Source organism: Procambarus clarkii, chromosome 91, assembly GCF_040958095.1.
Source record: "Procambarus clarkii isolate CNS0578487 chromosome 91, FALCON_Pclarkii_2.0, whole genome shotgun sequence".
Classification (NCBI taxonomy): Eukaryota; Metazoa; Arthropoda; class Malacostraca; order Decapoda; family Cambaridae; genus Procambarus; species Procambarus clarkii.
In genome coordinates, this window is record NC_091240.1 from 17743033 (window position 1) to 17887211 (window position 144179).

The window sequence follows — 144179 nt, forward strand, 5'->3', positions numbered from 1 at the left end:
GACCTACCCTCGCTCTCAGTAATTGGCATATTTTTGGTATAAAAAGTCGGAATTTCAAACGGCGAATAGGTGCAGAGAGCCAGAATTTGGGTCCAAAATATGGCTCATTTATCGAATCTGGGATGTTTGGGATATTTTGAAAGCTGCAGGGGGGTTTGGGCAAAATGTGACCCACCGCCGCTTTCAGTAAATGGAATATTTTTGGTATAGAAATTCGGAATTTCAAACTGCGAATAGGTGCAGAGAGCCAGAATTTGGGTCCAAAATATGGCTCAAGTATCGAATTTGGGATGTTTTGGATATTTTGAAAACTGCAGGTGGGTTTGGGCAAAATGTGACCCACCGCCGCTTTTAGTAATTGGCATATTTTTGGTATAAAAAGTAGGAATTTCAAACGGCGAATAGGTGCAGAGTGCCAGAATTTGGGTCCAAAATATGGCTCAGGTATCGAATTTGGGATGTTAGTGATATTTTGAAAACTGCAGGGGGGTTTGGGCAAAATGTAACCCACCGCGGGTTTCAGTAATTGGCATATTTTTGGTATAAAAAGTCGGAATTTCAAACTGCGAATAGGCGCAAAGAGCCAGAATTTGGCTCCAAAATATGGCTAAGGTATCGAATTTGGGATGTTTGGGATATTTTGAAAACTGCAAGGGGGTTTGGGGTAAATTTGACCCACCGCCGCTTTCAGTAATTGGCATATTTTTTGTATAAAAAGTCGGAATTTCAAACTGCGAATAGGTGCAGAGTGCCAGAATTTGGGTCCAAAATATGGCTCAGGTATCGAATTTGGGATGTTTGGGATATTTTGAAAACTGCAGGGGGGTTTGGGCAAAATGTGACCCACCGCCGCTTTCAGTAACTGGCAGATTTTTGGTATAGAAAGTTGGAATTTCAAACTGCGAATAGGTGCAGAGAGCCAGAATTTGGGTCCAAAATATGGCTCAGGTATCGAATTTGGGATATTTGGGATATTTTGAAAACTGCAGGGGGGGTTTGGGTAAAATGTGACCCACCGCCGCTTTCAGTAATTGGCATATTTTTGGTATAAAAAGTCGGAATTTCAAATGGCGAATAGGTGCTTAGAGGCAGAATTTGGGTCCAAAATATAACTCAGGTATCGAATTTGGGATGTTTGGGATATTTTGAAAACTGCAGGGGGGGGGGGGGGTTTGGGCAAAATGTGACCCACCGCCGCTTTCAGTAATTGGCATATTTTTGGTATAAAACGTCGGAATTTCAAACGGCGAATAGGTGCAGAGAGCCAGAATTTGGGTCCAAAATATGGCTCAGGTATCGAATTTGGAATGTTAGGGATATTTGGAAACTGCAGGGGGGTTTGGGTTAAATGTGACCCACCGCCGCTTTCAGTAATTGGCATATTTTTTGTGTAAAAAGTCGGAATTTCAAACTGCGAATAGGTGCAGAGAGCCAGAATTTGGGTCCAAAATATGGCTCGGGTATCGAATTTGGGATATTTTGAAAACTGCAGGGGGGTTTGGGTAAAATGTGACCCACCCTCGCTTTCAGTAATTGGCATATTTTTGGTATAAAAATTCAGAATTTCAAACTGCGAATAGGTGCAGAGAGCCAGAATTTGGGTCCAAAATATGGCTCAGGTATCGAATTTGGGATATTTGGGATATTTTGAAAACTGCAGGGGGGTTTGGGCAAAATGTGACCTACCCTCGCTCTCAGTAATTGGCATATTTTTGGTATAAAAAGTCGGAATTTCAAACGGCGAATAGGTGCAGAGAGCCAGAATTTGGGTCCAAAATATGGCTCATTTATCGAATTTGGGATGTTTGGGATATTTTGAAAACTGCAGGGGGGTTTGGGCAAAATGTGACCCACCGCCGCTTACAGTAAATGGAATATTTTTGGTATAGAAAGTCGGAATTTCAAACTGCGAATAGGTGCAGAGAGCCAGAATTTGGGTCCAAAATATGGCTCAGGTATCGAATTTGGGATATTTGGGATATTTTGAAAACTGCAGGGGGGTTTGGGTAAAATGTGACCCACCGCCGCTTTCAGTAATTGGCATATTTTTGGTATAAAAAGTTAGAATTTCAAACGGCGAATAGGTGCAGAGAGCCAGAATTTGGGCCCAAAATATGGCTCAGGTATCGAATTTGGGATGTTAGGGATATTTTGAAAACTGCCGGGGGGTTTGGGCAAAATGTGACCCACCGCGGGTTTCAGTAATTGGCATATTTTTGGTATAAAAATTCGGAATTTCAAACTGCGAATAGGCGCAGAGAGCCAGAATTTGGGTCCAAAATATGGCTCAGGTATCGAATTTGGGATGTTTGGGATATTTTGAAAACTGCAAGGGGGTTTGGGGTAAATTTGACCCACCGCCGCTTTCAGTAATTGGCATATTTTTTGTATAAAAAGTCGGAATTTCAAACTGCGAATAGGTGCAGAGAGCCAGAATTTGGGTCCAAAATATGGCTCAGGTATCGAATTTGGGATGTTTGGGATATTTTTAAAACTGCAGGGGGGTTTGGGCAAAATAAGACCTACCCTCGCTTTCAGTAATTGGCATATTTTTGGTATAAAAAGTCGGAATTTCAAACGGCGAATAGGTGCAGAGAGCCAGAGTTTGGGTCCAAAATATGGCTCGGGTATCGAATTTGGGATATTTTGAAAACTGCAGGGGGGTTTGGGTAAAATGTGACCCACCCTCGCTTTCAGTAATTGGCATATTTTTGGTATAAAAATTCAGAATTTCAAACTGCGAATAGGTGCAGAGAGCCAGAATTTGGGTCCAAAATATGGCTCAGGTATCGAATTTGGGATATTTGGGATATTTTGAAAACTGCATTGGGGTTTGGGCAAAATGTGACCTACCCTCGCTCTCAGTAATTGGCATATTTTTGGTATAAAAAGTCGGAATTTCAAACGGCGAATAGGTGCAGAGAGCCAGAATTTGGGTCCAAAATATGGCTCATTTATCGAATTTGGGATGTTTGGGATATTTTGAAAACTGCAGGGGGGTTTGGGCAAAATGTGACCCACCGCCGCTTACAGTAAATGGAATATTTTTGGTATAGAAAGTCGGAATTTCAAACTGCGAATAGGTGCAGAGAGCCAGAATTTGGGTCCAAAATATGGCTCAGGTATCGAATTTGGGATATTTGGGATATTTTGAAAACTGCAGGGGGGTTTGGGTAAAATGTGACCCACCGCCGCTTTCAGTAATTGGCATATTTTTGGTATAAAAAGTTAGAATTTCAAACGGCGAATAGGTGCAGAGAGCCAGAATTTGGGCCCAAAATATGGCTCAGGTATCGAATTTGGGATGTTAGGGATATTTTGAAAACTGCCGGGGGGTTTGGGCAAAATGTGACCCACCGCGGGTTTCAGTAATTGGCATATTTTTGGTATAAAAATTCGGAATTTCAAACTGCGAATAGGCGCAGAGAGCCAGAATTTGGGTCCAAAATATGGCTCAGGTATCGAATTTGGGATGTTTGGGATATTTTGAAAACTGCAAGGGGGTTTGGGGTAAATTTGACCCACCGCCGCTTTCAGTAATTGGCATATTTTTTGTATAAAAAGTCGGAATTTCAAACTGTGAATAGGTGCAGAGAGCCAGAATTTGGGTCCAAAATATGGCTCAGGTATCGAATTTGGGATGTTTGGGATATTTTTAAAACTGCAGGGGGGTTTGGGCAAAATAAGACCTACCCTCGCTTTCAGTAATTGGCATATTTTTGGTATAAAAAGTCGGAATTTCAAACGGCGAATAGGTGCAGAGAGCCAGAATTTGGGTCCAAAATTTGGTTCATTTATCGAATTTGGGATGTTTGGGATATTTTGAAAACTGCAGGGGGGTTTGGGCAAAATGTGACCCTCCGCCGCTTTCAGTAAATGGAATATTTTTGGTATAGAAATTCGGAATTTCAAACTGCGTATAGGTGCAGAGAGCCAGAATTTTGGTCCAAAATATGGCTCAAGTATCGAATTTGGGATGTTTTGGATATTTTGAAAACTGCAGGTGGGTTTGGGCAAAATGTGACCCACCGCCGCTTTCAGTAATTGGCATATTTTTTGTATAAAAAGTCGGAATTTCAAACTGCGAATAGGTGCAGAGAGCCAGAATTTTGGTCCAAAATATGGCTCAGGTATCGAATTTGGGATATTTTGAAAACTGCAGGGGTGTTTGGGTAAAATGTGACCCACCCTCGCTTTCAGTAATTGGCATATTTTTGTTATAGAAAGTCGGAATTTCAAACATCGAATAGGTGCAGAGAGCCAGAATTTGGGTCCAAAATATATCTCAGGTATCGAAATTGGGATGTTTGGGATATTTTGAAAACTGCAGGGGGGTTTGGGCAAAATGTGACCCACCGCCGCTTTCAGTAATTGGCATATTTTTGGTATAAAAAGTTGGAATTTCAAACTGCGAATAGATGCAGAGAGCCAGAATTTGGGTCCAAAATATGGCTTAGGTATCGAATTTGGGATGTTTGGGATACTTTGAAAACTGCAGGGGGGTTTGGGCAAAATGAGACCCACCGCCGCTTTCAGTAATTGGCAGATTTTTGGTATAAAAAGTCGGAATTTCAAACTGCGAATAGGTGCAGAGAGCCAGAATTTAGGTCCAAAATATGGCTCAGGTATCGAATTTGGGATGTTTGGGATATTTTGAAAACTGCAGGGGGGTTTGGGCAAAATGTGACCCACCGCCGCTTTCAGTAATTGACATATGTTTGGTATAAAAAGTCGGATTTTCAAACTGCGAATAGGTGCAGAGTGCCAGAATTTGGGTCCAAAATATGGCTCAGGTATAGAATTTGGGATGTTTGGGATATTTTGAAAACTGCAGGGGGGTTCGGGCAAAATGTGACCTACCCTCGCTCTCAGTAATTGGCATATTTTTGGTATAAAAAGTCGGAATTTCAAACGGCGAATAGGTGCAGAGAGCCAGAATTTAGGTCCAAAATATGGCTCATTTATCGAATCTGGGATGTTTGGGATATTTTGAAAGCTGCAGGGGGGTTTGGGCAAAATGTGACCCACCGCCGCTTTCAGTAAATGGAATATTTTTGGTATAGAAATTCGGAATTTCAAACTGCGAATAGGTGCAGAGAGCCAGAATTTGGGTCCAAAATATGGCTCAAGTATCGAATTTGGGATGTTTTGGATATTTTGAAAACTGCAGGTGGGTTTGGGCAAAATGTGACCCACCGCCGCTTTCAGTAATTGGCTTATTTTTGGTATAAAAAGTAGGAATTTCAAACGGCGAATAGGTGCAGAGAGCCAGAATTTGGGTCCAAAATATGGCTCAGGTATCGAATTTGGGATGTTAGTGATATTTTGAAAACTGCAGGGGGGTTTGGGCAAAATGTAACCCACCGCGGGTTTCAGTAATTGGCATATTTTTGGTATAAAAAGTCGGAATTTCAAACTGCGAATAGGCGCAAAGAGCCAGAATTTGGCTCCAAAATATGGCTCAGGTATCGAATTTGGGATGTTTGGGATATTTTGAAAACTGCAAGGGGGTTTGGGGTAAATTTGACCCACCGCCGCTTTCAGTAATTGGCATATTTTTTGTATAAAAAGTCGGAATTTCAAACTGCGAATAGGTGCAGAGTGCCAGAATTTGGGTCCAAAATATGGCTCAGGTATCGAATTTGGGATGTTTGGGATATTTTGAAAACTGCAGGGGGGTTTGGGCAAAATGTGACCCACCGCCGCTTTCAGTAACTGGCAGATTTTTGGTATAGAAAGTTGGAATTTCAAACTGCGAATAGGTGCAGAGAGCCAGAATTTGGGTCCAAAATATGGCTCAGGTATCGAATTTGGGATATTTGGGATATTTTGAAAACTGCAGGGGGGGTTTGGGTAAAATGTGACCCACCGCCGCTTTCAGTAATTGGCATATTTTTTGTATAAAAAGTCGGAATTTCAAACGGCGAATAGGTGCTTAGAGGCAGAATTTGGGTCCAAAATATAACTCAGGTATCGAATTTGGGATGTTTGGGATATTTTGAAAACTGCAGGGGGGTTTGGGCAAAATGTGACCCACCGCCACTTTCAGTAATTGGCATATTTTTGTTATAGAAAGTCGGAATTTTAAACGGCGAATAGATGCAGAGAGCCAGAATTTGGGTCCAAAATATATCTCAGGTATCGAAATTGGGATGTTTGGGATATTTTGAAAACTGCAGGGGGGTTTGGGCAAAATGTGACCCACCGGCGTTTTCAGTAATTGGCATATTTTTGGTATAGAAAGTTGGAATTTCAAACTGCGAATAGGTGCAGAGAGCCAGAATTTGGGTCCAAAATATGGCTCAGGTATCGAATTTGGGATGTTTGGGATATTTAAAAACTGCAGGGGGGTTTGGGCAAAATGTGACCCACCGCCGCTTTCAGTAATTGGCATATTTTTGGTATAAAACGTCGGAATTTCAAACGGCGAATAGGTGCAGAGAGCCAGAATTTGGGTCCAAAATATGGCTCAGGTATCGAATTTGGAATGTTAGGGATATTTGGAAACTGCAGGGGGGTTTGGGTTAAATGTGACCCACCGCCGCTTTCAGTAATTGGCATATTTTTTGTGTAAAAAGTCGGAATTTCAAACTGCGAATAGGTGCAGAGAGCCAGAATTTGGGTCCAAAATATGGCTCGGGTATCGAATTTGGGATATTTTGAAAACTGCAGGGGGGTTTGGGTAAAATGTGACCCACCCTCGCTTTCAGTAATTGGCATATTTTTGGTATAAAAAGTCGGAATTTCAAACTGCGAATAGGTGCAGAGAGCCAGAATTTGGGTCCAAAATATGGCTCATTTATCGAATTTGGGATGTTTGGGATATTTTGAAAACTGCAGGGGGGGTTTGGGTAAAATGTGACCCACCGCCGCTTTCAGTAATTGGCATATTTTTGGTATAAAAAGTCGGAATTTCAAACGGCGAATAGGTGCTTAGAGGCAGAATTTGGGTCCAAAATATAACTCAGGTATTGAATTTGGGATGTTTGGGATATTTTGAAAACTGCAGGGGGGTTTGGGCAAAATGTGACCCACCGCCACTTTCAGTAATTGGCATATTTTTGTTATAGAAAGTCGGAATTTTAAACGGCGAATAGATGCAGAGAGCCAGAATTTGGGTCCAAAATATATCTCAGGTATCGAAATTGGGATGTTTGGGATATTTTGAAAACTGCAGGGGGGTTTGGGCAAAATGTGACCCACCGGCGTTTTCAGTAATTGGCATATTTTTGGTATAGAAAGTTGGAATTTCAAACTGCGAATAGGTGCAGAGAGCCAGAATTTGGGTCCAAAATATGGCTCAGGTATCGAATTTGGGATGTTTGGGATATTTAAAAACTGCAGGGGGGTTTGGGCAAAATGTGACCCACCGCCGCTTTCAGTAATTGGCATATTTTTGGTATAAAACGTCGGAATTTCAAACGGCGAATAGGTGCAGAGAGCCAGAATTTGGGTCCAAAATATGGCTCAGGTATCGAATTTGGAATGTTAGGGATATTTGGAAACTGCAGGGGGGTTTGGGTTAAATGTGACCCACCGCCGCTTTCAGTAATTGGCATATTTTTTGTGTAAAAAGTCGGAATTTCAAACTGCGAATAGGTGCAGAGAGCCAGAATTTGGGTCCAAAATATGGCTCGGGTATCGAATTTGGGATATTTTGAAAACTGCAGGGGGGTTTGGGTAAAATGTGACCCACCCTCGCTTTCAGTAATTGGCATATTTTTGGTATAAAAAGTCGGAATTTCAAACTGCGAATAGGTGCAGAGAGCCAGAATTTGGGTAAAAAATATGGCTCATTTATCGAATTTGGGATGTTTGGGATATTTTGAAAACTGCAGGTGGGTTTGGGCAAAATGTGACCCACCGCCGGTTTCAGTAATTGGCATATTTTTGGTATAAAAAGTAGGAATTTCAATCGGCGAATAGGTGCAGAGAGCCAGAATTTGGGTCCAAAATATGGCTCGGGTATCAAATTTGGGATGTTTGGGATATATTGAAAACTGAAGGGGGGTTTGGGCAAAATGTGACCCACCGCCGCTTTCAGTAATTGGCATATTTTTGGTATAAAAATTCGGAATTTCAAACTGCGAATAGGTGCAGAGAGCCAGAATTTGGGTCCAAATTATGGCTCAGGTATCGAATTTGGGATGCTTGGGATATTTTGAAAACTGCAGGGAGGTTTGGGCAAAATGTGACCCACCGCCGCTTTCAGTAAATGGAATATTTTTGGTATAGAAAGTCGGAATTTCAAACTGCGAATAGGTGCAGAGAGCCAGAATTTGGGTCCAAAATATGGCTCAGGTATCGAATTTGGGATATTTGGGATATTTTGAAAACTGCAGGGGGGTTTGGGTAAAATGTGACCCACCGCCGCTTTCAGTAATTGGCATATTTTTGGTATAAAAAGTCGGAATTTCAAACGGCGAATAGGTGCAGAGAGCCAGAATTTGGGTCCAAAATATGGCTCAGGTATCGAATTTGGGATGTTTGGGATACTTTGAAAACTGCAGGGGAGTTTGGGCATAATGTGACCCACCGCCGCTTTCAGTAATTGGCATATTTTTGGTATAAAAAGTCGGAATTTCAAACGGCGAATAGGTGCAGAGAGCCAGAATTTGGGTCCAAAATATATCTCAGGTATCGAATTTGGGATGTTTGAGATATTTTGAAAACTGCAGGGGGGGTTTGGGCAAAATGTGACCCACCGCCGCTCTCAGTAACTGGCAGATTTTTGGTATAGAAAGTTGGAATTTCAAACTACGAATAGGTGCAGAGAGCCAGAATTTGGGTCCAAAATATGGTGTGGGATATTTGGGGTTGATTCTGATTAATTAATAATTAATGTAATAAATTAAAATTGCGAAGGACCACCCGCTTTTAAAGTAAAGAGGGAAACTGAGAATTTCAGATCATTGGATAATTTCTAGAGGAAACCAGTGACTATGGATATAACTAGAAAGCATGATCATAATAATAATTAATGGGCTGTATTATTAAAGAAACAAACCTCAAGCACCTACATTGGGGGTTATTACTGGAGGTAAGTACGTCCAGGAATTAGTGTGGTTCGTTCACTAATTCAATTAATAATAATCTAATCCTATAAGGTAATGTTGAAACTAATATCATTCACATAAAGAGGAATATAAATATGAGCATAATAATGAGTTACAGTAATTCATACATTAATCTCAAAGCACTCTGCACAAATTAATTGCAAAGGAATGGAAAAAAAGGAAATAAATCTTAGCTTGACGGAGATTGCTTTAGTAAGCCATAGAAGTCCTCTTAATCTCCAGACTCGGTACACTAACGAGTTGAACGGGCTAACATGGATGAAGGCAGTATGAAGAATTCTTCTCTCGTGCTGCAAGATAAATAATTTCCAGTAGCAATTGATTTAACTACTCAATTTATATTCAAGAATATTAAGAATTTACAGATGGCCAATTTAATCACCTGTTATTAGGTGTTATCACGCTGCTTAACGAACAATCACCCTGCTATTATCACACTTCTACCTGATGCATCAAATAAAAGAATACTTAGCTGTGGGCACTGTATAAGTATTAAGATTGCCGTATTTCGCATCCCAGGCTCCGGTGAACCTATCCTGGATAGTGATGCGCTTCAGCTGGCTGATCACGTGTCGTCAGGAACCAAGTCAAAGGGCCCCTTATTTAACACCAGCACTAGTTGAAGATATTATCTGCAAGTTTGTTCACGCCTCACAGTGGCGGCTTTCATCTGTGGATGGATAACACCTGTCCTATTTCCTGGACAATGGCGTATTCTAATGAGTACGGTAAGCGCAGTTTTGCTTCCTTTCGGCTCTGCACGTGTCCACGTACTGAGGAGGATGGCGTCCCTCCAACCCACGCCGAGTCGACGTTCATAAAACAAATTATTGTCTCGAACATTAATATTTCTCGCATTTGCGTTTGAAACGTTAAAGACTGGACGGGTTTATTATTTAGAGGAACAAATTATTATTATTTACCAATTTAAGAATAGTAAATATATAAGGGAGAGGAATTAATGTCTCCCCATGGCATTCATTGATGACGTTAACTCTATCGCGAGGTAGACGTGGCGTCAGGTGACGTGAGAATTCTAGCCTAATGCACAGATAAATTATTAGTACATGAGAATTCTACGAGTTGTTAATTTTACTCACTACAATATTTAGTATGGTTAGTAATAAGTAATGAGAATACAACAATGCTGTATTCGATGTTGGAAATATCCAACATAACTCCGGGGGGAGGATCCTAGGGTCGCAGTGTACTGTGTTGTACTGACCTATCCCGAAGTGATATTAAGATTAATACGTTAGTATGTTAGTATGTTAGTACACACATAACGAACGTCCCGGATTTATTAAGGACTTACAAGAATTTGAGTCTTGCTATTTACATGTCAACTGAAACATGTTGTTTGTAGCCTACACAATATTTATAGAATTCAACTCTCCCAATTTAAACTAACAGAATCTACGGTGATGCGATATCCTGGGTCATAGTGACGTGTAATGTTTCGTTACGTGATATCACCTCGTAGCATCATCACAGTTTCTCAGTGGGAAGTGAAGGAAATTACTCTTCTTCAGAGTCGTAATAGGCTCGCAAATTCCGCCTACATTGTTGAGCTGCAGCTCTAGTGGGGCGATTGCTGGGAGGAACAAATTCATTGTCCTCTGAAATTACTGGAGAAACTGGATCTGGCTGATATTCTTGTTCAGTCAGTTCAAGTGGAACCAGCTTCTCTAAAGTTTTTAGAGTAGTGTTGCCTCTGCATAAGACTTTAACCACTCTTAGGACACCTTGTCGATCTGGGTGAATGGTGACAATTTTACCTATAGGCCACTCGGACCTTGGTCCATCACTGTCGACTAGTACAAGGTCTCCAGGTTTTAATTGTACCTTATTATAAGGACTCGAAGCTCCGTAGTGGTACTCTCGTAGAGCTGTGAGGTACTCTCGAGTTCACACCTCATTCCACCTGTTAATAACTCTAGAAAGATGCTGATAGCTTTCCACCAAGTCTCCTCTGGTCACATGGGACGGGTCTACAGGGTCCTCTTCGGCTAAAGGGATGAGAGGGCTCAGTAGACCTCCATGGATCAAGTGAGAGGGGCTCAGTGGTTCTCTCTGGGTATAATCATCAGACAGGTAGGTGATTGGGCGGTTATTGACTCGCGCCTCGATTTCCACAACAATAGTTTGGAGTTCTGAGTAACTGACCCTTTGTCGGTGTAACGTTTTCCTTAGACACCTTTTGACTGTGCCCACCATTCGCTCATAGAACCCACCTTGCCAAGGGGCTCTTGGTGCTATGAATTTCCAGTGACATTGTCTTCTTTGTAAGACTGATTGCACTTCAGGGTGGTTCCAGACTTCTCGCAAACAACTTTCTCCCGCCACAAAATTAGATCCGTTGTCTGATATCATTAATCTAGGACATGATCGACGGGCAGCAAATCTGCAGAAAGCTTGAATGAAAGCTTCAGCATTCATGTCTGGGGTGACCTCTAAGTGCACGCCTCTGGTTGTAGCACATGTAAAGAGACAAATGTACGCCTTCACTGGTATATTATCTGGGTTACCAGTGAGGAGTAAGGCTCCTGTATAATCAACTCCAGTGGTTTCGAAAGGACGAAGATGAACCACTCTCTCTTCTGGGAGTGGGGGAGGTCCTGGGTAAGGACAGACTCTAGCGTCGTATCTCTTACAGATTACACAAGATTTAATAATGGTTTTAACAGTCTGACGACCTTGAGGAAGCCAGTACTTTTGTCTAAGGTCGGTGAGAGTATCTAAAACTCCACCATGTAGTGTACCATATTGGTGGTAATGTAAGACAAAAAGTTTAGTTATGATGTGGTGACGAGGTAAAAGAATTGGGTTCTTAGTGTCTAAGTCAATCTTTGCATGTAACAAACGTCCTCCACATCGTAGTATGTTATGAGTGTTGACATCGTACTGTAAGGAAATCTGACGCAATACTGGCGTCAGGTGACGTGAGAATTCTAGCCTAATGCACAGATAAATTATTAGTACATGAGAATTCTACGAGTTGTTAATTTTACTTACTACAATATTTAGTATGGTTAGTAATAAGTAATGAGAATACAACAATGCTGTATTCGATGTTGGAAATATCCAACATATGGCTCAGGTATAGAATTTGGGATATTTGGGATATTTTGAAAACTGCAGGGGGGGTTTGGGTAAAATGTGACCCACCGCCGCTTTCAGTAATTGGCAGATTTTTGGTATAAAAAGTCGGAATTTCAAACGGCAAATAGGTGCTTAGAGACAGAATTTGGGTCCAAAATATAACTCAGGTATCGAAATTGGGATGTTTGGGATATTTTGAAAACTGCAGGGGGGTTTGGGCAAAATGTGACCCACCCCGCTTTCAGTAATTGGCAGATTTTTGGTATAAAAAGTTGGAATTTCAAACTGCGAATAGGTGCAGAGAGAAAGAATTTGGGTCCAAAATATGGCTCAGGTATCGAATTTAGGATGTTTGGGATATTTTGAAAACTGCAGGGGGGTTTGGGCAAAATGTGACCCACTGCCGCTTTCAGTAATTGGCATATTTTTGGTATAAAACGTCGGAATTTCAAACGGCGAATAGGTGCAGAGAGCCAGAATTTGGGTCCAAAATATGGCTCAGGTATCGAATTTGGATTGTTAGGGATATTTTGAAAACTGCAGGGGGGTTTGGGTTAAATGTGACCCACCGCCGCTTTCAGTAATTGGCATATTTTTTGTATAAAAAGTCGGAATTTCAAACTGCGAATAGGTGCAGAGAGCTTGAATTTGGGTCCAAAATATGGCTCAGGTATCGAATTTGGGATATTTTGAAAACTGCAGGGGGGTTTGGGTAAAATGTGACCCACCCTCGCTTTCAGTAATTGGCATATTTTTGGTATAAAAAGTCGGAATTTCAATCGGCGAAAAGGCGCAGAGAGCCGGAATTTAGGTCCAAAATATGGCTCAGGTATCGAATTTGGGATGTTAGGGATATTTTGAAAACTGCAGGGGAGTTTGGGCATAATGTGACCCACCGCGCGCTTTCAGTAATTGGCATATTTTTGGTATAAAAAGTCGGAATTTCAAACGGCGAATAGGTGCAGAGAGCCAGAATTTGGGTCCAAAATATGGCTCAGGTATCGAATTTGGGATGTTTGGGATACTTTGAAAACTGCAGGGGAGTTTGGGCATAATGTGACCCACCGCCGCTTTCAGTAATTGGCATATTTTTGGTATAAAAAGTCGGAATTTCAAACGGCGAATAGGTGCAGAGAGCCAGAATTTGGGTCCAAAATATATCTCAGGTATCGAATTTGGGATGTTTGAGATATTTTGAAAACTGCAGGGGGGGTTTGGGCAAAATGTGACCCACCGCCGCTCTCAGTAACTGGCAGATTTTTGGTATAGAAAGTTGGAATTTCAAACTACGAATAGGTGCAGAGAGCCAGAATTTGGGTCCAAAATATGGTGTGGGATATTTGGGGTTGATTCTGATTAATTAATAATTAATGTAATAAATTAAAATTGCGAAGGACCACCCGCTTTTAAAGTAAAGAGGGAAACTGAGAATTTCAGATCATTGGATAATTTCTAGAGGAAACCAGTGACTATGGATATAACTAGAAAGCATGATCATAATAATAATTAATGGGCTGTATTATTAAAGAAACAAACCTCAAGCACCTACATTGGGGGTTATTACTGGAGGTAAGTACGTCCAGGAATTAGTGTGGTTCGTTCACTAATTCAATTAATAATAATCTAATCCTATAAGGTAATGTTGAAACTAATATCATTCACATAAAGAGGAATATAAATATGAGCATAATAATGAGTTACAGTAATTCATACATTAATCTCAAAGCACTCTGCGCAAATTAATTGCAAAGGAATGGAAAAAAAGGAAATAAATCTTAGCTTGACGGAGATTGCTTTAGTAAGCCATAGAAGTCCTCTTAATCTCCAGACTCGGTACACTAACGAGTTGAACGGGCTAACATGGATGAAGGCAGTATGAAGAATTCTTCTCTCGTGCTGCAAGATAAATAATTTCCAGTAGCAATTGATTTAACTACTCAATTTATATTCAAGAATATTAAGAATTTACAGATGGCCAATTTAATCACCTGTTATTAGGTGTTATCACGCTGCTTAACGAACAATCACCCTGCTATTATCACACTTCTACCTGATGCATCAAATAAAAGAATACTTAGCTGTGGGCACTGTATAAGTATTAAGATTGCCGTATTTCGCATCCCAGGCTCCGGTGAACCTATCCTGGATAGTGATGCGCTTCAGCTGGCTGATCACGTGTCGTCAGGAACCAAGTCAAAGGGCCCCTTATTTAACACCAGCACTAGTTGAAGATATTATCTGCAAGTTTGTTCACGCCTCACAGTGGCGGCTTTCATCTGTGGATGGATAACACCTGTCCTATTTCCTGGACAATGGCGTATTCTAATGAGTACGGTAAGCGCAGTTTTGCTTCCTTTCGGCTCTGCACGTGTCCACGTACTGAGGAGGATGGCGTCCCTCCAACCCACGCCGAGTCGACGTTCATAAAACAAATTATTGTCTCGAACATTAATATTTCTCGCATTTGCGTTTGAAACGTTAAAGACTGGACGGGTTTATTATTTAGAGGAACAAATTATTATTATTTACCAATTTAAGAATAGTAAATATATAAGGGAGAGGAATTAATGTCTCCCCATGGCATTCATTGATGACGTTAACTCTATCGCGAGGTAGACGTGGCGTCAGGTGACGTGAGAATTCTAGCCTAATGCACAGATAAATTATTAGTACATGAGAATTCTACGAGTTGTTAATTTTACTCACTACAATATTTAGTATGGTTAGTAATAAGTAATGAGAATACAACAATGCTGTATTCGATGTTGGAAATATCCAACATAACTCCGGGGGGAGGATCCTAGGGTCGCAGTGTACTGTGTTGTACTGACCTATCCCGAAGTGATATTAAGATTAATACGTTAGTATGTTAGTATGTTAGTACACACATAACGAACGTCCCGGATTTATTAAGGACTTACAAGAATTTGAGTCTTGCTATTTACATGTCAACTGAAACATGTTGTTTGTAGCCTACACAATATTTATAGAATTCAACTCTCCCAATTTAAACTAACAGAATCTACGGTGATGCGATATCCTGGGTCATAGTGACGTGTAATGTTTCGTTACGTGATATCACCTCGTAGCATCATCACAGTTTCTCAGTGGGAAGTGAAGGAAATTACTCTTCTTCAGAGTCGTAATAGGCTCGCAAATTCCGCCTACATTGTTGAGCTGCAGCTCTAGTGGGGCGATTGCTGGGAGGAACAAATTCATTGTCCTCTGAAATTACTGGAGAAACTGGATCTGGCTGATATTCTTGTTCAGTCAGTTCAAGTGGAACCAGCTTCTCTAAAGTTTTTAGAGTAGTGTTGCCTCTGCATAAGACTTTAACCACTCTTAGGACACCTTGTCGATCTGGGTGAATGGTGACAATTTTACCTATAGGCCACTCGGACCTTGGTCCATCACTGTCGACTAGTACAAGGTCTCCAGGTTTTAATTGTACCTTATTATAAGGACTCGAAGCTCCGTAGTGGTACTCTCGTAGAGCTGTGAGGTACTCTCGAGTTCACACCTCATTCCACCTGTTAATAACTCTAGAAAGATGCTGATAGCTTTCCACCAAGTCTCCTCTGGTCACATGGGACGGGTCTACAGGGTCCTCTTCGGCTAAAGGGATGAGAGGGCTCAGTAGACCTCCATGGATCAAGTGAGAGGGGCTCAGTGGTTCTCTCTGGGTATAATCATCAGACAGGTAGGTGATTGGGCGGTTATTGACTCGCGCCTCGATTTCCACAACAATAGTTTGGAGTTCTGAGTAACTGACCCTTTGTCGGTGTAACGTTTTCCTTAGACACCTTTTGACTGTGCCCACCATTCGCTCATAGAACCCACCTTGCCAAGGGGCTCTTGGTGCTATGAATTTCCAGTGACATTGTCTTCTTTGTAAGACTGATTGCACTTCAGGGTGGTTCCAGACTTCTCGCAAACAACTTTCTCCCGCCACAAAATTAGATCCGTTGTCTGATATCATTAATCTAGGACATGATCGACGGGCAGCAAATCTGCAGAAAGCTTGAATGAAAGCTTCAGCATTCATGTCTGGGGTGACCTCTAAGTGCACGCCTCTGGTTGTAGCACATGTAAAGAGACAAATGTACGCCTTCACTGGTATATTATCTGGGTTACCAGTGAGGAGTAAGGCTCCTGTATAATCAACTCCAGTGGTTTCGAAAGGACGAAGATGAACCACTCTCTCTTCTGGGAGTGGGGGAGGTCCTGGGTAAGGACAGACTCTAGCGTCGTATCTCTTACAGATTACACAAGATTTAATAATGGTTTTAACAGTCTGACGACCTTGAGGAAGCCAGTACTTTTGTCTAAGGTCGGTGAGAGTATCTAAAACTCCACCATGTAGTGTACCATATTGGTGGTAATGTAAGACAAAAAGTTTAGTTATGATGTGGTGACGAGGTAAAAGAATTGGGTTCTTAGTGTCTAAGTCAATCTTTGCATGTAACAAACGTCCTCCACATCGTAGTATGTTATGAGTGTTGACATCGTACTGTAAGGAAATCTGACGCAATACTGGCGTCAGGTGACGTGAGAATTCTAGCCTAATGCACAGATAAATTATTAGTACATGAGAATTCTACGAGTTGTTAATTTTACTTACTACAATATTTAGTATGGTTAGTAATAAGTAATGAGAATACAACAATGCTGTATTCGATGTTGGAAATATCCAACATATGGCTCAGGTATAGAATTTGGGATATTTGGGATATTTTGAAAACTGCAGGGGGGGTTTGGGTAAAATGTGACCCACCGCCGCTTTCAGTAATTGGCAGATTTTTGGTATAAAAAGTCGGAATTTCAAACGGCAAATAGGTGCTTAGAGACAGAATTTGGGTCCAAAATATAACTCAGGTATCGAAATTGGGATGTTTGGGATATTTTGAAAACTGCAGGGGGGTTTGGGCAAAATGTGACCCACCCCGCTTTCAGTAATTGGCAGATTTTTGGTATAAAAAGTTGGAATTTCAAACTGCGAATAGGTGCAGAGAGAAAGAATTTGGGTCCAAAATATGGCTCAGGTATCGAATTTAGGATGTTTGGGATATTTTGAAAACTGCAGGGGGGTTTGGGCAAAATGTGACCCACTGCCGCTTTCAGTAATTGGCATATTTTTGGTATAAAACGTCGGAATTTCAAACGGCGAATAGGTGCAGAGAGCCAGAATTTGGGTCCAAAATATGGCTCAGGTATCGAATTTGGATTGTTAGGGATATTTTGAAAACTGCAGGGGGGTTTGGGTTAAATGTGACCCACCGCCGCTTTCAGTAATTGGCATATTTTTTGTATAAAAAGTCGGAATTTCAAACTGCGAATAGGTGCAGAGAGCTTGAATTTGGGTCCAAAATATGGCTCAGGTATCGAATTTGGGATATTTTGAAAACTGCAGGGGGGTTTGGGTAAAATGTGACCCACCCTCGCTTTCAGTAATTGGCATATTTTTGGTATAAAAAGTCGGAATTTCAATCGGCGAAAAGGCGCAGAGAGCCGGAATTTAGGTCCAAAATATGGCTCAGGTATCGAATTTGGGATGTTAGGGATATTTTGAAAACTGCAGGGGAGTTTGGGCATAATGTGACCCACCGCGCGCTTTCAGTAATTGGCATATTTTTGGTATAAAAAGTCGGAATTTCAAACGGCGAATAGGTGCAGAGAGCCAGAATTTGGGTCCAAAATATGGCTCAGGTATCGAATTTGGGATGTTTGGGATATTTTGAAAACTGCAGGGGAGTTTGGGCATAATGTGACCCACCGCCGCTTTCAGTAATTGGCATATTTTTGGTATAAAAAGTCGGAATTTCAAACGGCGAATAGGTGCAGAGAGCCAGAATTTGGGTCCAAAATATGGCTCAGGTATCGAATTTGGGATGTTTGGGATATTTTGAAAACTGCAGGGGGGTTTGGGCAAAATGTGACCCACCGCTGCTTTCAGTAATTGGCATATTTTTGTTATAGAAAGTCGGAATTTCAAACGGCGAATAGATGCAGAGAGCCAGAATTTGGGTCCAAAATATATCTCAGGTATCGAAATTGGGATGTTTGGGATATTTTAAAAACTGCAGGGGGGGTTTGGGCAAAATGTGACCCACCGCCGCTTTCAGTAATTGGCATATTTTTGGTATAGAAAGTTGGAATTTCAAACTGCGAATAGATGCAGAGAGCCAGAATTTGGGTCCAAAATATGGCTCATGTATCAAATTTGGGATGTTTTGGATATTTTGAAAACTGCAGGGGGGTTTGGGCGAAATGTGACCCACTGCCGCTTTTAGTAATTGGCAGATTTTTGGTATAAAAAGTCGGAATTTCAAACTGCGAATAGGTGCAGAGAGCCAGAATTTGGGTCCAAAATATGGCTCAGGTATCGAATTTGGGATGTTTGGGATATTTTGAAAACTGCAGGGGGGGTTTGGGCAAAATGTGACCCACTGCCGCTTTCAGTAATTGGCATATTTTTGGTATAAAACGTCGGAATTTCAAACGGCGAATAGGTGCAGAGAGCCAGAATTTGGGTCCAAAATATGGCTCAGGTATCGAATTTGGAATGTTAGGGATATTTTGAAAACTGCAGGGGGGTTTGGGTTAAATGTGACCCACCACCGCTTTCAGTAATTGGCATATTTTTTGTATAAAAAGTCCGAAATTCAAACTGCAAATAGGTGCAAAGAGCCAGAATTTGGGTCCAAAATATGGCTCAGGTATCGAATTTGGGATATTTTGGAAACTGCAGGGGGGTTTGGGTAAAATGTGACCCACCCTCGCTTTCAGTAATTGGCATATTTTTGGTATAAAAATTCGGAATTTCAAACTGCGAATAGGTGCAGAGAGCCAGAATTTGGGTCCAAACTATGGCTCAGGTATCGAATTTGGGATGTTTGGGATATTTTGAAAACTGCAGGGAGGATTGGGCAAAATGTGACCCACCGCCGCTTTCAGTAAATGGAATATTTTTGGTATAGAAAGTCGGAATTTCAAACGGCGAATAGATGCAGAGAGCCAGAATTTGGGTCCAAAATATATCTCAGGTATCGAAATTGGGATGTTTGGGATATTTTAAAAACTGCAGGGGGGGTTTGGGCAAAATGTGACCCACCGCCGCTTTCAGTAATTGGCATATTTTTGGTATAGAAAGTTGGAATTTCAAACTGCGAATAGATGCAGAGAGCCAGAATTTGGGTCCAAAATATGGCTCATGTATCAAATTTGGGATGTTTTGGATATTTTGAAAACTGCAGGGGGGTTTGGGCGAAATGTGACCCACCACCGCTTTCAGTAATTGGCATATTTTTTGTATAAAAAGTCCGAAATTCAAACTGCAAATAGGTGCAAAGAGCCAGAATTTGGGTCCAAAATATGGCTCAGGTATCGAATTTGGGATATTTTGGAAACTGCAGGGGGGTTTGGGTAAAATGTGACCCACCCTCGCTTTCAGTAATTGGCATATTTTTGGTATAAAAATTCGGAATTTCAAACTGCGAATAGGTGCAGAGAGCCAGAATTTGGGTCCAAACTATGGCTCAGGTATCGAATTTGGGATGTTTGGGATATTTTGAAAACTGCAGGGAGGATTGGGCAAAATGTGACCCACCGCCGCTTTCAGTAAATGGAATATTTTTGGTATAGAAAGTCGGAATTTCAAACTGCGAATAGGTGCAGAGAGCCAGAATTTGGGTCCAAAATATGGCTCAGGTTTTGAATTTGGGATATTTGGGATATTTTGAAATATGCAGGGGGGTTTGGGTAAAATGTGACCCACCGCCGCTTGCAGTAATTGGCATATTTTTGGTATAAAAAGTCGAAATTTCAAACGGCGAATAGGTGAAGAGAGCCAGAATTTGGGTCCAAAATATGACTCAGGTATCGAATTTGGGATGTTAGGGATATTTTGAAAACTGCAGGGGGGTTTGGGCAAAATGTGACCCACCGCGGGTTTCAGTAATTGGCAGATTTTTGGTATAAAAATTCGGAATTTCAAACTGCGAATAGGTGCAGAGAGCCAGAATTGGGGTCCAAAATATGGCTCAGGTATCGAAATTGGGATATTTGGGATATTTTGAAAACTGCAGGGGGGTTTGGGTAAAATGTTACCCACCGCCGCTTTCAGTAATTGGCATATTTTTGGTATAAAAAGTCGGAATTTCAAACTGCGAATAGGTGCAGAGAGCCAGAATTTGGGTCCAAAATATGGCTCAGGTATCGAATTTGGGATGTTTGGGATATTTTGAAAACTGCAGGGGGGTTTGGGCAAAATGTGACCCACCGCTGCTTTCAGTAATTGGCATATTTTTGTTATAGAAAGTCGGAATTTCAAACGGCGAATAGATGCAGAGAGCCAGAATTTGGGTCCAAAATATATCTCAGGTATCGAAATTGGGATGTTTGGGATATTTTAAAAACTGCAGGGGGGGTTTGGGCAAAATGTGACCCACCGCCGCTTTCAGTAATTGGCATATTTTTGGTATAGAAAGTTGGAATTTCAAACTGCGAATAGATGCAGAGAGCCAGAATTTGGGTCCAAAATATGGCTCATGTATCAAATTTGGGATGTTTTGGATATTTTGAAAACTGCAGGGGGGTTTGGGCGAAATGTGACCCACTGCCGCTTTTAGTAATTGGCAGATTTTTGGTATAAAAAGTCGGAATTTCAAACTGCGAATAGGTGCAGAGAGCCAGAATTTGGGTCCAAAATATGGCTCAGGTATCGAATTTGGGATGTTTGGGATATTTTGAAAACTGCAGGGGGGGTTTGGGCAAAATGTGACCCACTCCCGCTTTCAGTAATTGGCATATTTTTGGTATAAAACGTCGGAATTTCAAACGGCGAATAGGTGCAGAGAGCCAGAATTTGGGTCCAAAATATGGCTCAGGTATCGAATTTGGAATGTTAGGGATATTTTGAAAACTGCAGGGGGGTTTGGGTTAAATGTGACCCACCACCGCTTTCAGTAATTGGCATATTTTTTGTATAAAAAGTCCGAAATTCAAACTGCAAATAGGTGCAAAGAGCCAGAATTTGGGTCCAAAATATGGCTCAGGTATCGAATTTGGGATATTTTGGAAACTGCAGGGGGGTTTGGGTAAAATGTGACCCACCCTCGCTTTCAGTAATTGGCATATTTTTGGTATAAAAATTCGGAATTTCAAACTGCGAATAGGTGCAGAGAGCCAGAATTTGGGTCCAAACTATGGCTCAGGTATCGAATTTGGGATGTTTGGGATATTTTGAAAACTGCAGGGAGGATTGGGCAAAATGTGACCCACCGCCGCTTTCAGTAAATGGAATATTTTTGGTATAGAAAGTCGGAATTTCAAACTGCGAATAGGTGCAGAGAGCCAGAATTTGGGTCCAAAATATGGCTCAGGTTTTGAATTTGGGATATTTGGGATATTTTGAAATATGCAGGGGGGTTTGGGTAAAATGTGACCCACCGCCGCTTGCAGTAATTGGCATATTTTTGGTATAAAAAGTCGAAATTTCAAACGGCGAATAGGTGAAGAGAGCCAGAATTTGGGTCCAAAATATGACTCAGGTATCGAATTTGGGATGTTAGGGATATTTTGAAAACTGCAGGGGGGTTTGGGCAAAATGTGACCCACCGCGGGTTTCAGTAATTGGCAGATTTTTGGTATAAAAATTCGGAATTTCAAACTGCGAATAGGTGCAGAGAGCCAGAATTGGGGTCCAAAATATGGCTCAGGTATCGAAATTGGGATATTTGGGATATTTTGAAAACTGCAGGGGGGTTTGGGTAAAATGTTACCCACCGCCGCTTTCAGTAATTGGCATATTTTTGGTATAAAAAGTCGGAATTTCAAACTGCGAATAGGTGCAGAGAGCCAGAATTTGGGTCCAAAATATGGCTCAGGTATCGAGTTTGGGATGTTTGGGATATTTTGAAAACTGCAGGGGGGTTTGGGCAAAATGTGACCCACCGCCGCTTTCAGTAACTGGCAGATTTTTGGTATAAAAAGTTGGAATTTCAAACTGCGAATAGATGCAGAGAGCCAGAATTTGGGCCCAAAATATGGCTCAGGTATCGAAATTGGGATATTTGGGATATTTTGAAAACTGCAGGGGGGTTTGGGTAAAATGTGACCCACCGCCGCATTCAGTAATTGGCATATTTTTGGTATTAAAAGTCGGAATTTCAAACGACGAATAGGTGCTTAGAGGCAGAATTTGGGTCGAAAATATAACTCAGGTATCGAATTTGGGATGTTTGGGATATTTTGAAAACTGCAGTGGGGTTTGGGCAAAATGTGATCCACCGCCGCTTTCAGTAATTGGCATATTTTTGTTATAGAAAGTCGGAATTTCAAACGGGAATAGATGCAAAGAGCCAGAATTTGGTCCAAAATATATCTCAGGTATCGAAATTGAGATGTTTGGGATATTTTGAAAACTGCAGGGGGGTTTGGGCAAAATGTGACCCACCGCCGCTTTCAGTAATTGGCATATTTTTGGTATAGAAAGTTGGAATTTCAAACTGCGAATAGGTGCAGAGAGCCAGAATTTCGGTCCACAATATGGCTCAGGTATCGAATTTGGGGTGTTTGGGATATTTTGAAAACTGCAGGGGGGTTTGGGCAAAATGTGACCCACCGCCGCTTTCAGTAATTGGCATATTTTATGTATAAAACGTCGGAATTTCACACAGCGAATAGGTGCAGAGAGCCAGAATTTGGGTCCAAAATACGGCTCAGGTATCGAATTTGGAATGTTAGGGATATTTTGAAAACTGCAGGGGGGTTTGGGTTAAATGTGACCCACCGCCGCTTTCAGTAATTGGCATATTTTTTGTATAAAAAGTCGGAATTTCAAACTGCGAATAGGTGCAGAGAGCCAGAATTTGGGTCCAAAATATGGCTCAGGTATCGAATTTGGGATATTTTGAAAACTGCAGGGGGGTTTGGGTAAAATGTGACCCACCCTCGCTTTCAGTAATTGGCATATTTTTGGTATAAAAAGTCGGAATTTCAAACGGCGAATAGGTGCAGAGAGCCAGAATTTGGGTCCAAGATATGGCTCATTTATCGAATTTGGGATGTTTGGGATATTTTGAAAACTGCAGGGGGGTTTGGGCAAAATGTGACCCACCGCCACTTTCAGTAAATGGAATATTTTTGGTATAGAAAGTTGGAATTTCAAACTGCGAATAGGTGCAGAGAGCCAGAATTTGGGTCCAAAATATGGCTCAGGTATCGAATTTGGGATGTTTTGGATATTTTGAAAACTGCAGGGGGGTTTGGGTGAAATGTGACCCACTGCCGCTTTCAGTAATTGGCAGATTTTTGGTATAAAAAGTCGGAATTTCAAACTGCGAATAGGTGCAGAGAGCCAGAATTTGGGTACAAAATATGGCTCAGGTATCGAATTTGGGATGTTTGGGATATTTTGAAAACTGCAGGGGGGGTTTGGGCAAAATGTGACCCACTGCCGCTTTCAGTAATTGGCATATTTTTAGTATAAAACGTCGGAATTTCAAACGGCGAATAGGTGCAGAGAGCCAGAATTTGGGTCCAAAATGTGGCTCAGGTATCGAATTTGGGATATTTTGAAAACTGCAGGGGGGTTTGGGTAAAATGTGACCCACCCTCGCTTTCAGTAATTGGCATATTTTTGGTATAAAAATTCGGAATTTCAAACTGCGAATAGGTGCAGAGAGCCAGAATTTGGGTCCAAAATATGGCTCAGGTATCGAATTTGGGATATTTGGGATATTTTGAAAACTGTAGGGGGGTTTGGGTAAAATGTGACCCACCGCCGCTTGCAGTAATTGGCATATTTTTGGTATAAAAAGTCGGAATTTCAAACGGCGAATAGGTGCAGAGAGCCAGAATTTGGGTCCAAAATATGACTCAGGTATCGAATTTGGGATGTTAGGGATATTTTGAAAACTGCAGGGGGGTTTGGGCAAAATGTGACCCACCGCGGGTTTCAGTAATTGTCAGATTTTTGGTATAAAAAGTCGGAATTTCAAACTGCGAATAGGTGCAGAGAGCCAGAATTGGGGTCCAAAATATGGCTCAGGTATCGAAATTGGGATATTTGGGATATTTTGAAAACTGCAGGGGGGTTTGGGTAAAATGTGACCCACCGCCGCTTTCAGTAATTGGCATATTTTTGGTATTAAAAGTCGGAATTTCAAACGACGAATAGGTGCTTAGAGGCAGAATTTGGGTCGAAAATATAACTCAGGTATCGAATTTGGGATGTTTGGGATATTTTGAAAACTGCAGTGGGGTTTGGGCAAAATGTGATCCACCGCCGCTTTCAGTAATTGGCATATTTTTGTTATAGAAAGTCGGAATTTCAAACGGCGAATAGATGCAAAGAGCCAGAATTTGGTCCAAAATATATCTCAGGTATCGAAATTGAGATGTTTGGGATATTTTGAAAACTGCAGGGGGGTTTGGGCAAAATGTGACCCACCGCCGCTTTCAGTAATTGGCATATTTTTGGTATAGAAAGTTGGAATTTCAAACTGCGAATAGGTGCAGAGAGCCAGAATTTCGGTCCACAATATGGCTCAGGTATCGAATTTGGGGTGTTTGGGATATTTTGAAAACTGCAGGGGGGTTTGGGCAAAATGTGACCACCGCCGCTTTCAGTAATTGGCATATTTTATGTATAAAACGTCGGAATTTCACACAGCGAATAGGTGCAGAGAGCCAGAATTTGGGTCCAAAATACGGCTCAGGTATCGAATTTGGAATGTTAGGGATATTTTGAAAACTGCAGGGGGGTTTGGGTTAAATGTGACCCACCGCCGCTTTCAGTAATTGGCATATTTTTTGTATAAAAAGTCGGAATTTCAAACTGCGAATAGGTGCAGAGAGCCAGAATTTGGGTCCAAAATATGGCTCAGGTATCGAATTTGGGATATTTTGAAAACTGCAGGGGGGTTTGGGTAAAATGTGACCCACCCTCGCTTTCAGTAATTGGCATATTTTTGGTATAAAAAGTCGGAATTTCAAACGGCGAATAGGTGCAGAGAGCCAGAATTTGGGTCCAAGATATGGCTCATTTATCGAATTTGGGATGTTTGGGATATTTTGAAAACTGCAGGGGGGTTTGGGCAAAATGTGACCCACCGCCACTTTCAGTAAATGGAATATTTTTGGTATAGAAAGTTGGAATTTCAAACTGCGAATAGGTGCAGAGAGCCAGAATTTGGGTCCAAAATATGGCTCAGGTATCGAATTTGGGATGTTTTGGATATTTTGAAAACTGCAGGGGGGTTTGGGTGAAATGTGACCCACTGCCGCTTTCAGTAATTGGCAGATTTTTGGTATAAAAAGTCGGAATTTCAAACTGCGAATAGGTGCAGAGAGCCAGAATTTGGGTACAAAATATGGCTCAGGTATCGAATTTGGGATGTTTGGGATATTTTGAAAACTGCAGGGGGGGTTTGGGCAAAATGTGACCCACTGCCGCTTTCAGTAATTGGCATATTTTTAGTATAAAACGTCGGAATTTCAAACGGCGAATAGGTGCAGAGAGCCAGAATTTGGGTCCAAAATGTGGCTCAGGTATCGAATTTGGGATATTTTGAAAACTGCAGGGGGGTTTGGGTAAAATGTGACCCACCCTCGCTTTCAGTAATTGGCATATTTTTGGTATAAAAATTCGGAATTTCAAACTGCGAATAGGTGCAGAGAGCCAGAATTTGGGTCCAAAATATGGCTCAGGTATCGAATTTGGGATATTTGGGATATTTTGAAAACTGTAGGGGGGTTTGGGTAAAATGTGACCCACCGCCGCTTGCAGTAATTGGCATATTTTTGGTATAAAAAGTCGGAATTTCAAACGGCGAATAGGTGCAGAGAGCCAGAATTTGGGTCCAAAATATGACTCAGGTATCGAATTTGGGATGTTAGGGATATTTTGAAAATTGCAGGGGGGTTTGGGCAAAATGTGACCCACCGCGGGTTTCAGTAATTGTCAGATTTTTGGTATAAAAAGTCGGAATTTCAAACTGCGAATAGGTGCAGAGAGCCAGAATTGGGGTCCAAAATATGGCTCAGGTATCGAAATTGGGATATTTGGGATATTTTGAAAACTGCAGGGGGGTTTGGGTAAAATGTGACCCACCGCCGCTTTCAGTAATTGGCATATTTTTGGTATAAAAAGTCGGAATTTCAAACTGCGAATAGGTGCAGAGAGCCAGAATTTGGGTCCAAAATATGGCTCAGGTATCGAGTTTGGGATGTTTGGGATATTTTGAAAACTGCAGGGGGATTTGGGCAAAATGTGACCCACCGCCGCTTTAAGTAACTGGCAGATTTTTGGTATAGAAAGTAGGAATTTCAAACTGCGAATAGGTGCAGAGAACCAGAATTTGGGTCCAAAATATGGCTCAGGTATCGAATTTGGGATATTTGGGATATTTTGAAAACTGCAGGGGGGTTTGGGTAAAATGTGACCCACCGCCGCTTTCAGTAATTGGCATATTTTTGGTATAAAAAGTCGGAATTTCAAACGGCGAATAGGTGCTTAGAGGCAGAATTTGGGTCCAAAATATAACTCGGGTATCGAATTTGGGATGTTTGGGATATTTTGAAAACTGCAGGGGGGTTTGGGTAAAATGTGACCCACCGCCGCTTTCAGTAATTGGCATATTTTTGGAATAAAACGTCGGAATTTCAAACGGCGAATAGGTGCAGAGAACCAGAATTTGGGTCTAAAATATGGCTCAGGTATCGAATTTGGAATTTTAGGGATATTTTGAAAACTACAGGGGGGTTTGGGTTAAATGTGACCCACCGCCGCTTTCAGTAATTGGCAGATTTTTGGTATAAAAAGTCGGAATTTCAAACTGCGAATAGGTGCAGAGAGAAAGAATTTGGGTCCAAAATATGGCTCAGGTATCGAATTTGGGATGTTTGGGATATTTTGAAAACTGCAGGGGGGTTTGGGCAAAATGTGACCCACCACCGCTTTCAGTAATTGGCATATTTTTGGTATAAAACGTCGGAATTTCAAACGGCGAATAGGTGCAGAGAGCCAGAATTTGGGTCTAAAATATGGCTCAGGTATCGAATTTGGAATGTTAGGGATATTTTGAAAACTGCAGGGGGGTTTGGGCTAAATGTGACCCACCGCCGCTTCCAGTAATTGGCATATTTTTGGTATAAAAAGTCGGAATTTCAAACTGCGAATAGGTGCAGAGAGCCAGAATTTGGGTCCAAAATATGGCTCAGGTATCGAATTTGGGATGTTTGGGATATTTTGAAAACTGCAGGGGGGTTTGGGCAAAATGTGACCCACCGCCGCTTTCAGTAATTGGCATATTTTTGGTATAAAACGTCGGAATTTCAAACGGCGAATAGGTGCAGAGAGCCAGAATTTGGGTCTAAAATATGGCTCAGGTATCGAATTTGGAATGTTAGGGATATTTTGAAAACTGCAGGGGGGTTTGGGCTAAATGTGACCCACCGCCGCTTTCAGTAATTGGCATATTTTTGGTATAAAAAGTCGGAATTTCAAACGGCGAATAGGTGCAGAGAGCCAGAATTTAGGTCCAAAATATGGCTCGGGTATCGAATTTGGGATGTTTGGGATATTTTGAAAACTGCAGGGGGGTTTCGGCAAAATGTGACCCACCGCCGCTTTCAGTAAATGGAATATTTTTGGTATAGAAAGTCGGAATTTCAAACTGCGAATAGGTGCAGAGCGCCAGAATTTGGGTCCAAAATATGGCTCAGGTATCGAATTTGGGATGTTTTGGATATTTTGAAAACTGCAGGTGGTTTTGGGCAAAATGTGACCCACCGCCGGTTTCAGTAATTGGCAGATTTTTGGTATAAAAAGTCGGAATTTCAAACTGCGAATAGGTGCAGAGAGCCAGAATTTGGGTCCAAAATATGGCTCGGGTATCGAATTTGGGATGTTTGGGATATTTTGAAAACAGCAGGGGGGTTTGGGCAAAATGTGACCCACCGCCGCTTTCAGTAATTGGCAGATTTTTGGTATAGAAAGTCGGAATTTCAAACTGCGAATAGGTGCAGAGAGCCAGAATATGGGTCCAAAATATGGATCAGGTATCGAATTTGGGATATTTTGAAAACTGCAGGGGGGTTTGGGTAAAATGTGACCCACCCTCGCTTTCAGTAATTGGCATATTTTTGGTATAAAAAGTCGGAATTTCAAACGGCGAATAGGTGCAGAGAGCCAGAATTTGGGTCCAAAATATGGCTCAGGTATCGAATTTGGGATGTTTGGGATATTTTGAAAACTTCAGGGGGTTTTGGCAAAATGTGACCCACCGCCGGTTTCAGTAATTGACAGATTTTTGGTATAAAAAGTCGGAATTTCAAACTGCGAATAGGGGCAGAGAGCCAGAATTTGGGTCCAAAATATGGCTCAGGTATCGAATTTGGGATAATTGGGATATATTGAAAACTGCAGGGGGGTTTGGGCAAAATGTGACCCACCGCCGCTTTCAGTAATTGGCAGATTTTTGGTATAGAAAGTCGGAATTTCAAACTGCGAATAGGTGCAGAGAGCCAGAATTTGGGTCCAAAATATGGATCAGGTATCGAATTTGGGATATTTTGAAAACTGCAGGGGGGTTTGGGTAAAATGTGACCCACCCTCGCTTTCAGTAATTGGCATATTTTTTGTATAAAAAGTCGGAATTTCAAACGGCGAATAGGTGCAGAGAGCCAGAATTTGGGTCCAAAATATGGCTCGGGTATCGAATTTGGGATGTTTGGGATATTTTGAAAACTGCAGGGGGGTTTCGGCAAAATGTAACCCACCGCCGCTTTCAGTAAATGGAATATTTTTGGTATAGAAAGTCGGAATTTCAAACTGCGAATAGGTGCAGAGCGCCAGAATTTGGGTCCAAAATATGGCTCAGGTATCGAATTTGGGATGTTTTGGATATTTTGAAAACTGCATGTGGTTTTGGGCAAAATGTGACCCACTGCCGGTTTCAGTAATTGGCAGATTTTTGGTATAAAAAGTCGGAATTTCAAACTGCGAATAGGTGCAGAGAGCCAGAATTTGGGTCCAAAATATGGCTCGGGTATCGAATTTGGGATGTTTGGGATATTTTGAAAACTGCAGGGGGGTTTGGGCAAAATGTGACCCACCGCCGCTTTCAGTAATTGGCAGATTTTTGGTATAGAAAGTCGGAATTTCAAACTGCGAATAGGTGCAGAGAGCCAGAATTTGGGTCCAAAATATGGATCAGGTATCGAATTTGGGATATTTTGAAAACTGCAGGGGGGTTTGGGTAAAATGTGACCCACCCTCGCTTTCAGTAATTGGCATATTTTTGGTATAAAAAGTCGGAATTTCAAACGGCGAATAGGTGAAGAGAGCCAGAATTTGGGTCCAAAATATGGCTCAGGTATCGAATTTGGGATGTTTGGGATATTTTGAAAACTGCAGGGGGGTTTGGGCAAAATGTGACCCACCGCTGGTTTCAGTAATTGGCAGGTTTTTGGTATAAAAAGTCTGAATTTCAAACTGCGAATAGGTGCAGAGAGCCAGAATTTGGGTCCAAAATATGGCTCAGGTATCGAATTTGGGATGTTTGGGATATTTTGAAAACTGCAGGGGGTTTGGGCAAAATGTGACCCACCGCCGCTTTCAGTAACTGGCAGATTTTTGGTATAGAAAGTCGGAATTTCAAACTGCGAATAGGTGCAGAGAGCCAGAATTTGGGTCGAAAATATGGCTCAGGTATCGAATTTGGGATATTTTGAAAACTGTAGGGGAGTTTGGGTAAAATGTGACCCACCCTCGCTTTCAGTAATTGGCATATTTTTGGTATAAAAAGTCGGAATTTCAAACGGCGAATAGGTGCAGAGAGCCAGAATTTGGGTCGAAAATATGGCTCATTTGGGATGTTTGGGATATTTTGAAAACTGCAGGGGGGTTTGGGCAAAATGTGACCCACCGCTGCTTTCAGTAATTGGCAGATTTTTGGTATAAAAAGTCGGACTTTTAAACTGCGAATAGGTGCAGAGAGCCAGAATTTGGGTCGAAAATATGGCTCAGGTATCGAATTTGGGATGTTAGGGATATTTTGAAAACTGCAGGGGGGTTTGGGTTAAATTTGACCCACCGCCGCTTTCAGTAATTGGCATATTTTTTGTATAAAAGTCGGAATTTCAAACTGCGAATAGGTGCAGAGAGCCAGAATTTAGGTCCAAAATATGGCTCAGGTATCGAATTTGAGATGTTTGGGATATTTTGAAAACTGCAGGGGGGTTTTGGCAAAATAAGACCTACCCTCGCTTTCAGTAATTGGCATATTTTTGGTATAAAAAGTCGGAATTTCAAACGGCGAATAGGTGCAGAGAGCCAGAATTTGGGTCCAAAATATGGCTCATTTATCGAATTTGGGATGTTTGGGATATTTTGAAAACTGCAGGGGGGTTTGGGCAAAATGTGACCCACCGCCGCTTTCAGTAAATGGAATATTTTTGGTATAGAAAGTCGGAATTTCAAACTGCGAATAGTTGCAGAGAGCCAGAATTTGGGTCCAAAATATGGCTCAGGTATCGAATTTGGGATGTTAGGGATATTTTGAAAACTGCAGGGGGGTTTGGGCAAAATGTGACCCACCGCCGCTTTCAGTAATTGGCATATTTTTGGTATAAAAAGTCGGAATTTCAAACGGCGAATAGGTGCAGAGAGCCAGAATTTGGGTTCAAAATATGGCTCGGGTATCGAATTTGGGATGTTTGGGATATTTTGAAAACTGCAGGGGAGTTTGGGCAAAATGTGACCCACCGCGGGTTTCAGTAATTGGCATATTTTTGGTATAAAAAGTCGGAATTTCAAACGGCGAATAGGTGCAGAGAGCCAGAATTTGGGTCCAAAATATGGCTCAGGTATCGAATTTGGGATATTTGGGATATTTTGAAAACTGCAGGGGGGTTTGGGTAAAATGTAACCCACCGCCGCTTTCAGTAATTGACATATTTTTGGTATAAAAAGTCGGAATTTCAAACGGCGAATAGGTGCAGAGAGCCAGAATTTGGGTCCAAAATATGGCTCAGGTATCGAATTTGGGATATTTGGGATATTTTGAAAACTGCAGGGGGGTTTGGGTAAAATGTAACCCACCGCCGCTTTCAGTAATTGACATATTTTTGGTATAAAAAGTCGGAATTTCAAACGGCGAATAGGTGCAGAGAGCCAGAATTTGGGTCCAAAATATGGCTCAGGTATCGAATTTGGGATGTTTGGGATATTTTGAAAACTGCAGGGGGGTTTGGGCAAAATGTGACCCACCGCCGCTTTCAGTAATTGGCAGATTTTTGGTATAGAAAGTCGGAATTTCAAACTGCGAATAGGTGTAGAGAGCCAGAATTTGGGTCCAAAATATGGCTCAGGTATCGAATTTGGGATATTTTGAAAACTGCAGGGGGGTTTGGGTAAAATGTGACCCACCCTCGCTTTCAGTAATTGGCATATTTTTGGTATAAAAAGTCGGAATTTCAAACGGCGAATAGGTGCAGAGAGCCAGAATTTGGGTCGAAAATATGGCTCATTTGGGATGTTTGGGATATTTTGAAAACTGCAGGGGGGTTTGGGCTAAATGTGACCCACCGCCGCTTTCAGTAAATGGAATATTTTTGGTATAGAAATTCGGAATTTCAAACTGCGAATAGGTGCAGAGAGCCAGAATTTGGGTCCAAAATATGGCTCAGGTATCGAATTTGGGATGTTTTGGATATTTTGAAAACTGCAGGTGGTTTTGGGCAAAATGTGACCCACAGCCGGTTTCAGTAATTGGCAGATTTTTGGTATAAAAAGTAGGAATTTCAAAATGCGAATAGGTGCAGAGAGCCAGAATTTGGGTCCAAAATATGGCTCGGGTATCGAATTTGGAATGTTTGGGATATTTTGAAAACTGCAGGGGGGTTTGGGCAAAATGTGACCCACCGCCGCTTTCAGTAATTGGCAGATTTTTGGTATGAAAGTCGGAATTTCAAACTGCGAATAGGTGCAGAGAGCCAGAATTTGGGTCGAAAATATGGCTCGGGTATCGAATTTGGGATGTTTGGGATATTTTGAAAACTGCAGGGGGGTTTGGGCAAAATGTGACCCACCGCCGCATTACGTAATTGGCATATTTTTTGTATAAAAAGTCGGAATTTCAAACTGCGAATAGGTGCAGAGAGCCAGAATTTGGGTCCAAAATATGGCTCAGGTATCGAATTTGGGATATTTTGAAAACTGCAGGGGGGTTTGGGTAAAATGTGACCCACCCTCGCTTTCAGTAATTGGCATATTTTTGGTATAAAAAGTCGGAATTTCAAACGGCGAATAGGTGCAGAGAGCCAGAATTTGGCTCCAAAATATGGCTCAGGTATCGAATTTGGGATGTTTTGGATATTTTGAAAACTGCAGGTGGTTTTGGGCAAAATGTGACCCACCGCCGCTTTCAGTAATTGGCAGATTTTTGGTATAAAAAGTCGGAATTTCAAACTGCGAATAGGTGCAGAGAGCCAGAATTTGGGTCGAAAATATGGCTCGGGTATCGAATTTGGGATGTTTGGGATATTTTGAAAACTGCAGGGGGGTTTGGGCAAAATGTGACCCTCCGCCGCTTTAAGTAACTGGCAGATTTTTGGTATAGAAAGTAGGAATTTCAAACTGCGAATAGGTGCAGAGAACCAGAATTTGGGTCCAAAATATGGCTCAGGTATCGAATTTGGGATATTTGGGATATTTTGAAAACTGCAGGGGGGGGGGGGGTTTGGGTAAAATGTGACCCACCGCCGCTTTCAGTAATTGGCATATTTTTGGTATAAAAAGTCGGAATTTCAAACGGCGAATAGGTGCTTAGAGGCAGAATTTGGGTCCAAAATATAACTCGGGTATCGAATTTGGGATGTTTGGGATATTTTGAAAACTGCAGGGGGGTTTGGGTAAAATGTGACCCACCGCCGCTTTCAGTAATTGGCATATTTTTGGAATAAAACGTCGGAATTTCAAACGGCGAATAGGTGCAGAGAACCAGAATTTGGGTCTAAAATATGGCTCAGGTATCGAATTTGGAATTTTAGGGATATTTTGAAAACTACAGGGGGGGTTTGGGTTAAATGTGACCCACCGCCGCTTTCAGTAATTGGCAGATTTTTGGTATAAAAAGTCGGAATTTCAAACTGCGAATAGGTGCAGAGAGCCAGAATTTGGGTCCAAAATATGGCTCAGGTATCGAATTTGGGATGTTTGGGATATTTTGAAAACTGCAGGGGGGTTTGGGCAAAATGTGACCCACCGCCGCTTTCAGTAATTGGCATATTTTTGGTATAAAAAGTCGGAATTTCAAACGGCGAATAGGTGCAGAGAGCCAGAATTTGGGTTCAAAATATGGCTCGGGTATCGAATTTGGGATGTTTGGGATATTTTGAAAACTGCAGGGGAGTTTGGGCAAAATGTGACCCACCGCGGGTTTCAGTAATTGGCATATTTTTGGTATAAAAAGTCGGAATTTCAAAAGGCGAATAGGTGCAGAGAGCCAGAATTTGGGTCCAAAATATGGCTCAGGTATCGAATTTGGGATATTTGGGATATTTTGAAAACTGCAGGGGGGTTTGGGTAAAATGTAACCCACCGCCGCTTTCAGTAATTGACATATTTTTGGTATAAAAAGTCGGAATTTCAAACGGCGAATAGGTGCAGAGAGCCAGAATTTGGGTCCAAAATATGGCTCAGGTATCGAATTTGGGATGTTAGGGATATTTTGAAAACTGCAGGGGGGGGTTTGGGCAAAATGTGACCCACCGCAGCTTTCAGTAATTGGCATATGTTTGGTATAAAAAGTCGGAATTTCAAACTGCGAATATGTGCAGAGAGCCAGAATTTGGGTCCAAAATATGGCTCGGGTATCGAATTTGGGACGTTTGGGATATTTTGAAAACTGCAGGGGGGTTTGGGCAAAATGTGACCCTCCGTTGCTTTCAGTAATTAGCATATTTTTGGTATAAAAAGTCGGAATTTCAAACGGCGAATAGGTGCAGAGAGCCAGAATTTGGGTCCAAAATATGGCTCAGGTATCGAATTTGGGATGTTTGGGATATTTTGAAAACTGCAGGGGGGTTTGGGCAAAATGTGACCCACCGCCGCTTTCGGTAATTGGCATATTTTTGTTATGGAAAGTCGGAATTTCAAACTGCGAATAGGTGCAGAGAGCCAGAATTTATGTCCAAAATATGGGTCAGGTATCGAATTTGGGATATTTGGGATATTTTGAAAACTGCAGGGGGGGGTTTGGGTAAAATGTGACCCACCGCCGCTTTCAGTAATTGGCATATTTTTGGTATAAAAATTCGGAATTTCAAACGGCGAATAGGTGCTTAGAGGCAGAATTTGGGTCCAAAATATGGCCCAGGTATCAAATTTGGGATGTTTGGGATATTTTGAAAACTGCAGGGGGGTTTGTGCAAAATGTGACCCACCGCCGCTTTCAGTAATTGGCATATTTTTGGTATAAAAAGTCGGAATTTCAAACGGCGAATAGGTGCAGAGAGCCAGAATTTGGGTTCAAAATATGGCTCGGGTATCGAATTTGGGATGTTAGGGATATTTTGAAAACTGCAGGGGGGTTTGGGTTAAATTTGACCCACCGCCGCTTTCAGTAATTGACATATTTTTTGTATAAAAGTCGGAATTTCAAACTGCGAATAGGTGCAGAGAGCCAGAATTTAGGTCCAAAATATGGCTCAGGTATCGAATTTGGGATGTTTGGGATATTTTGAAAACTGCAGGGGAGTTTGGGCAAAATGTGACCCACCGCCGCTTTCAGTAAATGCAATATTTTTGGTATAGAAAGTCGGAATTTCAAACTGCGAATAGTTGCAGAGAGCCAGAATTTGGGTCCAAAATATGGCTCAGGTATCGAATTTGGGATGTTAGGGATATTTTGAAAACTGCAGGGGGGTTTGGGCAAAATGTGACCCACCGCCGCTTTCAGTAATTGGAATATTTTTGGTATAAAAAGTCGGAATTTCAAACGGCGAATAGGTGCAGAGAGCCAGAATTTGGGTTCAAAATATGGCTCGGGTATCGAATTTGGGATGTTTGGGATATTTTGAAAACTGCAGGGGAGTTTGGGCAAAATGTGACCCACCGCGGGTTTCAGTAATTGGCATATTTTTGGTATAAAAAGTCGGAATTTCAAACGGCGAATAGGTGCAGAGAGCCAGAATTTAGGTCCAAAATATGGCTCAGGTATCGAATTTGGGATATTTGGGATATTTTGAAAACTGCAGGGGGGTTTGGGTAAAATGTAACCCACCGCCGGTTTCAGTAATTGACATATTTTTGGTATAAAAAGTCGGAATTTCAAACGGCGAATAGGTGCAGAGAGCCAGAATTTGGGTCCAAAATATGGCTCAGGTATCGAATTTGGGATGTTTGGGATATTTTGAAAACTGCAGGGGGGTTTGGGCAAAATGTGACCCACCGCCGCTTTCAGTAATTGGCAGATTTTTGGTATAGAAAGTCGGAATTTCAAACTGCGAATAGGTGCAGAGAGCCAGAATTTGGGTCCAAAATATGGCTCAGGTATCGAATTTGGGATATTATGAAAACTGCAGGGGGGTTTGGGTAAAATGTGACCCACCCTCGCTTTCAGTAATTGGCATATTTTTGGTATAAAAAGTCGGAATTTCAAACGGCGAATAGGTGCAGAGAGCCAGAATTTGGGTTCAAAATATGGCTCGGGTATCGAATTTGGGATGTTAGGGATATTTTGAAAACTGCAGGGGGGTTTGGGTTAAATTTGACCCACCGCCGCTTTCAGTAATTGGCATATTTTTTGTATAAAAGTCGGAATTTCAAACTGCGAATAGGTGCAGAGAGCCAGAATTTAGGTCCAAAATATGGCTCAGGTATCGAATTTGGGATGTTTGGGATATTTTGAAAACGGCAGGGGGGTTTGGGCAAAATGTGACCCACCGCCGCTTTCAGTAAATGGAATATTTTTGGTATAGAAAGTCGGAATTTCAAACTGCGAATAGTTGCAGAGAGCCAGAATTTGGGTCCAAAATATGGCTCAGGTATCGAATTTGGGATGTTAGGGATATTTTGAAAACTGCAGGGGGGTTTGGGCTAAATGTGACCCACCGCCGCTTTCAGTAAATGGAATATTTTTGGTATAGAAATTCGGAATTTCAAACTGCGAATAGGTGCAGAGAGCCAGAATTTGGGTCCAAAATATGGCTCAGGTATCGAATTTGGGATGTTTTGGATATTTTGAAAACTGCAGGTGGTTTTGGGCAAAATGTGACCCACAGCCGGTTTCAGTAATTGGCAGATTTTTGGTATAAAAAGTAGGAATTTCAAAATGCGAATAGGTGCAGAGAGCCAGAATTTGGGTCCAAAATATGGCTCGGGTATCGAATTTGTAATGTTTGGGATATTTTGAAAACTGCAGGGGGGTTTGGGCAAAATGTGACCCACCGCTGCTTTCAGTAATTGGCAGATTTTTGGTATAAAATTCGGAATTTCAAACTGCGAATAGGTGCAGAGAGCCAGAATTTGGGTCCAAAATATGGCTCAGGTATCGAATTTGGGATGTTAGGGATATTTTGAAAACTGCAGGGGGGTTTGGGTTAAATTTGACCCACCGCCGCTTTCAGTAATATGCATATTTTTTGTATAAAAGTCGGAATTTCAAACTGCGAATAGGTGCAGAGAGCCAGAATTTAGGTCCAAAATATGGCTCAGGTATCGAATTTGGGATGTTTGGGATATTTTGAAAACTGCAGGGGGGTTTTGGCAAAATGTGACCTACCCTCGCTTTCAGTAATTGGCATATTTTTGGTATAAAAAGTCGGAATTTCAAACGGCGAATAGGTGCAGAGAGCCAGAATTTGGGTCCAAAATATGGCTCATTTATCGAATTTGGGATGTTTGGGATATTTTGAAAACTGCAGGGGGGTTTGGGCAAAATGTGACCCACCGCCGCTTTCAGTAAATGGAATATTTTTGGTATAGATAGTCGGAATTTCAAACTGCGAATAGGTGCAGAGAGCCAGAATTTGGGTCCAAAATATGGCTCAGGTATCGAATTTGGGATGTTTGGGATATTTTGAAAACTGCAGGGAGGTTTGGGCAAAATGTGACCCACCGCCGCTTTCAGTAATTGGCATATTTTTGGTATAAAAAGTCGGAATTTCAACCGGCGAATAGGTGCAGAGAGCCAGAATTTGGGTTCAAAATATGGCTCGGGTATCGAATTTGGGATGTTTGGGATATTTTGAAAACTGCAGGGGAGTTTGGGCAAAATGTGACCCACCGCGGGTTTCAGTAATTGGCATATTTTTGGTATAAAAAGTCGGAATTTCAAAAGGCGAATAGGTGCAGAGAGCCAGAATTTGGGTCCAAAATATGGCTCAGGTATCGAATTTGGGATATTTGGGATATTTTGAAAACTGCAGGGGGGTTTGGGTAAAATGTAACCCACCGCCGCTTTCAGTAATTGACATATTTTTGGTATAAAAAGTCGGAATTTCAAACGGCGAATAGGTGCAGAGAGCCAGAATTTGGGTCCAAAATATGGCTCAGGTATCGAATTTGGGATGTTAGGGATATTTTGAAAACTGCAGGGGGGGGTTTGGGCAAAATGTGACCCACCGCAGCTTTCAGTAATTGGCATATGTTTGGTATAAAAAGTCGGAATTTCAAACTGCGAATATGTGCAGAGAGCCAGAATTTGGGTCCAAAATATGGCTCGGGTATCGAATTTGGGACGTTTGGGATATTTTGAAAACTGCAGGGGGGTTTGGGCAAAATGTGACCCTCCGTTGCTTTCTGTAATTGGCATATTTTTGGTATAAAAAGTCGGAATTTCAAACTGCGAATAGGTGCACAGAGCCAGAATTTGGGTCCAAAATATGGCTCAGGTATCGAATTTGGGATGTTTGGGATATTTTGAAAACTGCAGGGGGGTTTGGGCAAAATGTGACCCACCGCCGCTTTCGGTAATTGGCATATTTTTGTTATGGAAAGTCGGAATTTCAAACTGCGAATAGGTGCAGAGAGCCAGAATTTGGGTCCAAAATATGGGTCAGGTATCGAATTTGGGATATTTGGGATATTTTGAAAACTGCAGGGGGGGGGGGTTTGGGTAAAATGTGACCCACCGCCGCTTTCAGTAATTGGCATATTTTTGGTATAAAAATTCGGAATTTCAAACGGCGAATAGGTGCTTAGAGGCAGAATTTGGGTCCAAAATATGGCCCAGGTATCAAATTTGGGATGTTTGGGATATTTTGAAAACTGCAGGGGCGTTTGTGCAAAATGTGACCCACCGCCGCTTTCAGTAATTGGCATATTTTTGGTATAAAAAGTCGGAATTTCAAACGGCGAATAGGTGCAGAGAGCCAGAATTTGGGTCCAAAATATGGCTCGGGTATCGAATTTGGAATGTTTGGGATATTTTGAAAACTGCAGGGGGGTTTGGGCAAAATGTGACCCACCGCTGCTTTCAGTAATTGGCAGATTTTTGGTATAAAAAGTCGGAATTTCAAACTGCGAATAGGTGCAGAGAGCCAGAATTTGGGTCCAAAATATGGCTCAGGTATCGAATTTGGGATGTTAGGGATATTTTGAAAACTGCAGGGGGGTTTGGGTTAAATTTGACCCACCGCCGCTTTCAGTAATATGCATATTTTTTGTATAAAAGTCGGAATTTCAAACTGCGAATAGGTGCAGAGAGCCAGAATTTAGGTCCAAAATATGGCTCAGGTATCGAATTTGGGATGTTTGGGATATTTTGAAAACTGCAGGGGGGTTTTGGCAAAATGTGACCTACCCTCGCTTTCAGTAATTGGCATATTTTTGGTATAAAAAGTCGGAATTTCAAACGGCGAATAGGTGCAGAGAGCCAGAATTTGGGTCCAAAATATGGCTCATTTATCGAATTTGGGATGTTTGGGATATTTTGAAAACTGCAGGGGGGTTTGGGCAAAATGTGACCCACCGCCGCTTTCAGTAAATGGAATATTTTTGGTATAGATAGTCGGAATTTCAAACTGCGAATAGGTGCAGAGAGCCAGAATTTGGGTCCAAAATATGGCTCAGGTATCGAATTTGGGATGTTTGGGATATTTTGAAAACTGCAGGGAGGTTTGGGCAAAATGTGACCCACCGCCGCTTTCAGTAATTGGCATATTTTTGGTATAAAAAGTCGGAATTTCAACCGGCGAATAGGTGCAGAGAGCCAGAATTTGGGTTCAAAATATGGCTCGGGTATCGAATTTGGGATGTTTGGGATATTTTGAAAACTGCAGGGGAGTTTGGGCAAAATGTGACCCACCGCGGGTTTCAGTAATTGGCATATTTTTGGTATAAAAAGTCGGAATTTCAAAAGGCGAATAGGTGCAGAGAGCCAGAATTTGGGTCCAAAATATGGCTCAGGTATCGAATTTGGGATATTTGGGATATTTTGAAAACTGCAGGGGGGTTTGGGTAAAATGTAACCCACCGCCGCTTTCAGTAATTGACATATTTTTGGTATAAAAAGTCGGAATTTCAAACGGCGAATAGGTGCAGAGAGCCAGAATTTGGGTCCAAAATATGGCTCAGGTATCGAATTTGGGATGTTAGGGATATTTTGAAAACTGCAGGGGGGGGTTTGGGCAAAATGTGACCCACCGCAGCTTTCAGTAATTGGCATATGTTTGGTATAAAAAGTCGGAATTTCAAACTGCGAATATGTGCAGAGAGCCAGAATTTGGGTCCAAAATATGGCTCGGGTATCGAATTTGGGACGTTTGGGATATTTTGAAAACTGCAGGGGGGTTTGGGCAAAATGTGACCCTCCGTTGCTTTCTGTAATTGGCATATTTTTGGTATAAAAAGTCGGAATTTCAAACTGCGAATAGGTGCACAGAGCCAGAATTTGGGTCCAAAATATGGCTCAGGTATCGAATTTGGGATGTTTGGGATATTTTGAAAACTGCAGGGGGGTTTGGGCAAAATGTGACCCACCGCCGCTTTCGGTAATTGGCATATTTTTGTTATGGAAAGTCGGAATTTCAAACTGCGAATAGGTGCAGAGAGCCAGAATTTGGGTCCAAAATATGGGTCAGGTATCGAATTTGGGATATTTGGGATATTTTGAAAACTGCAGGGGGGGGGGGTTTGGGTAAAATGTGACCCACCGCCGCTTTCAGTAATTGGCATATTTTTGGTATAAAAATTCGGAATTTCAAACGGCGAATAGGTGCTTAGAGGCAGAATTTGGGTCCAAAATATGGCCCAGGTATCAAATTTGGGATGTTTGGGATATTTTGAAAACTGCAGGGGCGTTTGTGCAAAATGTGACCCACCGCCGCTTTCAGTAATTGGCATATTTTTGGTATAAAAAGTCGGAATTTCAAACGGCGAATAGGTGCAGAGAGCCAGAATTTGGGTTCAAAATATGGCTCGGGTATCGAATTTGGGATGTTAGGGATATTTTGAAAACTGCAGGGGGGTTTGGGTTAAATTTGACCCACCGCCGCTTTCAGTAATTGGCATATTTTTTGTATAAAAGTCGGAATTTCAAACTGCGAATAGGTGCAGAGAGCCAGAATTTAGGTCCAAAATATGGCTCAGGTATCGAATTTGGGATGTTTGGGATATTTTGAAAACTGCAGGGGGGTTTGGGCAAAATGTGACCCACCGCCGCTTTCAGTAAATGGAATATTTTTGGTATAGAAAGTCGGAATTTCAAACTGCGAATAGTTGCAGAGAGCCAGAATTTGGGTCCAAAATATGGCTCAGGTATCGAATTTGGGATGTTAGGGATATTTTGAAAACTGCAGGGGGGTTTGGGCAAAATGTGACCCACCGCCGCTTTCAGTAATTGGAATATTTTTGGTATAAAAAGTCGGAATTTCAAACGGCGAATAGGTGCAGAGAGCCAGAATTTGGGTTCAAAATATGGCTCGGGTATCGAATTTGGGATGTTTGGGATATTTTGAAAACTGCAGGGGAGTTTGGGCAAAATGTGACCCACCGCGGGTTTCAGTAATTGGCATATTTTTGGTATAAAAAGTCGGAATTTCAAACGGCGAATAGGTGCAGAGAACCAGAATTTGGGTCCAAAATATGGCTCAGGTATCGAATTTGGGATATTTGGGATATTTTGAAAACTGGAGGGGGGTTTGGGTAAAATGTTACCCACCGCCGCTTTCAGTAATTGACATATTTTTGGTATAAAAAGTCGGAATTTCAAACGGCGAATAGGTGCAGAGAGCCAGAATTTGGGTCCAAAATATGGCTCAGGTATCGAATTTGGGATGTTTGGGATATTTTGAAAACTGCAGGGGGGTTTGGGTAAAATGTGACCCACCCTCGCTTTCAGTAATTGGCATATTTTTGGTATAAAAAGTCGGAATTTCAAACGGCGAATAGGTGCAGAGAGCCAGAATTTGGGTCGAAAATATGGCTCATTTGGGATGTTTGGGATATTTTGAAAACTGCAGGGGGGTTTGGGCTAAATGTGACCGACCGCCGCTTTCAGTAAATGGAATATTTTTGGTATAGAAATTCGGAATTTCAAACTGCGAATAGGTGCAGAGAGCCAGAATTTGGGTCCAAAATATGGCTCAGGTATCGAATTTGGGATGTTTTGGATATTTTGAAAACTGCAGGTGGTTTTGGGCAAAATGTGACCCACCGCCGGTTTCAGTAATTGGCAGATTTTTGGTATAAAAAGTAGGAATTTCAAAATGCGAATAGGTGCAGAGAGCCAGAATTTGGGTCCAAAATATGGCTCGGGTATCGAATTTGGAATGTTTGGGATATTTTGAAAACTGCAGGGGGGTTTGGGCAAAATGTGACCCACCGCTGTTTTCAGTAATTGGCAGATTTTTGGTATAAAAAGTCGGAATTTCAAACTGCGAATAGGTGCAGAGAGCCAGAATTTGGGTCCAAAATATGGCTCAGGTATCGAATTTGGGATGTTAGGGATATTTTGAAAACTGCAGGGGGGTTTGGGTTAAATTTGACCCACCGCCGCTTTCAGTAATATGCATATTTTTTGTATAAAAGTCTGAATTTCAAACTGCGAATAGGTGCAGAGAGCCAGAATTTAGGTCCAAAATATGGCTCAGGTATCGAATTTGGGATGTTTGGGATATTTTGAAAACTGCAGGGGGGTTTTGGCAAAATGTGACCTACCCTCGCTTTCAGTAATTGGCATATTTTTGGTATAAAAAGTCGGAATTTCAAACGGCGAATAGGTGCAGAGAGCCAGAATTTGGGTCCAAAATATGGCTCATTTATCGAATTTGGGATGTTTGGGATATTTTGAAAACTGCAGGGGGGTTTGGGCAAAATGTGACCCACCGCCGCTTTCAGTAAATGGAATATTTTTGGTATAGAAAGTCGGAATTTCAAACTGCGAATAGGTGCAGAGAGCCAGAATTTGGGTCCAAAATATGGCTCAGGTATCGAATTTGGGATGTTTGGGATATTTTGAAAACTGCAGGGGGGTTTGGGCAAAATGTGACCCACCGCCGCTTTCAGTAATTGGCATATTTTTGGTATAAAAATTCGGAATTTCAAACGGCGAATAGGTGCAGAGAGCCAGAATTTGGGTTCAAAATATGGTTCGGGTATCGAATTTGGGATGTTTGGGATATTTTGAAAACTGCAGGGGAGTTTAGGCAAAATGTGACCCACCGCGGGTTTCAGTAATTGGCATATTTTTGGTATAAAAAGTCGGAATTTCAAACGGCGAATAGGTGCAGAGAGCCAGAATTTGGGTCCAAAATATGGCTCAGGTATCGAATTTGGGATATTTGGGATATTTTGAAAACTGCAGGGGGGTTTGGGTAAAATGTAACCCACCGCCGCTTTCAGTAATTGACATATTTTTGGTATAAAAAGTCGGAATTTCAAACGGCGAATAGGTGCAGAGAGCCAGAATTTGGGTCCAAAATATTGCTCAGGTATCGAATTTGGGATGTTAGGGATATTTTGAAAACTGCAGGGGGGGTTTGGGCAAAATGTGACCCACCGCAGCTTTCAGTAATTGGCATATGTTTGGTATAAAAAGTCGGAATTTCAAACTGCGAATATGTGCAGAGAGCCAGAATTTGGGTCCAAAATATGGCTCGGGTATCGAATTTGGGACGTTTGGGATATTTTGAAAACTGCAGGGGGGTTTGGGCAAAATGTGACCCTCCGTCGCTTTCAGTAATTGGCATATTTTTGGAATAAAAAGTCGGAATTTCAAACGGCGAATAGGTGCAGAGAGCCAGAATTTGGGTCCAAAATATGGCTCACGTATCGAATTTGGGATGTTTGGGATATTTTGAAAACTGCAGGGGGGTTTGGGCAAAATGTGACCCACCGCCGCTTTCGGTAATTGGCATATTTTTGTTATAGAAAGTCGGAATTTCAAACTGCGAATAGGTGCAGAGAGCCAGAATTTGGGTCCAAAATATGGGTCAGGTATCGAATTTGGGATATTTGGGATATTTTGAAAACTGCAGGGGGGGTTTGGGCAAAATGTGACCCACCGCCGCTTTCAGTAATTGGCATATTTTTGGTATAAAAAGTCGGAATTTCAAACGGCGAATAGGTGCAGAGAGCCAGAATTTGGGTTCAAAATATGGCTCGGGTATCGAATTTGGGATGTTTGGGATATTTTGAAAACTGCAGGGGAGTTTGGGCAAAATGTGACCCACCGCGGGTTTCAGTAATTGGCATATTTTTGGTATAAAAAGTCGGAATTTCAAACGGCGAAAATGTGCAGAGAGCCAGAATTTGGGTCCAAAATATGGCTCAGGTATCGAATTTGGGATATTTGGGATATTTTGAAAACTGCAGGGGGGTTTGGGTAAAATGTAACCCACCGCCGCTTTCAGTAATTGACATATTTTTGGTATAAAAAGTCGGAATTTCAAACGGCGAATAGGTGCAGAGAGCCAGAATTTGGGTCCAAAATATGGCTCAGGTATCGAATTTGGGATGTTAGGGATATTTTGAAAACTGCAGGGGGGGTTTGGGCAAAATGTGACCCACCGCAGCTTTCAGTAATTGGCATATGTTTGGTATAAAAAGTCGGAATTTCAAACTGCGAATAGGTGCAGAGAGCCAGAATTTGGGTCCAAAATATGGCTCGGGTATCTAATTTGGGATGTTTGGGATATTTTGAAAACTGCAGGGGGGTTTGGGCAAAATGTGACCCACCGCCGCTTTCAGTAATTGGCATATTTTTGTTATAGAAAGTCGGAATTTCAAACGGCGAATAGGTGCAGAGAGCCAGAATTTGGGTACAAAATATGGCTCAGGTATCGAATTTGGGATATTTGGGATATTTTGAAAACTGCAGGGGGGGTTTGGGTAAAATGTGACCCACCGCCGCTTTCAGTAATTGGCATATTTTTGGTATAAAAATTCGGAATTTCAAAAGGCGAATAGGTGCTTAGAGGCAGAATTTGGGTCCAAAATATGGCCCAGGTATCAAATTTGGGATGTTTGGGATATTTTGAAAACTGTAGGGGGGTTTGGGCAAAATGTGACCCACCGCCGCTTTCAGTAATTGGCATATTTTTGTTAAAGAAAGTCGGAATTTTAAACGGCGAATAGGTGCAGAGAGCCAGAATTTGGGTCAAAAATATATCTCAGGTATCGAATTTGGGAGGTTTGGGATATTTTGAAAACTGCAGGGGTGTTTGGGCAAAATGTGACCCACCGCCGCTTTCAGTAATTGTAATATTTTTGGTATAGAAAGTTGGAATTTCAAACTGCGAATATGTGCATAGAGCCAGAATTTGGGTCCAAAATATGGCTCGGGTATCGAATTTGGGATGTTTGGGATATTTTGAAAACTGCAGGGGGGTTTGGGCAAAATGTGACCCACCGCCGCTTTCAGTAATTGGCAGATTTTTGGTATAGAAAGTCGGAATTTCAAGCTGCGAATAGGTGCAGAGAGCCCGAATTTGGGTCCAAAATATGGCTCAGGTATCGAATTTGGGATATTTTGAAAACTGCAGGGGGGTTTGGGTAAAATGTGACCCACCCTCGCTATCAGTAATTGGCATATTTTTGGTATAAAAAGTCGGAATTTCAAACGGCGAATAGGTGCAGAGAGCTAGAATTTGGGTCCAAAATATATCTCAGGTATCGAAATTGGGTTGTTTGGGATATTTTGAAAACTGCAGGGGGGTTTGGGCAAAATGTGACCCACCGCCGCTTTCAGTAATTGGCATATTTTTGGTATAGAAAGTAGGAATTTCAAACTGCGAATAGGTGCAGAGAGCCAGAATTTGGGTCCAAAATATGGCTCAGGTATCGAATTTGGAATGTTAGGGATATTTTGAAAACTGCAGGGGGGTTTGGGTTAAATGTGACCCACCGTTGCTTTCAGTAATTGGCATATTTTTTGTATAAAAAGTCGGAATTTCAAACTGCGAATAGGTGCAGAGAGCCAGAATTTGGGTCCAAAATATGGCTCAGGTATCGAATTTGGGATACTTTGAAAACTGCAGGGGGGTTTGGGTAAAATGTGACCCACCCTCGCTTTCAGTAATTGGCATATTTTTGGTATAAAAAGTCGGAATTTCAAACGGCGAATAGGTGCAGAGAGCCAGAATTTGGGTCCAAAATATGGCTCAGGTATCGAATTTGGGATGTTTGGGATATTTTGAAAACTGCAGGGGGGTTTGGGCAAAATGTGACCCACCGCCGGTTTCAGTAATTGGCAGATTTTTGGTATAAAAAGTCGGAATTTCAAACTGCGAATAGGTGCAGAGAGCCAGAATTTGGGTGCAAAATATGGCTCAGGTATCAAATTTGGGATGTTTGGGATATATTGAAAACTGCAGGGGGGTTTGGGCAAAATGTGACCCACCGCCGCTTTCAGTAATTGGCAGATTTTTGGTATAGAAAGTCGGAATTTCAAACTGCGAATAGGTGCAGAGAGCCAGAATTTGGGTCCAAAATATGGATCAGGTATCGAATTTGGGATATTTTGAAAACTGCAGGGGGGTTTGGGTAAAATGTGACCCACCCTCGCTTTCAGTAATTGGCATATTTTTGGTATAAAAAGTCGGAATTTCAAACGGCGAATAGGTGCAGAGAGCCAGAATTTGGGTCCAAAATATGGCTCGGGTATCGAATTTGGGATGTTTGGGATATTTTGAAAACTGCAGGGGGGTTTCGGCAAAATGTGACCCACCGCCGCTTTCAGTAAATGGAATATTTTTGGTATAGAAAGTCGGAATTTCAAACTGCGAATAGGTGCAGCGCGCCAGAATTTGGGTCCAAAATATGGCTCAGGTATCGAATTTGGGATGTTTTGGATATTTTGAAAACTGCAGGTGGTTTTGGGCAAAATGTGACCCACCGCCGGTTTCAGTAATTGGCAGATTTTTGGTATAAAAAGTCGGAATTTCAAACTGCGAATAGGTGCAGAGAGCCAGAATTTTGGTCCAAAATATGGCTCGGGTATCGAATTTGGGATGTTTGGGATATTTTGAAAACTGCATGGGGGTTTGGGCAAAATGTGACCCACCGCCGCTTTCAGTAATTGGCAGATTTTTGGTATAGAAAGTCGGAATTTCAAACTGCGAATAGGTGCAGAGAGCCAGAATTTGGGTCCAAAATATGGATCAGGTATCGAATTTGGGATATTTTGAAAACTGCAGGGGGGTTTGGGTAAAATGTGACCCACCCTCGCTTTCAGTAATTGGCATATTTTTGGTATAAAAAGTCGGAATTTCAAACGGCGAATAGGTGCAGAGAGCCAGAATTTGGGTCCAAAATATGGCTCAGGTATCGAATTTGGGATGTTTGGGATATTTTGAAAACTGCAGGGGGGTTTGGGCAAAATGTGACCCACCGCCGCTTTTAGTAATTGGCAGATTTTTGGCATAGAAAGTCGGAATTTCAAACTGCGAATAGGTGCAGAGAGCCAGAATTTGGGTCCAAAATATGGCTCAGGTATCGAATTTGGGATATTTTGAAAACTGCAGGGGGGTTTGGGTAAAATGTGACCCACCCTCGCTTTCAGTAATTGGCATATTTTTGGTATAAAAAGTCGGAATTTCAAACGGCGAATAGGTGCAGAGAGCCAGAATTTGGGTCGAAAATATGGCTCATTTGGGATGTTTGGGATATTTTGAAAACTGCAGGGGGGTTTGGGCTAAATGTGACCCACCGCCGCTTTCAGTAAATGGAATATTTTTGGTATAGAAAGTCGGAATTTCAAACTGCGAATAGGTGCAGAGAGCCAGAATTTGGGTCCAAAATATGGCTCAGGTATCGAATTTGGGATGTTTTTGATATTTTGAAAACTGCAGGTGGTTTTGGGCAAAATGTGACCCACCGCCGGTTTCAGTAATTGGCAGATTTTTGGTATAAAAATTCGGAATTTCAAAATGCGAATAGGTGCAGAGAGTCAGAATTTGGGTCCAAAATATGGCTCGGGTATCGAATTTGGAATGTTTGGGATATTTTGAAAACTGCAGGGGGGTTTGGGCAAAATGTGACCCACCGCTGCTTTCAGTAATTGGCAGATTTTTGGTATAAAAAGTCGGAATTTCAAACTGCGAATAGGTGCAGAGATCCAGAATTTGGGTCGAAAATATGGCTCAGGTATCGAATTTGGGATGTTAGGGATATTTTGAAAACTGCAGGGGGGTTTGGGTTAAATTTGACCCACCGCCGCTTTCAGTAATTGGCATATTTTTTGTATAAAAGGCGGAATTTCAAACTGCGAATAGGTGCAGAGAGCCAGAATTTAGGTCCAAAATATGGCTCAGGTATCGAATTTGGGATGTTTGGGATATTTTGAAAACTGCAGGGGGGTTTTGGCAAAATGTGACCTACCCTCGCTTTCAGTAATTGGCATATTTTTGGTATAAAAAGTCGGAATTTCAAACGGCGAATAGGTGCAGAGAGCCAGAATTTGGGTCCAAAATATGGCTTATATATCGAATTTTGGATGTTTGGGATATTTTGAAAACTGCAGGGGGGTTTGGGCAAAATGTGACCCACCGCCGCTTTCAGTAAATGGAATATTTTTGGTATAGAAAGTCGGAATTTCAAACTGCGAATAGGTGCAGAGAGCCAGAATTTGGGTCCAAAATATGGCTCAGGTATCGAATTTGGGATGTTAGGGATATTTTGAAAACTGCAGGGGGGTTTGGGCAAAATGTGACCCACCGCCGCTTTCAGTAATTGGCATATTTTTGGTATAAAAAGTCGGAATTTCAAACAGCGAATAGGTGCAGAGAGCCAGAATTTGGGTTCAAAATATGGCTCGGGTATCGAATTTGGGATGTTTGGGATATTTTGAAAACTGCAGGGGAGTTTGGGCAAAATGTGACCCACCGCGGGTTTCAGTAATTGGCATATTTTTGGTATAAAAAGTCGGAATTTCAAACGGCGAATAGGTGCAGAGAGCAAGAATTTGGGTCCAAAATATGGCTCAGGTATCGAATTTGGGATATTTGGGATATTTTGAAAACTGCAGGGGGGTTTGGGTAAAATGTAACCCACCGCCGCTTTCAGTAATTGACATATTTTTGGTATAAAAAGTCGGAATTTCAAACGGCGAATAGGTGCAGAGAGCCAGAATTTGGGTCCAAAATATGGCTCAGGTATCGAATTTGGGATGTTTGGGATATTTTGAAAACTGCAGGGGGGGTTTGGGCAAAATGTGACCCACCGCAGCTTTCAGTAATTGGCATATGTTTGGTATAAAAAGTCGGAATTTCAAACTGCGAATAGGTGCAGAGAGCCAGAATTTGGGTCCAAAATATGGCTCGGGTATCTAATTTGGGATGTTTGGGATATTTTGAAAACTGCAGGGGGGTTTGGGCAAATTTGACCCTCCGTCGCTTTCAGTAATAGGCATATTTTTGGTATAAAAAGTCGGAATTTCAAACGGCGAATAGGTGCAGAGAGCCAGAATTTGGGTCCAAAATATGGCTCAGGTATCGAATTTGGGATGTTTGGGATATTTTGAAAACTGCAGGGGGGTTTGGGCAAAATGTGACCCACCGCCGCTTTCAGTAATTGGCATATTTTTGTTATAGAAAGTCGGAATTTCAAACGGCGAATAGGTGCAGAGAGCCAGAATTTGGGTACAAAATATGGCTCAGGTATCGAATTTGGGATATTTGGGATATTTTGAAAACTGCAGGGGGGGTTTGGGTAAAATGTGACCCACCGCCGCTTTCAGTAATTGGCATATTTTTGGTATAAAAATTCGGAATTTCAAACGGCGAATAGGTGCTTAGAGGCAGAATTTGGGTCCAAAATATGGCCCAGGTATCAAATTTGGGATGTTAAGGATATTTTGAAAACTGCAGGGGGGGTTTGGGCAAAATGTGACCCACCGCAGCTTTCAGTAATTGGCATATTTTTGTTAAAGAAAGTCGGAATTTTAAACGGCGAATAGGTGCAGAGAACCAGAATTTGGGTCAAAAATATATCTCAGGTATCGAATTTGGGAGGTTTGGGATATTTTGAAAACTGCAGGGGTGTTTGGGCAAAATGTGACCCACCGCCGCTTTCAGTAATTGTAATATTTTTGGTATAGAAAGTTGGAATTTCAAACTGCGAATATGTGCATAGAGCCAGAATTTGGGTCCAAAATATGGCTCGGGTATCGAATTTGGGATGTTTGGGATATTTTGAAAACTGCAGGGGGGTTTGGGCAAAATGTGACCCACCGCCGCTTTCAGTAATTGGCAGATTTTTGGTATAGAAAGTCGGAATTTCAAGCTGCGAATAGGTGCAGAGAGCCCGAATTTGGGTCCAAAATATGGCTCAGGTATCGAATTTGGGATATTTTGAAAACTGCAGGGGGGTTTGGGTAAAATGTGACCCACCCTCGCTATCAGTAATTGGCATATTTTTGGTATAAAAAGTCGGAATTTCAAACGGCGAATAGGTGCAGAGAGCTAGAATTTGGGTCCAAAATATATCTCAGGTATCGAAATTGGGTTGTTTGGGATATTTTGAAAACTGCAGGGGGGTTTGGGCAAAATGTGACCCACCGCCGCTTTCAGTAATTGGCATATTTTTGGTATAGAAAGTTGGAATTTCAAACTGCGAATAGGTGCAGAGAGCCAGAATTTGGGTCCAAAATATGGCTCAGGTATCGAATTTTGAATGTTAGGGATATTTTGAAAACTGCAGGGGGGTTTGGGTTAAATGTGACCCACCGTTGCTTTCAGTAATTGGCATATTTTTTGTATAAAAAGTCGGAATTTCAAACTGCGAATAGGTGCAGAGAGCCAGAATTTGGGTCCAAAATATGGCTCAGGTATCGAATTTGGGATATTTTGAAAACTGCAGGGGGGTTTGGGTAAAATGTGACCCACCCTCGCTTTCAGTAATTGGCATATTTTTGGTATAAAAAGTCGGAATTTCAAACGGCGAATAGGTGCAGAGAGCCAGAATTTGGGTCCAAAATATGGCTCAGGTATCGAATTTGGGATGTTTGGGATATTTTGAAAACTGCAGGGGGGTTTGGGCAAAATGTGACCCACCGCCGGTTTCAGTAATTGGCAGATTTTTGGTATAAAAAGTCGGAATTTCAAACTGCGAATAGATGCAGAGAGCCAGAATTTGGGTGCAAAATATGGCTCAGGTATCGAATTTGGGATGTTTGGGATATATTGAAAACTGCAGGGGGGTTTGGGCAAAATGTGACCCACCGCCGCTTTCAGTAATTGGCAGATTTTTGGTATAGAAAGTCGGAATTTCAAACGGCGAATAGGTGCAGAGAGCCAGAATTTGGGTCCAAAATATGGCTCGGGTATCGAATTTGGGATGTTTGGGATATTTTGAAAACTGCAGGGGGGTTTCGGCAAAATGTGACCCACCGCCGCTTTCAGTAAATGGAATATTTTTGGTATAGAAAGTCGGAATTTCAAACTGTGAATAGGTGCAGAGCGCCAGAATTTGGGTCCAAAATATGGCTCAGGTATCGAATTTGGGATGTTTTGGATATTTTGAAAACTGCAGGTGGTTTTGGGCAAAATGTGACCCACCGCCGGTTTCAGTAATTGGCAGATTTTTGGATAAAAAGTCGGAATTTCAAACTGCGAATAGGTGCAGAGAGCCAGAATTTTGGTCCAAAATATGGCTCGGGTATCGAATTTGGGATGTTTAGGATATTTTGAAAACTGCAGGGGGGTTTGGGCAAAATGTGACCCACCGCCGCTTTCAGTAATTGGCAGATTTTTGGTATAGAAAGTCGGAATTTCAAACTGCGAATAGGTGCAGAGAGCCAGAATTTGGGTCCAAAATATGGATCAGGTATCGAATTTGGGATATTTTGAAAACTGCAGGGGGGTTTGGGTAAAATGTGACCCACCCTCGCTTTCAGTAATTGGCATATTTTTGGTATAAAAAGTCGGAATTTCAAACGGCGAATAGGTGCAGAGAGCCAGAATTTGGGTCCAAAATATGGCTCAGGTATCGAATTTGGGATGTTTGGGATATTTTGAAAACTGCAGGGGGGTTTGGGCAAAATGTGACCCACCGCCGCTTTCAGTAATTGGCAGATTTTTGGCATAGAAAGTCGGAATTTCAAACTGCGAATAGGTGCAGAGAGCCAGAATTTGGGTCCAAAATATGGCTCAGGTATCGAATTTGGGATATTTTGAAAACTGCAGGGGGATTTGGGTAAAATGTGACCCACCCTCGCTTTCAGTAATTGGCATATTTTTGGTATAAAAAGTCGGAATTTCAAACGGCGAATAGGTGCAGAGAGCCAGAATTTGGGTCGAAAATATGGCTCATTTGGGATGTTTGGGATATTTTGAAAACTGCAGGGGGGTTTGGGCTAAATGTGACCCACCGCCGCTTTCAGTAAATGGAATATTTTTGGTATAGAAAGTCGGAATTTCAAACTGCGAATAGGTGCAGAGAGCCAGAATTTGGGTCCAAAATATGGCTCAGGTATCGAATTTGGGATGTTTTTGATATTTTGAAAACTGCAGGTGGTTTTGGGCAAAATGTGACCCACCGCCGGTTTCAGTAATTGGCAGATTTTTGGTATAAAAATTCGGAATTTCAAAATGCGAATAGGTGCAGAGAGCCAGAATTTGGGTCCAAAATATGGCTCGGGTATCGAATTTGGAATGTTTGGGATATTTTGAAAACTGCAGGGGGGTTTGGGCAAAATGTGACCCACCGCTGCTTTCAGTAATTGGCAGATTTTTGGTATAAAAAGTCGGAATTTCAAACTGCGAATAGGTGCAGAGATCCAGAATTTGGGTCGAAAATATGGCTCAGGTATCGAATTTGGGATGTTAGGGATATTTTGAAAACTGCAGGGGGGTTTGGGTTAAATTTGACCCACCGCCGCTTTCAGTAATTGGCATATTTTTTGTATAAAAGTCGGAATTTCAAACTGCGAATAGGTGCAGAGAGCCAGAATTTGGGTCCAAAATATGGCTCAGGTATCGAATTTGGGATGTTTGGGATATTTTAAAAACTGCAGGGGGGTTTTGGCAAAATGTGACCTACCCTCGCTTTCAGTAATTGGCATATTTTTGGTATAAAAAGTCGGAATTTCAAACGGCGAATAGGTGCAGAGAGCCAGAATTTGGGTCCAAAATATGGCTTATATATCGAATTTGGGATGTTTAGGATATTTTGAAAACTGCAGGGGGGTTTGGGCAAAATGTGAACCACCGCCGCTTTCAGTAAATGGAATATTTTTGGTATAGAAAGTCGGAATTTCAAACTGCGAATAGGTGCAGAGAGCCAGAATTTGGATCCAAAATATGGCTCAGGTATCGAATTTGGGATGTTAGGGATATTTTGAAAACTGCAGGGGGGTTTGGGCAAAATGTGACCCACCGCCGCTTTCAGTAATTGGCATATTTTTGGTATAAAAAGTCGGAATTTCAAAAGGCGAATAGGTGCAGAGAGCCAGAATTTGGGTTCAAAATATGGCTCGGGTATCGAATTTGGGATGTTTGGGATATTTTGAAAACTGCAGGGGAGTTTGGGCAAAATGTGACCCACCGCGGGTTTCAGTAATTGGCATATTTTTGGTATAAAAAGTCGGAATTTCAAACGGCGAATAGGTGCAGAGAGCCAGAATTTGGGTCCAAAATATGGCTCAGGTATCGAATTTGGGATATTTGGGATATTTTGAAAACTGCAGGGGGGTTTGGGTAAAATGTAACCCACCGCCGCTTTCAGTAATTGACATATTTTTGGTATAAAAAGTCGGAATTTCAAGCGGCGAATAGGTGCAGAGAGCCAGAATTTGGGTCCAAAATATGGCTCAGGTATCGAATTTGCGATGTTAGGGATATTTTGAAAACTGCAGGGGGGGTTTGGGCAAAATGTGACCCACCGCAGCTTTCAGTAATTGGCATATGTTTGGTATAAAAAGTCGGAATTTCAAACTGCGAATATGTGCAGAGAGCCAGAATTTGGGTCCAAAATATGGATCAGGTATCGAATTTGGGATGTTTGGGATATTTTGAAAACTGCAAGGGGGTTTGGGCAAAATGTGACCCACCGCCGCTTTCGGTAATTGGCATATTTTTGTTATAGAATGTCGGAATTTCAAACTGCGAATAGGTGCAGAGAGCCAGAATTTGGGTCCAAAATATTGGTCAGGTATCGAATTTGGGATATTTGGGATATTTTGAAAACTGCAGGGGGGGTTTGGGTAAAATGTGACCCACCGCCGCTTTCAGTAATTGGCATATTTTTGGTATAAAAATTCGGAATTTCAAACGGCGAATAGGTGCTTAGAGGCAGAATTTGGGTCCAAAATATGGCCCAGGTATCAAATTTGGGATGTTTGGGATATTTTGAAAACTGCAGGGGGGTTTGGGTAAAATGTGACCCACCGATGCTTTCAGTAATTGGCATATTTTTTGTATAAAAAGTCGGAATTTCAAACAGCGAATAGGTGCAGAGAGCCAGAATTTGGGTTCAAAATATGGCTCGGGTATCGAATTTGGGATGTTTGGGATATTTTGAAAACTGCAGGGGAGTTTGGGCAAAATGTGACCCACCGCGGGTTTCAGTAATTGGCATATTTTTGGTATAAAATTTCGGAATTTCAAACGGCGAATAGGTGCAGAGAGCCAGAATTTGGGTCCAAAATATGGCTCAGGTATCGAATTTGGGATATTTGGGATATTTTGAAAACTGCAGGGGGGTTTGGGTAAAATGTAACCCACCGCCGCTTTCAGTAATTGACATATTTTTGGTATAAAAAGTCGGAATTTCAAACGGCGAATAGGTGCAGAGAGCCAGAATTTGGGTCCAAAATATGGCTCAGGTATCGAATTTGGGATGTTAGTTATATTTTGAAAACTGCAGGGGGGGTTTGGGCAAAATGTGACCCACCGCAGCTTTCAGTAATTGGCATATGTTTGGTATAAAAAGTCGGAATTTCAAACTGCGAATAGGTGCAGAGAGCCAGAATTTGGGTCCAAAATATGGCTCGGGTATCGAATTTGGGATGTTTGGGATATTTTGAAAACTGCAGGGGGGTTTGCGCAAAATGTGACCCTCCGTCGCTTTCAGTAATTGGCATATTTTTGGTATAAAAAGTCGGAATTTCAAACGGCGAATAGGTGCAGAGAGCCAGAATTTGGGTCCAAAATATGGCTCAGGTATCGAATTTGGGATGTTTGGGATATTTTGAAAACTGCAGGGGGGTTTGGGCAAAATGTTACCCACCGCCGCTTTCGGTAATTGGCATATTTTTGTTATAGAAAGTCGGAATTTCAAACGGCGAATAGGTGCAGAGAGCCAGAATTTGGGTCCAAAATATGGATCAGGTATCGAATTTGGGATATTTTGAAAACTGCAGGGGGGTTTGGGTAAAATGTGACCCACCCTCGCTTTCAGTAATTGGCATATTTTTGGTATAAAAAGTCGGAATTTCAAACGGCGAATAGGTGCAGAGAGCCAGAATTTGGGTCCAAAATATGGCTCAGGTATCGAATTTGGGATGTTTGGGATATTTTGAAAACTGCAGGGGGGTTTGGGGAAAATGTGACCCACCGCCGGTTTCAGTAATTGGCAGATTTTTGGTATAAAAAGTCTGAATTTCAAACTGCGAATAGGTGCAGAGAGCCAGAATTTGGGTCCAAAATATGGCTCAGGTATCGAATTTGGGATGTTTGGGATATTTTGAAAACTGCAGGGGGGTTTGGGCAAAATGTGACCCACCGCCGCTTTCAGTAATTGGCAGATTTTTGGTATAGAAAGTCGGAATTTCAAACTGCGAATAGGTGCAGAGAGCCAGAATTTGGGTCCAAAATATGGCTCAGGTATCGAATTTGGGATATTTTGAAAACTGCAGGGGGGTTTGGGTAAAATGTGAACCACCCTCGCTTTCAGTAATTGGCATATTTTTGGAATAAAAAGTCGGAATTTCAAACGGCGAATAGGTGCAGAGAGCCAGAATTTGGGTCGAAAATATGGCTCATTTGGGATGTTTGGGATATTTTGAAAACTGCAGGGGGGTTTGGGCTAAATGTGACCCACCGCCGCTTTCAGTAAATGGAATATTTTTGGTATAGAAAGTCGGAATTTCAAACTGCGAATAGGTGCAGAGAGCCAGAATTTGGGTCCAAAATATGGCTCAGGTATCAAATTTGGGATGTTTTTGATATTTTGAAAACTGCAGGTGGTTTTGGGCAAAATGTGACCCACCGCCGGTTTCAGTAATTGGCAGATTTTTGGTATAAAAAGTCGGAATTTCAAAATGCGAATAGGTGCAGAGAGCCAGAATTTGGGTCCAAAATATGGCTCGGGTATCGAATTTGGAATGTTTGGGATATTTTGAAAACTGCAGGGGGGTTTGGGCAAAATGTGACCCACCGCTGCTTTCAGTAATTGGCAGATTTTTGGTATAAAAATTCGGAATTTCAAACTGCGAATAGGTGCAGAGAGCCAGAATTTGGGTCGAAAATATGGCTCAGGTATCAAATTTGGGATGTTAGGGATATTTTGAAAACTGCAGGGGGGTTTTGGCAAAATGTGACCTACCCTCGCTTTCAGTAATTGGCATATTTTTGGTATAAAAAGTCGGAATTTCAAACGGCGAATAGGTGCAGAGAGACAGAATTTGGGTTCAAAATATGGCTCGGGTATCGAATTTGGGATGTTTGGGATATTTTGAAAACTGCAGGGGAGTTTGGGCAAAATGTGACCCAAAGCAGGTTTCAGTAATTGGCAGATTTTTGGTATAAAAAGTAGGAATTTCAAAATGCGAATAGGTGCAGAGAGCCAGAATTTGGGTCCAAAATATGGCTCGGGTATCGAATTTGGAATGTTTGGGATATTTTGAAAACTGCAGGGGGGTTTGGGCAAAATGTGACCCACCGCTGTTTTCAGTAATTGGCAGATTTTTGGTATAAAAAGTCGGAATTTCAAACTGCGAATAGGTGCAGAGAGCCAGAATTTGGGTCCAAAATATGGCTCAGGTATCGAATTTGGGATGTTAGGGATATTTTGAAAACTGCAGGGGGGTTTGGGTTAAATTTGACCCACCGCCGCTTTCAGTAATATGCATATTTTTTGTATAAAAGTCTGAATTTCAAACTGCGAATAGGTGCAGAGAGCCAGAATTTAGGTCCAAAATATGGCTCAGGTATCGAATTTGGGATGTTTGGGATATTTTGAAAACTGCAGGGGGGTTTTGGCAAAATGTGACCTACCCTCGCTTTCAGTAATTGGCATATTTTTGGTATAAAAAGTCGGAATTTCAAACGGCGAATAGGTGCAGAGAGCCAGAATTTGGGTCCAAAATATGGCTCATTTATCGAATTTGGGATGTTTGGGATATTTTGAAAACTGCAGGGGGGTTTGGGCAAAATGTGACCCACCGCCGCTTTCAGTAAATGGAATATTTTTGGTATAGAAAGTCGGAATTTCAAACTGCGAATAGGTGCAGAGAGCCAGAATTTGGGTCCAAAATATGGCTCAGGTATCGAATTTGGGATGTTTGGGATATTTTGAAAACTGCAGGGGGGTTTGGGCAAAATGTGACCCACCGCCGCTTTCAGTAATTGGCATATTTTTGGTATAAAAAGTCGGAATTTCAAACGGCGAATAGGTGCAGAGAGCCAGAATTTGGGTTCAAAATATGGTTCGGGTATCGAATTTGGGATGTTTGGGATATTTTGAAAACTGCAGGGGAGTTTGGGCAAAATGTGACCCACCGCGGGTTTCAGTAATTGGCATATTTTTGGTATAAAAAGTCGGAATTTCAAACGGCGAATAGGTGCAGAGAGCCAGAATTTGGGTCCAAAATATGGCTCAGGTATCGAATTTGGGATATTTGGGATATTTTGAAAACTGCAGGGGGGTTTGGGTAAAATGTAACCCACCGCCGCTTTCAGTAATTGACATATTTTTGGTATAAAAAGTCGGAATTTCAAACGGCGAATAGGTGCAGAGAGCCAGAATTTGGGTCCAAAATATTGCTCAGGTATCGAATTTGGGATGTTAGGGATATTTTGAAAACTGCAGGGGGGGTTTGGGCAAAATGTGACCCACCGCAGCTTTCAGTAATTGGCATATGTTTGGTATAAAAAGTCGGAATTTCAAACTGCGAATAGGTGCAGAGAGCCAGAATTTGGGTCCAAAATATGGCTCGGGTATCTAATTTGGGATGTTTGGGATATTTTGAAAACTGCAGGGGGGTTTGGGCAAAATTTGACCCTCCGTCGCTTTCAGTAATAGGCATATTTTTGGTATAAAAAGTCGGAATTTCAAACGGCGAATAGGTGCAGAGAGCCAGAATTTGGGTACAAAATATGGCTCAGGTATCGAATTTGGGATATTTGGGATATTTTTAAAACTGCAGGGGGGGTTTGGGTAAAATGTGACCCACCGCCGCTTTCAGTAATTGGCATATTTTTGGTATAAAAATTCGGAATTTCAAACGGCGAATAGGTGCTTAGAGGCAGAATTTGGGTCCAAAATATGGCCCAGGTATCAAATTTGGGATGTTTGGGATATTTTGAAAACTGTAGGGGGGTTTGGGCAAAATGTGACCCACCGCCGCTTTCAGTAATTGGCATATTTTTGTTAAAGAAAGTCGGAATTTTAAACGGCGAATAGGTGCAGAGAGCCAGAATTTGGGTCAAAAATATATCTCAGGTATCGAATTTGGGAGGTTTGGGATATTTTGAAAACTGCAGGGGTGTTTGGGCAAAATGTGACCCACCGCCGCTTTCAGTAATTGTAATATTTTTGGTATAGAAAGTTGGAATTTCAAACTGCGAATATGTGCATAGAGCCAGAATTTGGGTCCAAAATATGGCTCGGGTATCGAATTTGGGATGTTTGGGATATTTTGAAAACTGCAGGGGGGTTTGGGCAAAATGTGACCCACCGCCGCTTTCAGTAATTGGCAGATTTTTGGTATAGAAAGTCGGAATTTCAAGCTGCGAATAGGTGCAGAGAGCCCGAATTTGGGTCCAAAATATGGCTCAGGTATCGAATTTGGGATATTTTGAAAACTGCAGGGGGGTTTGGGTAAAATGTGACCCACCCTCGCTATCAGTAATTGGCATATTTTTGGTATAAAAAGTCGGAATTTCAAACGGCGAATAGGTGCAGAGAGCTAGAATTTGGGTCCAAAATATATCTCAGGTATCGAAATTGGGTTGTTTGGGATATTTTGAAAACTGCAGGGGGGTTTGGGCAAAATGTGACCCACCGCCGCTTTCAGTAATTGGCATATTTTTGGTATAGAAAGTTGGAATTTCAAACTGCGAATAGGTGCAGAGAGCCAGAATTTGGGTCCAAAATATGGCTCAGGTATCGAATTTGGAATGTTAGGGATATTTTGAAAACTGCAGGGGGGTTTGGGTTAAATGTGACCCACCGTTGCTTTCAGTAATTGGCATATTTTTTGTATAAAAAGTCGGAATTTCAAACTGCGAATAGGTGCAGAGAGCCAGAATTTGGGTCCAAAATATGGCTCAGGTATCGAATTTGGGATATTTTGAAAACTGCAGGGGGGTTTGGGTAAAATGTGACCCACCCTCGCTTTCAGTAATTGGCATATTTTTGGTATAAAAAGTCGGAATTTCAAACGGCGAATAGGTGCAGAGAGCCAGAATTTGGGTCCAAAATATGGCTCAGGTATCGAATTTGGGATGTTTGGGATATTTTGAAAACTGCAGGGGGGTTTGGGCAAAATGTGACCCACCGCCGGTTTCAGTAATTGGCAGATTTTTGGTATAAAAAGTCGGAATTTCAAACTGCGAATAGGTGCAGAGAGCCAGAATTTGGGTGCAAAATATGGCTCAGGTATCGAATTTGGGATGTTTGGGATATATGGAAAACTGCAGGGGGGTTTGGGCAAAATGTGACCCACCGCCACTTTCAGTAATTGGCAGATTTTTGGTATAGAAAGTCGGAATTTCAAACTGCGAATAGGTGCAGAGAGCCAGAATTTGGGTCCAAAATATGGATCAGGTATCGAATTTGGGATATTTTGAAAACTGCAGGGGGGTTTGGGTAAAATGTGACCCACCCTCGCTTTCAGTAATTGGCATATTTTTGGTATAAAAAGTCGGGATTTCAAACGGCGAATAGGTGCAGAGAGCCAGAATTTGGGTCCAAAATATGGCTCGGGTATCGAATTTGGGATGTTTGGGATATTTTGAAAACTGCAGGGGGGTTTCGGCAAAATGTGACCCACCGCCGCTTTCAGTAAATGGAATATTTTTGGTATAGAAAGTCGGAATTTCAAACTGCGAATAGGTGCAGAGCGCCAGAATTTGGGTCCAAAATATGGCTCAGGTATCGAATTTGGGATGTTTTGGATATTTTGAAAACTGCAGGTGGTTTTGGGCAAAATGTGACCCACCGCCGGTTTCAGTAATTGGCAGATTTTTGGTATAAAAAGTCGGAATTTCAAACTGCGAATAGGTGCAGAGAGCCAGAATTTTGGTCCAAAATATGGCTCGGGTATCGAATTTGGGATGTTTGGGATATTTTGAAAACTGCAGGGGGGTTTGGGCAAAATGTGACCCACCGCCGCTTTCAGTAATTGGCAGATTTTTGGTATAGAAAGTCGGAATTTCAAACTGCGAATAGGTGCAGAGAGCCAGAATTTGGGTCCAAAATATGGATCAGGTATCGAATTTGGGATATTTTGAAAACTGCAGGGGGGTTTGGGTAAAATGTGACCCACCCTCGCTTTCAGTAATTGGCATATTTTTGGTATAAAAAGTCGGAATTTCAAACGGCGAATAGGTGCAGAGAGCCAGAATTTGGGTCCAAAATATGGCTCAGGTATCGAATTTGGGATGTTTGGGATATTTTGAAAACTGCAGGGGGGTTTGGGCAAAATGTGACCCACCGCCGCTTTCAGTAATTGGCAGATTTTTGGCATAGAAAGTCGGAATTTCAAACTGCGAATAGGTGCAGAGAGCCAGAATTTGGGTCCAAAATATGGCTCAGGTATCGAATTTGGGATATTTTGAAAACTGCAGGGGGGTTTGGGTAAAATGTGACCCACCCTCGCTTTCAGTAATTGGCATATTTTTGGTATAAAAAGTCGGAATTTCAAACGGCGAATAGGTGCAGAGAGCCAGAATTTGGGTCGAAAATATGGCTCATTTGGGATGTTTGGGATATTTTGAAAACTGCAGGGGGGTTTGGGCTAAATGTGACCCACCGCCGCTTTCAGTAAATGGAATATTTTTGGTATAGAAAGTCGGAATTTCAAACTGCGAATAGGTGCAGAGAGCCAGAATTTGGGTCCAAAATATGGCTCAGGTATCGAATTTGGGATGTTTTTGATATTTTGAAAACTGCAGGTGGTTTTGGGCAAAATGTGACCCACCGCCGGTTTCAGTAATTGGCAGATTTTTGGTATAAAAATTCGGAATTTCAAAATGCGAATAGGTGCAGAGAGCCAGAATTTGGGTCCAAAATATGGCTCGGGTATCGAATTTGGAATGTTTGGGATATTTTGAAAACTGCAGGGGGGTTTGGGCAAAATGTGACCAACCGCTGCTTTCAGTAATTGGCAGATTTTTGGTATAAAAAGTCGGAATTTCAAACTACGAATAGGTGCAGAGATCCAGAATTTGGGTCGAAAATATGGCTCAGGTATCGAATTTGGGATGTTAGGGATATTTTGAAAACTGCAGGGGGGTTTGGGTTAAATTTGACCCACCGCCGCTTTCAGTAATTGGCATATTTTTTGTATAAAAGTCGGAATTTCAAACTGCGAATAGGTGCAGAGAGCCAGAATTTAGGTCCAAAATATGGCTCAGGTATCGAATTTGGGATGTTTGGGATATTTTGAAAACTGCAGGGGGGTTTTGGCAAAATGTGACCTACCCTCGCTTTCAGTAATTGGCATATTTTTGGTATAAAAAGTCGGAATTTCAAACGGCGAATAGGTGCAGAGAGCCAGAATTTGGGTCCAAAATATGGCTTATATATCGAATTTGGGATGTTTGGGATATTTTGAAAACTGCAGGGGGGTTTGGGCAAAATGTGACCCACCGCCGCTTTCAGTAAATGGAATATTTTTGGTATAGAAAGTCGGAATTTCAAACTGCGAATAGGTGCAGAGAGCCAGAATTTGGGTCCAAAATATGGCTCAGGTATCGAATTTGGGATGTTAGGGATATTTTGAAAACTGCAGGGGGGTTTGGGCAAAATGTGACCCACCGCCGCTTTCAGTAATTGGCATATTTTTGGTATAAAAAGTCGGAATTTCAAACAGCGAATAGGTGCAGAGAGCCAGAATTTGGGTTCAAAATATGGCTCGGGTATCGAATTTGGGATGTTTGGGATATTTTGAAAACTGCAGGGGAGTTTGGGCAAAATGTGACCCACCGCGGGTTTCAGTAATTGGCATATTTTTGGTATAAAAAGTCGGAATTTCAAACGGCGAATAGGTGCAGAGAGCAAGAATTTGGGTCCAAAATATGGCTCAGGTATCGAATTTGGGATATTTGGGATATTTTGAAAACTGCAGGGGGGTTTGGGTAAAATGTAACCCACCGCCGCTTTCAGTAATTGACATATTTTTGGTATAAAAAGTCGGAATTTCAAACGGCGAATAGGTGCAGAGAGCCAGAATTTGGGTCCAAAATATGGCTCAGGTATCGAATTTGGGATGTTTGGGATATTTTGAAAACTGCAGGGGGGGTTTGGGCAAAATGTGACCCACCGCAGCTTTCAGTAATTGGCATATGTTTGGTATAAAAAGTCGGAATTTCAAACTGCGAATAGGTGCAGAGAGCCAGAATTTGGGTTCAAAATATGGCTCGGGTATCTAATTTGGGATGTTTGGGATATTTTGAAAACTGCAGGGGGGTTTGGGCAAAATTTGACCCTCCGTCGCTTTCAGTAATAGGCATATTTTTGGTATAAAAAGTCGGAATTTCAAACGGCGAATAGGTGCAGAGAGCCAGAATTTGGGTCCAAAATATGGCTCAGGTATCGAATTTGGGATGTTTGGGATATTTTGAAAACTGCAGGGGGGTTTGGGCAAAATGTGACCCACCGCCGCTTTCAGTAATTGGCATATTTTTGTTATAGAAAGTCGGAATTTCAAACGGCGAATAGGTGCAGAGAGCCAGAATTTGGGTACAAAATATGGCTCAGGTATCGAATTTGGGATATTTGGGATATTTTGAAAACTGCAGGGGGGGGAGGTTTGGGTAAAATGTGACCCACCGCCGCTTTCAGTAATTGGCATATTTTTGGTATAAAAATTCGGAATTTCAAACGGCGAATAGGTGCTTAGAGGCAGAATTTGGGTCCAAAATATGGCCCAGGTATCAAATTTGGGATGTTAAGGATATTTTGAAAACTGCAGGGGGGGTTTGGGCAAAATGTGACCCACCGCAGCTTTCAGTAATTGGCATATGTTTGGTATAAAAAGTCGGAATTTCAAACTGCGAATAGGTGCAGAGAGCCAGAATTTGGGTCCAAAATATGGCTCGGGTATCTAATTTGGGATGTTTGGGATATTTTGAAAACTGCAGGGGGGTTTGGGCAAAATTTGACCCTCCGTCGCTTTCAGTAATAGGCATATTTTTGGTATAAAAAGTCGGAATTTCAAACGGCGAATAGGTGCAGAGAGCCAGAATTTGGGTCCAAAATATGGCTCAGGTATCGAATTTGGGATGTTTGGGATATTTTGAAAACTGCAGGGGGGTTTGGGCAAAATGTGACCCACCGCCGCTTTCAGTAATTGGCATATTTTTGTTATAGAAAGTCGGAATTTCAAACGGCGAATAGGTGCAGAGAGCCAGAATTTGGGTACAAAATATGGCTCAGGTATCGAATTTGGGATATTTGGGATATTTTGAAAACTGCAGGGGGGGTTTGGGTAAAATGTGACCCACCGCCGCTTTCAGTAATTGGCATATTTTTGGTATAAAAATTCGGAATTTCAAACTGCGAATAGGTGCTTAGAGGCAGAATTTGGGTCCAAAATATGTCCCAGGTATCAAATTTGGGATGTTTGGGATATTTTGAAAACTGCAGGGGGGTTTGGGCAAAATGTGACCCACCGCCGCTTTCAGTAATTGGCATATTTTTGTTAAAGAAAGTCGGAATTTTAAACGGCGAATAGGTGCAGAGAGCCAGAATTTGGGTCAAAAATATATCTCAGGTATCGAATTTGGGAGGTTTGGGATATTTTGAAAACTGCAGGGGTGTTTGGGCAAAATGTGACCCACCGCCGCTTTCAGTAATTGTAATATTTTTGGTATAGAAAGTTGGAATTTCAAACTGCGAATATGTGCATAGAGCCAGAATTTGGGTCCAAAATATGGCTCGGGTATCGAATTTGGGATGTTTGGGATATTTTGAAAACTGCAGGGGGGTTTGGGCAAAATGTGACCCACCGCCGCTTTCAGTAATTGGCAGATTTTTGGTATAGAAAGTCGGAATTTCAAGCTGCGAATAGGTGCAGAGAGCCCGAATTTGGGTCCAAAATATGGCTCAGGTATCGAATTTGGGATATTTTGAAAACTGCAGGGGGGTTTGGGTAAAATGTGACCCACCCTCGCTATCAGTAGTTGGCATATTTTTGGTATAAAAAGTCGGAATTTCAAACGGCGAATAGGTGCAGAGAGCTAGAATTTGGGTCCAAAATATATCTCAGGTATCGAAATTGGGTTGTTTGGGATATTTTGAAAACTGCAGGGGGGTTTGGGCAAAATGTGACCCACCGCCGCTTTCAGTAATTGGCATATTTTTGGTATAGAAAGTTGGAATTTCAAACTGCGAATAGGTGCAGAGAGCCAGAATTTGGGTCCAAAATATGGCTCAGGTATCGAATTTGGAATGTTAGGGATATTTTGAAAACTGCAGGGGGGTTTGGGTTAAATGTGACCCACCGTTGCTTTCAGTAATTGGCATATTTTTTGTATAAAAAGTCGGAATTTCAAACTGCGAATAGGTGCAGAGAGCCAGAATTTGGGTCCAAAATATGGCTCAGGTATCGAATTTGGGATATTTTGAAAACTGCAGGGGGGTTTGGGTAAAATGTGACCCACCCTCGCTTTCAGTAATTGGCATATTTTTGGTATAAAAAGTCGGAATTTCAAACGGCGAATAGGTGCAGAGAGCCAGAATTTGGGTCCAAAATATGGCTCAGGTATCGAATTTGGGATGTTTGGGATATTTTGAAAACTGCAGGGGGGTTTGGGCAAAATGTGACCCACCGCCGGTTTCAGTAATTGGCAGATTTTTGGTATAAAAAGTCGGAATTTCAAACTGCGAATAGGTGCAGAGAGCCAGAATTTGGGTGCAAAATATGGCTCAGGTATCGAATTTGGGATGTTTGGGATATATTGAAAACTGCAGGGGGGTTTGGGCAAAATGTGACCCACCGCCGCTTTCAGTAATTGGCAGATTTTTGGTATAGAAAGTCGGAATTTCAAACTGCGAATAGGTGCAGAGAGCCAGAATTTGGGTCCAAAATATGGATCAGGTATCGAATTTGGGATATTTTGAAAACTGCAGGGGGGTTTGGGTAAAATGTGACCCACCCTCGCTTTCAGTAATTGGCATATTTTTGGTATAAAAAGTCGGAATTTCAAACGGCGAATAGGTGCAGAGAGCCAGAATTTGGGTCCAAAATATGGCTCGGGTATCGAATTTGGGATGTTTGGGATATTTTGAAAACTGCAGGGGGGTTTCGGCAAAATGTGACCCACCGCCGCTTTCAGTAAATGGAATATTTTTGGTATAGAAAGTCGGAATTTCAAACTGCGAATAGGTGCAGAGCGCCAGAATTTGGGTCCAAAATATGGCTCAGGTATCGAATTTGGGATGTTTTGGATATTTTGAAAACTGCAGGTGGTTTTGGGCAAAATGTGACCCACCGCCGGTTTCAGTAATTGGCAGATTTTTGGTATAAAAAGTCGGAATTTCAAACTGCGAATAGGTGCAGAGAGCCAGAATTTTGGTCCAAAATATGGCTCGGGTATCGAATTTGGGATGTTTAGGATATTTTGAAAACTGCAGGGGGGTTTGGGCAAAATGTGACCCACCGCCGCTTTCAGTAATTGGCAGATTTTTGGTATAGAAAGTCGGAATTTCAAACTGCGAATAGGTGCAGAGAGCCAGAATTTGGGTCCAAAATATGGATCAGGTATCGAATTTGGGATATTTTGAAAACTGCAGGGGGGTTTGGGTAAAATGTGACCCACCCTCGCTTTCAGTAATTGGCATATTTTTGGTATAAAAAGTCGGAATTTCAAACGGCGAATAGGTGCAGAGAGCCAGAATTTGGGTCCAAAATATGGCTCAGGTATCGAATTTGGGATGTTTGGGATATTTTGAAAACTGCAGGGGGGTTTGGGCAAAATGTGACCCACCGCCGCTTTCAGTAATTGGCAGATTTTTGGCATAGAAAGTCGGAATTTCAAACTGCGAATAGGTGCAGAGAGCCAGAATTTGGGTCCAAAATATGGCTCAGGTATCGAATTTGGGATATTTTGAAAACTGCAGGGGGATTTGGGTAAAATGTGACCCACCCTAGCTTTCAGTAATTGGCATATTTTTGGTATAAAAAGTCGGAATTTCAAACGGCGAATAGGTGCAGAGAGCCAGAATTTGGGTCTAAAATATGGCTCATTTGGGATGTTTGGGATATTTTGAAAACTGCAGGGGGGTTTGGGCTAAATGTGACGCACCGCCGCTTTCAGTAAATGGAATATTTTTGGTATAGAAAGTCGGAATTTCAAACTGCGAATAGGTGCAGAGAGCCAGAATTTGGGTCCAAAATATGGCTCAGGTATCGAATTTGGGATGTTTTTGATATTTTGAAAACTGCAGGTGGTTTTGGGCAAAATGTGACCCACCGCCGGTTTCAGTAATTGGCAGATTTTTGGTATAAAAATTCGGAATTTCAAAATGCGAATAGGTGCAGAGAGCCAGAATTTGGGTCCAAAATATGGCTCGGGTATCGAATTTGGAATGTTTGGGATATTTTGAAAACTGCAGGGGGGTTTGGGCAAAATGTGACCCACCGCTGCTTTCAGTAATTGGCAGATTTTTGGTATAAAAAGTCGGAATTTCAAACTGCGAATAGGTGCAGAGATCCAGAATTTGGGTCGAAAATATGGCTCAGGTATCGAATTTGGGATGTTAGGGATATTTTGAAAACTGCAGGGGGGTTTGGGTTAAATTTGACCCACCGCCGCTTTCAGTAATTGGCATATTTTTTGTATAAAAGTCGGAATTTCAAACTGCGAATAGGTGCAGAGAGCCAGAATTTAGGTCCAAAATATATCTCAGGTATCGAATTTGGGATGTTTGGGATATTTTGAAAACTGCAGGGGGGTTTTGGCAAAATGTGACCTACCCTCGCTTTCAGTAATTGGCATATTTTTGGTATAAAAAGTCGGAATTTCAAACGGCGAATAGGTGCAGAGAGCCAGAATTTGGGTCCAAAATATGGCTTATATATCGAATTTGGGATGTTTGGGATATTTTGAAAACTGCAGGGGGGTTTGGGCAAAATGTGACCCACCGCCGCTTTCAGTAAATGGAATATTTTTGGTATAGAAAGTCGGAATTTCAAACTGCGAATAGGTGCAGAGAGCCAGAATTTGGATCCAAAATATGGCTCAGGTATCGAATTTGGGATGTTAGGGATATTTTGAAAACTGCAGGGGGGTTTGGGCAAAATGTGACCCACCGCCGCTTTCAGTAATTGGCATATTTTTGGTATAAAAAGTCGGAATTTCAAAAGGCGAATAGGTGCAGAGAGCCAGAATTTGGGTTCAAAATATGGCTCGGGTATCGAATTTGGGATGTTTGGGATATTTTGAAAACTGCAGGGGAGTTTGGGCAAAATGTGACCCACCGCGGGTTTCAGTAATTGGCATATTTTTGGTATAAAAAGTCGGAATTTCAAACGGCGAATAGGTGCAGAGAGCCAGAATTTGGGTCCAAAATATGGCTCAGGTATCGAATTTGGGATATCTGGGATATTTTGAAAACTGCAGGGGGGTTTGGGTAAAATGTAACCCACCGCCGCTTTCAGTAATTGACATATTTTTGGTATAAAAAGTCGGAATTTCAAGCGGCGAATAGGTGCAGAGAGCCAGAATTTGGGTCCAAAATATGGCTCAGGTATCGAATTTGCGATGTTAGGGATATTTTGAAAACTGCAGGGGGGGGTTTGGGCAAAATGTGACCCACCGCAGGTTTCAGTAATTGGCATATGTTTGGTATAAAAAGTCGGAATTTCAAACTGCGAATATGTGCAGAGAGCCAGAATTTGGGTCCAAAATATGGCTCAGGTATCGAATTTGGGATGTTTGGGATATTTTGAAAACTGCAAGGGGGTTTGGGCAAAATGTGACCCACCGCCGCTTTCGGTAATTGGCATATTTTTGTTATAGAATGTCGGAATTTCAAACTGCGAATAGGTGCAGAGAGCCAGAATTTGGGTCCAAAATATGGGTCAGGTATCGAATTTGGGATATTTGGGATATTTTGAAAACTGCAGGGGGGGTTTGGGTAAAATGTGACCCACCGCCGCTTTCAGTAATTGGCATATTTTTGGTATAAAAATTCGGAATTTCAAACGGCGAATAGGTGCTTAGAGGCAGAATTTGGGTCCAAAATATGGCCCAGGTATCAAATTTGGGATGTTTGGGATATTTTGAAAACTGCAGGGGGGTTTGGGTAAAATGTGACCCACCGATGCTTTCAGTAATTGGCATATTTTTTGTATAAAAAGTCGGAATTTCAAACGGCGAATAGGTGCAGAGAGCCAGAATTTGGGTTCAAAATATGGCTCGGGTATCGAATTTGGGATATTTTGAAAACTGCAGGGGGGTTTGGGTAAAATGTGACCCACCCTCGCTTTCAGTAATTGGCATATTTTTGGTATAAAAAGTCGGAATTTCAAACGGCGAATAGGTGCAGAGAGCCAGAATTTGGGTCCAAAATATGGCTCAGGTATCGAATTTGGGATGTTTGGGATATTTTGAAAACTGCAGGGGGGTTTGGGTTAAATTTGACCCACCGCCGCTTTCAGTAATTGGCATATTTTTTGTATAAAAGTCGGAATTTCAAACTGCGAATAGGTGCAGAGAGCCAGAATTTAGGTCCAAAATATATCTCAGGTATCGAATTTGGGATGTTTGGGATATTTTGAAAACTGCAGGGGGGTTTTGGCAAAATGTGACCTACCCTCGCTTTCAGTAATTGGCATATTTTTGGTATAAAAAGTCGGAATTTCAAACGGCGAATAGGTGCAGAGAGCCAGAATTTGGGTCCAAAATATGGCTTATATATCGAATTTGGGATGTTTGGGATATTTTGAAAACTGCAGGGGGGTTTGGGCAAAATGTGACCCACCGCCGCTTTCAGTAAATGGAATATTTTTGGTATAGAAAGTCGGAATTTCAAACTGCGAATAGGTGCAGAGAGCCAGAATTTGGATCCAAAATATGGCTCAGGTATCGAATTTGGGATGTTAGGGATATTTTGAAAACTGCAGGGGGGTTTGGGCAAAATGTGACCCACCGCCGCTTTCAGTAATTGGCATATTTTTGGTATAAAAAGTCGGAATTTCAAAAGGCGAATAGGTGCAGAGAGCCAGAATTTGGGTTCAAAATATGGCTCGGGTATCGAATTTGGGATGTTTGGGATATTTTGAAAACTGCAGGGGAGTTTGGGCAAAATGTGACCCACCGCGGGTTTCAGTAATTGGCATATTTTTGGTATAAAAAGTCGGAATTTCAAACGGCGAATAGGTGCAGAGAGCCAGAATTTGGGTCCAAAATATGGCTCAGGTATCGAATTTGGGATATTTGGGATATTTTGAAAACTGCAGGGGGGTTTGGGTAAAATGTAACCCACCGCCGCTTTCAGTAATTGACATATTTTTGGTATAAAAAGTCGGAATTTCAAGCGGCGAATAGGTGCAGAGAGCCAGAATTTGGGTCCAAAATATGGCTCAGGTATCGAATTTGCGATGTTAGGGATATTTTGAAAACTGCAGGGGGGGGTTTGGGCAAAATGTGACCTACCGCAGCTTTCAGTAATTGGCATATGTTTGGTATAAAAAGTCGGAATTTCAAACTGCGAATATGTGCAGAGAGCCAGAATTTGGGTCCAAAATATGGCTCAGGTATCGAATTTGGGATGTTTGGGATATTTTGAAAACTGCAAGGGGGTTTGGGCAAAATGTGACCCACCGCCGCTTTCGGTAATTGGCATATTTTTGTTATAGAATGTCGGAATTTCAAACTGCGAATAGGTGCAGAGAGCCAGAATTTGGGTCCAAAATATGGGTCAGGTATCGAATTTGGGATATTTGGGATATTTTGAAAACTGCAGGGGGGGTTTGGGTAAAATGTGACCCACCGCCGCTTTCAGTAATTGGCATATTTTTGGTATAAAAATTCGGAATTTCAAACGGCGAATAGGTGCTTAGAGGCAGAATTTGGGTCCAAAATATGGCCCAGGTATCAAATTTGGGATGTTTGGGATATTTTGAAAACTGCAGGGGGGTTTGGGTAAAATGTGACCCACCGATGCTTTCAGTAATTGGCATATTTTTTGTATAAAAAGTCGGAATTTCAAACGGCGAATAGGTGCAGAGAGCCAGAATTTGGGTTCAAAATATGGCTCGGGTATCGAATTTGGGATATTTTGAAAACTGCAGGGGGGTTTGGGTAAAATGTGACCCACCCTCGCTTTCAGTAATTGGCATATTTTTGGTATAAAAAGTAGGAATTTCAAACGGCGAATAGGTGCAGAGAGCCAGAATTTGGGTCCAAAATATGGCTCAGGTATCGAATTTGGGATGTTTGGGATATTTTGAAAACTGCAGGGGGGTTTGGGTAAAATGTGACCCACCGATGCTTTCAGTAATTGGCATATTTTTTGTATAAAAAGTCGGAATTTCAAACGGCGAATAGGTGCAGAGAGCCAGAATTTGGGTTCAAAATATGGCTCGGGTATCGAATTTGGGATATTTTGAAAACTGCAGGGGGGTTTGGGTAAAATGTGACCCACCCTCGCTTTCAGTAATTGGCATATTTTTGGTATAAAAAGTCGGAATTTCAAACGGCGAATAGGTGCAGAGAGCCAGAATTTGGGTCCAAAATATGGCTCAGGTATCGAATTTGGGATGTTTGGGATATTTTGAAAACTGCAGGGGAGTTTGGGCAAAATGTGACCCACCGCCGCTTTCAGTAATTGGCAGATTTTTGGTATAGAAAGTCGGAATTTCAAACTGCGAATAGGTGCAGAGAGCCAGAATTTGGGTCCAAAATATGGCTCAGGTATCGAATTTGGGATATTTTGAAAACTGCAGGGGGGTTTGGGTAAAATGTGACCCACCCTCGCTTTCAGTAATTGGCATATTTTTGGAATAAAAAGTCGGAATTTCAAACGGCGAATAGGTGCAGAGAGCCAGAATTTGGGTCGAAAATATGGCTCATTTGGGATGTTTGGGATATTTTGAAAACTGCAGGGGGGTTTGGGCTAAATGTGACCCACCGCCGCTTTCAGTAAATGGAATATTTTTGGTATAGAAAGTCGGAATTTCAAACTGCGAATAGGTGCAGAGAGCCAGAATTTGGGTCCAAAATATGGCTCAGGTATCGAATTTGGGATGTTTTTGATATTTTGAAAACTGCAGGTGGTTTTGGGCAAAATGTGACCCACCGCCGGTTTCAGTAATTGGCAGATTTTTGGTATAAAAAGTCGGAATTTCAAAATGCGAATAGGTGCAGAGAGCCAGAATTTGGGTCCAAAATATGGCTCGGGTATCGAATTTGGAATGTTTGGGATATTTTGAAAACTGCAGGGGGGTTTGGGCAAAATGTGACCCACCGCTGCTTTCAGTAATTGGCAGATTTTTGGTATAAAAATTCGGAATTTCAAACTGCGAATAGGTGCAGAGAGCCAGAATTTGGGTCGAAAATATGGCTCAGGTATCAAATTTGGGATGTTAGGGATATTTTGAAAACTGCAGGGGGGTTTGGGTTAAATTTGACCCATCGCCGCTTTCAGTAATTGGCATATTTTTTGTATAAAAGTCGGAATTTCAAACTGCGAATAGGTGCAGATAGCCAGAATTTAGGTCCAAAATATGGCTCAGGTATCGAATTTGGGATGTTTGGGATATTTTGAAAACTGCAGGGGGGTTTTGGCAAAATGTGACCTACCCTCGCTTTCAGTAATTGGCATATTTTTGGTATAAAAATTCGGAATTTCAAACGGCGAATAGGTGCAGAGAGCCAGAATTTGGGTCCAAAATATGGCTCATTTATCGAATTTGGGATGTTTGGGATATTTTGAAAACTGCAGGGGGGTTTGGGCAAAATGTGACCCACCGCCGCTTTCAGTAAATGGAATATTTTTGTTATAGAAAGTCGGAATTTCAAACTGCGAATAGGTGCAGAGAGCCAGAATTTGGGTCCAAAATATGGCTCAGGTATCGAATTTGGGATGTTAGGGATATTTTGAAAACTGCAGGGGGGGGTTTGGGCAAAATGTGACCCACCGCCGCTTTCAGTAATTGGCATATTTTTGGTATAAAAAGTCGGAATTTCAAACGGCGAATAGGTGCAGAGAGCCAGAATTTGGGTTCAAAATATGGCTCGGGTATCGAATTTGGGATGTTTAGGATATTTTGAAAACTGCAGGGGAGTTTGGGCAAAATGTGATCCAAAGCAGGTTTCAGTAATTGGCATATTTTTGGTATAAAAAGTCGGAATTTCAAACGGCGAATAGGTGCAGAGAGCCAGAATTTGGGTCCAAAATATGGCTCAGGTATCGAATTTGGGATATTTGGGATATTTTGAAAACTGCAGGGGGGTTTGGGTAAAATGTAACCCACCGCCGCTTTCAGTAATTGACATATTTTTGGTATAAAAAGTCGGAATTTCAAACGGCGAATAGGTGCAGAGAGCCAAAATTTGGGTCCAAAATATGGCTCAGGTATCGAATTTGGGATGTTTGGGATATTTTGAAAACTGCAGGGGGGTTTGGGCAAAATGTGACCCACCGCCGCTTTCAGTAATTGGCAGATTTTTGGTATAAAAAGTCGGAATTTCAAACTGCGAATAGATGCAGAGAGCCAGAATTTGGGTCCAAAATATGGCTCAGGTATCGAATTTGGGATATTTTGAAAACTGCAGGGGGGTTTGGGTAAAATGTGACCCACCCTCGCTTTCAGTAATTGGCATATTTTTGGTATAAAAAGTCGGAATTTCAAACGGCGAATAGGTGCAGAGAGCCAGAATTTGGGTCGAAAATATGGCTCATTTGGGATGTTTGGGATATTTTGAAAACTGCAGGGGGGTTTGGGCTAAATGTGACCCACCGCCGCTTTCAGTAAATGGAATATTTTTGGTATAGAAATTCGGAATTTCAAACTGCGAATAGGTGCAGAGAGCCAGAATTTGGGTCCAAAATATGGCTCAGGTATCGAATTTGGGATGTTTGGGATATTTTGAAAACTGCAGGGGGGTTTTGGCAAAATGTGACCTACCCTCGCTTTCAGTAATTGGCATATTTTTGGTATAAAAAGTCGGAATTTCAAACGGCGAATAGGTGCAGAGAGCAAGAATTTGGGTCCAAAATATGGCTCATTTATCGAATTTGGGATGTTTGGGATATTTTGAAAACTGCAGGGGGGTTTGGGCAAAATGTGACCCACCGCCGCTTTCAGTAAATGGAATATTTTTGTTATAGAAAGTCGGAATTTCAAACTGCGAATAGGTGCAGAGAGCCAGAATTTGGGTCCAAAATATGGCTCAGGTATCGAATTTGGGATGTTAGGGATATTTTGAAAACTGCAGGGGGGTTTGGGCAAAATGTGACCCACCGCCGCTTTCAGTAATTGGCATATTTTTGGTATAAAAAGTCGGAATTTCAAACGTCGAATAGGTGCAGAGAGCCAGAATTTGGGTTCAAAATATGGCTCGGGTATCGAATTTGGGATGTTTGGGATATTTTGAAAACTGCAGGGGAGTTTGGGCAAAATGTGACCCAAAGCAGGTTTCAGTAATTGGCATATTTTTGGTATAAAAAGTCGGAATTTCAAACGGCGAATAGGTGCAGAGAGCCAGAATTTGGGTCCAAAATATGGCTCAGGTATCGAATTTGGGATATTTGGGATATTTTGAAAACTGCAGGGGGGTTTGGGTAAAATGTAACCCACCGCCGCTTTCAGTAATTGACATATTTTTGGTATAAAAAGTCGGAATTTCAAACGGCGAATAGGTGCAGAGAGCCAAAATTTGGGTCCAAAATATGGCTCAGGTATCGAATTTGGGATGTTTGGGATATTTTGAAAACTGCAGGGGGGTTTGGGCAAAATGTGACCCACCGCCGCTTTCAGTAATTGGCAGATTTTTGGTATAAAAAGTCGGAATTTCAAACTGCGAATAGATGCAGAGAGCCAGAATTTGGGTCCAAAATATGGCTCAGGTATCGAATTTGGGATATTTTGAAAACTGCAGGGGGGTTTGGGTAAAATGTGACCCACCCTCGCTTTCAGTAATTGGCATATTTTTGGTATAAAAAGTCGGAATTTCAAACGGCGAATAGGTGCAGAGAGCCAGAATTTGGGTCGAAAATATGGCTCATTTGGGATGTTTGGGATATTTTGAAAACTGCAGGGGGGTTTGGGCTAAATGTGACCCACCGCCGCTTTCAGTAAATGGAATATTTTTGGTATAGAAATTCGGAATTTCAAACTGCGAATAGGTGCAGAGAGCCAGAATTTGGGTCCAAAATATGGCTCAGGTATCGAATTTGGGATGTTTTGGATATTTTGAAAACTGCAGGTGGTTTTGGGCAAAATGTGACCCACCGCCGGTTTCAGTAATTGGCAGATTTTTGGTATAAAAAGTCGGAATTTCAAAATGCGAATAGGTGCAGAGAGCCAGAATTTGGGTCCAAAATATGGCTCGGGTATCGAATTTGGAATGTTTGGGATATTTTGAAAACTGCAGGGGGGTTTGGGCAAAATGTGACCCACCGCAGCTTTCAGTAATTTGCAGATTTTTGGTATAAAAAGTCGGAATTTCAAACTGCGAATAGGTGCAGAGAGCCAGAATTTGGGTCCAAAATATGGCTCGGGTATCGAATTTGGAATGTTTGGGATATTTTGAAAACTGCAGGGGGGTTTGGGCAAAATGTGACCCACCGCAGCTTTCAGTAATTTGCAGATTTTTGGTATAAAAAGTCGGAATTTCAAACTGCGAATAGGTGCAGAGAGCCAGAATTTGGGTCCAAAATATGGCTCAGGTATCGAATTTGGGATGTTAGGGATATTTTGAAAACTGCAGGGGGGTTTGGGTTAAATTTGACCCACCGCCGCTTTCAGTAATTGGCATATTTTTTGTATAAAAGTCGGAATTTCAAACTGCGAATAGGTGCAGAGAGCCAGAATTTAGGTCCAAAATATGGCTCAGGTATCGAATTTGGGATGTTTGGGATATTTTGAAAACTGCAGGGGGGTATTGGCAAAATGTGACCTACCCTCGCTTTCAGTAATTGGCATATTTTTGGTATAAAAAGTCGGAATTTCAAACGGCGAATAGGTGCAGAGAGCCAGAATTTGGGTCCAAAATATGGCTCATTTATCGAATTTGGGATGTTTGGGATATTTTGAAAACTGCAGGGGGGTCTGGGCAAAATGTGACCCACCGCCGCTTTCAGTAAATGGAATATTTTTGGTATAGAAAGTCGGAATTTCAAACTGCGAATAGGTGCAGAGAGCCAGAATTTGGGTCCAAAATATGGCTCAGGTATCGAATTTGGGATGTTAGGGATATTTTGAAAACTGCAGGGGGGTTTGGGCAAAATGTGACCCACCGCCGCTTTCAGTAATTGGCATATTTTTAGTATAAAAAGTCGGAATTTCAAACGGCGAATAGGTGCAGAGAGCCAGAATTTGGGTTCAAAATATGGCTCGAGTATCGAATTTGGGATGTTTGGGATATTTTGAAAACTGCAGGGGAGTTTGGGCAAAATGTGACCCACCGCGGGTTTCAGTAATTGGCATATTTTTGGTATAAAAAGTCGGAATTTCAAACGGCGAATAGGTGCAGAGAGCCAGAATTTGGGTCCAAAATATGGCTCAGGTATCGAATTTGGGATATTTGGGATATTTTGAAAACTGCAGGGGGGTTTGGGTAAAATGTAACCCACCGCCGCTTTCAGTAATTGACATATTTTTGGTATAAAAAGTCGGAATTTCAAACGGCGAATAGGTGCAGAGAGCCAGAATTTGGGTCCAAAATATGGCTCAGGTATCGAATTTGGGATGTTAGAGATATTTTGAAAGCTGCAGGGGGGGTTTGGGCAAAATGTGACTCACCGCAGCTTTCAGTAATTGGCATATGTTTGGTATAAAAAGCCGGAATTTCAAACTGCGAATATGTGCAGAGAGCCAGAATTTGGGTCCAAAATATGGCTCGGGTATCGAATTTGGGATGTTTGGGATATTTTGAAAACTGCAGAGGGGTTTGGGCAAAATGTGACCCTCCGTCGCTTTCAGTAATTGGCATATTTTTGGTATAAAAAGTCGGAATTTCAAACGGCGAATAGGTGCAGAGAGCCAGAATTTGGGTCCAAAATATGGCTCAGGTATCGAATTTGGGATGTTTAGGATATTTTGAAAACTGCAGGGGGGTTTGGGCAAAATGTGACCCACCGCCGCTTTCGGTAATTGGCATATTTTTGTTATAGAAAGTCGGAATTTCAAACTGCGAATAGGTGCAGAGAGCCAGAATTTGGGTCCAAGATATGGGTCAGGTATCGAATTTGGGATATTTGGGATATTTTGAAAACTGCAGGGGGGGTTTGGGTAAAATGTGACCCACCGCCGCTTTCAGTAATTGGCATATTTTTGGTATAAAAAGTCGGAATTTCAAACTGCGAATAGATGCAGAGAGCCAGAATTTGGGTCCAAAATATGGCTCAGGTATCGAATTTGGGATATTTTGAAAACTGCAGGGGGGTTTGGGTAAAATGTGACCCACCCTCGCTTTCAGTAATTGGCATATTTTTGGTATAAAAAGTCGGAATTTCAAACGGCGAATAGGTGCAGAGAGCCAGAATTTGGGTCGAAAATATGGCTCATTTGGGATGTTTGGGATATTTTGAAAACTGCAGGGGGGTTTGGGCTAAATGTGACCCACCGCCGCTTTCAGTAAATGGAATATTTTTGGTATAGAAATTCGGAATTTCAAACTGCGAATAGGTGCAGAGAGCCAGAATTTGGGTCCAAAATATGGCTCAGGTATCGAATTTGGGATGTTTGGGATATTTTGAAAACTGCAGGGGGGTTTTGGCAAAATGTGACCTACCCTCGCTTTCAGTAATTGGCATATTTTTGGTATAAAAAGTCGGAATTTCAAACGGCGAATAGGTGCAGAGAGCAAGAATTTGGGTCCAAAATATGGCTCATTTATCGAATTTGGGATGTTTGGGATATTTTGAAAACTGCAGGGGGGTTTGGGCAAAATGTGACCCACCGCCGCTTTCAGTAAATGGAATATTTTTGTTATAGAAAGTCGGAATTTCAAACTGCGAATAGGTGCAGAGAGCCAGAATTTGGGTCCAAAATATGGCTCAGGTATCGAATTTGGGATGTTAGGGATATTTTGAAAACTGCAGGGGGGTTTGGGCAAAATGTGACCCACCGCCGCTTTCAGTAATTGGCATATTTTTGGTATAAAAAGTCGGAATTTCAAACGTCGAATAGGTGCAGAGAGCCAGAATTTGGGTTCAAAATATGGCTCGGGTATCGAATTTGGGATGTTTGGGATATTTTGAAAACTGCAGGGGAGTTTGGGCAAAATGTGACCCAAAGCAGGTTTCAGTAATTGGCATATTTTTGGTATAAAAAGTCGGAATTTCAAACGGCGAATAGGTGCAGAGAGCCAGAATTTGGGTCCAAAATATGGCTCAGGTATCGAATTTGGGATATTTGGGATATTTTGAAAACTGCAGGGGGGTTTGGGTAAAATGTAACCCACCGCCGCTTTCAGTAATTGACATATTTTTGGTATAAAAAGTCGGAATTTCAAACGGCGAATAGGTGCAGAGAGCCAAAATTTGGGTCCAAAATATGGCTCAGGTATCGAATTTGGGATGTTTGGGATATTTTGAAAACTGCAGGGGGGTTTGGGTAAAATGTGACCCACCCTCGCTTTCAGTAATTGGCATATTTTTGGTATAAAAAGTCGGAATTTCAAACGGCGAATAGGTGCAGAGAGCCAGAATTTGGGTCGAAAATATGGCTCATTTGGGATGTTTGGGATATTTTGAAAACTGCAGGGGGGTTTGGGCTAAATGTGACCCACCGCCGCTTTCAGTAAATGGAATATTTTTGGTATAGAAATTCGGAATTTCAAACTGCGAATAGGTGCAGAGAGCCAGAATTTGGGTCCAAAATATGGCTCAGGTATCGAATTTGGGATGTTTTGGATATTTTGAAAACTGCAGGTGGTTTTGGGCAAAATGTGACCCACCGCCGGTTTCAGTAATTGGCAGATTTTTGGTATAAAAAGTCGGAATTTCAAAATGCGAATAGGTGCAGAGAGCCAGAATTTGGGTCCAAAATATGGCTCGGGTATCGAATTTGGAATGTTTGGGATATTTTGAAAACTGCAGGGGGGTTTGGGCAAAATGTGACCCACCGCAGCTTTCAGTAATTTGCAGATTTTTGGTATAAAAAGTCGGAATTTCAAACTGCGAATAGGTGCAGAGAGCCAGAATTTGGGTCCAAAATATGGCTCGGGTATCGAATTTGGAATGTTTGGGATATTTTGAAAACTGCAGGGGGGTTTGGGCAAAATGTGACCCACCGCAGCTTTCAGTAATTTGCAGATTTTTGGTATAAAAAGTCGGAATTTCAAACTGCGAATAGGTGCAGAGAGCCAGAATTTGGGTCCAAAATATGGCTCAGGTATCGAATTTGGGATGTTAGGGATATTTTGAAAACTGCAGGGGGGTTTGGGTTAAATTTGACCCACCGCCGCTTTCAGTAAATGGCATATTTTTTGTATAAAAGTCGGAATTTCAAACTGCGAATAGGTGCAGAGAGCCAGAATTTAGGTCCAAAATATGGCTCAGGTATCGAATTTGGGATGTTTGGGATATTTTGAAAACTGCAGGGGGGTATTGGCAAAATGTGACCTACCCTCGCTTTCAGTAATTGGCATATTTTTGGTATAAAAAGTCGGAATTTCAAACGGCGAATAGGTGCAGAGAGCCAGAATTTGGGTCCAAAATATGGCTCATTTATCGAATTTGGGATGTTTGGGATATTTTGAAAACTGCAGGGGGGTTTGGGCAAAATGTGACCCACCGCCGCTTTCAGTAAATGGAATATTTTTGGTATAGAAAGTCGGAATTTCAAACTGCGAATAGGTGCAGAGAGCCAGAATTTGGGTCCAAAATATGGCTCAGGTATCGAATTTGGGATGTTAGGGATATTTTGAAAACTGCAGGGGGGTTTGGGCAAAATGTGACCCACCGCCGCTTTCAGTAATTGGCATATTTTTAGTATAAAAAGTCGGAATTTCAAACGGCGAATAGGTGCAGAGAGCCAGAATTTGGGTTCAAAATATGGCTCGAGTATCGAATTTGGGATGTTTGGGATATTTTGAAAACTGCAGGGGAGTTTGGGCAAAATGTGACCCACCGCGGGTTTCAGTAATTGGCATATTTTTGGTATAAAAAGTCGGAATTTCAAACGGCGAATAGGTGCAGAGAGCCAGAATTTGGGTCCAAAATATGGCTCAGGTATCGAATTTGGGATATTTGGGATATTTTGAAAACTGCAGGGGGGTTTGGGTAAAATGTAACCCACCGCCGCTTTCAGTAATTGACATATTTTTGGTATAAAAAGTCGGAATTTCAAACGGCGAATAGGTGCAGAGAGCCAGAATTTGGGTCCAAAATATGGCTCAGGTATCGAATTTGGGATGTTAGAGATATTTTGAAAGCTGCAGGGGGGGTTTGGGCAAAATGTGACTCACCGCAGCTTTCAGTAATTGGCATATGTTTGGTATAAAAAGCCGGAATTTCAAACTGCGAATATGTGCAGAGAGCCAGAATTTGGGTCCAAAATATGGCTCGGGTATCGAATTTGGGATGTTTGGGATATTTTGAAAACTGCAGAGGGGTTTGGGCAAAATGTGACCCTCCGTCGCTTTCAGTAATTGGCATATTTTTGGTATAAAAAGTCGGAATTTCAAACGGCGAATAGGTGCAGAGAGCCAGAATTTGGGTCCAAAATATGGCTCAGGTATCGAATTTGGGATGTTTAGGATATTTTGAAAACTGCAGGGGGGTTTGGGCCAAATGTGACCCACCGCCGCTTTCGGTAATTGGCATATTTTTGTTATAGAAAGTCGGAATTTCAAACTGCGAATAGGTGCAGAGAGCCAGAATTTGGGTCCAAGATATGGGTCAGGTATCGAATTTGGGATATTTGGGATATTTTGAAAACTGCAGGGGGGGTTTGGGTAAAATGTGACCCACCGCCGCTTTCAGTAATTGGCATATTTTTGGTATAAAAATTCGGAATTTCAAACGGCGAATAGGTGCTTAGAGGCAGAATTTGGGTCCAAAATATGGCCCAGGTATCAAATTTGGGATGTTTGGGATATTTTGAAAACTGCAGGGGGGTTTGGGCAAAATGTGACCCACCGCCGCTTTCAGTAATTGGCATATTTTTGGTATAAAAAGTCGGAATTTCAAACGGCGAATAGGTGCAGAGAGCCAGAATTTGGGTTCAAAATATGGCTCGGGTATCGAATTTGGGATGTTTGGGATATTTTGAAAACTGCAGGGGAGTTTGGGCAAAATGTGACCCACCGCGGGTTTCAGTAATTGGCATATTTTTGGTATAAAAAGTCGGAATTTCAAACGGCGAATAGGTGCAGAGAGCCAGAATTTGGGTCCAAAATATGGCTCAGGTATCGAATTTGGGATATTTGGGATATTTTGAAAACTGCAGGGGGGTTTGGGTAAAATGTAACCCACCGCCGCTTTCAGTAATTGACATATTTTTGGTATAAAAAGTCGGAATTTCAAACGGCGAATAGGTGCAGAGAGCCAGAATTTGGGTCCAAAATATGGCTCAGGTATCGAATTTGGGATGTTAGGGATATTTTGAAAACTGCAGGGGGGGTTTGGGCAAAATGTGACCCTCCGTCGCTTTCAGTAATTGGCATATTTTTGGTATAAAAAGTCGGAATTTCAAACGGCGAATAGGTGCAGAGAGCCAGAATTTGGGTACAAAATATGGCTCAGGTATCGAATTTGGGATATTTGGGATATTTTGAAAACTGCAGGGGGGGTTTGTGTAAAATGTGACCCACCGCCGCTTTCAGTAATTGGCATATTTTTGGTATAAAAATTCGGAATTTCAAACGGCGAATAGGTGCTTAGAGGCAGAATTTGGGTCCAAAATATGGCCCAGGTATCAAATTTGGGATGTTTTGGATATTTTGAAAACTGCAGGGGGGTTTGGGCAAAATGTGACCCACCGCCGCTTTCAGTAATTGGCATATTTTTGTTAAAGAAAGTCGGAATTTTAAACGGCGAATAGGTGCAGAGAGCCAGAATTTGGGTCCAAAATATGGCTCAGGTATCGAATTTGGGATATTTTGAAAACTGCAGGGGGGTTTGGGTAAAGTGTGACCCACCCTCGCTATCAATAATTGGCATATTTTTGGTATAAAAAGTCGGAATTTCAAACGGTGAATAGGTGCAGAGAGCTAGAATTTGGGTCCAAAATATATCTCAGGTATCGAAATTGGGTTGTTTGGGATATTTTGAAAACTGCAGGGGGGTTTGGGCAAAATGTTACCCACCGCCGCTTTCAGTAATTGGCATATTTTTGGTATAGAAAGTTGGAATTTCAAACTGCGAATAGGTGCAGAGAGCCAGAATTTGGGTCCAAAATATGGCTCAGGTATCGAATTTGGAATGTTAGGGATATTTTGAAAACTGCAGGGGGGTTTGGGTTAAATGTGACCCACCGTTGCTTTCAGTAATTGGCATATTTTTTGTATAAAAAGTCGGAATTTCAAACTGCGAATAGGTGCAGAGAGCCAGAATTTGGGTCCAAAATATGGCTCAGGTATCGAATTTGGGATATTTTGAAAACTGCAGGGGGGTTTGGGTAAAATGTGACCCACCCTCGCTTTCAGTAATTGGCATATTTTTGGTACAAAAATTCGGAATTTCAAACGGCGAATAGGTGCAGAGAGCCAGAATTTGGGTCGAAAATATGGCTCATATATCGAATTTGGGATGTTTGGGATATTTTGAAAACTGCAGGGGGGTATGGGCAAAATGTGACCCACCGCCGCTTTCAGTAAATGGAATATTTTTGGTATAGAAAGTCGGAATTTCAAACTGCGAATAGGTACAGAGAGCCAGAATTTGGGTCCAAAATATGGCTCAGGTATCGAATTTGGGATGTTTTGGATATTTTGAAAGCTGCAGGTGGTTTTGGGCAAAATTTGACCCACCGCCGGTTTCAGTAATTAGCAGATTTTTGGTATAAAAATTCGGAATTTCAAAATGCGAATAGGTGCAGAGAGCCAGAATTTGGGTCCAAAATATGGCTCGGGTATCGAATTTGGAATGTTTGGAATATTTTGAAAACTGCAGGGGGGTTTGGGCAAAATGTGACCCACCGCTGCTTTCAGTAATTGGCATATTTTTGGTATAAAAAGTCGGAATTTCAAACGGCGAATAGGTGCAGAGAGCCAGAATTTGGGTACAAAATATGGCTCAGGTATCGAATTTGGTATATTTGGGATATTTTGAAAACTGCAGGGGGGGTTTGGGTAAAATGTGACCCACCGCCGCTTTCAGTAATTGGCATATTTTTGGTATAAAAATTCGGAATTTCAAACGGCGAATAGGTGCTTAGAGGCAGAATTTGGGTTCAAAATATGACCCAGGTATCAAATTTCGGACGTTTTGGATATTTTGAAAACTGCAGGTGGGTTTGGGCAAAATGTGACCCACCGCCGGTTTCAGTAATTGGCATATTTTTGATATAAAAAGTCGGAATTTCAAACTGCACATAGGTGCAGAGAGCCAGAATTTGGGTCCAAAATATGGCTCAGGTATCGAATTTGGGATATTTGGGATATTTTGAAAACTGCAGGGGGGTTTGGGTAAAATGTGACCCACCGCCGCTTTCAGTAATTGACATATTTTTGGTATAAAAAGTCGGAATTTCAAACGGCGAATAGGTGCAGAGAGCCAGAATTTGGGTCCAAAATATGGCTCAGGTATCGAATTTGGGATGTTAGGGATATTTTGAAAACTGCAAGGGGGGGGGGGGGTTTGGGCAAAATGTGACCCACCGCAGCTTTCAGTAATTGGCATATGTTTGGTATAAAAAGTCGGAATTTCAAACTGCGAATAGGTGCAGAGAGCCAGAATTTGGGTCCAAAATATGGCTCGGGTATCGAATTTGGGATGTTTGGGATATTTTGAAAACTGCAGGGGGGTTTGGGCAAAATGTGACTCTCCGTCGCTTTCAGTAATTGGCATATTTTTGGTATAAAAAGTCGGAATTTCAAACGGCGAATAGGTGCAGAGAGCCAGAATTTGGGTCCAAAATATGGCTCAGGTATCGAATTTGGGATATTTGGGATATTTTGAAAACTGCAGGGGGGTTTGGGTAAAATGTAACCCACCGCCGCTTTCAGTAATTGACATATTTTTGGTATAAAAAGTCGGAATTTCAAACGGCGAATAGGTGCAGAGAGCCAGAATTTGGGTCCAAAATATGGCTCAGGTATCGAATTTGGGATGTTAGAGATATTTTGAAAGCTGCAGGGGGGGTTTGGGCAAAATGTGACTCACCGCAGCTTTCAGTAATTGGCATATGTTTGGTATAAAAAGCCGGAATTTCAAACTGCGAATATGTGCAGAGAGCCAGAATTTGGGTCCAAAATATGGCTCGGGTATCGAATTTGGGATGTTTGGGATATTTTGAAAACTGCAGAGGGGTTTGGGCAAAATGTGACCCTCCGTCGCTTTCAGTAATTGGCATATTTTTGGTATAAAAAGTCGGAATTTCAAACGGCGAATAGGTGCAGAGAGCCAGAATTTGGGTCCAAAATATGGCTCAGGTATCGAATTTGGGATGTTTAGGATATTTTGAAAACTGCAGGGGGGTTTGGGCAAAATGTGACCCACCGCCGCTTTCGGTAATTGGCATATTTTTGTTATAGAAAGTCGGAATTTCAAACTGCGAATAGGTGCAGAGAGCCAGAATTTGGGTCCAAGATATGGGTCAGGTATCGAATTTGGGATATTTGGGATATTTTGAAAACTGCAGGGGGGGTTTGGGTAAAATGTGACCCACCGCCGCTTTCAGTAATTGGCATATTTTTGGTATAAAAAGTCGGAATTTCAAACTGCGAATAGATGCAGAGAGCCAGAATTTGGGTCCAAAATATGGCTCAGGTATCGAATTTGGGATATTTTGAAAACTGCAGGGGGGTTTGGGTAAAATGTGACCCACCCTCGCTTTCAGTAATTGGCATATTTTTGGTATAAAAAGTCGGAATTTCAAACGGCGAATAGGTGCAGAGAGCCAGAATTTGGGTCGAAAATATGGCTCATTTGGGATGTTTGGGATATTTTGAAAACTGCAGGGGGGTTTGGGCTAAATGTGACCCACCGCCGCTTTCAGTAAATGGAATATTTTTGGTATAGAAATTCGGAATTTCAAACTGCGAATAGGTGCAGAGAGCCAGAATTTGGGTCCAAAATATGGCTCAGGTATCGAATTTGGGATGTTTGGGATATTTTGAAAACTGCAGGGGGGTTTTGGCAAAATGTGACCTACCCTCGCTTTCAGTAATTGGCATATTTTTGGTATAAAAAGTCGGAATTTCAAACGGCGAATAGGTGCAGAGAGCAAGAATTTGGGTCCAAAATATGGCTCATTTATCGAATTTGGGATGTTTGGGATATTTTGAAAACTGCAGGGGGGTTTGGGCAAAATGTGACCCACCGCCGCTTTCAGTAAATGGAATATTTTTGTTATAGAAAGTCGGAATTTCAAACTGCGAATAGGTGCAGAGAGCCAGAATTTGGGTCCAAAATATGGCTCAGGTATCGAATTTGGGATGTTAGGGATATTTTGAAAACTGCAGGGGGGTTTGGGCAAAATGTGACCCACCGCCGCTTTCAGTAATTGGCATATTTTTGGTATAAAAAGTCGGAATTTCAAACGTCGAATAGGTGCAGAGAGCCAGAATTTGGGTTCAAAATATGGCTCGGGTATCGAATTTGGGATGTTTGGGATATTTTGAAAACTGCAGGGGAGTTTGGGCAAAATGTGACCCAAAGCAGGTTTCAGTAATTGGCATATTTTTGGTATAAAAAGTCGGAATTTCAAACGGCGAATAGGTGCAGAGAGCCAGAATTTGGGTCCAAAATATGGCTCAGGTATCGAATTTGGGATATTTGGGATATTTTGAAAACTGCAGGGGGGTTTGGGTAAAATGTAACCCACCGCCGCTTTCAGTAATTGACATATTTTTGGTATAAAAAGTCGGAATTTCAAACGGCGAATAGGTGCAGAGAGCCAAAATTTGGGTCCAAAATATGGCTCAGGTATCGAATTTGGGATGTTTGGGATATTTTGAAAACTGCAGGGGGGTTTGGGCAAAATGTGACCCACCGCCGCTTTCAGTAATTGGCAGATTTTTGGTATAAAAAGTCGGAATTTCAAACTGCGAATAGATGCAGAGAGCCAGAATTTGGGTCCAAAATATGGCTCAGGTATCGAATTTGGGATATTTTGAAAACTGCAGGGGGGTTTGGGTAAAATGTGACCCACCCTCGCTTTCAGTAATTGGCATATTTTTGGTATAAAAAGTCGGAATTTCAAACGGCGAATAGGTGCAGAGAGCCAGAATTTGGGTCGAAAATATGGCTCATTTGGGATGTTTGGGATATTTTGAAAACTGCAGGGGGGTTTGGGCTAAATGTGACCCACCGCCGCTTTCAGTAAATGGAATATTTTTGGTATAGAAATTCGGAATTTCAAACTGCGAATAGGTGCAGAGAGCCAGAATTTGGGTCCAAAATATGGCTCAGGTATCGAATTTTGGATGTTTTGGATATTTTGAAAACTGCAGGTGGTTTTGGGCAAAATGTGACCCACCGCCGGTTTCAGTAATTGGCAGATTTTTGGTATAAAAAGTCGGAATTTCAAAATGCGAATAGGTGCAGAGAGCCAGAATTTGGGTCCAAAATATGGCTCGGGTATCGAATTTGGAATGTTTGGGATATTTTGAAAACTGCAGGGGGGTTTGGGCAAAATGTGACCCACCGCAGCTTTCAGTAATTTGCAGATTTTTGGTATAAAAAGTCGGAATTTCAAACTGCGAATAGGTGCAGAGAGCCAGAATTTGGGTCCAAAATATGGCTCGGGTATCGAATTTGGAATGTTTGGGATATTTTGAAAACTGCAGGGGGGTTTGGGCAAAATGTGACCCACCGCAGCTTTCAGTAATTTGCAGATTTTTGGTATAAAAAGTCGGAATTTCAAACTGCGAATAGGTGCAGAGAGCCAGAATTTGGGTCCAAAATATGGCTCAGGTATCGAATTTGGGATGTTAGGGATATTTTGAAAACTGCAGGGGGGTTTGGGTTAAATTTGACCCACCGCCGCTTTCAGTAAATGGCATATTTTTTGTATAAAAGTCGGAATTTCAAACTGCGAATAGGTGCAGAGAGCCAGAATTTAGGTCCAAAATATGGCTCAGGTATCGAATTTGGGATGTTTGGGATATTTTGAAAACTGCAGGGGGGTATTGGCAAAATGTGACCTACCCTCGCTTTCAGTAATTGGCATATTTTTGGTATAAAAAGTCGGAATTTCAAACGGCGAATAGGTGCAGAGAGCCAGAATTTGGGTCCAAAATATGGCTCATTTATCGAATTTGGGATGTTTGGGATATTTTGAAAACTGCAGGGGGGTTTGGGCAAAATGTGACCCACCGCCGCTTTCAGTAAATGGAATATTTTTGGTATAGAAAGTCGGAATTTCAAACTGCGAATAGGTGCAGAGAGCCAGAATTTGGGTCCAAAATATGGCTCAGGTATCGAATTTGGGATGTTAGGGATATTTTGAAAACTGCAGGGGGGTTTGGGCAAAATGTGACCCACCGCCGCTTTCAGTAATTGGCATATTTTTAGTATAAAAAGTCGGAATTTCAAACGGCGAATAGGTGCAGAGAGCCAGAATTTGGGTTCAAAATATGGCTCGAGTATCGAATTTGGGATGTTTGGGATATTTTGAAAACTGCAGGGGAGTTTGGGCAAAATGTGACCCACCGCGGGTTTCAGTAATTGGCATATTTTTGGTATAAAAAGTCGGAATTTCAAACGGCGAATAGGTGCAGAGAGCCAGAATTTGGGTCCAAAATATGGCTCAGGTATCGAATTTGGGATATTTGGGATATTTTGAAAACTGCAGGGGGGTTTGGGTAAAATGTAACCCACCGCCGCTTTCAGTAATTGACATATTTTTGGTATAAAAAGTCGGAATTTCAAACGGCGAATAGGTGCAGAGAGCCAGAATTTGGGTCCAAAATATGGCTCAGGTATCGAATTTGGGATGTTAGAGATATTTTGAAAGCTGCAGGGGGGGTTTGGGCAAAATGTGACTCACCGCAGCTTTCAGTAATTGGCATATGTTTGGTATAAAAAGCCGGAATTTCAAACTGCGAATATGTGCAGAGAGCCAGAATTTGGGTCCAAAATATGGCTCGGGTATCGAATTTGGGATGTTTGGGATATTTTGAAAACTGCAGAGGGGTTTGGGCAAAATGTGACCCTCCGTCGCTTTCAGTAATTGGCATATTTTTGGTATAAAAAGTCGGAATTTCAAACGGCGAATAGGTGCAGAGAGCCAGAATTTGGGTCCAAAATATGGCTCAGGTATCGAATTTGGGATGTTTAGGATATTTTGAAAACTGCAGGGGGGTTTGGGCCAAATGTGACCCACCGCCGCTTTCGGTAATTGGCATATTTTTGTTATAGAAAGTCGGAATTTCAAACTGCGAATAGGTGCAGAGAGCCAGAATTTGGGTCCAAGATATGGGTCAGGTATCGAATTTGGGATATTTGGGATATTTTGAAAACTGCAGGGGGGGTTTGGGTAAAATGTGACCCACCGCCGCTTTCAGTAATTGGCATATTTTTGGTATAAAAATTCGGAATTTCAAACGGCGAATAGGTGCTTAGAGGCAGAATTTGGGTCCAAAATATGGCCCAGGTATCAAATTTGGGATGTTTGGGATATTTTGAAAACTGCAGGGGGGTTTGGGCAAAATGTGACCCACCGCCGCTTTCAGTAATTGGCATATTTTTGGTATAAAAAGTCGGAATTTCAAACGGCGAATAGGTGCAGAGAGCCAGAATTTGGGTTCAAAATATGGCTCGGGTATCGAATTTGGGATGTTTGGGATATTTTGAAAACTGCAGGGGAGTTTGGGCAAAATGTGACCCACCGCGGGTTTCAGTAATTGGCATATTTTTGGTATAAAAAGTCGGAATTTCAAACGGCGAATAGGTGCAGAGAGCCAGAATTTGGGTCCAAAATATGGCTCAGGTATCGAATTTGGGATATTTGGGATATTTTGAAAACTGCAGGGGGGTTTGGGTAAAATGTAACCCACCGCCGCTTTCAGTAATTGACATATTTTTGGTATAAAAAGTCGGAATTTCAAACGGCGAATAGGTGCAGAGAGCCAGAATTTGGGTCCAAAATATGGCTCAGGTATCGAATTTGGGATGTTAGGGATATTTTGAAAACTGCAGGGGGGGTTTGGGCAAAATGTGACCCTCCGTCGCTTTCAGTAATTGGCATATTTTTGGTATAAAAAGTCGGAATTTCAAACGGCGAATAGGTGCAGAGAGCCAGAATTTGGGTACAAAATATGGCTCAGGTATCGAATTTGGGATATTTGGGATATTTTGAAAACTGCAGGGGGGGTTTGTGTAAAATGTGACCCACCGCCGCTTTCAGTAATTGGCATATTTTTGGTATAAAAATTCGGAATTTCAAACGGCGAATAGGTGCTTAGAGGCAGAATTTGGGTCCAAAATATGGCCCAGGTATCAAATTTGGGATGTTTTGGATATTTTGAAAACTGCAGGGGGGTTTGGGCAAAATGTGACCCACCGCCGCTTTCAGTAATTGGCATATTTTTGTTAAAGAAAGTCGGAATTTTAAACGGCGAATAGGTGCAGAGAGCCAGAATTTGGGTCCAAAATATGGCTCAGGTATCGAATTTGGGATATTTTGAAAACTGCAGGGGGGTTTGGGTAAAGTGTGACCCACCCTCGCTATCAATAATTGGCATATTTTTGGTATAAAAAGTCGGAATTTCAAACGGTGAATAGGTGCAGAGAGCTAGAATTTGGGTCCAAAATATATCTCAGGTATCGAAATTGGGTTGTTTGGGATATTTTGAAAACTGCAGGGGGGTTTGGGCAAAATGTTACCCACCGCCGCTTTCAGTAATTGGCATATTTTTGGTATAGAAAGTTGGAATTTCAAACTGCGAATAGGTGCAGAGAGCCAGAATTTGGGTCCAAAATATGGCTCAGGTATCGAATTTGGAATGTTAGGGATATTTTGAAAACTGCAGGGGGGTTTGGGTTAAATGTGACCCACCGTTGCTTTCAGTAATTGGCATATTTTTTGTATAAAAAGTCGGAATTTCAAACTGCGAATAGGTGCAGAGAGCCAGAATTTGGGTCCAAAATATGGCTCAGGTATCGAATTTGGGATATTTTGAAAACTGCAGGGGGGTTTGGGTAAAATGTGACCCACCCTCGCTTTCAGTAATTGGCATATTTTTGGTACAAAAATTCGGAATTTCAAACGGCGAATAGGTGCAGAGAGCCAGAATTTGGGTCGAAAATATGGCTCATATATCGAATTTGGGATGTTTGGGATATTTTGAAAACTGCAGGGGGGTATGGGCAAAATGTGACCCACCGCCGCTTTCAGTAAATGGAATATTTTTGGTATAGAAAGTCGGAATTTCAAACTGCGAATAGGTACAGAGAGCCAGAATTTGGGTCCAAAATATGGCTCAGGTATCGAATTTGGGATGTTTTGGATATTTTGAAAGCTGCAGGTGGTTTTGGGCAAAATTTGACCCACCGCCGGTTTCAGTAATTAGCAGATTTTTGGTATAAAAATTCGGAATTTCAAAATGCGAATAGGTGCAGAGAGCCAGAATTTGGGTCCAAAATATGGCTCGGGTATCGAATTTGGAATGTTTGGAATATTTTGAAAACTGCAGGGGGGTTTGGGCAAAATGTGACCCACCGCTGCTTTCAGTAATTGGCATATTTTTGGTATAAAAAGTCGGAATTTCAAACGGCGAATAGGTGCAGAGAGCCAGAATTTGGGTACAAAATATGGCTCAGGTATCGAATTTGGTATATTTGGGATATTTTGAAAACTGCAGGGGGGGTTTGGGTAAAATGTGACCCACCGCCGCTTTCAGTAATTGGCATATTTTTGGTATAAAAATTCGGAATTTCAAACGGCGAATAGGTGCTTAGAGGCAGAATTTGGGTTCAAAATATGACCCAGGTATCAAATTTCGGACGTTTTGGATATTTTGAAAACTGCAGGTGGGTTTGGGCAAAATGTGACCCACCGCCGGTTTCAGTAATTGGCATATTTTTGATATAAAAAGTCGGAATTTCAAACTGCACATAGGTGCAGAGAGCCAGAATTTGGGTCCAAAATATGGCTCAGGTATCGAATTTGGGATATTTGGGATATTTTGAAAACTGCAGGGGGGTTTGGGTAAAATGTGACCCACCGCCGCTTTCAGTAATTGACATATTTTTGGTATAAAAAGTCGGAATTTCAAACGGCGAATAGGTGCAGAGAGCCAGAATTTGGGTCCAAAATATGGCTCAGGTATCGAATTTGGGATGTTAGGGATATTTTGAAAACTGCAGGGGGGGGGGGGTTTGGGCAAAATGTGACCCACCGCAGCTTTCAGTAATTGGCATATGTTTGGTATAAAAAGTCGGAATTTCAAACTGCGAATAGGTGCAGAGAGCCAGAATTTGGGTCCAAAATATGGCTCGGGTATCGAATTTGGGATGTTTGGGATATTTTGAAAACTGCAGGGGGGTTTGGGCAAAATGTGACTCTCCGTCGCTTTCAGTAATTGGCATATTTTTGGTATAAAAAGTCGGAATTTCAAACGGCGAATAGGTGCAGAGAGCCAGAATTTGGGTCCAAAATATGGCTCAGGTATCGAATTTGGGATATTTGGGATATTTTGAAAACTGCAGGGGGGGTTTGGGTAAAATGTGACCCACCGCCGCTTTCAGTAATTGGCATATTTTTGGTGTAAAAATTCGGAATTTCAAACGGCGAATAGGTTCTTAGAGGCAGAATTTGGGTTCAAAATATGTCCCAGGTATCAAATTTGGGATGTTTGGGATATTTTGAAAACTGCAGGGGGGTTTGGGCAAAATGTGACCCACCGCTGCTTTCAGTAATTGGCATATTTTTGTTAAAGAAAGTCGGAATTTCAAACGGCGAATAGGTGCAGAGAGCCAGAATTTGGGTCCAAAATATATCTCAGGTATCGAATTTGGGAGGTTTGGGATATTTTGAAAACTGCAGGGGTGTTTGGGCAAAATGTGACCCACCGCCGCTTTCAGTAATTGTAATATTTTTGGTATAGAAAGTTGGAATTTCAAACTGCGAATAGGTGCAGAGAGCCAGAATTTGGGTCCAAAATATGGCTCAGGTATCGAATTTGGGATGTTTGGGATATTTTGAAAACTGCAGGGGGGTTTGAGCAAAATGTGACCGACCCCTTGCTTTCAGTAATTGGCATATTTTTGGTATAAAAAGTCGGAATTTCAAACGGCGAATAGGTGCAGAGAGCCAGAATTTGGGTCCAAAATATAGCTCAGGTATCGAATTTGGGATATTTGGGATATTTTGAAAACTGCAGGTGGATTTGGGTAAAATGTGACCCACCGCCGCTTTCTGTAATTGGCATATTTTTGGTATAAAAAGTCCGAATTTCAAACGGCGAATAGGTGCAGAGAGCCAGAATTTGGGTTTAAAATATGGCTCAGGTATCGAATTTGGGATGTTTGGGATATTTTGAAAACTGCAGGGGAGTTTGGGCAAAATGTGACCCACCGCCGCTCTCAGTAATTGGCAGATTTTTGGTATAAAAAGTCGGAATTTCAAACATCGAATAGGTGCAGAGAGCCTGAATTTGGGTCCAAAATATGGCTCAGGTATCGAATTTAGGATGTTTGGGATATTTTGAAAACTGCAGGTGGGTTTGGGCAAAATGTGACCCACCGCCAGTTTCAGTAATTGGCAGATTTCTGGTATAAAAAGTCTGAATTTCAAACTGCGAATAGGTGCAGAGAGCCAGAATTTGGGTCCAAAACATGGCTCGGGTTTTGAATTTGGGATGTTTGGGATATTTTGAAAACTGCAGGGGGGTTTGGACAAAATGTGACCCACCGCTGCTTTCAGTAATTGGCAGATTTTTGGTATAAAAAGTCGGAATTTCAAACTGCGAATAGGTGCAGAGAGCCAGAAGTTGGGTCCAAAATATGGCTCAGGTATCGTATTTGGGATGTTTAGGATATTTTGAAATCTGAAGGGGGGTTTGGGCAAAATATGACCCACCGCCGCTTTCAGTAATTGGCAGATTTTTGGTATAAAAATTCGGAATTTCAAACTGCGAATAGGTGCAGAGAGCCAGAATTTGGGTCCAAAATATGGCTCGGGTATCAAATTTGGGATGTTTGGGATATTTTGAAAACTGCAGGTGGGTTTGGGCAAAATGTGACCCACCGCCGGTTTCAGTAATTGGCATATTTTTGGTATAAAAATTCGGAATTTCAAACTGCGAATAGGTGCAGAGAGCCAGAATTTGGGTCCAAAATATGGCTCAGGTATCGAATTATGGATGTTTGGGATATTTTGAAAACTGCAGGGGGGTTTGGGCAAAATGTGACCCACCGCCGCTTTCAGTAATTGACATATGTTTGGTATAAAAAGTCGGAATTTCAAACTGCGAATAGTTGCAGAGAGCCAGAATTTGGGTCCAAAATATGGCTCAAGTATCGAATTTGAGATGTTTGGGATATTTTGAAAACTGCACGGGGGTTTGGGTTAAATTTGACCCACCGCCGCTTTCAGTAATTGGCATATGTTTGGTATAAAAAGTCGGAATTTCAAACTGCGAATAGGTGCAGAGAGCCAGAATTTAGGTCCAAAATATGGCTCAGGTATCGAATTTGGAATGTTTGGGATATTTTGAAAACTGCAGGGGGGTTTTGGCAAAATGTGACCTACCCTCGCTTTCAGTATTTGGCATATTTTTGGTATAAAAAGTCGGAATTTCAAACGGCGAATAGGTGCAGAGAGCCAGAATTTGGGTCCAAAATATGGCTCATTCATCGAATTTGGGATGTTTGGGATATTTTGAAAACTGCAGGGGGGTTTGGGCAAAATGTGACCCACCGCCGCTTTCAGTAAATGGAATATTTTTGGTATAGAAAGTCAGAATTTCAAACTGCGAATAGGTGCAGAGAGCCAGAATTTGGATCCAAAATATGGCTCAGGTATCGAATTTGGGATGTTAGGGATATTTTGAAAACTGCAGGTGGGTTTGGGTAAAATGTGACCCACCGCCGGTTTCAGTAATTAGCATATTTTTGTTATAGAAAGTCGGAATTTCAAACTGCGAATAGCTGCAGAGAGCCAGAATTTGGGTCCAAAATATGGCTCAGGTATAGAATTTGGGACGTTTTGGATATTTTGAAAACTGCAGGTGGGTTTGGGCAAAATGTGACCCACCGCCGGTTTCAGTAATTGGCAGATTTTAGGTATAAAAAGTCGGAATTTCGAACTGCGCATAGGTGCAGAGAGCCAGAATTTGGCTCCAAAATATGGCTCAGGTATCGAATTTGGGATGTTTGGGATATTTTGAAAACTGCAGGGGGGTTTGGGTAAAATGTGACCCACCGCCGCTCTCAGTAATTGACATATTTTTGGTATAAAAAGTCGGAATTTCAAACGGCGAATAGGTGCAAAGAGCCAGAATTTGGGTCCAAAATATGGCTCAGGTATCGAATTTGGGATGTTTGGGATATTTTGAAAACTGCAGGGGGAGGGGGGGGGGGGTTTGGGCAAAATGTGACCCACCGCATCTTTCAGTAATTGGCATATGTTTGGTGTAAAAACTCGGAATTTCAAACTGCGAATAGGTGCAGAGAGCCAGAATTTGGGTCCAAAATATGGCTCATGTATCGAATTTGGGATGTTTGGGATATTTTGAAAACTGCAGGGGGGGTTTGGGCAAAATGTGACCCACCGCCGGTTTCAGTAATTGGCAGATTTTTGGTATAAAACGTCGGAATTTCAAACTGCGCATAGGTGCAGAGAGCCAGAATTTGGCTCCAAAATATGGCTCAGGTATCGAATTTGGGATGTTTGGGATATTTTGAAAACTGCAGGGGGAGGGGGGGGGGGGTTTGGGCAAAATGTGACCCACCGCATCTTTCAGTAATTGGCAAATGTTTGGTGTAAAAACTCGGAATTTCAAACTGCGAATAGGTGCAGAGAGCCAGAATTTGGGTCCAAAATATGGCTCATGTATCGAATTTGGGATGTTTGGGATATTTTGAAAACTGCAGGGGGGTTTGGGCAAAATGTGACCCACCGCCGCTTTCAGTAATTGGCATATTTTTGTTAATGAAAGTCGGAATTTCAAACGGCGAATAGGTGCAGAGAGCCAGAATTTGGGTCCAAAATATATCTCAGGTATCGAATTTGGGAGGTTTGGGATATTTTGAAAACTGCAGGGGTGTTTGGGCAGAATGTGACCCACCGCCGGTTTCAGTAATTGGCATATTTTTGGTATAAAAATTCGGAATTTCAAACGGCGAATAGGTGCTTAGAGGCAGAATTTGGGTTCAAAATATGGCCCAGGTATCAAGTTTGGGATGTTTGGGATATTTTGAAAACTGCAGGGGGGTTTGGGCAAAATGTGACCCACCGCCGCTTTCAGTAATTGGCATATTTTTGTTAATGAAAGTCGGAATTTCAAACGGCGAATAGGTGCAGAGAGCCAGAATTTGGGTCCAAAATATATCTCAGGTATCGAATTTGGGTGGTTTGGGATATTTTGAAAACTGCAGGGGTGTTTGGGCAGAATGTGACCCACCGCCGCTTTCAGTAATTGGAATATTTTTGGTATAGAAAGTTGGAATTTCAAACTGCGAATAGGTGCAGAGAGTCAGAATTTGGGTCCAAAATATGGCTCAGGTATCGAATTTGGGATGTTTGGGATATTTTGAAAACTGCAGGGGGGTTTGGGCAAAATGTGACCCACCGCCGCTTTCAGTAATTGGCAGATTTTTGGTATAAAACTTCGGAATTTCAAACTGCGAATAGGTGCAGAGAGCCAGAATTTGGGCCCAAAATATGGCTCAGGTATCGAATTTGGGATGTTTGGGATATTTTGAAAACTGCAGGGGAGTTTGGGCAAAATGTGACCCACCGCCGCTCTCAGTAATTGGCAGATTTTTGGTATAAAAAGTCGGAATTTCAAACATCGAATAGGTGCAGAGAGCCAGAATTTGGGTCCAAAATATAGCTCAGGTATCGAATTTGGGATGTTTGGGATATTTTGAAAACTGCAGGGGGGGTTTGGGCAAAATGTGACCCACCGCCACTTTCAGTAATTGGCATATTTTTGGTATAGAAAGTCGGAATTTCAAACTGCGAATAGGTGCAGAGAGCCAGAATTTGGGTCCAAAATATGGCTCAGGTATCGAATTTGGGATATTTTGAAAACTGCAGGGGGGTTTGGGTAAAATGTGACCCACCCTCGCTATCAATAATTGGCATATTTTTGGTATAAAAAGTCGGAATTTCAAACGGCGAATAGGTGCAGAGAGCTAGAATTTGGGTCCAAAATATATCTCAGGTATCGAAATTGGGTTGTTTGGGATATTTTGAAAACTGCAGGGGGGTTTGGGCAAAATGTGACCCACCGCCGCTTTCAGTAATTGGCATATTTTTGGTATAGAAAGTTGGAATTTCAAACTGCGAATAGGTGCAGAGAGCCAGAATTTGGGTCCAAAATATGGCTCAGGTATCGAATTTGGAATGTTAGGGATATTTTGAAAACTGCAGGGGGGTTTGGGTTAAATGTGACCCACCGTTGCTTTCAGTAATTGGCATATTTTTTGTATAAAAAGTCGGAATTTCAAACTGCGAATAGGTGCAGAGAGCCAGAATTTGGGTCCAAAATATGGCTCAGGTATCGAATTTGGGATATTTTGAAAACTGCAGGGGGGTTTGGGTAAAATGTGACCCACCCTCGCTTTCAGTAATTGGCATATTTTTGGTACAAAAATTCGGAATTTCAAACGGCGAATAGGTGCAGAGAGCCAGAATTTGGGTCGAAAATATGGCTCATATATCGAATTTGGGATGTTTGGGATATTTTGAAAACTGCAGGGGGGTATGGGCAAAATGTGACCCACCGCCGCTTTCAGTAAATGGAATATTTTTGGTATAGAAAGTCGGAATTTCAAACTGCGAATAGGTACAGAGAGCCAGAATTTGGGTCCAAAATATGGCTCAGGTATCGAATTTGGGATGTTTTGGATATTTTGAAAGCTGCAGGTGGTTTTGGGCAAAATTTGACCCACCGCCGGTTTCAGTAATTAGCAGATTTTTGGTATAAAAATTCGGAATTTCAAAATGCGAATAGGTGCAGAGAGCCAGAATTTGGGTCCAAAATATGGCTCGGGTATCGAATTTGGAATGTTTGGAATATTTTGAAAACTGCAGGGGGGTTTGGGCAAAATGTGACCCACCGCTGCTTTCAGTAATTGGCATATTTTTGGTATAAAAAGTCGGAATTTCAAACGGCGAATAGGTGCAGAGAGCCAGAATTTGGGTACAAAATATGGCTCAGGTATCGAATTTGGTATATTTGGGATATTATGAAAACTGCAGGGGGGGTTTGGGTAAAATGTGACCCACCGCCGCTTTCAGTAATTGGCATATTTTTGGTATAAAAATTCGGAATTTCAAACGGCGAATAGGTGCTTAGAGGCAGAATTTGGGTTCAAAATATGACCCAGGTATCAAATTTGGGACGTTTTGGATATTTTGAAAACTGCAGGTGGGTTTGGGCAAAATGTGACCCACCGCCGGTTTCAGTAATTGGCATATTTTTGATATAAAAAGTCGGAATTTCAAACTGCACATAGGTGCAGAGAGCCAGAATTTGGGTCCAAAATATGGCTCAGGTATCGAATTTGGGATATTTGGGATATTTTGAAAACTGCAGGGGGTTTTGGTAAAATGTGACCCACCGCCGCTTTCAGTAATTGACATATTTTTGGTATAAAAAGTCGGAATTTCAAACGGCGAATAGGTGCAGAGAGCCAGAATTTGGGTCCAAAATATGGCTCAGGTATCGAATTTGGGATGTTAGGGATATTTTGAAAACTGCAGGGGGGGGGGGGGGTTTGGGCAAAATGTGACCCACCGCAGCTTTCAGTAATTGGCATATGTTTGGTATAAAAAGTCGGAATTTCAAACTGCGAATAGGTGCAGAGAGCCAGAATTTGGGTCCAAAATATGGCTCGGGTATCGAATTTGGGATGTTTGGGATATTTTGAAAACTGCAGGGGGGTTTGGGCAAAATGTGACTCTCCGTCGCTTTCAGTAATTGGCATATTTTTGGTATAAAAAGTCGGAATTTCAAACGGCGAATAGGTGCAGAGAGCCAGAATTTGGGTCCAAAATATATCTCAGGTATCGAATTTGGGAGGTTTGGGATATTTTGAAAACTGCAGGGGTGTTTGGGCAAAATGTGACCCACCGCCGCTTTCAGTAATTGTAATATTTTTGGTATAGAAAGTTGGAATTTCAAACTGCGAATAGGTGCAGAGAGCCAGAATTTGGGTCCAAAATATGGCTCAGGTATCGAATTTGGGATGTTTGGGATATTTTGAAAACTGCAGGGGGGTTTGAGCAAAATGTGACCGACCCCTTGCTTTCAGTAATTGGCATATTTTCGGTATAAAAAGTCGGAATTTCAAACGGCGAATAGGTGCAGAGAGCCAGAATTTGGGTCCAAAATATAGCTCAGGTATCGAATTTGGGATATTTGGGATATTTTGAAAACTGCAGGTGGATTTGGGTAAAATGTGACCCACCGCCGCTTTCTGTAATTGGCATATTTTTGGTATAAAAAGTCCGAATTTCAAACGGCGAATAGGTGCAGAGAGCCAGAATTTGGGTTTAAAATATGGCTCAGGTATCGAATTTGGGATGTTTGGGATATTTTGAAAACTGCAGGGGAGTTTGGGCAAAATGTGACCCACCGCCGCTCTCAGTAATTGGCAGATTTTTGGTATAAAAAGTCGGAATTTCAAACATCGAATAGGTGCAGAGAGCCTGAATTTGGGTCCAAAATATGGCTCAGGTATCGAATTTAGGATGTTTGGGATATTTTGAAAACTGCAGGTGGGTTTGGGCAAAATGTGACCCACCGCCAGTTTCAGTAATTGGCAGATTTCTGGTATAAAAAGTCTGTATTTCAAACTGCGAATAGGTGCAGAGAGCCAGAATTTGGGTCCAAAACATGGCTCGGGTTTTGAATTTGGGATGTTTGGGATATTTTGAAAACTGCAGGGGGGTTTGGACAAAATGTGACCCACCGCTGCTTTCAGTAATTGGCAGATTTTTGGTATAAAAAGTCGGAATTTCAAACTGCGAATAGGTGCAGAGAGCCAGAAGTTGGGTCCAAAATATGGCTCAGGTATCGTATTTGGGATGTTTAGGATATTTTGAAATCTGAAGGGGGGTTTGGGCAAAATATGACCCACCGCCGCTTTCAGTAATTGGCAGATTTTTGGTATAAAAATTCGGAATTTCAAACTGCGAATAGGTGCAGAGAGCCAGAATTTGGGTCCAAAATATGGCTCGGGTATCAAATTTGGGATGTTTGGGATATTTTGAAAACTGCAGGGAAGTTTGGGCAAAATATGACCCAATGCCGCTTTCAGTAATTGGCATATTTTTGGTATAAAAAGTAGGAATTTCAAACGGCGAAAAGGTGCAGAGAGCCAGAATTTGGGTGCAAAATATGGCTCGGGTATCAAATTTGGGATGTTTGGGATATTTTGAAAACTGCAGGTGGGTTTGGGCAAAATGTGACCCACCGCCGGTTTCAGTAATTGGCATATTTTTGGTATAAAAATTCGGAATTTCAAACTGCGAATAGGTGCAGAGAGCCAGAATTTGGGTCCAAAATATGGCTCAGGTATCGAATTATGGATGTTTGGGATATTTTGAAAACTGCAGGGGGGTTTGGGCAAAATGTGACCCACCGCCGCTTTCAGTAATTGACATATGTTTGGTATAAAAAGTCGGAATTTCAAACTGCGAATAGTTGCAAAGAGCCAGAATTTGGGTCCAAAATATGGCTCAAGTATCGAATTTGGGATGTTTGGGATATTTTGAAAACTGCACGGGGGTTTGGGTTAAATTTGACCCACCGCCGCTTTCAGTAATTGGCATATGTTTGGTATAAAAAGTCGGAATTTCAAACTGCGAATAGGTGCAGAGAGCCAGAATTTAGGTCCAAAATATGGCTCAGGTATCGAATTTGGAATGTTTGGGATATTTTGAAAACTGCAGGGGGGTTTTGGCAAAATGTGACCTACCCTCGCTTTCAGTATTTGGCATATTTTTGGTATAAAAAGTCGGAATTTCAAACGGCGAATAGGTGCAGAGAGCCAGAATTTGGGTCCAAAATATGGCTCATTCATCGAATTTGGGATGTTTGGGATATTTTGAAAACTGCAGGGGGGTTTGGGCAAAATGTGACCCACCGCCGCTTTCAGTAAATGGAATATTTTGGTATAGAAAGTCAGAATTTCAAACTGCGAATAGGTGCAGAGAGCCAGAATTTGGATCCAAAATATGGCTCAGGTATCGAATTTGGGATGTTAGGGATATTTTGAAAACTGCAGGTGGGTTTGGGTAAAATGTGACCCACCGCCGGTTTCAGTAATTAGCATATTTTTGTTATAGAAAGTCGGAATTTCAAACTGCGAATAGCTGCAGAGAGCCAGAATTTGGGTCCAAAATATGGCTCAGGTATAGAATTTGGGATATTTTGAAAACTGCAGGTGGGTTTGGGTAAAATGTGACCCACCGCCGGTTTCAGTAATTAGCATATTTTTGTTATAGAAAGTCGGAATTTCAAGCTGCGAATAGGTGCAGAGAGCCCGAATTTGGGTCCAAAATATGGCTCAGGTATCGAATTTGGGATATTTTGAAAACTGCAGGGGGGTTTGGGTAAAATGTGACCCACCCTCGCTATCAGTAATTGGCATATTTTTGGTATAAAAAGTCGGAATTTCAAACGGCGAATAGGTGCAGAGAGCTAGAATTTGGGTCCAAAATATATCTCAGGTATCGAAATTGGGTTGTTTGGGATATTTTGAAAACTGCAGGGGCATTTGGGCAAAATGTGACCCACCGCCGCTTTCAGTAATTGGCATATTTTTGGTATAGAAAGTTGGAATTTCAAACTGCGAATAGGTGCAGAGAGCCAGAATTTGGGTCCAAAATATGGCTCAGGTATCGAATTTGGAATGTTAGGGATATTTTGAAAACTGCAGGGGGGTTTGGGTTAAATGTGACCCACCGTTGCTTTCAGTAATTGGCATATTTTTTGTATAAAAAGTCGGAATTTCAAACTGCGAATAGGTGCAGAGAGCCAGAATTTGGGTCCAAAATATGGCTCAGGTATCGAATTTGGGATATTTTGAAAACTGCAGGGGGGTTTGGGTAAAATGTGACCCACCCTCGCTTTCAGTAATTGGCATATTTTTGGTATAAAAAGTCGGAATTTCAAACGGCGAATAGGTGCAGAGAGCCAGAATTTGGGTCCAAAATATGGCTCAGGTATCGAATTTGGGATGTTTGGGATATTTTGAAAACTGCAGGGGGGTTTGGGCAAAATGTGACCCACCGCCGGTTTCAGTAATTGGCAGATTTTTGGTATAAAAAGTCGGAATTTCAAACTGCGAATAGGTGCAGAGAGCCAGAATTTGGGTGCAAAATATGGCTCAGGTATCGAATTTGGGATGTTTGGGATATATTGAAAACTGCAGGGGGGTTTGGGCAAAATGTGACCCACCGCCGGTTTCAGTAATTGGCAGATTTTTGGTATAGAAAGTCGGAATTTCAAACGGCGAATAGGTGCAGAGAGCCAGAATTTGGGTCCAAAATATGGATCAGGTATCGAATTTGGGATATTTTGAAAACTGCAGAGGGGTTTGGGTAAAATGTGACCCACCCTCGCTTTCAGTAATTGGCATATTTTTGGTATAAAAAGTCGGAATTTCAAACGGCGAATAGGTGCAGAGAGCCAGAATTTGGGTCCAAAATATGGCTCGGGTATCGAATTTGGGATGTTTGGGATATTTTGAAAACTGCAGGGGGGTTTCGGCAAAATGTGACCCACCGCCGCTTTCAGTAAATGGAATATTTTTGGTATAGAAAGTCGGAATTTCAAACTGCGAATAGGTGCAGAGCGCCAGAATTTGGGTCCAAAATATGGCTCAGGTATCGAATTTGGGATGTTTTGGATATTTTGAAAACTGCAGGTGGTTTTGGGCAAAATGTGACCCACCGCCGGTTTCAGTAATTGGCAGATTTTTGGATAAAAAGTCGGAATTTCAAACTGCGAATAGGTGCAGAGAGCCAGAATTTTGGTCCAAAATATGGCTCGGGTATCGAATTTGGGATGTTTAGGATATTTTGAAAACTGCAGGGGGGTTTGGGCAAAATGTGACCCACCGCCGCTTTCAGTAATTGGCAGATTTTTGGTATAGAAAGTCGGAATTTCAAACTGCGAATAGGTGCAGAGAGCCAGAATTTGGGTCCAAAATATGGATCAGGTATCGAATTTGGGATATTTTGAAAACTGCAGGGGGGTTTGGGTAAAATGTGACCCACCCTCGCTTTCAGTAATTGGCATATTTTTGGTATAAAAAGTCGGAATTTCAAACGGCGAATAGGTGCAGAGAGCCAGAATTTGGGTCCAAAATATGGCTCAGGTATCGAATTTGGGATGTTTGGGATATTTTGAAAACTGCAGGGGGGTTTGGGCAAAATGTGACCCACCGCCGCTTTCAGTAATTGGCAGATTTTTGGCATAGAAAGTCGGAATTTCAAACTGCGAATAGGTGCAGAGAGCCAGAATTTGGGTCCAAAATATGGCTCAGGTATCGAATTTGGGATATTTTGAAAACTGCAGGGGGATTTGGGTAAAATGTGACCCACCCTCGCTTTCAGTAATTGGCATATTTTTGGTATAAAAAGTCGGAATTTCAAACGGCGAATAGGTGCAGAGAGCCAGAATTTGGGTCGAAAATATGGCTCATTTGGTATGTTTAGGATATTTTGAAAACTGCAGGGGGGTTTGGGCTAAATGTGACCCACCGCCGCTTTCAGTAAATGGAATATTTTTGGTATAGAAAGTCGGAATTTCAAACTGCGAATAGGTGCAGAGAGCCAGAATTTGGGTCCAAAATATGGCTCAGGTATCGAATTTGGGATGTTTTTGATATTTTGAAAACTGCAGGTGGTTTTGGGCAAAATGTGACCCACCGCCGGTTTCAGTAATTGGCAGATTTTTGGTATAAAAATTCGGAATTTCAAAATGCGAATAGGTGCAGAGAGCCAGAATTTGGGTCCAAAATATGGCTCGGGTATCGAATTTGGAATGTTTGGGATATTTTGAAAACTGCAGGGGGGTTTGGGCAAAATGTGACCCACCGCTGCTTTCAGTAATTGGCAGATTTTTGGTATAAAAAGTCGGAATTTCAAACTGCGAATAGGTGCAGAGATCCAGAATTTGGGTCGAAAATATGGCTCAGGTATCGAATTTGGGATGTTAGGGATATTTTGAAAACTGCAGGGGGGTTTGGGTTAAATTTGACCCACCGCCGCTTTCAGTAATTGGCATATTTTTTGTATAAAAGTCGGAATTTCAAACTGCGAATAGGTGCAGAGAGCCAGAATTTAGGTCCAAAATATGGCTCAGGTATCGAATTTGGGATGTTTGGGATATTTTGAAAACTGCAGGGGGGTTTTGGCAAAATGTGACCTACCCTCGCTTTCAGTAATTGGCATATTTTTGGTATAAAAAGTCGGAATTTCAAACGGCGAATAGGAGCAGAGAGCCAGAATTTGGGTCCAAAATATGGCTTATATATCGAATTTGGGATGTTTGGGATATTTTGAAAACTGCAGGGGGGTTTGGGCAAAATGTGACCCACCGCCGCTTTCAGTAAATGGAATATTTTTGGTATAGAAAGTCGGAATTTCAAACTGCGAATAGGTGCAGAGAGCCAGAATTTGGATCCAAAATATGGCCCAGGTATCGAATTTGGGATGTTAGGGATATTTTGAAAACTGCAGGGGGGTTTGGGCAAAATGTGACCCACCGCCGCTTTCAGTAATTGGCATATTTTTGGTATAAAAAGTCGGAATTTCAAAAGGCGAATAGGTGCAGAGAGCCAGAATTTGGGTTCAAAATATGGCTCGGGTATCGAATTTGGGATGTTTGGGATATTTTGAAAACTGCAGGGGAGTTTGGGCAAAATGTGACCCACCGCGGGTTTCAGTAATTGGCATATTTTTGGTATAAAAAGTCGGAATTTCAAACGGCGAATAGGTGCAGAGAGCCAGAATTTGGGTCCAAAATATGGCTCAGGTATCGAATTTGGGATATTTGGGATATTTTGAAAACTGCAGGGGGGTTTGGGTAAAATGTAACCCACCGCCGCTTTCAGTAATTGACATATTTTTGGTATAAAAAGTCGGAATTTCAAGCGGCGAATAGGTGCAGAGAGCCAGAATTTGGGTCCAAAATATGGCTCAGGTATCGAATTTGCGATGTTAGGGATATTTTGAAAACTGCAGGGGGGGTTTGGGCAAAATGTGACCCACCGCAGCTTTCAGTAATTGGCATATGTTTGGTATAAAAAGTCGGAATTTCAAACTGCGAATATGTGCAGAGAGCCAGAATTTGGGTCCAAAATATGGATCAGGTATCGAATTTGGGATGTTTGGGATATTTTGAAAACTGCAAGGGGGTTTGGGCAAAATGTGACCCACCGCCGCTTTCGGTAATTGGCATATTTTTGTTATAGAATGTCGGAATTTCAAACTGCGAATAGGTGCAGAGAGCCAGAATTTGGGTCCAAAATATGGGTCAGGTATCGAATTTGGGATATTTGGGATATTTTGAAAACTGCAGGGGGGGTTTGGGTAAAATGTGACCCACCGCCGCTTTCAGTAATTGGCATATTTTTGGTATAAAAATTCGGAATTTCAAACGGCGAATAGGTGCTTAGAGGCAGAATTTGGGTCCAAAATATGGCCCAGGTATCAAATTTGGGATGTTTGGGATATTTTGAAAACTGCAGGGGGGTTTGGGTAAAATGTGACCCACCGATGCTTTCAGTAATTGGCATATTTTTTGTATAAAAAGTCGGAATTTCAAACGGCGAATAGGTGCAGAGAGCCAGAATTTGGGTTCAAAATATGGCTCGGGTATCGAATTTGGGATGTTTGGGATATTTTGAAAACTGCAGGGGAGTTTGGGCAAAATGTGACCCACCGCGGGTTTCAGTAATTGGCATATTTTTGGTATAAAATTTCGGAATTTCAAACGGCGAATAGGTGCAGAGAGCCAGAATTTGGGTCCAAAATATGGCTCAGGTATCGAATTTGGGATATTTGGGATATTTTGAAAACTGCAGGGGGGTTTGGGTAAAATGTAACCCACCGCCGCTTTCAGTAATTGACATATTTTTGGTATAAAAAGTCGGAATTTCAAACGGCGAATAGGTGCAGAGAGCCAGAATTTGGGTCCAAAATATGGCTCAGGTATCGAATTTGGGATGTTAGTTATATTTTGAAAACTGCAGGGGGGGTTTGGGCAAAATGTGACCCACCGCAGCTTTCAGTAATTGGCATATGTTTGGTATAAAAAGTCGGAATTTCAAACTGCGAATAGGTGCAGAGAGCCAGAATTTGGGTCCAAAATATGGCTCGGGTATCGAATTTGGGATGTTTGGGATATTTTGAAAACTGCAGGGGGGTTTGGGCAAAATGTGACCCTCCGTCGCTTTCAGTAATTGGCATATTTTTGGTATAAAAAGTCGGAATTTCAAAAGGCGAATAGGTGCAGAGAGCCAGAATTTGGGTCCAAAATATGGCTCAGGTATCGAATTTGGGATGTTTGGGATATTTTGAAAACTGCAGGGGGGTTTGGGCAAAATGTTACCCACCGCCGCTTTCGGTAATTGGCATATTTTTGTTATAGAAAGTCGGAATTTCAAACGGCGAATAGGTGCAGAGAGCCAGAATTTGGGTCCAAAATATGGATCAGGTATCGAATTTGGGATATTTTGAAAACTGCAGGGGGGTTTGGGTAAAATGTGACCCACCCTCGCTTTCAGTAATTGGCATATTTTTGGTATAAAAAGTCGGAATTTCAAACGGCGAATAGGTGCAGAGAGCCAGAATTTGGGTCCAAAATATGGCTCAGGTATCGAATTTGGGATGTTTGGGATATTTTGAAAACTGCAGGGGGGTTTGGGGAAAATGTGACCCACCGCCGGTTTCAGTAATTGGCAGATTTTTGGTATAAAAAGTCTGAATTTCAAACTGCGAATAGGTGCAGAGAGCCAGAATTTGGGTCCAAAATATGGCTCAGGTATCGAATTTGGGATGTTTGGGATATTTTGAAAACTGCAGGGGGGTTTGGGCAAAATGTGACCCACCGCCGCTTTCAGTAATTGGCAGATTTTTGGTATAGAAAGTCGGAATTTCAAACTGCGAATAGGTGCAGAGAGCCAGAATTTGGGTCCAAAATATGGCTCAGGTATCGAATTTGGGATATTTTGAAAACTGCAGGGGGGTTTGGGTAAAATGTGAACCACCCTCGCTTTCAGTAATTGGCATATTTTTGGAATAAAAAGTCGGAATTTCAAACGGCGAATAGGTGCAGAGAGCCAGAATTTGGGTCGAAAATATGGATCATTTGGGATGTTTGGGATATTTTGAAAACTGCAGGGGGGTTTGGGCTAAATGTGACCCACCGCCGCTTTCAGTAAATGGAATATTTTTGGTATAGAAAGTCGGAATTTCAAACTGCGAATAGGTGCAGAGAGCCAGAATTTGGGTCCAAAATATGGCTCAGGTATCGAATTTGGGATGTTTTTGATATTTTGAAAACTGCAGGTGGTTTTGGGCAAAATGTGACCCACCGCCGGTTTCAGTAATTGGCAGATTTTTGGTATAAAAAGTCGGAATTTCAAAATGCGAATAGGTGCAGAGAGCCAGAATTTGGGTCCAAAATATGGCTCGGGTATCGAATTTGGAATGTTTGGGATATTTTGAAAACTGCAGGGGGGTTTGGGCAAAATATGACCCACCGCTGCTTTCAGTAATTGGCAGATTTTTGGTATAAAAATTCGGAATTTCAAACTGCGAATAGGTGCAGAGAGCCAGAATTTGGGTCGAAAATATGGCTCAGGTATCAAATTTGGGATGTTAGGGATATTTTGAAAACTGCAGGGGGGTTTGGGTTAAATTTGACCCATCGCCGCTTTCAGTAATTGGCATATTTTTTGTATAAAAGTCGGAATTTCAAACTGCGAATAGGTGCAGAGAGCCAGAATTTAGGTCCAAAATATGGCTCAGGTATCGAATTTGGGATGTTTGGGATATTTTGAAAACTGCAGGGGGGTTTTGGCAAAATGTGACCTACCCTCGCTTTCAGTAATTGGCATATTTTTGGTATAAAAAGTCGGAATTTCAAACGGCGAATAGGTGCAGAGAGCCAGAATTTGGGTCCAAAATATGGCTCATTTATCGAATTTGGGATGTTTGGGATATTTTGAAAACTGCAGGGGGGTTTGAGCAAAATGTGACCCACCGCCGCTTTCAGTAAATGGAATATTTTTGTTATAGAAAGTCGGAATTTCAAACTGCGAATAGGTGCAGAGAGCCAGAATTTGGGTCCAAAATATGGCTCAGGTATCGAATTTGGGATGTTAGGGATATTTTGAAAACTGCAGGGGGCTTTGGGCAAAATGTGACCCACCGCCGCTTTCAGTAATTGGCATATTTTTGGTATAAAAAGTCGGAATTTCAAACGGCGAATAGGTGCAGAGAGCCAGAATTTGGGTTCAAAATATGGCTCGGGTATCGAATTTGGGATGTTTGGGATATTTTGAAAACTGCAGGGGAGTTTGGGCAAAATGTGACCCAAAGCAGGTTTCAGTAATTGGCAGATTTTTGGTATAAAAAGTAGGAATTTCAAAATGCGAATAGGTGCAGAGAGCCAGAATTTGGGTCCAAAATATGGCTCGGGTATCGAATTTGGAATGTTTGGGATATTTTGAAAACTGCAGGGGGGTTTGGGCAAAATGTGACCCACCGCTGTTTTCAGTAATTGGCAGATTTTTGGTATAAAAAGTCGGAATTTCAAACTGCGAATAGGTGCAGAGAGCCAGAATTTGGGTCCAAAATATGGCTCAGGTATCGAATTTGGGATGTTAGGGATATTTTGAAAACTGCAGGGGGGTTTGGGTTAAATTTGACCCACCGCCGCTTTCAGTAATATGCATATTTTTTGTATAAAAGTCTGAATTTCAAACTGCGAATAGGTGCAGAGAGCCAGAATTTAGGTCCAAAATATGGCTCAGGTATCGAATTTGGGATGTTTGGGATATTTTGAAAACTGCAGGGGGGTTTTGGCAAAATGTGACCTACCCTCGCTTTCAGTAATTGGCATATTTTTGGTATAAAAAGTCGGAATTTCAAACGGCGAATAGGTGCAGAGAGCCAGAATTTGGGTCCAAAATATGGCTCATTTATCGAATTTGGGATGTTTGGGATATTTTGAAAACTGCAGGGGGGTTTGGGCAAAATGTGACCCACCGCCGCTTTCAGTAAATGGAATATTTTTGGTATAGAAAGTCGGAATTTCAAACTGCGAATAGGTGCAGAGAGCCAGAATTTGGGTCCAAAATATGGCTCAGGTATCGAATTTGGGATGTTTGGGATATTTTGAAAACTGCAGGGGGGTTTGGGCAAAATGTGACCCACCGCCGCTTTCAGTAATTGGCATATTTTTGGTATAAAAAGTCGGAATTTCAAACGGCGAATAGGTGCAGAGAGCCAGAATTTGGGTTCAAAATATGGTTCGGGTATCGAATTTGGGATGTTTGGGATATTTTGAAAACTGCAGGGGAGTTTGGGCAAAATGTGACCCACCGCGGGTTTCAGTAATTGGCATATTTTTGGTATAAAAAGTCGGAATTTCAAACGGCGAATAGGTGCAGAGAGCCAGAATTTGGGTCCAAAATATGGCTCAGGTATCGAATTTGGGATATTTGGGATATTTTGAAAACTGCAGGGGGGTTTGGGTAAAATGTAACCCACCGCCGCTTTCAGTAATTGACATATTTTTGGTATAAAAAGTCGGAATTTCAAACGGCGAATAGGTGCAGAGAGCCAGAATTTGGGTCCAAAATATTGCTCAGGTATCGAATTTGGGATGTTAGGGATATTTTGAAAACTGCAGGGGGGGTTTGGGCAAAATGTGACCCACCGCAGCTTTCAGTAATTGGCATATGTTTGGTATAAAAAGTCGGAATTTCAAACTGCGAATATGTGCAGAGAGCCAGAATTTGGGTCCAAAATATGGCTCGGGTATCGAATTTGGGACGTTTGGGATATTTTGAAAACTGCAGGGGGGTTTGGGCAAAATGTGACCCTCCGTCGCTTTCAGTAATTGGCATATTTTTGGTATAAAAAGTCGGAATTTCAAACGGCTAATAGGTGCAGAGAGCCAGAATTTGGGTCCAAAATATGGCTCACGTATCGAATTTGGGATGTTTGGGATATTTTGAAAACTGCAGGGGGGTTTGGGCAAAATGTGACCCACCGCCGCTTTCGGTAATTGGCATATTTTTGTTATAGAAAGTCGGAATTTCAAACTGCGAATAGGTGCAGAGAGCCAGAATTTGGGTCCAAAATATGGGTCAGGTATCGAATTTGGGATATTTGGGATATTTTGAAAACTGCAGGGGGGGTTTGGGTAAAATGTGACCCACCGCTGCTTTCAGTAATTGGCATATTTTTGGTATAAAAATTCGGAATTTCAAACGGCGAATAGGTGCTTAGAGGCAGAATTTGGGTCCAAAATATGGCCCAGGTATCAAATTTGGGATGTTTGGGATATTTTGAAAACTGCAGGGGGGTTTGGGCAAAATGTGACCCACCGCCGCTTTCAGTAATTGGCATATTTTTGGTTTAAAAAGTCGGAATTTCAAACGGCGAATAGGTGCAGAGAGCCAGAATTTGGGTTCAAAATATGGCTCGGGTATCGAATTTGGGATGTTTGGGATATTTTGAAAACTGCAGGGGAGTTTGGGCAAAATGTGACCCACCGCGGGTTTCAGTAATTGGCATATTTTTGGTATAAAAAGTCGGAATTTCAAACGGCGAAAATGTGCAGAGAGCCAGAATTTGGGTCCAAAATATGGCTAAGGTATCGAATTTGGGATATTTGGGATATTTTGAAAACTGCAGGGGGGTTTGGGTAAAATGTAACCCACCGCCGCTTTCAGTAATTGACATATTTTTGGTATAAAAAGTCGGAATTTCAAACGGCGAATAGGTGCAGAGAGCCAGAATTTGGGTCCAAAATATGGCTCAGGTATTGAATTTGGGATGTTAGGGATATTTTGAAAACTGCAGGGGGGGTTTGGGCAAAATGTGACCCACCGCAGCTTTCAGTAATTGGCATATGTTTGGTATAAAAAGTCGGAATTTCAAACTGCGAATAGGTGCAGAGAGCCAGAATTTGGGTCCAAAATATGGCTCGGGTATCTAATTTGGGATGTTTGGGATATTTTGAAAACTGCAGGGGGGTTTGGGCAAAATTTGACCCTCCGTCGCTTTCAGTAATAGGCATATTTTTGGTATAAAAAGTCGGAATTTCAAACGGCGAATAGGTGCAGAGAGCCAGAATTTGGGTACAAAATATGGCTCAGGTATCGAATTTGGGATATTTGGGATATTTTTAAAACTGCAGGGGGGGTTTGGGTAAAATGTGACCCACCGCCGCTTTCAGTAATTGGCATATTTTTGGTATAAAAATTCGGAATTTCAAACGGCGAATAGGTGCTTAGAGGCAGAATTTGGGTCCAAAATATGGCCCAGGTATCAAATTTGGGATGTTTGGGATATTTTGAAAACTGTAGGGGGGTTTGGGCAAAATGTGACCCACCGCCGCTTTCAGTAATTGGCATATTTTTGTTAAAGAAAGTCGGAATTTTAAACGGCGAATAGGTGCAGAGAGCCAGAATTTGGGTCAAAAATATATCTCAGGTATCGAATTTGGGAGGTTTGGGATATTTTGAAAACTGCAGGGGTGTTTGGGCAAAATGTGACCCACCGCCGCTTTCAGTAATTGTAATATTTTTGGTATAGAAAGTTGGAATTTCAAACTGCGAATATGTGCATAGAGCCAGAATTTGGGTCCAAAATATGGCTCGGGTATCGAATTTGGGATGTTTGGGATATTTTGAAAACTGCAGGGGGGTTTGGGCAAAATGTGACCCACCGCCGCTTTCAGTAATTGGCAGATTTTTGGTATAGAAAGTCGGAATTTCAAGCTGCGAATAGGTGCAGAGAGCCCGAATTTGGGTCCAAAATATGGCTCAGGTATCGAATTTGGGATATTTTGAAAACTGCAGGGGGGTTTGGGTAAAATGTGACCCACCCTCGCTATCAGTAATTGGCATATTTTTGGTATAAAAAGTCGGAATTTCAAACGGCGAATAGGTGCAGAGAGCTAGAATTTGGGTCCAAAATATATCTCAGGTATCGAAATTGGGTTGTTTGGGATATTTTGAAAACTGCAGGGGGGTTTGGGCAAAATGTGACCCACCGCCGCTCTCAGTAATTGGCATATTTTTGGTATAGAAAGTTGGAATTTCAAACTGCGAATAGGTGCAGAGAGCCAGAATTTGGGTCCAAAATATGGCTCAGGTATCGAATTTGGAATGTTAGGGATATTTTGAAAACTGCAGGGGGGTTTGGGTTAAATGTGACCCACCGTTGCTTTCAGTAATTGGCATATTTTTTGTATAAAAAGTCGGAATTTCAAACTGCGAATAGGTGCAGAGAGCCAGAATTTGGGTCCAAAATATGGCTCAGGTATCGAATTTGGGATATTTTGAAAACTGCAGGGGGGTTTGGGTAAAATGTGACCCACCCTCGCTTTCAGTAATTGGCATATTTTTGGTATAAAAAGTCGGAATTTCAAACGGCGAATAGGTGCAGAGAGCCAGAATTTGGGTCCAAAATATGGCTCAGGTATCGAATTTGGGATGTTTGGGATATTTTGAAAACTGCAGGGGGGTTTGGGCAAAATGTGACCCACCGCCGGTTTCAGTAATTGGCATATTTTTGGTATAAAAAGTCAGAATTTCAAACGGCGAATAGGTGCAGAGAGCCAGAATTTGGGTCCAAAATATGGCTCGGGTATCGAATTTGGGATGTTTGGGATATTTTGAAAACTGCAGGGGGGTTTCGGCAAAATGTGACCCACCGCCGCTTTCAGTAAATGGAATATTTTTGGTATAGAAAGTCGGAATTTCAAACTGCGAATAGGTGCAGAGCGCCAGAATTTGGGTCCAAAATATGGCTCAGGTATCGAATTTGGGATGTTTTGGATATTTTGAAAACTGCAGGTGGTTTTGGGCAAAATGTGACCCACCGCCGGTTTCAGTAATTGGCAGATTTTTGGTATAAAAAGTCGGAATTTCAAACTGCGAATAGGTGCAGAGAGCCAGAATTTTGGTCCAAAATATGGCTCGGGTATCGAATTTGGGATGTTTGGGATATTTTGAAAACTGCAGGGGGGTTTGGGCAAAATGTGACCCACCGCCGCTTTCAGTAATTGGCAGATTTTTGGTATAGAAAGTCGGAATTTCAAACTGCGAATAGGTGCAGAGAGCCAGAATTTGGGTCCAAAATATGGATCAGGTATCGAATTTGGGATATTTTGAAAACTGCAGGGGGGTTTGGGTAAAATGTGACCCACCCTCGCTTTCAGTAATTGGCATATTTTTGGTATAAAAAGTCGGAATTTCAAACGGCGAATAGGTGCAGAGAGCCAGAATTTGGGTCCAAAATATGGCTCAGGTATCGAATTTGGGATGTTTGGGATATTTTGAAAACTGCTGGGGGGTTTGGGCAAAATGTGACCCACCGCCGCTTTCAGTAATTGGCAGATTTTTGGCATAGAAAGTCGGAATTTCAAACTGCGAATAGGTGCAGAGAGCCAGAATTTGGGTCCAAAATATGGCTCAGGTATCGAATTAGGGATATTTTGAAAACTGCAGGGGGGTTTGGGTAAAATGTGACCCACCCTCGCTTTCAGTAATTGGCATATTTTTGGTATAAAAAGTCGGAATTTCAAACGGCGAATAGGTGCAGAGAGCCAGAATTTGGGTCGAAAATATGGCTCATTTGGGATGTTTGGGATATTTTGAAAACTGCAGGGGGGTTTGGGCTAAATGTGACCCACCGCCGCTTTCAGTAAATGGAATATTTTTGGTATAGAAAGTCGGAATTTCAAACTGCGAATAGGTGCAGAGAGCCAGAATTTGGGTCCAAAATATGGCTCAGGTATCGAATTTGGGATGTTTTTGATATTTTGAAAACTGCAGGTGGTTTTGGGCAAAATGTGACCCACCGCCGGTTTCAGTAATTGGCAGATTTTTGGTATAAAAATTCGGAATTTCAAAATGCGAATAGGTGCAGAGAGCCAGAATTTGGGTCCAAAATATGGCTCGGGTATCGAATTTGGAATGTTTGGGATAATTTGAAAACTGCAGGGGGGTTTGGGCAAAATGTGACCAACCGCTGCTTTCAGTAATTGGCAGATTTTTGGTATAAAAAGTCGGAATTTCAAACTACGAATAGGTGCAGAGATCCAGAATTTGGGTCGAAAATATGGCTCAGGTATCGAATTTGGGATGTTAGGGATATTTTGAAAACTGCAGGGGGGTTTGGGTTAAATTTGACCCACCGCCGCTTTCAGTAATTGGCATATTTTTTGTATAAAAGTCGGAATTTCAAACTGCGAATAGGTGCAGAGAGCCAGAATTTAGGTCCAAAATATGGCTCAGGTATCGAATTTGGGATGTTTGGGATATTTTGAAAACTGCAGGGGGGTTTTGGCAAAATGTGACCTACCCTCGCTTTCAGTAATTGGCATATTTTTGGTATAAAAAGTCGGAATTTCAAACGGCGAATAGGTGCAGAGAGCCAGAATTTGGGTCCAAAATATGGCTTATATATCGAATTTGGGATGTTTGGGATATTTTGAAAACTGCAGGGGGGTTTGGGCAAAATGTGACCCACCGCCGCTTTCAGTAAATGGAATATTTTTGGTATAGAAAGTCGGAATTTCAAACTGCGAATAGGTGCAGAGAGCCAGAATTTGGGTCCAAAATATGGCTCAGGTATCGAATTTGGGATGTTAGGGATATTTTGAAAACTGCAGGGGGGTTTGGGCAAAATGTGACCCACCGCCGCTTTCAGTAATTGGCATATTTTTGGTATAAAAAGTCGGAATTTCAAACAGCGAATAGGTGCAGAGAGCCAGAATTTGGGTTCAAAATATGGCTCGGGTATCGAATTTGGGATGTTTGGGATATTTTGAAAACTGCAGGGGAGTTTGGGCAAAATGTGACCCACCGCGGGTTTCAGTAATTGGCATATTTTTGGTATAAAAAGTCGGAATTTCAAACGGCGAATAGGTGCAGAGAGCAAGAATTTGGGTCCAAAATATGGCTCAGGTATCGAATTTGGGATATTTGGGATATTTTGAAAACTGCAGGGGGGTTTGGGTAAAATGTAACCCACCGCCGCTTTCAGTAATTGACATATTTTTGGTATAAAAAGTCGGAATTTCAAACGGCGAATAGGTGCAGAGAGCCAGAATTTGGGTCCAAAATATGGCTCAGGTATCGAATTTGGGATGTTTGGGATATTTTGAAAACTGCAGGGGGGGTTTGGGCAAAATGTGACCCACCGCAGCTTTCAGTAATTGGCATATGTTTGGTATAAAAAGTCGGAATTTCAAACTGCGAATAGGTGCAGAGAGCCAGAATTTGGGTTCAAAATATGGCTCGGGTATCTAATTTGGGATGTTTGGGATATTTTGAAAACTGCAGGGGGGTTTGGGCAAAATTTGACCCTCCGTCGCTTTCAGTAATAGGCATATTTTTGGTATAAAAAGTCGGAATTTCAAACGGCGAATAGGTGCAGAGAGCCAGAATTTGGGTCCAAAATATGGCTCAGGTATCGAATTTGGGATGTTTGGGATATTTTGAAAACTGCAGGGGGGTTTGGGCAAAATGTGACCCACCGCCGCTTTCAGTAATTGGCATATTTTTGTTATAGAAAGTCGGAATTTCAAACGGCGAATAGGTGCAGAGAGCCAGAATTTGGGTACAAAATATGGCTCAGGTATCGAATTTGGGATATTTGGGATATTTTGAAAACTGCAGGGGGGGTTTGGGTAAAATGTGACCCACCGCCGCTTTCAGTAATTGGCATATTTTTGGTATAAAAATTCGGAATTTCAAACGGCGAATAGGTGCTTAGAGGCAGAATTTGGGTCCAAAATATGGCCCAGGTATCAAATTTGGGATGTTAAGGATATTTTGAAAACTGCAGGGGGGGTTTGGGCAAAATGTGACCCACCGCAGCTTTCAGTAATTGGCATATGTTTGGTATAAAAAGTCGGAATTTCAAACTGCGAATAGGTGCAGAGAGCCAGAATTTGGGTCCAAAATATGGCTCAGGTATCTAATTTGGGATGTTTGGGATATTTTGAAAACTGCAGGGGGGTTTGGGCAAAATTTGACCCTCCGTCGCTTTCAGTAATAGGCATATTTTTGGTATAAAAAGTCGGAATTTCAAACGGCGAATAGGTGCAGAGAGCCAGAATTTGGGTCCAAAATATGGCTCAGGTATCGAATTTGGGATGTTTGGGATATTTTGAAAAATGCAGGGGGGTTTGGGCAAAATGTGACCCACCGCCGCTTTCAGTAATTGGCATATTTTTGTTATAGAAAGTCGGAATTTCAAACGGCGAATAGGTGCAGAGAGCCAGAATTTGGGTACAAAATATGGCTCAGGTATCGAATTTGGGATATTTGGGATATTTTGAAAACTGCAGGGGGGGTTTGGGTAAAATGTGACCCACCGCCGCTTTCAGTAATTGGCATATTTTTGGTATAAAAATTCGGAATTTCAAACGGCGAATAGGTGCTTAGAGGCAGAATTTGGGTCCAAAATATGTCCCAGGTATCAAATTTGGGATGTTTGGGATATTTTGAAAACTGCAGGGGGGTTTGGGCAAAATGTGACCCACCGCCGCTTTCAGTAATTGGCATATTTTTGTTAAAGAAAGTCGGAATTTTAAACGGCGAATAGGTGCAGAGAGCCAGAATTTGGGTCAAAAATATATCTCAGGTATCGAATTTGGGAGGTTTGGGATATTTTGAAAACTGCAGGGGTGTTTGGGCAAAATGTGACCCACCGCCGCTTTCAGTAATTGTAATATTTTTGGTATAGAAAGTTGGAATTTCAAACTGCGAATATGTGCATAGAGCCAGAATTTGGGTCCAAAATATGGCTCGGGTATCGAATTTGGGATGTTTGGGATATTTTGAAAACTGCAGGGGGGTTTGGGCAAAATGTGACCCACCGCCGCTTTCAGTAATTGGCAGATTTTTGGTATAGCAAGTCGGAATTTCAAGCTGCGAATAGGTGCAGAGAGCCCGAATTTGGGTCCAAAATATGGCTCAGGTATCGAATTTGGGATATTTTGAAAACTGCAGGGGGGTTTGGGTAAAATGTGACCCACCCTCGCTATCAGTAATTGGCATATTTTTGGTATAAAAAGTCGGAATTTCAAACGGCGAATAGGTGCAGAGAGCTAGAATTTGGGTCCAAAATATATCTCAGGTATCGAAATTGGGTTGTTTGGGATATTTTGAAAACTGCAGGGGGGTTTGGGCAAAATGTGACCCACCGCCGCTTTCAGTAATTGGCATATTTTTGGTATAGAAAGTTGGAATTTCAAACTGCGAATAGGTGCAGAGAGCCAGAATTTGGGTCCAAAATATGGCTCAGGTATCGAATTTGGAATGTTAGGGATATTTTGAAAACTGCAGGGGGGTTTGGGTTAAATGTGACCCACCGTTGCTTTCAGTAATTGGCATATTTTTTGTATAAAAAGTCGGAATTTCAAACTGCGAATAGGTGCAGAGAGCCAGAATTTGGGTCCAAAATATGGCTCAGGTATCGAATTTGGGATATTTTGAAAACTGCAGGGGGGTTTGGGTAAAATGTGACCCACCCTCGCTTTCAGTAATTGGCATATTTTTGGTATAAAAAGTCGGAATTTCAAACGGCGAATAGGTGCAGAGAGCCAGAATTTGGGTCCAAAATATGGCTCAGGTATCGAATTTGGGATGTTTGGGATATTTTGAAAACTGCAGGGGGGTTTGGGCAAAATGTGACCCACCGCCGGTTTCAGTAATTGGCAGATTTTTGGTATAAAAAGTCGGAATTTCAAACTGCGAATAGGTGCAGAGAGCCAGAATTTGGGTGCAAAATATGGCTCAGGTATCGAATTTGGGATGTTTGGGATATATTGAAAACTGCAGGGGGGTTTGGGCAAAATGTGACCCACCGCCGCTTTCAGTAATTGGCAGATTTTTGGTATAGAAAGTCGGAATTTCAAACTGCGAATAGGTGCAGAGAGCCAGAATTTGGGTCCAAAATATGGATCAGGTATCGAATTTGGGATATTTTGAAAACTGCAGGGGGGTTTGGGTAAAATGTGACCCACCCTCGCTTTCAGTAATTGGCATATTTTTGGTATAAAAAGTCGGAATTTCAAACGGCGAATAGGTGCAGAGAGCCAGAATTTGGGTCCAAAATATGGCTCGGGTATCGAATTTGGGATGTTTGGGATATTTTGAAAACTGCAGGGGGGTTTCGGCAAAATGTGACCCACCGCCGCTTTCAGTAAATGGAATATTTTTGGTATAGAAAGTCGGAATTTCAAACTGCGAATAGGTGCAGAGCGCCAGAATTTGGGTCCAAAATATGGCTCAGGTATCGAATTTGGGATGTTTTGGATATTTTGAAAACTGCAGGTGGTTTTGGGCAAAATGTGACCCACCGCCGGTTTCAGTAATTGGCAGATTTTTGGTATAAAAAGTCGGAATTTCAAACTGCGAATAGGTGCAGAGAGCCAGAATTTTGGTCCAAAATATGGCTCGGGTATCGAATTTGGGATGTTTAGGATATTTTGAAAACTGCAGGGGGGTTTGGGCAAAATGTGACCCACCGCTGCTTTCAGTAATTGGCAGATTTTTGGTATAGAAAGTCGGAATTTCAAACTGCGAATAGGTGCAGAGAGCCAGAATTTGGGTCCAAAATATGGATCAGGTATCGAATTTGGGATATTTTGAAAACTGCAGGGGGGTTTGGGTAAAATGTGACCCACCCTCGCTTTCAGTAATTGGCATATTTTTGGTATAAAAAGTCGGAATTTCAAACTGCGAATAGGTGCAGAGAGCCAGAATTTAGGTCCAAAATATATCTCAGGTATCGAATTTGGGATGTTTGGGATATTTTGAAAACTGCAGGGGGGTTTTGGCAAAATGTGACCTACCCTCGCTTTCAGTAATTGGCATATTTTTGGTATAAAAAGTCGGAATTTCAAACGGCGAATAGGTGCAGAGAGCCAGAATTTGGGTCCAAAATATGGCTTATATATCGAATTTGGGATGTTTGGGATATTTTGAAAACTGCAGGGGGGTTTGGGCAAAATGTGACCCACCGCCGCTTTCAGTAAATGGAATATTTTTGGTATAGAAAGTCGGAATTTCAAACTGCGAATAGGTGCAGAGAGCCAGAATTTGGATCCAAAATATGGCTCAGGTATCGAATTTGGGATGTTAGGGATATTTTGAAAACTGCAGGGGGGTTTGGGCAAAATGTGACCCACCGCCGCTTTCAGTAATTGGCATATTTTTGGTATAAAAAGTCGGAATTTCAAAAGGCGAATAGGTGCAGAGAGCCAGAATTTGGGTTCAAAATATGGCTCGGGTATCGAATTTGGGATGTTTGGGATATTTTGAAAACTGCAGGGGAGTTTGGGCAAAATGTGACCCACCGCGGGTTTCAGTAATTGGCATATTTTTGGTATAAAAAGTCGGAATTTCAAACGGCGAATAGGTGCAGAGAGCCAGAATTTGGGTCCAAAATATGGCTCAGGTATCGAATTTGGGATATCTGGGATATTTTGAAAACTGCAGGGGGGTTTGGGTAAAATGTAACCCACCGCCGCTTTCAGTAATTGACATATTTTTGGTATAAAAAGTCGGAATTTCAAGCGTCGAATAGGTGCAGAGAGCCAGAATTTGGGTCCAAAATATGGCTCAGGTATCGAATTTGCGATGTTAGGGATATTTTGAAAACTGCAGGGGGGGGGGTTTGGGCAAAATGTGACCCACCGCAGCTTTCAGTAATTGGCATATGTTTGGTATAAAAAGTCGGAATTTCAAACTGCGAATATGTGCAGAGAGCCAGAATTTGGGTCCAAAATATGGCTCAGGTATCGAATTTGGGATGTTTGGGATATTTTGAAAACTGCAAGGGGGTTTGGGCAAAATGTGACCCACCGCCGCTTTCGGTAATTGGCATATTTTTGTTATAGAATGTCGGAATTTCAAACTGCGAATAGGTGCAGAGAGCCAGAATTTGGGTCCAAAATATGGGTCAGGTATCGAATTTGGGATATTTGGGATATTTTGAAAACTGCAGGGGGGGTTTGGGTAAAATGTGACCCACCGCCGCTTTCAGTAATTGGCATATTTTTGGTATAAAAATTCGGAATTTCAAACGGCGAATAGGTGCTTAGAGGCAGAATTTGGGTCCAAAATATGGCCCAGGTATCAAATTTGGGATGTTTGGGATATTTTGAAAACTGCAGGGGGGTTTGGGTAAAATGTGACCCACCGATGCTTTCAGTAATTGGCATATTTTTTGTATAAAAAGTCGGAATTTCAAACAGCGAATAGGTGCAGAGAGCCAGAATTTGGGTTCAAAATATGGCTCGGGTATCGAATTTGGGATATTTTGAAAACTGCAGGGGGGTTTGGGTAAAATGTGACCCACCCTCGCTTTCAGTAATTGGCATATTTTTGGTATAAAAAGTCGGAATTTCAAACGGCGAATAGGTGCAGAGAGCCAGAATTTGGGTCCAAAATATGGCTCAGGTATCGAATTTGGGATGTTTGGGATATTTTGAAAACTGCAGGGGGGTTTGGGTTAAATTTGACCCACCGCCGCTTTCAGTAATTGGCATATTTTTTGTATAAAAGTCGGAATTTCAAACTGCGAATAGGTGCAGAGAGCCAGAATTTAGGTCCAAAATATATCTCAGGTATCGAATTTGGGATGTTTGGGATATTTTGAAAACTGCAGGGGGGTTTTGGCAAAATGTGACCTACCCTCGCTTTCAGTAATTGGCATATTTTTGGTATAAAAAGTCGGAATTTCAAACGGCGAATAGGTGCAGAGAGCCAGAATTTGGGTCCAAAATATGGCTTATATATCGAATTTGGGATGTTTGGGATATTTTGAAAACTGCAGGGGGGTTTGGGCAAAATGTGACCCACCGCCGCTTTCAGTAATTGGCATATTTTTGGTATAAAAAGTCGGAATTTCAAACTGCGAATATGTGCAGAGAGCCAGAATTTGGGTCCAAAATATGGCTCAGGTATCGAATTTGGGATGTTTGGGATATTTTGAAAACTGCAAGGGGGTTTGGGCAAAATGTGACCCACCGCCGCTTTCGGTAATTGGCATATTTTTGTTATAGAATGTCGGAATTTCAAACTGCGAATAGGTGCAGAGAGCCAGAATTTGGGTCCAAAATATGGGTCAGGTATCGAATTTGGGATATTTGGGATATTTTGAAAACTGCAGGGGGGGTTTGGGTAAAATGTGACCCACCGCCGCTTTCAGTAATTGGCATATTTTTGGTATAAAAATTCGGAATTTCAAACGGCGAATAGGTGCTTAGAGGCAGAATTTGGGTCCAAAATATGGCCCAGGTATCAAATTTGGGATGTTTGGGATATTTTGAAAACTGCAGGGGGGTTTGGGTAAAATGTGACCCACCGATGCTTTCAGTAATTGGCATATTTTTTGTATAAAAAGTCGGAATTTCAAACAGCGAATAGGTGCAGAGAGCCAGAATTTGGGTTCAAAATATGGCTCGGGTATCGAATTTGGGATATTTTGAAAACTGCAGGGGGGTTTGGGTAAAATGTGACCCACCCTCGCTTTCAGTAATTGGCATATTTTTGGTATAAAAAGTCGGAATTTCAAACGGCGAATAGGTGCAGAGAGCCAGAATTTGGGTCCAAAATATGGCTCAGGTATCGAATTTGGGATGTTTGGGATATTTTGAAAACTGCAGGGGGGTTTGGGTTAAATTTGACCCACCGCCGCTTTCAGTAATTGGCATATTTTTTGTATAAAAGTCGGAATTTCAAACTGCGAATAGGTGCAGAGAGCCAGAATTTAGGTCCAAAATATATCTCAGGTATCGAATTTGGGATGTTTGGGATATTTTGAAAACTGCAGGGGGGTTTTGGCAAAATGTGACCTACCCTCGCTTTCAGTAATTGGCATATTTTTGGTATAAAAAGTCGGAATTTCAAACGGCGAATAGGTGCAGAGAGCCAGAATTTGGGTCCAAAATATGGCTTATATATCGAATTTGGGATGTTTGGGATATTTTGAAAACTGCAGGGGGGTTTGGGCAAAATGTGACCCACCGCCGCTTTCAGTAAATGGAATATTTTTGGTATAGAAAGTCGGAATTTCAAACTGCGAATAGGTGCAGAGAGCCAGAATTTGGATCCAAAATATGGCTCAGGTATCGAATTTGGGATGTTTGGGATATTTTGAAAACTGCAGGGGGGTTTGGGCAAAATGTGACCCACCGCCGCTTTCAGTAATTGGCATATTTTTGGTATAAAAAGTCGGAATTTCAAAAGGCGAATAGGTGCAGAGAGCCAGAATTTGGGTTCAAAATATGGCTCGGGTATCGAATTTGGGATGTTTGGGATATTTTGAAAACTGCAGGGGAGTTTGGGCAAAATGTGACCCACCGCGGGTTTCAGTAATTGGCATATTTTTGGTATAAAAAGTCGGAATTTCAAACGGCGAATAGGTGCAGAGAGCCAGAATTTGGGTCCAAAATATGGCTCAGGTATCGAATTTGGGATATTTGGGATATTTTGAAAACTGCAGGGGGGTTTGGGTAAAATGTTACCCACCGCCGCTTTCAGTAATTGACATATTTTTGGTATAAAAAGTCGGAATTTCAAGCGGCGAATAGGTGCAGAGAGCCAGAATTTGGGTCCAAAATATGGCTCAGGTATCGAATTTGCGATGTTAGGGATATTTTGAAAACTGCAGGGGGGGGTTTGGGCAAAATGTGACCCACCGCAGCTTTCAGTAATTGGCATATGTTTGGTATAAAAAGTCGGAATTTCAAACTGCGAATATGTGCAGAGAGCCAGAATTTGGGTCCAAAATATGGCTCAGGTATCGAATTTGGGATGTTTGGGATATTTTGAAAACTGCAAGGGGGTTTGGGCAAAATGTGACCCACCGCCGCTTTCGGTAATTGGCATATTTTTGTTATAGAATGTCGGAATTTCAAACTGCGAATAGGTGCAGAGAGCCAGAATTTGGGTCCAAAATATGGGTCAGGTATCGAATTTGGGATATTTGGGATATTTTGAAAACTGCAGGGGGGGTTTGGGTAAAATGTGACCCACCGCCGCTTTCAGTAATTGGCATATTTTTGGTATAAAAATTCGGAATTTCAAACGGCGAATAGGTGCTTAGAGGCAGAATTTGGGTCCAAAATATGGCCCAGGTATCAAATTTGGGATGTTTGGGATATTTTGAAAACTGCAGGGGGGTTTGGGTAAAATGTGACCCACCGATGCTTTCAGTAATTGGCATATTTTTTGTATAAAAAGTCGGAATTTCAAACGGCGAATAGGTGCAGAGAGCCAGAATTTGGGTTCAAAATATGGCTCGGGTATCGAATTTGGGATATTTTGAAAACTGCAGGGGGGTTTGGGTAAAATGTGACCCACCCTCGCTTTCAGTAATTGGCATATTTTTGGTATAAAAAGTCGGAATTTCAAACGGCGAATAGGTGCAGAGAGCCAGAATTTGGGTCCAAAATATGGCTCAGGTATCGAATTTGGGATGTTTGGGATATTTTGAAAACTGCAGGGGGGTTTGGGTAAAATGTGACCCACCGATGCTTTCAGTAATTGGCATATTTTTTGTATAAAAAGTCGGAATTTCAAACGGCGAATAGGTGCAGAGAGCCAGAATTTGGGTTCAAAATATGGCTCGGGTATCGAATTTGGGATATTTTGAAAACTGCAGGGGGGTTTGGGTAAAATGTGACCCACCCTCGCTTTCAGTAATTGGCATATTTTTGGTATAAAAAGTCGGAATTTCAAACGGCGAATAGGTGCAGAGAGCCAGAATTTGGGTCCAAAATATGGCTCAGGTATCGAATTTGGGATGTTTGGGATATTTTGAAAACTGCAGGGGAGTTTGGGCAAAATGTGACCCACCGCCGCTTTCAGTAATTGGCAGATTTTTGGTATAGAAAGTCGGAATTTCAAACTGCGAATAGGTGCAGAGAGCCAGAATTTGGGTCCAAAATATGGCTCAGGTATCGAATTTGGGATATTTTGAAAACTGCAGGGGGGTTTGGGTAAAATGTGACCCACCCTTGCTTTCAGTAATTGGCATATTTTTGGAATAAAAAGTCGGAATTTCAAACGGCGAATAGGTGCAGAGAGCCAGAATTTGGGTCGAAAATATGGCTCATTTGGGATGTTTGGGATATTTTGAAAACTGCAGGGGGGTTTGGGCTAAATGTGACCCACCGCCGCTTTCAGTAAATGGAATATTTTTGGTATAGAAAGTCGGAATTTCAAACTGCGAATAGGTGCAGAGAGCCAGAATTTGGGTCCAAAATATGGCTCAGGTATCGAATTTGGGATGTTTTTGATATTTTGAAAACTGCAGGTGGTTTTGGGCAAAATGTGACCCACCGCCGGTTTCAGTAATTGGCAGATTTTTGGTATAAAAAGTCGGAATTTCAAAATGCGAATAGGCGCAGAGAGCCAGAATTTGGGTCCAAAATATGGCTCGGGTATCGAATTTGGAATGTTTGGGATATTTTGAAAACTGCAGGGGGGTTTGGGCAAAATGTGACCCACCGCTGCTTTCAGTAATTGGCAGATTTTTGGTATAAAAATTCGGAATTTCAAACTGCGAATAGGTGCAGAGAGCCAGAATTTGGGTCGAAAATATGGCTCAGGTATCAAATTTGGGATGTTAGGGATATTTTGAAAACTGCAGGGGGGTTTGGGTTAAATTTGACCCATCGCCGCTTTCAGTAATTGGCATATTTTTTGTATAAAAGTCGGAATTTCAAACTGCGAATAGGTGCAGATAGCCAGAATTTAGGTCCAAAATATGGCTCAGGTATCGAATTTGGGATGTTTGGGATATTTTGAAAACTGCAGGGGGGTTTTGGCAAAATGTGACCTACCCTCGCTTTCAGTAATTGGCATATTTTTGGTATAAAAATTCGGAATTTCAAACTGCGAATAGGTGCAGAGAGCCAGAATTTAGGTCCAAAATATGGCTCATTTATCGAATTTGGGATGTTTGGGATATTTTGAAAACTGCAGGGGGGTTTGGGCAAAATGTGACCCACCGCCGCTTTCAGTAAATGGAATATTTTTGTTATAGAAAGTCGGAATTTCAAACTGCGAATAGGTGCAGAGAGCCAGAATTTGGGTCCAAAATATGGCTCAGGTATCGAATTTGGGATGTTAGGGATATTTTGAAAACTGCAGGGGGGTTTGGGCAAAATGTGACCCACCGCCGCTTTCAGTAATTGGCATATTTTTGGTATAAAAAGTCGGAATTTCAAACAGCGAATAGGTGCAGAGAGCCAGAATTTGGGTTCAAAATATGGCTCGGGTATCGAATTTGGGATGTTTGGGATATTTTGAAAACTGCAGGGGAGTTTGGGCAAAATGTGACCCAAAGCAGGTTTCAGTAATTGGCATATTTTTGGTATAAAAAGTCGGAATTTCAAACGGCGAATAGGTGCAGAGAGCCAGAATTTGGGTCCAAAATATGGCTCAGGTATCGAATTTGGGATATTTGGGATATTTTGAAAACTGCAGGGGGGTTTGGGTAAAATGTAACCCACCGCCGCTTTCAGTAATTGACATATTTTTGGTATAAAAAGTCGGAATTTCAAACGGCGAATAGGTGCAGAGAGCCAAAATTTGGGTCCAAAATATGGCTCAGGTATCGAATTTGGGATGTTTGGGATATTTTGAAAACTGCAGGGGGGTTTGGGCAAAATGTGACCCACCGCCGCTTTCAGTAATTGGCAGATTTTTGGTATAAAAAGTCGGAATTTCAAACTGCGAATAGATGCAGAGAGCCAGAATTTGGGTCCAAAATATGGCTCAGGTATCGAATTTGGGATATTTTGAAAACTGCAGGGGGGTTTGGGTAAAATGTGACCCACCCTCGCTTTCAGTAATTGGCATATTTTTGGTATAAAAAGTCGGAACTTCAAACGGCGAATAGGTGCAGAGAGCCAGAATTTGGGTCGAAAATATGGCTCATTTGGGATGTTTGGGATATTTTGAAAACTGCAGGGGGGTTTGGGCTAAATGTGACCCACCGCCTCTTTCAGTAAATGGAATATTTTTGGTATAGAAATTCGGAATTTCAAACTGCGAATAGGTGCAGAGAGCCAGAATTTGGGTCCAAAATATGGCTCAGGTATCGAATTTGGGATGTTTGGGATATTTTGAAAACTGCAGGGGGGTTTGGGCAAAATGTGACCCACCGCCGCTTTCAGTAATTGGCAGATTTTTGGTATAAAAAGTCGGAATTTCAAACTGCGAATAGATGCAGAGAGCCAGAATTTGGGTCCAAAATATGGCTCAGGTATCGAATTTGGGATATTTTGAAAACTGCAGGGGGGTTTGGGTAAAATGTGACCCACCCTCGCTTTCAGTAATTGGCATATTTTTGGTATAAAAAGTCGGAACTTCAAACGGCGAATAGGTGCAGAGAGCCAGAATTTGGGTCGAAAATATGGCTCATTTGGGATGTTTGGGATATTTTGAAAACTGCAGGGGGGTTTGGGCTAAATGTGACCCACCGCCGCTTTCAGTAAATGGAATATTTTTGGTATAGAAATTCGGAATTTCAAACTGCGAATAGGTGCAGAGAGCCAGAATTTGGGTCCAAAATATGGCTCAGGTATCGAATTTGGGATGTTTGGGATATTTTGAAAACTGCAGGGGGGTTTTGGCAAAATGTGACCTACCCTCGCTTTCAGTAATTGGCATATTTTTGGTATAAAAAGTCGGAATTTCAAACGGCGAATAGGTGCAGAGAGCAAGAATTTGGGTCCAAAATATGGCTCATTTATCGAATTTGGGATGTTTGGGATATTTTGAAAACTGCAGGGGGGTTTGGGCAAAATGTGACCCACCGCCGCTTTCAGTAAATGGAATATTTTTGTTATAGAAAGTCGGAATTTCAAACTGCGAATAGGTGCAGAGAGCCAGAATTTGGGTCCAAAATATGGCTCAGGTATCGAATTTGGGATGTTAGGGATATTTTGAAAACTGCAGGGGGGTTTGGGCAAAATGTGACCCACCGCCGCTTTCAGTAATTGGCATATTTTTGGTATAAAAAGTCGGAATTTCAAACGGCGAATAGGTGCTGAGAGCCAGAATTTGGGTTCAAAATATGGCTCGGGTATCGAATTTGGGATGTTTGGGATATTTTGAAAACTGCAGGGGAGTTTGGGCAAAATGTGACCCAAAGCAGGTTTCAGTAATTGGCATATTTTTGGTATAAAAAGTCGGAATTTCAAACGGCGAATAGGTGCAGAGAGCCAGAATTTGGGTCCAAAATATGGCTCAGGTATCGAATTTGGGATATTTGGGATATTTTGAAAACTGCAGGGGGGTTTGGGTAAAATGTAACCCACCGCCGCTTTCAGTAATTGACATATTTTTGGTATAAAAAGTCGGAATTTCAAACGGCGAATAGGTGCAGAGAGCCAAAATTTGGGTCCAAAATATGGCTCAGGTATCGAATTTGGGATGTTTGGGATATTTTGAAAACTGCAGGGGGGTTTGGGCAAAATGTGACCCACCGCCGCTTTCAGTAATTGGCAGATTTTTGGTATAAAAAGTCGGAATTTCAAACTGCGAATAGATGCAGAGAGCCAGAATTTGGGTCCAAAATATGGCTCAGGTATCGAATTTGGGATATTTTGAAAACTGCAGGGGGGTTTGGGTAAAATGTGACCCACCCTCGCTTTCAGTAATTGGCATATTTTTGGTATAAAAAGTCGGAATTTCAAACGGCGAATAGGTGCAGAGAGCCAGAATTTGGGTCGAAAATATGGCTCATTTGGGATGTTTGGGATATTTTGAAAACTGCAGGGGGGTTTGGGCTAAATGTGACCCACCGCCGCTTTCAGTAAATGGAATATTTTTGGTATAGAAATTCGGAATTTCAAACTGCGAATAGGTGCAGAGAGCCAGAATTTGGGTCCAAAATATGGCTCAGGTATCGAATTTGGGATGTTTTGGATATTTTGAAAACTGCAGGTGGTTTTGGGCAAAATGTGACCCACCGCCGGTTTCAGTAATTGGCAGATTTTTGGTATAAAAAGTCGGAATTTCAAAATGCGAATAGGTGCAGAGAGCCAGAATTTGGGTCCAAAATATGGCTCGGGTATCGAATTTGGAATGTTTGGGATATTTTGAAAACTGCAGGGGGGTTTGGGCAAAATGTGACCCACCGCAGCTTTCAGTAATTTGCAGATTTTTGGTATAAAAAGTCGGAATTTCAAACTGCGAATAGGTGCAGAGAGCCAGAATTTGGGTCCAAAATATGGCTCGGGTATCGAATTTGGAATGTTTGGGATATTTTGAAAACTGCAGGGGGGTTTGGGCAAAATGTGACCCACCGCAGCTTTCAGTAATTTGCAGATTTTTGGTATAAAAAGTCGGAATTTCAAACTGCGAATAGGTGCAGAGAGCCAGAATTTGGGTCCAAAATATGGCTCAGGTATCGAATTTGGGATGTTAGGGATATTTTGAAAACTGCAGGGGGGTTTGGGTTAAATTTGACCCACCGCCGCTTTCAGTAATTGGCATATTTTTTGTATAAAAGTCGGAATTTCAAACTGCGAATAGGTGCAGAGAGCCAGAATTTAGGTCCAAAATATGGCTCAGGTATCGAATTTGGGATGTTTGGGATATTTTGAAAACTGCAGGGGGGTATTGGCAAAATGTGACCTACCCTCGCTTTCAGTAATTGGCATATTTTTGGTATAAAAAGTCGGAATTTCAAACGGCGAATAGGTGCAGAGAGCCAGAATTTGGGTCCAAAATATGGCTCATTTATCGAATTTGGGATGTTTGGGATATTTTGAAAACTGCAAGGGGGTTTGGGCAAAATGTGACCCACCGCAGCTTTCAGTAAATGGAATATTTTTGGTATAGAAAGTCGGAATTTCAAACGGCGTATAGGTGCAGAGAGCCAGAATTTGGGTCCAAAATATGGCTCAGGTATCGAATTTGGGATGTTAGAGATATTTTGAAAGCTGCAGGGGGGGTTTGGGCAAAATGTGACTCACCGCAGCTTTCAGTAATTGGCATATGTTTGGTATAAAAAGCCGGAATTTCAAACTGCGAATATGTGCAGAGAGCCAGAATTTGGGTCCAAAATATGGCTCGGGTATCGAATTTGGGATGTTTGGGATATTTTGAAAACTGCAGAGGGGTTTGGGCAAAATGTGACCCTCCGTCGCTTTCAGTAATTGGCATATTTTTGGTATAAAAAGTCGGAATTTCAAACGGCGAATAGGTGCAGAGAGCCAGAATTTGGGTCCAAAATATGGCTCAGGTATCGAATTTGGGATGTTTAGGATATTTTGAAAACTGCAGGGGGGTTTGGGCAAAATGTGACCCACCGCCGCTTTCGGTAATTGGCATATTTTTGTTATAGAAAGTCGGAATTTCAAACTGCGAATAGGTGCAGAGAGCCAGAATTTGGGTCCAAGATATGGGTCAGGTATCGAATTTGGGATATTTGGGATATTTTGAAAACTGCAGGGGGGGTTTGGGTAAAATGTGACCCACCGCCGCTTTCAGTAATTGGCATATTTTTGGTATAAAAATTCGGAATTTCAAACGGCGAATAGGTGCTTAGAGGCAGAATTTGGGTCCAAAATATGGCCGAGGTATCAAATTTGGGATGTTTGGGATATTTTGAAAACTGCAGGGGGGTTTGGGCAAAATGTGACCCACCGCCGCTTTCAGTAATTGGCATATTTTTGGTATAAAAAGTCGGAATTTCAAACGGCGAATAGGTGCAGAGAGCCAGAATTTGGGTTCAAAATATGGCTCGGGTATCGAATTTGGGATGTTTGGGATATTTTGAAAACTGCAGGGGAGTTTGGGCAAAATGTGACCCACCGCGGGTTTCAGTAATTGGCATATTTTTGGTATAAAAAGTCGGAATTTCAAACGGCGAATAGGTGCAGAGAGCCAGAATTTGGGTCCAAAATATGGCTCAGGTATCGAATTTGGGATATTTGGGATATTTTGAAAACTGCAGGGGGGTTTGGGTAAAATGTAACCCACCGCCGCTTTCAGTAATTGACATATTTTTGGTATAAAAAGTCGGAATTTCAAACGGCGAATAGGTGCAGAGAGCCAGAATTTGGGTCCAAAATATGGCTCAGGTATCGAATTTGGGATGTTAGGGATATTTTGAAAACTGCAGGGGGGGTTTGGGCAAAATGTGACCCTCCGTCGCTTTCAGTAATTGGCATATTTTTGGTATAAAAAGTCGGAATTTCAAACGGCGAATAGGTGCAGAGAGCCAGAATTTGGGTACAAAATATGGCTCAGGTATCGAATTTGGGATATTTGGGATATTTTGAAAACTGCAGGGGGGGTTTGGGTAAAATGTGACCCACCGCCGCTTTCAGTAATTGGCATATTTTTGGTATAAAAATTCGGAATTTCAAACGGCGAATAGGTGCTTAGAGGCAGAATTTGGGTCCAAAATATGGCCCAGGTATCAAATTTGGGATGTTTTGGATATTTTGAAAACTGCAGGGGGGTTTGGGCAAAATGTGACCCACCGCCGCTTTCAGTAATTGGCATATTTTTGTTAAAGAAAGTCGGAATTTTAAACGGCGAATAGGTGCAGAGAGCCAGAATTTGGGTCCAAAATATATCTCAGGTATCGAATTTGGGAGGTTTGGGATATTTTGAAAACTGCAGGGGTGTTTGGGCAAAATGTGACCCACCGCCGCTTTCAGTAATTGTAATATTTTTGGTATAGAAAGTTGGAATTTCAAACTGCGAATATGTGAATAGAGCCAGAATTTGGGTCCAAAATATGGCTCGGGTATCGAATTTGGGATGTTTGGGATATTTTGAAAACTGCAGGGGGGTTTGGGCAAAATGTGACCCACCGCCGCTTTCAGTAATTGGCAGATTTTTGGTATAGAAAGTCGGAATTTCAAACTGCGAATAGGTGCAGAGAGCCAGAATTTGGGTCCAAAATATGGCTCAGGTATCGAATTTGGGATATTTTGAAAACTGCAGGGGGGTTTGGGTAAAGTGTGACCCACCCTCGCTATCAATAATTGGCATATTTTTGGTATAAAAAGTCGGAATTTCAAACGGTGAATAGGTGCAGAGAGCTAGAATTTGGGTCCAAAATATATCTCAGGTATCGAAATTGGGTTGTTTGGGATATTTTGAAAACTGCAGGGGGGTTTGGGCAAAATGTTACCCACCGCCGCTTTCAGTAATTGGCATATTTTTGGTATAGAAAGTTGGAATTTCAAACTGCGAATAGGTGCAGAGAGCCAGAATTTGGGTCCAAAATATGGCTCAGGTATCGAATTTGGAATGTTAGGGATATTTTGAAAACTGCAGGGGGGTTTGGGTTAAATGTGACCCACCGTTGCTTTCAGTAAATGGAATATTTTTGGTATAGAAAGTCGGAATTTCAAACTGCGAATAGGTACAGAGAGCCAGAATTTGGGTCCAAAATATGGCTCAGGTATCGAATTTGGGATATTTTGAAAACTGCAGGGGGGTTTGGGTAAAATGTGACCCACCCTCGCTTTCAGTAATGGGCATATTTTTGGTACAAAAATTCGGAATTTCAAACAGCGAATAGGTGCAGAGAGCCAGAATTTGGGTCGAAAATATGGCTCATATATCGAATTTGGGATGTTTGGGATATTTTGAAAACTGCAGGGGGGTATGGGCAAAATGTGACCCACCGCCGCTTTCAGTAAATGGAATATTTTTGGTATAGAAAGTCGGAATTTCAAACTGCGAATAGGTACAGAGAGCCAGAATTTGGGTCCAAAATATGGCTCAGGTATCGAATTTGGGATGTTTTGGATATTTTGAAAGCTGCAGGTGGTTTTGGGCAAAATTTGACCCACCGCCGGTTTCAGTAATTAGCAGATTTTTGGTATAAAAATTCGGAATTTCAAAATGCGAATAGGTGCAGAGAGCCAGAATTTGGGTCCAAAATATGGCTCGGGTATCGAATTTGGAATGTTTGGAATATTTTGAAAACTGCAGGGGGGTTTGGGCAAAATGTGACCCACCGCTGCTTTCAGTAATTGGCATATTTTTGGTATAAAAAGTCGGAATTTCAAACGGCGAATAGGTGCAGAGAGCCAGAATTTGGGTACAAAATATGGCTCAGGTATCGAATTTGGTATATTTGGGATATTTTGAAAACTGCAGGGGGGGTTTGGGTAAAATGTGACCCACCGCCGCTTTCAGTAATTGGCATATTTTTGGTATAAAAATTCGGAATTTCAAACGGCGAATAGGTGCTTAGAGGCAGAATTTGGGTTCAAAATATGACCCAGGTATCAAATTTGGGACGTTTTGGATATTTTGAAAACTGCAGGTGGGTTTGGGCAAAATGTGACCCACCGCCGGTTTCAGTAATTGGCATATTTTTGATATAAAAAGTCGGAATTTCAAACTGCACATAGGTGCAGAGAGCCAGAATTTGGGTCCAAAATATGGCTCAGGTATCGAATTTGGGATATTTGGGATATTTTGAAAACTGCAGGGGGGTTTGGGTAAAATGTGACCCACCGCCGCTTTCAGTAATTGGCATATTTTTGGTATAAAAATTCGGAATTTCAAACGGCGAATAGGTGCTTAGAGGCAGAATTTGGGTTCAAAATATGACCCAGGTATCAAATTTGGGACGTTTTGGATATTTTGAAAACTGCAGGTGGGTTTGGGCAAAATGTGACCCACCGCCGGTTTCAGTAATTGGCATATTTTTGATATAAAAAGTCGGAATTTCAAACTGCACATAGGTGCAGAGAGCCAGAATTTGGGTCCAAAATATGGCTCAGGTATCGAATTTGGGATATTTGGGATATTTTGAAAACTGCAGGGGGGTTTGGGTAAAATGTGACCCACCGCCGCTTTCAGTAATTGACATATTTTTGGTATAAAAAGTCGGAATTTCAAACGGCGAATAGGTGCAGAGAGCCAGAATTTGGGTCCAAAATATGGCTCAGGTATCGAATTTGGGATGTTAGGGATATTTTGAAAACTGCAGGGGGGGGGGGGGGGGTTTGGGCAAAATGTGACCCACCGCAGCTTTCAGTAATTGGCATATGTTTGGTATAAAAAGTCGGAATTTCAATCTGCCAATAGGTGCAGAGAGCCAGAATTTGGGTCCAAAATATGGCTCGGGTATCGAATTTGGGATGTTTGGGATATTTTGAAAACTGCAGGGGGGTTTGGGCAAAATGTGACTCTCCGTCGCTTTCAGTAATTGGCATATTTTTGGTATAAAAAGTCGGAATTTCAAACGGCGAATAGGTGCAGAGAGCCAGAATTTGGGTCCAAAATATGGCTCAGGTATCGAATTTGGGATATTTGGGATATTTTGAAAACTGCAGGGGGGGTTTGGGTAAAATGTGACCCACCGCCGCTTTCAGTAATTGGCATATTTTTGGTATAAAAATTCGGAATTTCAAACGGCGAATAGGTTCTTAGAGGCAGAATTTGGGTTCAAAATATGTCCCAGGTATCAAATTTGGGATGTTTGGGATATTTTGAAAACTGCAGGGGGGTTTGGGCAAAATGTGACCCACCGCTGCTTTCAGTAATTGGCATATTTTTGTTAAAGAAAGTCGGAATTTCAAACGGCGAATAGGTGCAGAGAGCCAGAATTTGGGTCCAAAATATATCTCAGGTATCGAATTTGGGAGGTTTGGGATATTTTGAAAACTGCAGGGGTGTTTGAGCAAAATGTGACCCACCGCCGCTTTCAGTAATTGTAATATTTTTGGTATAGAAAGTTGGAATTTCAAACTGCGAATAGGTGCAGAGAGCCAGAATTTGGGTCCAAAATATGGCTCAGGTATCGAATTTGGGATGTTTGGGATATTTTGAAAACTGCAGGGGGGTTTGAGCAAAATGTGACCGACCCCTTGCTTTCAGTAATTGGCATATTTTTGGTATAAAAAGTCGGAATTTCAAACGGCGAATAGGTGCAGAGAGCCAGAATTTGGGTCCAAAATATAGCTCAGGTATCGAATTTGGGATATTTGGGATATTTTGAAAACTGCAGGTGGATTTGGGTAAAATGTGACCCACCGCCGCTTTCTGTAATTGGCATATTTTTGGTATAAAAAGTCCGAATTTCAAACGGCGAATAGGTGCAGAGAGCCAGAATTTGGGTTTAAAATATGGCTCAGGTATCGAATTTGGGATGTTTGGGATATTTTGAAAACTGCAGGGGAGTTTGGGCAAAATGTGACCCACCGCCGCTCTCAGTAATTGGCAGATTTTTGGTATAAAAAGTCGGAATTTCAAACATCGAATAGGTGCAGAGAGCCTGAATTTGGGTCCAAAATATGGCTCAGGTATCGAATTTAGGATGTTTGGGATATTTTGAAAACTGCAGGTGGGTTTGGGCAAAATGTGACCCACCGCCAGTTTCAGTAATTGGCAGATTTCTGGTATAAAAAGTCTGAATTTCAAACTGCGAATAGGTGCAGAGAGCCAGAATTTGGGTCCAAAACATGGCTCGGGTTTTGAATTTGGGATGTTTGGGATATTTTGAAAACTGCAGGGGGGTTTGGACAAAATGTGACCCACCGCTGCTTTCAGTAATTGGCAGATTTTTGGTATAAAAAGTCGGAATTTCAAACTGCGAATAGGTGCAGAGAGCCAGAAGTTGGGTCCAAAATATGGCTCAGGTATCGTATTTGGGATGTTTAGGATATTTTGAAATCTGAAGGGGGGTTTGGGCAAAATATGACCCACCGCCGCTTTCAGTAATTGGCAGATTTTTGGTATAAAAATTCGGAATTTCAAACTGCGAATAGGTGCAGAGAGCCAGAATTTGGGTCCAAAATATGGCTCGGGTATCAAATTTGGGATGTTTGGGATATTTTGAAAACTGCAGGTGGGTTTGGGCAAAATGTGACCCACCGCCGGTTTCAGTAATTGGCATATTTTTGGTATAAAAATTCGGAATTTCAAACTGCGAATAGGTGCAGAGAGCCAGAATTTGGGTCCAAAATATGGCTCAGGTATCGAATTATGGATGTTTGGGATATTTTGAAAACTGCAGGGGGGGTTTGGGCAAAATGTGACCCACCGCCGCTTTCAGTAATTGACATATGTTTGGTATAAAAAGTCGGAATTTCAAACTGCGAATAGTTGCAGAGAGCCAGAATTTGGGTCCAAAATATGGCTCAAGTATCGAATTTGAGATGTTTGGGATATTTTGAAAACTGCACGGGGGTTTGGGTTAAATTTGACCCACCGCCGCTTTCAGTAATTGGCATATGTTTGGTATAAAAAGTCGGAATTTCAAACTGCGAATAGGTGCAGAGAGCCAGAATTTAGGTCCAAAATATGGCTCAGGTATCGAATTTGGAATGTTTGGGATATTTTGAAAACTGCAGGGGGGTTTTGGCAAAATGTGACCTACCCTCGCTTTCAGTATTTGGCATATTTTTGGTATAAAAAGTCGGAATTTCAAACGGCGAATAGGTGCAGAGAGCCAGAATTTGGGTCCAAAATATGGCTCATTCATCGAATTTGGGATGTTTGGGATATTTTGAAAACTGCAGGGGGGTTTGGGCAAAATGTGACCCACCGCCGCTTTCAGTAAATGGAATATTTTTGGTATAGAAAGTCAGAATTTCAAACTGCGAATAGGTGCAGAGAGCCAGAATTTGGATCCAAAATATGGCTCAGGTATCGAATTTGGGATGTTAGGGATATTTTGAAAACTGCAGGTGGGTTTGGGTAAAATGTGACCCACCGCCGGTTTCAGTAATTAGCATATTTTTGTTATAGAAAGTCGGAATTTCAAACTGCGAATAGCTGCAGAGAGCCAGAATTTGGGTCCAAAATATGGCTCAGGTATAGAATTTGGGACGTTTTGGATATTTTGAAAACTGCAGGTGGGTTTGGGCAAAATGTGACCCACCGCCGGTTTCAGTAATTGGCAGATTTTAGGTATAAAAAGTCGGAATTTCGAACTGCGCATAGGTGCAGAGAGCCAGAATTTGGCTCCAAAATATGGCTCAGGTATCGAATTTGGGATGTTTGGGATATTTTGAAAACTGCAGGGGGGTTTGGGTAAAATGTGACCCACCGCCGCTCTCAGTAATTGACATATTTTTGGTATAAAAAGTCGGAATTTCAAACGGCGAATAGGTGCAGAGAGCCAGAATTTGGGTCCAAAATATGGCTCAGGTATCGAATTTGGGATGTTAATGATATTTTGAAAACTGCAGGGGGGGGGGGGTTTGGGCAAAATGTGACCCACCACAGCTTTCAGTAATTGGCATATGTTTGGTATAAAAATTCGGAATTTCAAACTGCGAATAGGTGCAGAGAGCCAGAATTTGGGTCCAAAATATGGCTCATGTATCGAATTTGGGATGTTTGGGATATTTTGAAAACTGCAGGGGGGGTTTGGGCAAAATGTGACCCACCGCCGGTTTCAGTAATTGGCAGATTTTTGGTATAAAACGTCGGAATTTCAAACTGCGCATAGGTGCAGAGAGCCAGAATTTGGCTCCAAAATATGGCTCAGGTATCGAATTTGGGATGTTTGGGATATTTTGAAAACTGCAGGGGGGGGGGGGTTTGGGCAAAATGTGACCCACCGCATCTTTCAGTAATTGGCATATGTTTGGTGTAAAAACTCGGAATTTCAAACTGCGAATAGGTGCAGAGAGCCAGAATTTGGGTCCAAAATATGGCTCATGTATCGAATTTGGGATGTTTGGGATATTTTGAAAACTGCAGGGGGGTTTGGGCAAAATGTGACCCACCGCCGCTTTCAGTAATTGGCATATTTTTGTTAATGAAAGTCGGAATTTCAAACGGCGAATAGGTGCAGAGAGCCAGAATTTGGGTCCAAAATATATCTCAGGTATCGAATTTGGGAGGTTTGGGATATTTTGAAAACTGCAGGGGTGTTTGGGCAGAATGTGACCCACCGCCGGTTTCAGTAATTGGCATATTTTTGGTATAAAAATTCGGAATTTCAAACGGCGAATAGGTGCTTAGAGGCAGAATTTGGGTTCAAAATATGGCCCAGGTATCAAGTTTGGGATGTTTGGGATATTTTGAAAACTGCAGGGGGGTTTGGGCAAAATGTGACCCACCGCCGCTTTCAGTAATTGGCATATTTTTGTTAATGAAAGTCGGAATTTCAAACGGCGAATAGGTGCAGAGAGCCAGAATTTGGGTCCAAAATATATCTCAGGTATCGAATTTGGGTGGTTTGGGATATTTTGAAAACTGCAGGGGTGTTTGGGCAGAATGTGACCCACCGCCGCTTTCAGTAATTGGAATATTTTTGGTATAGAAAGTTGGAATTTCAAACTGCGAATAGGTGCAGAGAGTCAGAATTTGGGTCCAAAATATGGCTCAGGTATCGAATTTGGGATGTTTGGGATATTTTGAAAACTGCAGGGGGGTTTGGGCAAAATGTGACCCACCGCCGCTTTCAGTAATTGGCATATTTTTGGTATAAAACGTCGGAATTTCAAACTGCGAATAGGTGCAGAGAGCCAGAATTTGGGCCCAAAATATGGCTCAGGTATCGAATTTGGGATGTTTGGGATATTTTGAAAACTGCAGGGGAGTTTGGGCAAAATGTGACCCACCGCCGCTCTCAGTAATTGGCAGATTTTTGGTATAAAAAGTCGGAATTTCAAACATCGAATAGGTGCAGAGAGCCAGAATTTGGGTCCAAAATATAGCTCAGGTATCGAATTTGGGATGTTTGGGATATTTTGAAAACTGCAGGGGGGGTTTGGGCAAAATGTGACCCACCGCCACTTTCAGTAATTGGCATATTTTTGGTATAGAAAGTCGGAATTTCAAACTGCGAATAGGTGCAGAGAGCCAGAATTTGGGTCCAAAATATGGCTCAGGTATCGAATTTGGGATATTTTGAAAACTGCAGGGGGGTTTGGGTAAAATGTGACCCACCCTCGCTATCAATAATTGGCATATTTTTGGTATAAAAAGTCGGAATTTCAAACGGCGAATAGGTGCAGAGAGCTAGAATTTGGGTCCAAAATATATCTCAGGTATCGAAATTGGGTTGTTTGGGATATTTTGAAAACTGCAGGGGGGTTTGGGCAAAATGTGACCCACCGCCGCTTTCAGTAATTGGCATATTTTTGGTATAGAAAGTTGGAATTTCAAACTGCGAATAGGTGCAGAGAGCCAGAATTTGGGTCCAAAATATGGCTCAGGTATCGAATTTGGAATGTTAGGGATATTTTGAAAACTGCAGGGGGGTTTGGGTTAAATGTGACCCACCGTTGCTTTCAGTAATTGACATATTTTTTGTATAAAAAGTCGGAATTTCAAACTGCGAATAGGTGCAGAGAGCCAGAATTTGGGTCCAAAATATGGCTCAGGTATCGAATTTGGGATATTTTGAAAACTGCAGGGGGGTTTGGGTAAAATGAGACCCACCCTCGCTTTCAGTAATTGGCATATTTTTGGTACAAAAATTCGGAATTTCAAACGGCGAATAGGTGCAGAGAGCCAGAATTTGGGTCGAAAATATGGCTCATATATCGAATTTGGGATGTTTGGGATATTTTGAAAACTGCAGGGGGGTATGGGCAAAATGTGACCCACCGCCGCTTTCAGTAAATGGAATATTTTTGGTATAGAAAGTCGGAATTTCAAACTGCGAATAGGTACAGAGAGCCAGAATTTGGGTCCAAAATATGGCTCAGGTATCGAATTTGGGATGTTTTGGATATTTTGAAAGCTGCAGGTGGTTTTGGGCAAAATTTGACCCACCGCCGGTTTCAGTAATTAGCAGATTTTTGGTATAAAAATTCGGAATTTCAAAATGCGAATAGGTGCAGAGAGCCAGAATTTGGGTCCAAAATATGGCTCGGGTATCGAATTTGGAATGTTTGGAATATTTTGAAAACTGCAGGGGGGTTTGGGCAAAATGTGACCCACCGCTGCTTTCAGTAATTGGCATATTTTTGGTATAAAAAGTCGGAATTTCAAACGGCGAATAGGTGCAGAGAGCCAGAATTTGGGTACAAAATATGGCTCAGGTATCGAATTTGGTATATTTGGGATATTATGAAAACTGCAGGGGGGGTTTGGGTAAAATGTGACCCACCGCCGCTTTCAGTAATTGGCATATTTTTGGTATAAAAATTCGGAATTTCAAACGGCGAATAGGTGCTTAGAGGCAGAATTTGGGTTCAAAATATGACCCAGGTATCAAATTTGGGACGTTTTGGATATTTTGAAAACTGCAGGTGGGTTTGGGCAAAATGTGACCCACCGCCGGTTTCAGTAATTGGCATATTTTTGATATAAAAAGTCGGAATTTCAAACTGCACATAGGTGCAGAGAGCCAGAATTTGGGTCCAAAATATGGCTCAGGTATCGAATTTGGGATATTTGGGATATTTTGAAAACTGCAGGGGGGTTTGGGTAAAATGTGACCCACCGCCGCTTTCAGTAATTGACATATTTTTGGTATAAAAAGTCGGAATTTCAAACGGCGAATAGGTGCAGAGAGCCAGAATTTGGGTACAAAATATGGCTCAGGTATCGAATTTGGGATGTTAGGGATATTTTGAAAACTGCAGGGGGGGGGGGGTTTAGGCAAAATGTGACCCACCGCAGCTTTCAGTAATTGGCATATGTTTGGTATAAAAAGTCGGAATTTCAAACTGCGAATAGGTGCAGAGAGCCAGAATTTGGGTCCAAAATATGGCTCGGGTATCGAATTTGGGATGTTTGGGATATTTTGAAAACTGCAGGGGGGTTTGGGCAAAATGTGACTCTCCGTCGCTTTCAGTAATTGGCATATTTTTGGTATAAAAAGTCGGAATTTCAAACGGCGAATAGGTGCAGAGAGCCAGAATTTGGGTCCAAAATATATCTCAGGTATCGAATTTGGGAGGTTTGGGATATTTTGAAAACTGCAGGGGTGTTTGGGCAAAATGTGACCCACCGCCGCTTTCAGTAATTGTAATATTTTTGGTATAGAAAGTTGGAATTTCAAACTGCGAATAGGTGCAGAGAGCCAGAATTTGGGTCCAAAATATGGCTCAGGTATCGAATTTGGGATGTTTGGGATATTTTGAAAACTGCAGGGGGGTTTGAGCAAAATGTGACCGACCCCTTGCTTTCAGTAATTGGCATATTTTTGGTATAAAAAGTCGGAATTTCAAACGGCGAATAGGTGCAGAGAGCCAGAATTTGGGTCCAAAATATAGCTCAGGTATCGAATTTGGGATATTTGGGATATTTTGAAAACTGCAGGTGGATTTGGGTAAAATGTGACCCACCGCCGCTTTCTGTAATTGGCATATTTTTGGTATAAAAAGTCCGAATTTCAAACGGCGAATAGGTGCAGAGAGCCAGAATTTGGGTTTAAAATATGGCTCAGGTATCGAATTTGGGATGTTTGGGATATTTTGAAAACTGCAGGGGAGTTTGGGCAAAATGTGACCCACCGCCGCTCTCAGTAATTGGCAGATTTTTGGTATAAAAAGTCGGAATTTCAAACATCGAATAGGTGCAGAGAGCCTGAATTTGGGTCCAAAATATGGCTCAGGTATCGAATTTAGGATGTTTGGGATATTTTGAAAACTGCAGGTGGGTTTGGGCAAAATGTGACCCACCGCCAGTTTCAGTAATTGGCAGATTTCTGGTATAAAAAGTCTGAATTTCAAACTGCGAATAGGTGCAGAGAGCCAGAATTTGGGTCCAAAACATGGCTCGGGTTTTGAATTTGGGATGTTTGGGATATTTTGAAAACTGCAGGGGGGTTTGGACAAAATGTGACCCACCGCTGCTTTCAGTAATTGGCAGATTTTTGGTATAAAAAGTCGGAATTTCAAACTGCGAATAGGTGCAGAGAGCCAGAAGTTGGGTCCAAAATATGGCTCAGGTATCGTATTTGGGATGTTTAGGATATTTTGAAATCTGAAGGGGGGTTTGGGCAAAATATGACCCACCGCCGCTTTCAGTAATTGGCAGATTTTTGGTATAAAAATTCGGAATTTCAAACTGCGAATAGGTGCAGAGAGCCAGAATTTGGGTCCAAAATATGGCTCGGGTATCAAATTTGGGATGTTTGGGATATTTTGAAAACTGCAGGGAAGTTTGGGCAAAATATGACCCAATGCCGCTTTCAGTAATTGGCATATTTTTGGTATAAAAAGTAGGAATTTCAAACGGCGAAAAGGTGCAGAGAGCCAGAATTTGGGTGCAAAATATGGCTCGGGTATCAAATTTGGGATGTTTGGGATATTTTGAAAACTGCAGGTGGGTTTGGGCAAAATGTGACCCACCGCCGGTTTCAGTAATTGGCATATTTTTGGTATAAAAATTCGGAATTTCAAACTGCGAATAGGTGCAGAGAGCCAGAATTTGTGTCCAAAATATGGCTCAGGTATCGAATTATGGATGTTTGGGATATTTTGAAAACTGCAGGGGGGTTTGGGCAAAATGTGACCCACCGCCGCTTTCAGTAATTGACATATGTTTGGTATAAAAAGTCGGAATTTCAAACTGCGAATAGTTGCAGAGAGCCAGAATTTGGGTCCAAAATATGGCTCAAGTATCGAATTTGGGATGTTTGGGATATTTTGAAAACTGCACGGGGGTTTGGGTTAAATTTGACCCACCGCCGCTTTCAGTAATTGGCATATGTTTGGTATAAAAAGTCGGAATTTCAAACTGCGAATAAGTGCAGAGAGCCAGAATTTAGGTCCAAAATATGGCTCAGGTATCGAATTTGGAATGTTTGGGATATTTTGAAAACTGCAGGGGGGTTTTGGCAAAATGTGACCTACCCTCGCTTTCAGTATTTGGCATATTTTTGGTATAAAAAGTCGGAATTTCAAACGGCGAATAGGTGCAGAGAGCCAGAATTTGGGTCCAAAATATGGCTCATTCATCGAATTTGGGATGTTTGGGATATTTTGAAAACTGCAGGGGGGTTTGGGCAAAATGTGACCCACCGCCGCTTTCAGTAAATGGAATATTTTTGGTATAGAAAGTCAGAATTTCAAACTGCGAATAGGTGCAGAGAGCCAGAATTTGGATCCAAAATATGGCTCAGGTATCGAATTTGGGATGTTAGGGATATTTTGAAAACTGCAGGTGGGTTTGGGTAAAATGTGACCCACCGCCGGTTTCAGTAATTAGCATATTTTTGTTATAGAAAGTCGGAATTTCAAACTGCGAATAGGTGCAGAGAGCCAGAATTTGGGTCCAAAATATGGCTCAGGTATAGAATTTGGGACGTTTTGGATATTTTGAAAACTGCAGGGGGGTTTGGGCAAAATGTGACCCACCGCCGGTTTCAGTAATTGGCAGATTTTAGGTATAAAAAGTCGGAATTTCGAACTGCGCATAGGTGCAGAGAGCCAGAATTTGGCTCCAAAATATGGCTCAGGTATCGAATTTGGGATGTTTGGGATATTTTGAAAACTGCAGGGGGGGTTTGGGTAAAATGTGACCCACCGCCGCTCTCAGTAATTGACATATTTTTGGTATAAAAAGTCGGAATTTCAAACGGCGAATAGGTGCAGAGAGCCAGAATTTGGGTCCAAAATATGGCTCAGGTATCGAATTTGGGATGTTAATGATTTTTTGAAAACTGCAGGGGGGGGGGGGGGTTTGGGCAAAATGTGACCCACCACAGCTTTCAGTAATTGGCATATGTTTGGTATAAAAATTCGGAATTTCAAACTGCGAATAGGTGCAGAGAGCCAGAATTTGGGTCCAAAATATGGCTCATGTATCGAATTTGGGATGTTTGGGATATTTTGAAAACTGCAGGGGGGTTTGGGCAAAATGTGACCCACCGCCGCTTTCAGTAATTGGCATATTTTTGTTAATGAAAGTCGGAATTTCAAACGGCGAATAGGTGCAGAGAGCCAGAATTTGGGTCCAAAATATATCTCAGGTATCGAATTTGGGAGGTTTGGGATATTTTGAAAACTGCAGGGGTGTTTGGGCAGAATGTGACCCACCGCCGGTTTCAGTAATTGGCATATTTTTGGTATAAAAATTCGGAATTTCAAACGGCGAATAGGTGCTTAGAGGCAGAATTTGGGTTCAAAATATGGCCCAGGTATCAAGTTTGGGATGTTTGGGATATTTTGAAAACTGCAGGGGGGTTTGGGCAAAATGTGACCCACCGCCGCTTTCAGTAATTGGCATATTTTTGTTAATGAAAGTCGGAATTTCAAACGGCGAATAGGTGCAGAGAGCCAGAATTTGGGTCCAAAATATAATGTCAGGTATCGAATTTGGGTGGTTTGGGATATTTTGAAAACTGCAGGGGTGTTTGGGCAGAATGTGACCCACCGCCGCTTTCAGTAATTGGAATATTTTTGGTATAGAAAGTTGGAATTTCAAACTGCGAATAGGTGCAGAGAGTCAGAATTTGGGTCCAAAATATGGCTCAGGTATCGAATTTGGGATGTTTGGGATATTTTGAAAACTGCAGGGGGGTTTGGGCAAAATGTGACCCACCGCCGCTTTCAGTAATTGGCATATTTTTGGTATAAAACGTCGGAATTTCAAACTGCGAATAGGTGCAGAGAGCCAGAATTTGGGTCCAAAATATGGCTCAGGTATCGAATTTGGGATGTTTGGGATATTTTGAAAACTGCAGGGGAGTTTGGGCAAAATGTGACCCACCGCCGCTCTCAGTAATTGGCAGATTTTTGGTATAAAAAGTCGGAATTTCAAACATCGAATAGGTGCAGAGAGCCAGAATTTGGGTCCAAAATATAGCTCAGGTATCGAATTTGGGATGTTTGGGATATTTTGAAAACTGCAGGGGGGGTTTGGGCAAAATGTGACCCACCGCCACTTTCAGTAATTGGCATATTTTTGGTATAGAAAGTCGGAATTTCAAACTGCGAATAGGTGCAGAGAGCCAGAATTTGGGTCCAAAATATGGCTCAGGTATCGAATTTGGGATATTTGGGTTATTTTGAAAACTGCAGGGGGGTTTGGGTAAAATGTGGCCCACCGCCGCATTCAGTAATTGGCATATTTTTGGTATAAAAAGTCGGAATTTCAAACGGCGAATAGGTGCAGAGAGCCAGAATTTGGGTCCAAAATATGGCCCAGGTATCGAATTTGGGATGTTTGGGATATTTTGTAAACTGCAGGGGGGGTTTGGGCAAAATGTGACCCACCGCCGCATTCAGTAATTGGCATATTTTTGATATAAAAAGTCGGAATTTCAAACGGCGAATAGGTGCAGAGAGGCAGAATTTGGGTCCAAAATATGGCTCAGGTATCGAATTTGGGATGGTTGATATATTTTGAAAACTGCAGGGGGGTTTGGGCAAAATGTGACCCACCGTCGCTCTCAGTAATTTCCATATTTTTGTTATAGAAAGTCGGAATTTCAAACGGCGAATAGGTGCAGAGAGCCTGAATTTGGGTCCAAAATATATCTCAGGTATCAAATTTGGGATGTTTGGGATATTTTGAAAACTGCAGAGGGGTTTGGGCAAAATGTGACCCTCCGCCGTTTTCAGTAATTGGCATATTTTCGGTATGAAACATCGTAATTTGAAACTGAAAATAGGCGCAGAGAGTCAGAATACGGCTCAAAAATCACGCTCAGGAGTCAAATTTCCGACATTTCAGACATTTTGAAAACTGCAGGGGGGGTTTGGGCAAAATATGAACCATTGCCTTTTTCAGTAATCGGCATATTTTCGGCATGAAACGTCGTAATTTGAAACTAAAATTAGGTGCAGAGAGTCAGAATTCGGCTCAAAAATCACGCTCAGGAGTCAAATTTCCGACATTTCAGACATTTTAAAATCTGCAGGGGGGTTTGGGCAAAACATGACCCATCGCCGTTTTCAGTAATTTGCATATTTTCGGTATGAAACGTCGTAATTTGAAACTGAAAATAGGTGCAGAGAGTCAGAATTCGGATAAAAAATCACGCTCAGGAGTCAAATTTCCGACATTTCAGACATTTTGAAAACTGCAGGGGGGTTTGGGCAAAATATGACCCATCGCCGTTTAAAGTAATTGGCATATTTTCGGTTTGAAACGTCGTAATTTGAAACTGAAAATAGGTGCAGAGAGTCAGAATTCGGGTCAAAAATTACGCTCAGGAGTCAAGTTTCCGACATTTCAAACATTTTGAAAACTGCAGGGGGGTTTGGGCAAAATATGACCCATCGCCGTTTTCAGTAATTGGCATATTTTCGGTATAAAAAGTCGTAATTTGAAACTGAAAATAGGTGCAGAGAGTCAGAATTCGGATAAAAAATCACGCTCAGGAGTCAAATTTCAGACATTTTGAAAACTGCAGGGGGGTTTGGGCAAAATATGACCCATCGCGGTTTACAGTAATTGTCATATTTTCGGTATGAAACGTCGTAATTTGAAACTGAAAATTGGTGCAGAGAGTCAGAATTCGGCTCAAAAATCACGCTCAGGAGTCAAATTTCCGACATTTCAGACATTTGGAA